Here is a 143,176-nt window from a genome sequence, read left to right as displayed (position 1 = left end):
AGATCCCCAGTAATTTGTGCTCATCAACAGTTTCTCTGTTCATTCTTTTATCATCATTTTCCCACCTAGTCTCACACTCGCAGTATGAATATGACATTGCGATATGGATATTTTTTTTTTAAAAAATGTGTTACTGTTTAATAGTTTGTATTATGATGGAATTATTTTTTAAATCCCTCATAATGTTGATTTTTCAGCAGTTTTAAAATTGTTTCTCACATTTAGTTACAGTACATGTATATTGCATTTAAATTCCATTTTCATTAATTGTAAGAAATAAACCTCCAGGTTGTATTATGGGTTTATATAAACAGTGAAAGCACGGGGTATACTGTTATCACCCTATAAAAAACAATATAGACATGCATCCCATATATTTATATTATATGACGTCTATAGGTATCTATATAATATCATTAAAAATTAGAGAAGTATTAGTACAGGTAAATATACATGTACTTGTATACGTAAATATTTCAATAAGAAGTGTATGTACTTTCTGCGTATTACACATACAATGTATACAGATGTAAGTGCGCGATAATCTGAGGAAAAATATTTCATTTTACAAATTGATATGGTTGCTTTGTGAAAAGGTATCATCTATTCATGATTCCACAAAACAAAACATAATTGAATACGATTAAACAAAAGCAGTGAAACCCGTGTAAAGTGTGTATCGTACTAGAATCTAGACAACGGGTAGTAGACCGAAGTTCTTAAATGATTGGCGAGGTCATTGATATCTGATCGTCTTGATATTTAAAATCAAGGCCTTTTCTCCAATTATACCTAAATCTACATATCGCTACAGTTACACAATTACATTAAAAGCTCTAGTGCACTAACTAGTGGTCCAATACCTTTGTATTTACACACGACTAATACCAAGGAGAATTGATCATACACTGATTTCAAAATATTGAATATCATCTGTCTTGAGGTGGGTTTTTTTTAAATTTTACTTAAGACTTTTTAAAAAATAACAGAATGCTGTGCAGCGCACCGATTACAAATATCGGAATAATTTCTGTTGTGAAGTTACGGTATTTAGTATGAAGAGATCTGTGGGTCATACAGCACGTGCAGTTGCATTCTCCTTTACAAAATTTTAAACATCTTATTAGTCCTAATATTGTTCAACTGATCATATATAATATTGGGTATACTTGGATCGGGATATTTGTATATTCATTTGACACATTGTACCCTTTTGGGTCCCGAGAAAAATATTTCAAAGATATCCATATATTTAGATATAAAAAATTTAAACCCACATCGTCACTTAAAACAGGGGTGACTGATACTAACGGGAGAGTGTGGGAATTAGCTTGTCCACTTCCGATATCGAGAACATAAAATAAAATAGATAATAGTAGTAGTAGTAATTTTATTTATTATAGTGGCATGTGTACATATATTCATACATCCAATTTTATCACAATATACAAATCAATAAACACCCGGCCCTTCGGGCCTATATGCCACTTTAAACGTTCATATAATAATATATAATGCAAATAATTGCGCATAATAACATTTTCTATAATCATATATACATACATGTGTATACATGTATAATAAGTATATAGTGTATAAATAGCTCAGTTGTTGATTTTTCCAAATATAATAGATTGTCTAAGAGAAAAGGAGGAGTACAAGTATTTTGCTAATTGTCTTGGGTAGTTTGTTATTAACATTCGAAGAACCTCTACATCTGACATTGACATTTGATCAAATCCCGTGTTTTCAAACAAAGTTGTTCTGAGTTTAGAATACAATGGACAATAGAGTAAAAATGAATTTCGTCTTCCACACAATTTAATGAACACAATGAGCATATTCTTTCAACAGCAGGTTCCCCATAATATCTTCCCGTCCCTATTTTTAAAGGTAAAATACCACATCTAAACTGCGACATAATTGACCTAAAGTATTTTGGCATATCCAATGTTACATAATTTTCTCGACCAAAGGTTGATTTTATAGACACATAAGTTCGTAATTTAGGTACTTTAAATACTTCATTTTTCCAGATATTTGAGTAATAGTAATGCATATTTGTTTGAAGAACATTCATGTCTATTAACAATTTTGAGTCAAAATAACTTTCCAGTTCCAAATTTTGCAAAATTTCTTTCAGAGCACTACACCAGTTGTTTCTACATATATCATAATCCATTTCAAACACTTTTCTAGTAATGCGTTCACTGTCAAATAACAATACTCTATTCCAAAATCTTATCATATTAATCCATCGACGATATTGACTGGGTATCCACCCCGTATCTCCATAGATTGCCAATAAAGGCGCAAAACGATGTACTCCCAAAAAATATCTAATGGCTCGATTTTGAACATTATCTATTGACTGGAATTTTTTGAACCCCCAAACACTGGACGAATAGTCTAATATAGGTAAAACGCAAGAGTAAAATAATTTTTCGTAAGCAGTGAATCCAAATTCTTTATTATTGTGTATTGTAGAAATAATTTTTCCAAGTGCCCGTCCTCCAGCTTTAGCAAGATTTTCTGCATTTTTTTGTAAAATTTCCAGTGTAAGTAAATATGATTCCAAGTTATTTATAGCTATCTACTATTTCTAATGTATTTGTTCCAATAGTGAATTCAAACTCTGTTCCTTTTGTTCTAGTTTTACGAAAGTGCATACATTTGGATTTTTCAGTATTTATAAGGACTCTCCAACGCCTGCACCAGTTGTGCAGTTTTTGTAACATACATTGTAATTCTTCCGGTGTTTTAGCTATTAAGGCTATGTCGTCTGCATATAATAAAACGGACAGCTTTTCATCTGCGATATTTACACCCACATAATATTAAAGGTACATGTAACATAAGGGTCATCTTGCATTGTATAATTTGAAAGAGATTCATAGACCCACCTATTTCGTCATGCTTGTAATGTACGATATATGATTGGGGTAGGAGTGTGGGGTGGGGGCTATATGTATTTATTATTTTTCCCTAGAACATTTATGCCGATAGTGTTTTAGCTATCATCATCTTTTTTTTTTTCACGCCGTTTGAGAAATCTGGTATTTTAAGTATGTTTATAGTGTGGAGAGTTTGATCTTTGTATGTTTAGCGTATCGTCTTAAAGCACTTGATAGTACTTTTAAGATACTTCGCATAGTGCTCTACATAAAAAAAATTCTTTAGCTATCGATCTTAATAATAGGTTTATTATCGGTCACCTGAATACTAGTGAAAAAGTATCACTACTTCCATGCCATGGGTTATGAAATCTAGAAAAAAAAAATACTCTTCTGAATATCTAAGCTAATGTTCAGTAATAGTATAAAACAAGATGTGTTCTTAAAACTTCACTGTCCTCAAAAGTGCATTTACTGATGAAAGGCTTTAAATAATCGGTGTATTAACATTAAAACATCAAAGATATGACTAATTTGGACTCATTCTGTGAAATTCATTTAGATTTTATACAGTCTCAGCAAACTTACACATAAATACTATATACTAAGTTTGGCCCCACCCTGAGGTCAAAACTCTTACTCTGGGGAAAATCAAATTTACAATTTTGGTAAAAGACTACCTACTCTATCCATGTAGTTTCAATTTAGTATCAATAGCACTAAAGAAGATGTTATTCAAGTGTTTTAAACATAAACACTATATAACAAGTTTGGCCCCGCCCTGGAGTCAGAACCCCTACCCCGGGGATCATGACAATTATTATAGAGGCCTTTCTGTTCTATATCACTATGCATTTAGTTTTCATTACATGTGTGTGGTTCTTGAGAATATTTTTGAAAATTGGTCAATTTTGGGCAGTTTTTGCCCCACCCCAAAGGCCCGAGGGGTGCAGGAATCCTGAAATTTACAATTTATGTTCCCTCTGTTCCAAATTTGTTTCATAACAAATTTGAAAAGAATTGCAATGATAGTTATCAAGAAGAAGTTAAAAATGTCTATTGTTCACTCATTTAATAATTGAACATTTTGGCCCCACCCTGATACCAAAACTCGTACCCCTGGGATCATCAAATTTACAATTTTGGTAAAGGACTACCTCTTCTTTCTAAATATCTATTTATTTTCAATTTAGTATCAATAGCACTAAAAAATGAGTGTTTTACACATAAACACTATATAACAAGTTTGGGCCCGCCCCGGGGTCAGAACCCTTACCCCGGGGATCATAAAATTTACAATTTTGGTAGAAGCTTTCCTGCTCTACATCACGATGCATTTAGTATTTCTTATATGTGTGTGGTTCTTGAGAAGAAGATTTTTGAATATTGTACAATTTTGGGCAGTTTTTGCCCAACCCCAAGGGCCCCAGGGGTGCTAGTGTCCTGAAATTTACAATTTATTTCCCCCTTTTCCCAATGATGCTTCATACCACATTTGAAAAGAATTGGACTGGTAGTTATTAAGAAGAAGTTAAAAATGTTTAATTGTTAACGCACGACGGACGAAAACCAATTGCAATAGGTCACCTGAGTTTACTCAGGTGACCTAAAAAGCGAAACCAGCTCACAAGTATTTTAATTGATTTTTTTTTTTGGTGATTTAACCCGAAATGATTAAAAAAGGTACTTTCTTTGCAAATAAGATACTTTAGAAGCCAAATTTCGCTGTGATTTGATGTAAAATATGAATATCTAAGACAACATGCCTAAATGACTTAGATAGACATTCTAATTTTTTATTTGCTAATATTTTTTTAATCTAAGGATAAAATCTTCCAAAATAATAATAATAATAATAAAACATGTCAATTAGAAAAAAGATATATCAGAAAAATATATTTTAAAAAGAAATTGAAATGAAATGGTCAAAATTAAGAAATATTACGAATTTTTTAATTTGAAAGGCTGATCGGAATTATAGAAAAGTAGTCAAAGAGAACATTGTAATCAGAAAACTGCATTACTTTGATGTAAAATGATTTACAAATTATACGACTTTATAAAAGAAACTAATTTATTGATCAAGAGTGCATACAATTATCAACAATATGATAATTTTATTAAATTCTCTCAATTATGATCGAGATCGGTAAAATTTGGTCATTTCTTTTCAATTTCTTTTTATAATATATTTCTTCGATGTATCTCTTTTCTAACTGACATGTTTGGAGATTTTATCCGTAGATTTAAAAAATGTTTTACCAAATAACGTTTTCAATTTTCACAATTTGTTTTCTTCTAAAAATTGGAATGTTTATATCTGAATCTTTTAGGCATGTTTTATTAGATATTCATATCATGCACCAAATCACAGCGAAATTTGGACTAAAGAATCTATTAATAAAAGAATTGGCGTTATGACCATGACCTGACCTAGGGTGTGTTAAATTTACCTAGAGAAGCCATTGTGCTAAAATAAACTTAATATACAGCACAACCAGCCGCAAGACATCTGACCTACTACCCGAATTGAATAGTGACCTTAACCTAATATTTGAATAGACCAGTAGGTGTGTCGAAGCTTAACTGGCTGCCCTGTAATCCCTAATAGGCTGCTTAGCAGCTGCAATGACAAGAGTGATACAAGTTTAATATTTATTAATTGGATCAGAAACAGGATGCAAATTTACATATATGGTGGAAAGGGTCGCATGCAAACTTTTTGTGGGGAACTGGGGAGGCGGCCAGTGTGTCAGTTTGACTACCAAAGTAGGGGCAACACAGGGGGCCCTATGTGGACATAGGTGCCCGAACCTGAACGAGTCCCCACGTTCTAAGGGAAGTAGAGATCTCTGCGCATCTCACCGGTCTCCTGCGTGCTACCTGGTTTAATTAGCAAGTGCGAAGCAAGCTTGTAGACCCTCCTACAGTTGTCGCACCATGCACCAGCCTGTAGCATCCCCTCCCTTAGTAGGAGGTGGATGTGGCCCCAGCTATGAACTAGCTGAGAGCCCCACGAATTAAACTTTAGCAACTTATGCAAGAAATTAGTATTTTCTATGAATATCCACTGACCCTTGACCTAGTTTAATGGTCGTCTGGAGGGTACACGTGAAATACCTGCCCCCTGCTTTAGTAGTAGGTGGGAGGAGAGCCGGTTTTGGCGCAGAATTAGTGATCAACTACCCCAACGCACTCCCCAGTCCGCCACAGACATTGGAACAATGTCCCCCACAAAAATTTATATTTGTATGTTTGTTTCCTTTTTTCTTCATGCATACTTGAAATTGGAGGCACTTAAACAGTGGGGTGGGCGACGTGCACCCTCATCGTCGCCCAGGGCCCGTAGGCGCTAGAGGAGAACATTTATCTCTACGCTCCCCTCTCCGAACCCCCTGTGCACTCTCAAGCAATGGTTACTAAGACCAAGTTATCACCAAATTGACACATTTCGGTAATCGCTCTCAACTGGAAGATTACCTGCATTTCCTGTAATTTTTGTGGGAATATTTAGGACTTTCAGGATTTTCGACCAGTAATTAGATTGAATTCTGAAGTTGATCATTGCAAAAAGTGTAACCTCGAAGGTAATAAATTAACAAGGTCATCTCAATTCTGCGGGGTGGGCGACGTGCACTCCCGTCCGTCACCCTCAATTCTGCGGGGTGGGCGACGTGCACTCTCGTCCGTCACCCAGGCCCCCTGGAGGCACTATGGGAGAGCGTTTATCTCTATGCTACCCCCTTGCGTACTCTCAAGCAATGCATGGTGACTTAACCAAGAGGTCACTGGTATCACCGAATTGACACATTTTGATAGTGATTATGAAGTTGTAAATTATTTAAATTTCCTGGATTTTTCAAGGGAATAGCTAAAACTTCAGGATTCCTGACCAAAATTAGACTGAATTCTGAAATGACCATTTCAAAATGTGTAATCTTTAGGATTCCTGACCAAAATTAGACTGAATTCTGAAATGACCATTTCAAAATGTGTAATCTCAAAGGTGACGTAAGATTAACAACAAAGTGGTCGCAGTTCAGGCGGACTATAAGACTTGTCAGCTCTGAATAACTCCTATGATGGAAAGCAAAAATTGGACAAAATTTCCAAACACCAATTTAGCAAACCATCTCCCAGTCCTACTGAAGGAAAATTACGCCCCATAACTGAAACTGGTATACCTCTAAAGGATTCCGATTGATTGTGAAGAGTTTCAGCAGAAAATTCGAGAATAATTTTGAAGTCTGAATTCCGTCAAAAAAGATCTAACTACAAGTCGCAAATGCTTCCGTAAAAACTAAGGTAATGATAGCAGAATGGCACATTGCTAAATACCATTTTCGACGATTCCTAAGATAAAACAATAAACTGTAATGGGTCAAACTTTTTCGACTGGAAATTCCTCAAAAAAGAAAACTAATTCAAACGTTCCAGAGCCAGTGAGAATTAACCCAAACTCAGCTAAGAATTAAAATTAAGACCGATTACTCGAGCCAAAATACGAAAATGACCCAGCCCATTAACACCCCTAACTGGTCCCCTAAGCCTCTACCCTCAAAGCCACGCCTCCTCGGAAAAAGTTGGATAACAAAACATAACACTTCCTGACGTGGTTTCTCGACTGCTGGAACCATACAAAGTCCAATAAATGCCTATTGAATTAATTATGGAAAGAAAAATTCAAGGCCGAATACATCTGAGACAAAACCAGTCAATTATTTACATGAAAATGGAATGGAGTGTGATTGACTTAAAGTTAACCAAACAATAACTTTTGGTTAGGCTTGACATTGAGAATAAACAACAACGAACCGATCAACAATCTGCAAGTCCGAACTGAAATTGAGATTGTGGGCAATTATCGGAAACAAAAACTGCAATTAAATGCAACTAATGATATGGAACTAGGGTCTCTGTGCTTTGGAAATTGCTAAATATCTAAAGAACGACAAGGTGAGAATATACTGCGACTCGTACGCTGTGACGCTGGTTCTAGCACAAACCTGAACGTGTGTACGAAATAGCATATAGCGCTCCACGTCACGTACGTCGTCGGAATCATCTGTAAACTACATAAAATAAAAAGAGGCAAATTGCTGAAATAGCAAGAATACCACGTAATTGCATAATAATAGATAAGTACTATGAAGTTAATAACTGCGTAAATTGACCGGTGAGATCCTTGGTACCTAAAATTATGATCGTGCGTAGTAAAAACCCGTGAACCCCAGTGGCCGTGAATAGCAATGCCTACCCTGAAACTTGGGCCCAATAATGACTAGCAAGTAAACCTAGAGAGATAATGTAGTGGTTGACCACATTGCAAATTGAACCTCGTGGTAGGTTGAAGTCCGAGCCCCTGGTCTATGCAGTGCCGACATGGCACAATCAGGTATACCTGAACGTTATCCAGGTTCATCTGTGTATGACATGTAATTGAATAAATACAAAGTAACGCGACATAATGAACTGATTACAGAATGAGACGAATTAAGAGTAAGCAAGCCTTGGAATTTGTAGCATGATGTGACTATCTGGTGCCCTTTGATTGACCGACTCGCTAGCCATGCCTATGAAAAGTCATGAAACCTACGTTAACCAAGTACCTTTAATCATGAATGGCATTTTGGCCAAATAGATACAATCAAAATTGTGCCATAGGTTTGCCATTGGGATACATAATGATAGAGCACCGGCAATGCTAGGTATACTAGGTGGTGTAGGACTTGACCAGGATATGAATTTACATATGGCGACTGCCAGAAGATACATACAGAAACTAAGGCTGAGTATGGTATCGCCCTATGGGCTATGTTGTGCGAGTGCTTTACGACAGCCGGTAGAATTTGAACTAAGTGAATATTAAGGAATATCAAATAAATGCAGCGACTCACCATGTTGACCTTGAGAAGGGATGGTAGCCTTCGTCAGAGATTAGACGACTATCGCCGGCTGAATAGGTACCTCCTGCCTTCTGGGGAGGGGGAGGACCAGCGTTGTCACTGCCTGGCTGGTATGCCGTCCTGGTCTCGAGCTCCAGTCCCGTGGAGATCCCGGTTAGAAAGGTCCGTGTGTGGTGGCACGATAAAAATCGCTCCCCACAAAGAGGCCGAGCACAGGCCAAAATTTGGAAACCCATCGCCGACACTGGTGACGATTCTATTCAGGCTGACCTTGAGAAAGGCTAGTAGCGTTCGCCCGGGATTAAACCTCCATCACCGGGTGAATGGGTACCTCATGCATTTAAAAGAGGGGGTGGCCATAACGTTGCCGTGCTTCACTGCCTTGCCCTCATAGTCTCGGACTAAAGTCCCGTGGGGATCCAGGATAGAAAGGTCCACAGCACCCATCGCAGTTGTAACAGGTCGTCAAATTAAACCGCGGGTCCGAGTCACAGGTGGCACGATAAAAATCGCTGAGGCTGAGGCTCCCCGCTAAGTGGCCGAGAAAACGCCTAACTCAGGCCAAAGTTTAGCAACCCATCGCCGACAGTGGTGACGATTCCATTGTTGGAAGAGATGTTTTATTGTATTGCTTATAGGAATTAGATAGGTCACAGTTCGTTATCTTCACCATGGACAAAACAAATCAAATTCCAATCGATCGGTATTGCTTCTATCTGTCCCTTTTTTTTTTGTTGGCTTCATCCTGTTGCTGCACTGATAAAGGATTGTTTGGCTAGGGTCAAAAATAAATTTCACAAAAACAGAATGTATTTTACTCGGAAACCTGAGAAACCAGCTTGAAACAGTAGAGGGAATAAAGGTAACTAAGAAAGCCGTAAAATGTTTAGGTATGTATATAGGTCAAGATAAGATTGAATGTTACAATAAAAACTGGATGAAAATATATCACGAAATTGAAATGTTATTTGAATCATGGAAGAGAAGAAAACTATCATTATTTGGAAAATGTACAATCATTAACTCATTGGCTTTATCAAAATTGACTTATGTTGCAAGCATTTTAGAATTACCCGATCCTAAGTTTATAAAAGATATCAATAGGTTGATATTTAATTTTTTATGGAATAAAAAAGATAGAATCAAAAGGAACACATTGATAGGGGATATTAAAGATGGAGGGATAGGTGTAGTCGATATAGAGTCTAAACTTAAAGCCCTAAAGGCCATGTGGATTCCACGCCTTATTACAAGTAATCATATCATTAAAAAATATGCAGAAAGTTTCAGCAAAACTTTAAATCTTGACATTGACTTCTGAAACATCAACTAACAATTATGGCATTCTTAAAAATTTTCCAGTGTTTTATAAACAGGTGTTTTCTTGCTTCAACCTTTGTCAAGACAACATAAACCAAACTCTTAACTCCACTGAAAAATTCCTTCTTCAGCCAATATGGTCAAATGCAAATTTTCTCTTCAAAGGTAAATCAATATGTTTTGATGATTGGATAAAAAGTGGAATTTTATATGTTAAAGACATTTTTAATGAGGATGGGCTATTAAAATCAGGTAAACAAATTTATGATTGTCTTACTAAGAAAACGAACTGGCTATGCGAGTATAAGATGATAAGACATATTTTCAAAAAAATTGAACTCGGATATGATTTTTCTAAAATTCCCTACATTAAAACCAAAAATATTGATAAAAATTTATGTTTGCAACATAAAACTAAAATTTTCTATTCTACTTTGATAAAGCATGAATTCCAAAAACTCTCGCTTACAAGGTTAAGTAGAGAGTTCCAAATAACAGATAAAAAGGAATGGGAATCAATATTTTTATTGAAAGTTAAATACATTGAAGACAAATCTTTAGCAGAGTTTAATTATAAACTAATACACAACTTATTGAGTAATAATCTCCTTATTAGCAAATGGAACAACACTGTAACAAATAAGTGTAAACTGTGTAGAAATGAAATCGAAAACACAAAACACCTTATTTTTTATTGTATTAATGTACGACATATATGGAAGGTCGCAAGTACCTGTATTAATTTCACAATTACTTGGAAACATATTGCTGTTGGGTTTTATTTGGATAATACTGAGTTGATAAAGATATATAACTATTTTCTTTCTTTTATTGCATTTAGAATTTATAAATGTAAGATGTATTGTAGAGTTGTGCAGGTTGATGAGACGAGTGATTTTGTTATTCGTTCCATCAAGGAATACTTGAGATCGCACTGTCAAGTTCTCAGCTTTTTATATAAAACAAAAGAACAGAAATTTTTTCAAAATTTTGTATCCAATCTATAGATATTCTTTATATCAAAATTTTTAACATAAAATTTAAACATTTTTACTTCTGCTATTATATCTATGCACGCACATGTATGTATACATGTGTATATCTGTGTATTATATATACTTGTGTTATATCTGAAGCCACTATTCAGAGGGTCAGTCCTCTAATAGAGCTGCCCAATGAGTCGGATATGAACTGTCGTGATATGTGTGGACTCATTGTGGCAGCGTGGCGTTTTTGAAAAACAACAACCAAAAACTTATCTTTATTATACACACACTGCCAAATATGTTTCTTGCGCAGTATTATTCCGTCACTTGAAATTATGTTGATGTAAATTAATAACTACAATTGTTTGACATATACTGTATCTATTTTGATTCCATGGTAAAATAATAACCATATCTTATACACATTGTACCTTATACATGTATTTCATTTGTTTTGTATATTTGTATATGTTTTTGTCTTGTTTCATAAATAAAAATCTTGAAACTTAAAAAAAAAAAAAAAAAAAAAAAAGGGATTGTTTGGCTGCGTATACGATTGCACGATGTTAATAAATTAGCTCGATGGCAATGGATTGTCATTAAGAAAATCATTTTTCCCAATGTGTTGAATCTAAGGTTTGAGCAAAATGAAAAGTTAACTCGTTCCCCGTTAGGCGGAATTGTAAGAGGCAAGATAGTTCGAACCAGGTTTATTTCGTAAACGGTACGAACTGTATTAGCCAATCTTAATTAATTGTGGACTATTTGATATGTATCAAATAATCTTGATTATTTGCAAACAAAACACCTTTTTTATCATTCCGGGAAAAATCACAAAGAATTGATATAAAATAATTGAGAGCTTGTATCAATCTTTCGATGGTGACATCATATTTCATAAGACGTGTTTTAACGAGTCATTAAATAAAATTCTAGTGTAATGAGCTACATATTGTACCTTAAAACCTCTGGTGGTTAATTACACAAGTCAAAAAATATTTTTTTATATATACTGAAAGCAGGGAATATATGCTTTAAGTTTTCAAAAAGAAAAAAATATTGCATTCATAGGGAAAATTAAAAAAAAAAATCATATCGAGGGGGAAAATGGTCTTGCGCAAAAATCTCTTTTACTTTAAATGGTTTTTTTATTTTTTTTTTATTTAATGGTTCTATTTAATTAACGTTTACATAGTTAAAAAGTAGGGGAAATTTCCGAAAAATATGATATATATAAATAATACATCTTATGACCGAAGTTTTAAAGATTTAGAGGCACTCCTTTTGCCATAGTCCTGTTTTACGCGCCATGGGTCAAATTGACTGGTACGGTAGAGAAAGGGTTACGGAATTTAAGAAAATTCCTCATTATTTCTTTGTAAAACCTTGAATTCTGATGTAGACCCTGGGGCTGAGGTCACTATTTGAACAAAGATTAACACATGCACCGATTTGGCATTGTGCTTATTGACAAGCCTTTTAATGGGTTTCCATACATGTATGTCTATATAAAAGTAAATTTTAATCATGGGCTCTACATGTGTAACGGAAAGAAATTTTAAAAAAAGTCCATAGTAATTTCTCGATTACAATCATAAATGATACTGCATGCATGTATATGAGACATGTCTATAGTAAATTGAGTATATGAATACTTTTTACTGTAGATGGAGCGGCCTGTACAGCGGGTCAGACTTCCGGTGCCACACCTACAACGAATAGATACGACACAGATTCAGGTACTGACCTTCATTGCATTACGAGTCCATTTTGAACAAACTTTGTGGAGTTTTATTGAGGTTGACGTTGGGATTTATCAAGCTAATGTTCCTCACTTCTGTTAATATAATGTGTATGTATGGCCGTGCTAATAAATCATTATATTAATCAAAAGTAACTCGGTAATTATTTCCTTTTAACATTTTGAATATTTACAAACTTTTCCGAAGGATGACATTTATTTCATATAGAAGTAGTAGAGACATATTTAAAGAGTACAGCGATGAATTTATCTTTGACATCATTCCATACAAATGTCAAGAGTGTCAGGAATGGAGACAAATACTGGTGATTTGCAAGTATCTGTGCTGGTTTACATCTTATATGAGAATAATGCATTCATACTGAGACGTCTGAGACACCAGTTGTAGTTGAAGTGCCGCGATGTTTGACCTATGTATTGCGTTCAAGGCTGTGGCAAAGTGAGCTCTCTATCGTGCTGACGCATAGCATGACGCGGGTAGTAAGTTTTAAAGGTATCACCCGAAAGACCCGTGACTTCTCCACTCACTCTAGACACTTGGTAAAGGTGCAAACTGTGCCTGTTTTACATTGCGATCTTCAAGTGTTCCCTAATTACCAGACGAATGCGACCAGTCAAATGAGGACGATCATTATCATCCTTATCATCGTCACCATCTTTATCATCCTCCACCTCCTCAGCATCATCCTCATTTCATGTCCGTGATTTTATACTTTAAGGAAGAACAATCATTTTGAATTCTGCTGACAATGACTACCAGATTAACTGCTGTGGTTTCGTGTCAGCATGGGAAGTATATATTACAACTACCGATGGTACATTGTATGCCCAAGTATGGCGATTGGTCAACAGTAACTGGACTCTGATTGGACAGAACACTTTCGAAATTGACTGTATGTATCCACATCATAAGTTGATCTCAATTGTATGTGTTAAATATGTGTACAGTGTAGCTTTTGATCTCAACTGTATGTGTTAAATATGTGTACAGTGTAGCTTTTGATCTCAACTGTATGTGTTAAATATGTGTACAGTGTAGCCTTTACCAAGGATTCTAATTAATAAATAACGCCACTTTTTGTCCTCTGAACAAAGGGCAAAATTTATGAAAATTGATATATAACCTTAAATTACAGCCTCGCATTTCAACTCTTTATACACTGGTCAGGTTCCAGCATCACAACAAATATCCGTAAACACAGGCGACTATATCGGATTGTAAGTTAACATGCTTAAATTATCCCAATATATCATAGAAAATGTGTATTTTTTTGGCTAAATATAGTTGTTTTGTTGATTACAATACCTAATACAGCATATTGTATCTTTTAAATGAAGTACGTCCTCTGGCACCACTATACCATCCTACCGTAAAACTAATTCGGGCACAGATACTGCCACTGAGAATGTCATCTTCTCTGATTCAGCCGCAGCGGTAGTGGGAAACACTTCAGTATTTTCAGCATATGCTACATTTAATATTGAATTCAATATTCGAGCTACTTTGTCACCAGGTATTTTTCAATAAGTATTGTTTTATATAATATAAATATCATGAATATTCATTTCATAGAATCAGATGTGTGTGTATTAAGAAGTGCAAATTGCAATCTATTGATTACAGGAATTTTGCTGATTATTACTATCATGGGGAACGAATTAATTGCATATGATCACACCCACATCCCCAAAGAATGATGCTTCCATATTTCACCGATTCAATATCCTCCATTGAATATCCACCGATTACTAGTCATAACAATGCTTTTATCTACTTAGGAAACAGTCCAGCATTCTCGTCTTTGCCCGCTACTTCCTCAGTAAACGAAGAAACTGTGGTGGGAACAATTTTAATCACCGTCATAGCATCGGACGCGGACCCGTCTGATAACCTTACATATACACTGACGTCAATAAGCCCCGGCTCCACGTCCTTCAACTTTGACTCTGCCTCAGGTTAAATAAAATTGTATAACATATACATATGTAATTTCATATGCGGTCTGAATTTGGATTAAACGTGTGCTTTGGCTTTTGTAGGTAACTTGACCACTTTGAATACACTGACTGTCGGGACGGCTGTATTTACTTTTTCTGTGGCGGACCTTTGTGGAAACACAGTCACCTCCACGTTTACTTTGACAGTTACAAACCAGGTAAATCTACTATTCTAGTGCAGTTAACTTACTTACTGTTATACACACGGATGCTATCTTTAAGCGTTGTATTTTCTTTAGCCTCCAGTTTTTCACAATCTTCCCAACACCACTGAGATCAGTGAGGATCTTGCGGTTGAGACGGAGTTGTACGTTTTGACCGTCACTGATCCGACAGTGGGAGACACAGTCACGTGTTCCTTGAACAGCACCAATCCAACTACAAATGACTTGTATCTGTATTACTCCGTAGGAAGATCAAGTAAGTTGTAAATGTACAAACTAGGATATTCATTACGAATGTAAATAGCTACTATCGCACCAGCGAAATTTTCTTCCGATTCTGTGATATCTACAATAGTCATGAAACTGGTGTTGTTTGGAATAATTCCTTCGAAATACGGATAATGTTTCTGTACAATATTTAGCATATACAATTTACCTGCGAGCCCAAGCTACCCTTGATTACAATACCGCTAGAGAGTATTTGATGAACATAGATTGTACAGACACCAAGGATAAAGTGAGCAGCACTTTCGTTGTATACGTTGTCAAGAACGAACCACCCGTTATGTCAAATCTTCCATCAAGTGAGTAAATTTATAATATAATCGTACTGATATCATTTCTGAATGTAGAGGAATTCAATTTTACCAATGTATTAGACATCAGAAATAGTACGATAATGAGAGGTGTTGTGATGTACCGAATACAGTTAGTAATTTTGTCAGATTTCAATAATGGATTATCAAATGCTGTGGAGCCTTAATGTATAGGTACAGGATGCATTAACAACTTTTCGCAAAAAAAACCCTTGGATGGATGATTTGTATTTTAGGTGTTAGTGTCTCGCCAACTACAATCACAGGGACAGCCATTTTCACCGTATCGTCCACTGACAAAGAATCGGCCCAGTTGTATTACAACATGACATGTTTACCATCCTCATGTCCCTTCAAAATATTTGCTTGTAAGTTTATAGTCCTTGATTGTCACAACAGCTAAATGAATTTTGAAAATATACTTCTTGGAAGACTATAGAATCTGTATATCAGTTAATATTGCGTAATGCACGTACCATTACCGTGCACTGTGGTTTTCCACAATCCCCATTTGCTATTTACACATGAAAGAATTTCTATACATATCACGTATACATGTACATGTTTGCTTACATCGGTTAAATGTAATATCACAGAAGCATACATTTATTTACCAATACATCAAGGTCATCGACATTTAGCGTAGTATCTAAATTTTAGAAAGTGAAACATAAATAATATTAAAACTCGTGTCTTAAGATTTTCAGTTATACTCTTTGGTTGAGACCCACGGGGTATAATTCCCTTTCGGATAGATCTCGTTGAATTTTCCGCAGTTTTGTAGATTTTATCTATGGGTTAAAATAAAAACACACGAAACTTATGTTTTGATTAAAACGCTGAAACTTTCAAAATTCAAAGGGATTTAATAACTGTACTGTGTATTCTGTAGTCACTATTCACTAGTAAGTAGACATTTATCGAAAGCCGTCGACGTATTGTTTCTATGATTTACCGATATTACGGGGTTTTTTTCGGGAAATAAATCATAGCATTAAAAACAGAAAATGGAACTCCACTTAACATCATTTGCACAACCTAGTAGATGTCAACAATAAACATTTCATGCTTGCTTTTTACGTCCACGTTCAGCCAAAAATAATTATAACTTTATTAACTAAGCATTGTGGTATCAATATAATCATAACTGTTTCAGCTTTTTTCTACTATACATGTACTATCCAAATTATGAGATTTCTTGTTGTAATGTTGATATATTGATACTATAGACTTTTAATATTTTGATTTTTTTGTTATTAAAGCTGGAGCAATCCTCACAGAGACTGATGTTGCCAATGTTACAGAGCCAGGGTTTGACTTGTACATATATGTGTACGATGGGGTGAACCTTGTGGGTCCAAAAGTGTTAACTGTACAGTTAATAGGTAAAAACAACAACGATTATCTTAAGATCTGTACCTCGTGTGCTGATTATTAATACATGTAGTTAAACAGATTCTGGTAACCTTTGAATAAACAGACGTAATCGTTTTCAGAGAGTGAATTGTCCTCCACATCATCATCGTCTTCGTCTGACTGGCTGAGTACAGACGCTAAATACATACTGGTGATCTTGACCACATTCGCTGGACTAGCTACGTTTGTCGTGATTGGGTTTTGTATCTTGATGATTAAGCACCTGTGGTGTTCTAAAGCCAAGACGATTACCAAAACCAAACGTTTTCTCTGATGCATATCTAACGCCAAGACGATTATCAAAACCTAACGTTTTCTCTGAAATATTAAACACCCTTGATATGAATAATAACATCAAGCATTTTATTGTCTTTGATTGTGGAATATGCCAAGCTTATTTGCATTTTCGTCTTAAGTTTTAATTTGATCAATTTGTACAAAGGATGACAAATTATAATGAATCAATATGGCGGCTTTGCTGTTAAAATGTTTAAACTTCGCAATAGGAAACAAAGGACATTTTACTTGACTATTATTTTGAATAAACTCACATGCCCATCGCTTTATAGTTCTTAAGGCTGGATTCAGGTAATCATTCAGACAAATTAGATGATATGCGTCATTTACATTATTCTCTTCAGTTTTGAAATATTCCCGTGGGGATCATGGTTAGAATATGTTCTCAGTACACCTTGCTTTTCGTAAGAGGTGACTAAATGGGGCAGGTTTTAAGGATGAGACCGCAGAAATCACAGCAGGTTTGGCACGATAAAGATCCCTGCTCAAAGGTCGTAAGCGCCGAGTATAGGCCTAAATTTTGCAGCCCTTCACCGGCAGTGGTGACTTGGCTGCAAAATTTAGGCTTATGCTCGGCACTTATGGCCATTGAGCAGGGAGGGATCTTTATCATGCCACACCTGCTGTGACACAGAACCTCGGTTTTTGCGGTCTCATCCGAGGGACCGCCCCATTTAGTCGCCTCGTACGACAAGTAAGGGGTACTGAGGATCTATTTTAACCCGCAGATCGTTCGAGACCAGGATTAAACATTTAACGTCCTTGAAATATAGAAAGGAGGCGAATGAAAATTTGAGGTAGCGATTTTTGGGATTCCGGATTCCTACCTTTTGTAAATAGAGAATAATCGATGTCAAATTTTATTAAGGTAGGTAAATACTATTAGAAATTTCTGTCAATCAAATTTTTTCATTTAAATAACTTTAACAACTCATAAACTAACTAAAAAAACCCATATTAGACATACCTTTGCGGGTTTATTTTTATACTATGTGCTACAGAGCACATATACCCCCAAATGCAAAAGCCAAATTTTAACACAAGAATGCATGATCTCATGTTTTATTGAAAATATGCACCAAAGCACATCATATTAAGCTATAATATATAAAGACCAATAGCTATTCATTTACTGAGAGAATTTTTAAAGATATTCAATTGAAAACACACAATTGCTGTTTAATCTGCGCACATCCTTCAGAAAAAAAATCACAGAATATCGCAATTTTTAAACCCCCATTTTAAAATTTAAATTTTACAATTATTCTTTGCACACTTTGAAAATAGTAAATTGTAACAGCAAATAGTCTTAAAAATCAAGATTAACAGAATATGACAATATATATATATATGTAAAACATACTGAAAATTTTGTCCTACCAGACAATTAGAACACAAGGAGGGGGGGGGGGGCACCCCTTCCTTTTTCTCACAATTTTTTTGGTGTGTGTGTTGTTCTTTTTTTGTTTGGCTATCAATCATATCATACATAAAAATACCTACATGCTATCTCATACTTATAGAAAAAATAAATATAGTGTAACATATGTGTAGATTCTAGCAACTACAGCTCATGTACAAATAATTTTGTTTCTTGAAAATACTTGTGAAGAAGAGTTCAAATATTCAACAACTTTACTGATAATGTTCTGAGGATTTATACTTCTTGGTTTCTTTGAACCAAACACAAACTCACTAAAAAGAGTTTGAATTCCACTGTGAGGGTCACGCCTATGTATGATTTTTAACTTGTTCAGGCTTAGATTGCAAGCTATGAGCCTTTTAGAGATCAGTGTAGATATTACATTGCTTTGTAGCATTGGAGCTAGTGAGGACTTGACACTATAATAAATCATGGTAAATATATCTAAGATTCACATTTGAATGCTAAATTTGACTCGTACAGTTCTCGTAAACTACAAACATCAGACAAAGAAGTTATAACTGGAACTTTCTAGTCGGTGTTTAAAATTTAAAACCGGATACGTAAAAGCACCGACTTTCCTTAAGACAAACATTTTGTGACGAGCCCCTTAATTAAAATTCTAACTCGTACATTAACGTGCCAACGCCTGTCGCGACATGGGACCTTCGTTTTTAACCCAGGATTCTAACTTCTATATGCCGAGCATTTAGGGAAGGAGCAATCACTACTACTATGTTTAGATTTGACGCGGCCATGGTATATTCTCATGACCTCCCGGCTACAAAGCGAACGCCCTAGCACTGAGCTGCCGCACCCCATTGATTTCATTTCATTAAATTCTTGATTATCAATATGTTTAAGTTAAAGGATTTGAAAATGTTCATAAGTTACTATCTTCAAGATGATTTGATGACACCTCACCTGAAGAATAGCTGTCCATAAAATCTGTGTCTTTCTGTCCATTATTCAACATGGACACCATCACGGTTATCTTTATAATTGTTGTCTCATCTGCATTGTAAAGTACAAATATCAAACACCAGTGCTTTAAAATTTCAGAATCGCAGTTATTTACATGATTACACATATTGGTGAACTCCTTTATAGTTAACCCCCATGCCAGCTGCATATGTTGTTATCAGAATGAATATACGTCCACATTCCTGACCCATGTCCATTCTAATGTCTTCTTTCATCTCTTTCGAGGTACATGTACACGAATGAAAAAGTAGTTTCCATGTCCATGATATCGGACAGTTCCACATCAAATGTTAATGAAATGTTAGGATATGATTCAATGCTGGGACTGAATATTACATATCTAGAACATTTCTCGCGTTCATCAGCCATTCAAATGTCTCGTTCACTGCTTCATTGCACTTTAATGTATTTTTACTGCATAGAGTTTTTAAACTTTTGGAACTGTGTTGAGGAGAGTTGTGCTCTTTGGTTCCTACGCAAATGCAACTATGTACTGGTATGGAACGAATAATATTTATAATTGATCAATTATTCTTCTGACCAGTTTACTAGTGTGTGAACCTCACCTGCAACGATCAGGCGGATATTTTCTGAGTCGGTGAGTATTTTCGGATGTTGAAGAATCATCTCAGGTGACGAGTATGCATAATGCACATGTCTATATCTTATCCCAGTGATGTCAAACTCCTTATTAACATAATCAATCTTAAATCCTTGTCTCTGCAACCGCTTGTTCCTTCATGATACTGATGAGCGGACACATGAACAGTACCTGGTATTTCTATGAACTGCTAAATGCCCAATATTGAGGGAAATATGGTAGCCGAGACTTGCCCCATGCACAGAAATGTGTCTTTTCCTTCGTAAAGAATTGGAATAACTTTAATGTTTCTTTGTGTGAAAACAGTTTGTCGTTACAGAACTTGCTCATGTCCGCCATTTTCCATATAATACCAAGCAAACATAAAAAGGTTAATTTTGATCGGTTATTGTGTCGGGACTTTTTCCCAAATGGCAGTCTTCAGGTTATTTCGCTACGAGCCCCGGGTGGTTTTCTTTGGGAGCTACTCTATTGGTTGATTTATGAACATAACTATTTATTAAGTCTATGTCTTTCTTCATTATACCACCACAGTTATGACGTAACGTTAACGGGGGGACAAAAGGTGTGGTTTGCGACATGGTTTTTTTTTTCACGGAGCTATAATACGTCTGATCTCAACAAGAGTCGAGATTGAGCTGAACTATTTATCTGTTACGTGGAGTGAAATTATAGGTAAGGTAAAAATTACTGGTATAAACTTTTGTTTCTATTTTAAGTTCAAAGGGTTCATTTCTGTTCCCAATCCATTGTACACTAATAAATTTCTATTTATTGAATATTAAATGTGGAAACATTTTAACGCTTGTAAAAGTGTTATTTCAAGTGCAAAACGTCATTCCTATCGGCTCTCATGATATGCCATTAAATCAAATAAGCATTACATGTCACGTGATATGGAATTCCCATTACACATACATGAGCTGTACTTCTAGACATGCACCTAAAATGCATTTGTCTTATCAAATTTAAGTTTCCCGGTGTTGTAAGGTAAATTTTATGAGCTGTCGAGATTTTTTTCTTACAAAACTCGCGTGATATCGATTTTCTAAAGCAAGAAAACGGTAACATTTCGTTATATTTTATTCAAAATGGACATTTCATTCTATCTTTTTTTTTTATATATTACATGTACAGTTGACATTTGAAAGAAACGATTCTCTACAATTACTGTCATTGAAAAAAGTTTAGATAGATATAAACGATTGTCATCGAAATGATATTATGTACCTTTTCTTTTGAATTTAAATATAATTTGGTATCAGACAACGGCCAAAAGAAAAATGTCCCCATTTCATTATTACCTTATCACTTACAAATGTAAGAACGTCCTATTCCTTATTTTACAAATGGGAAAAAGTATTTTGCTGATATAAGAAATTTCTTTAGAGTTCATAAAACACTTTTAATCGAACGGTGGTCACAATGTATTTATAAGGAAATTTTATCACTAGACTCAATTAAATTCGCTGGGGCCAATTTTTGGGGATTACCAAGATTTTATAGTTTCGTTGGGGGTACGATGTCTGTACACTGAAATATCATATTAACGACTGTAACCAGAAACTATGAAATGCATCAATGTAAATTATAGAAAATTAAAATTCAATGCTGATTATCTTCAGTTTATATTGTCCAATGATACTTTCGTTACTTTAATTTTGAAATATGAATCAAATTGATGCTAAAACCAGCCATAACATCTCAGATTCATCCATTTTTCTGTCAATATTTAGTCCTTGTTGATTTTTTTATGAGCACCATGCCTCGCCAAGAAAAAAATTAAAAAGTGTACTTAAGAAACATATTTCGGAATATAAGTAACGCGCTAAAAAAAATCTTGGAAGTACATATAGAAAGTAGCACATGGCGCCACCTATCGCCCAAAAATAAAATTATTCAGCTCAACCTGCATTAAAACACTTGTTCGTCATCTACATGTACTATTTTGTCTTTCAAACACAATTACATTAATTATAGAATTATTCTTTCATATCATAACCGTTTTCACGAACACTGGTTGGGCCTTGGAGTAACGGTGTGTCGTGCGTTTAGTGAACAGAAGATCGATCTGAATAATGATTATTATAAGCCATCGCTGCCATGCTTAACAACGTTTATGTCGGACCGCATTTTCCTGTGACGACCTCTATATATACAAGATAAGATAACCGACTCCGGTTCCTCATTGTGTTGATGAATGGTAAACCGGAAATGTGCTTGTTTTGTTAGGAAATGTCTTAAAAGATTTTCCAGCCATTAATATAGTCGTACAATATTTAGTAAGATCCATACGATACGCACATCGTTCCCATTCATGAGGAAATGGCTATCAACTGGTTGAAATATAATGTAAAGTATGCCGGCGTGAAGATATCGAAGGCAAACATCATTGGAAACGTAAATATATATATACATGTATATATATATATATATATATATATATAGAGAGAGAGAGAGAGAGAGGTAAAAAATAAAAATGAAACACGAAGACGATTAGTAAATCTTTAGCGCTTTCATGCGAAAAGTAACTATTATATATATATATATATATATATGTGTGTGTGTGTGTGTGTGTGTGTGTGTGTGTGTGTGTGTGTGTGTGTGTGTGTGTGTGTGTGTGTGTGTTGGTCTACCTACATTTCTGAGGTATTATATATGTTAACACACCAACAGACTGAGGTATGTGTGAAATACCGAGGTACATTTTCCGTGACCTCGGAATGTATACCTCTGTTTTGGGGTATATATTCTATGGTGATTGCGTGGTTTCAATATCTCAGTTACCTCGGTATGTCGTCAGTTGGCTGAAAGGTGTGTGACCTGCCTCATTCGACTCATATTCTACCACTTTCAACTTTTTACACACGCTTTGCATATCCTTTATCGTGATTGGCTGATTTTTGATTGGTTGACTAGCTAAAACTCGGAACTCGTTTAAACACTTCTAGACTCCTCGGGATTTTACGACTTGGATCACAACGAAAACTTTTAAGGTAAGACTTTTCTGTTGACATATTTATAATGTAAGAACACATTATATATATATATATATATATATATATATATATATATATACCTTATGTACCTGTGACAAAGATTTATAATTCTACAAAGTTCTTAAGATTTTATTAGGAAATCCACGCATTTTATCGTACAAAAATGGCGTTCTGTTTAAACAAACAGCTTTTGAATTTGAAGAATATTGTTAGAAGAAGATCAAAACAATATTTGAGATCAGTTTTAATCAAAAACTGGAGTTGGTTACGGTATCCTTCGATTTGTATACGTTCAAAAATTTTCTCTAACGAGAAAATTCGGACGGTGAATAACGAAATAAAAAAAGTTTTCTTATATTTCTTATAGAATTTTAAGAATATGGTATATATATATATGGTACTGCCATAAAATCTAATTTCTAGTCCGATTCCATTCCAGGCTCTTGATAATGTGCAAGTTTGGTATATTTGTTCTGCATTCATCAAGTTATTCAGTTCTTAAAGAGTTTATTTTTACTGAGGATTTTGAAGTTAATTTTTATGACAATGGTTTCTTATACATTTTTGAAAGTTACACTTCGTTTGTTATGTCGAAACTGGTCTTGGAAGATCAAGGGTATTTTCTTCAAATTATCAATGTTCGGTAAGATTGACTTGTGGAAGAAAATATTTGAAATACATACCTTGAAATCAATATGTCTTTACTTCAAACTGTTATACTGAATTCACATTAAAATTTGCATTTTGAAAAATCAGTGTCCATGAAAATAGCCAATAGTGCATTTGAGATATCCCTATATTATTTTAGTGAATTATCAAATACAATTTCTAAGCAAAATTTTCATATACAATTTAAGGTTATGCATTTGTAAATTCAAATTCCAAATGAATTTAATTTCAAATAATAAACATGGAAAATGCTTAGTTTATATGCAGTGTATGGGGAATATTGATGTATGTGTGTTAAAAATGACAAACTGTTGGGAATTAAACAGCATCTTTGACCTCTGGCACTAAGTTGTGCGTAACTATATAGATTAAATATTTTTTTTGGTTGAAAGTGTCGTACTGTATAGACACAGCCGGCACAGACCCACGTTTGGGTAAAGACTGATGCCAAATATTGAAATGATTAAAACACTTGATCAATTTTTCTACTTATATGTACCCAAGTTTCACCATAACCGTATAGAATTAATTTTTTCAAGGGTAGAGCTTTGATTGGATATAGCACAAGGTCATAATTTTGATGATCCTGGGTTCAAGACTAACATTAATTTGCCAAATCAGACTTTTCAGAGTCCTATATAGTCAATATTCACAACAAGTATTGAGACAGAATATAGAAATTGTAATTTGAAATGGTTAGTGAAATAATAAAACACAGTAAGCCATATGATAATAAATTGTTTCTGCCAATTTTTCTCTAAATCATTTTCACATGAAAAAGTTAATTGATTTAAGATCTCTCTCTCTCTCTCTCTCTCTCTCTCTCTCTCTCTCTCTCTCTCTCTCTCTCTCTCTCTCTCTCTCTCTTCCCCAAATACCATTAGGTTGTCGTAATCTGTCCAGAATTATCCGCTGGTCAGAATTACCCGAACATACCCTATGTTTCGTACCAAGAAAATAGTCTAATATAAATATTTATACATAATATGTAGATCTATAGCATGATCAAGACATTTCATAGAGAGAAGAAAAAAATCAGTAGGGTAGTCTCGTACTAAAATTGTGTGTGAAAGTGGGGGGGGGGGGGCTCAAAAGAAAAACGTAAGATGAGGAGATAGCAAATCGTAAAACTGTAATTACATGTAGATCTAGTTGTGTGTGATTTTGTGAGGGGAGGGAGTCATTTCATAAAAAGTTATTTGAAGCGATATATAAATGTGCATATATATCAAACCACGGTCAATGTACGATTCAGTTCTATCATTCTGACTGGGATGAGATTTGGTAGAATGACTATACATTTACAGAAAGGAAATTATAATAACTCAAAATGTAAAGAATACTGAAACTGATGATATTTTACAGGTGTCTTCCGGTGCCCCCTTAATTCCTTGTATTTTTAAATGTTCAATTTCATGGGTATTTCGGGTGTATTCTACACAAAATATGTAAATACAGAGTATTTTTAATTCAATGTAATACATAAGTCTGATCTATATGTTTATGTGGGAGATTTGCCATGTGAACATGATAAAAAGCGTAAGGTCTAAGCTAATGAATCATCCCTTGGAGCGAAACGTCCCGCATTAAATTTGGTCCTAGTTAGTTTTTTTTTAATTGGTCCTAGTTAGTTTTTTTTTTAATTGGTATAAATTAAATTATTCTAGATTTATAATTCATGATATTCATGTTTTTCACTGATTATCTACACGTTATCACTTAAACATGAATGTATGATAGAAAAATTGGTAGGTGAATTAATTACGAGGTACTATGGACGATCGGGTTCGGGATAACAATTTTGGCGTAGCTTTTATTGATGGCGGGACGCCGTGCCGCGGGTTAGACCAAAGTGAAGGTTTGTCCAGTTCAAAATATGAGTACAGTCTTGTAAATGATAAAATGTTTTTCAGTTTGACAGAATAATGCATATTAATTGCCTGTCTAGTAATAGATCATAAGATGTAAAGGTCTGTAAATTATACTGCTTAGTGTTAGTTTAAATCTCGTGACGTCACTGGTTTTTGGATACATTGTATGTCATCACATAATACATATGTAATTTGGTGCTTTAGATCTATATAGATATATATTTGAAATGCAATATGTATCATCCCTCCTTAAATTGCCTTCGTCCTCGAAGACGCGGCACAGCCCAGATTCTTTTCCCCTGGCAGGACTTTCACCTGCAAGTCCAGGGGTGGTGTATCTTAATACACGTATCAACACTTCGCCGCGAGTAACGTCCCTTTGCGGGGTCAGTCAAAGGTCAATCGGTGAAAAACTAAGTTTTCCTTCTTTACCTTACCAAATGTACGATGTTATTACTTTGAATTTTAGCCAATTACCAAGTTTTCATACAAGTTAATGGGTTGCCCCAATCTGGGGCATTATTGTAGTTGACTGTAATTGATGGCAAAATAACAGATGTCAAAGCTACAGATAGGAAAATTACAAAGGCCAACGTAGGGAAATAGGATTTTTATCCGGGAGATGGCGGACAAGGGACGTAACTTTCGCAAAGTGTTGATACGTGTATTGTATTTAAACCTTTTCGATTTACGATAATTAACTGTATCCCATTTCCACTTTTACTGACCATGTAACATGTGACAGCGTGGCGAGAATTTCATCGTAATCGAAAGCAAGTTTTTTGACTATTTCTACCTACGTGGCTATTGATAGTTACCTAGGTATTTAAACCTACTTTAAAGGACACATCTCATGTTTTCAAAGTATACAATATTACATGCATTTTGTCTTCTTTATGCTTATAGTAATTAATTCTAATAGTTCGTTCGCCGAAATTTTGCGATAATTAACCACAATATAGACTTAAATCTAAGCCTTGATTTCTCAAAGTCAAGTTAATTAGGTAGGTAGTCACGTGGTACAGTGACGTCACATGCGCCCTTCGGATTGTGAAAGTACTGCGAGATATTATTAAAAACTCAACTTTTAGGGACCTAACTTATTTACCATGGGCAACATTTAAATCGATGTTGACAAATTGTCTGAGTTTTATATGTGTTCGCCACCAGTGCACACATATAACGATGTAAATACCCAAATATAGCGAGTAAAGCGTGAATGAAATCGGCAATATTGTGAGTAAATAATGTTTATATGGGTCGCTGTCTACAAACTGTTTGGGGATGTTATTCCTTTATACATCTGTAATTGATGCTGTTTTTCTAAAATAAACAGTGCAATCATTATTTATTTTTGGATTAGACAAATTATGATACGTTAAATTGTTGACAACTAGGCCCTATGCCAAGCTATTGTCACGCGTGCATTTCGGAAAGAAAGAAAAAGACAACACACACAAATCAATAAAAATATTCAAATTTAAAGTGGTAATCACATTATTTTATTTTGATAAAGCAATCTTACTATTTTTGAATTGTAATCTACACGTCTTTAGGAAGTACGAAGTGGGAGCACGGCGTTATAACCTACTGACGCACTCAAGATGCTACGAGTTCATTAAGGAAATAATTTTATAATTCAATTTAAAGTTAGGAAATACAATATTCTATTATTTGTATAATTAAAAGTTAAATTATTTTGTATCTTTAATTTATTTTTCTTGTTTGTAAATCTACCAGTTGGTAGAAGTTACATTGTATCGTCGATATATGTTGTTACAAGGTGAAGGTCAGTTGATCTGAGTGTGTATTGAATTTGAAGAGCAAAACAGAATGTATGCTATAGGCCTACCAGTGCTTATAGCTTTGATATATCCATTTTCTCGCAGTTTATCAGGGTCTATGCCCAAGCGGTGTTTGAAAAGGTGACTGGGTGTGTTTTTTAAGGTAAAGTTCTTGCTCCAACAAAAAAATTATCCACGTCTTTTTTCTCGTACCTTTCTTCGAAAAATAGAAAAATACTCAGTCTAAATCCTTTCTACCGACAACTAGTACACTAGAGCACGGCACAAAACATCTTAATGCATTATTATTTACAAGCCGTTAACAAGATAATTGGTTTTTTGTCGATTAAATCTAATCTGTTTATGAAATGGCTAATAGATGTTTTCAAACCCGTGGGCGCATATGACGTCACACATAATGGCGCGTAAACTAGGAACGAAAATATGCATATCGCAAGATTTGAATTTCATCGCTTTCAAACTCGAAAACTACGCAAAATATTTCATTTAAAACACATTTAAAGTAGTTTTAGGCATAAAAAGAGTTAATTTTGCTCAAAAAATGAAAAAGTTTAGAAACATGCATTGTGTCCTTTAAGTAGCTACTTCAACCTACTTTTACCTGTTTTTAAAAATATAAATAAATGATGATTTTAAACAGGTCAGTCGTTTTATGTATCATGTGCATGTGCACGGCAAAATTCAGAGTGTAAATTTGAATACTTTATGAGGGTGGAGAAGGTAGGGGAAATGCATGAAAAATCCCCCCAAAAACTTTTAATGTAAAAATGCATGAAGGTAAACTTTAAAATTAAAATAATAAAGATTTGTAAGACATTCTAGACTTCTTATCACGTAGCTTTGATCTTAATTAGCTCCTAGAAAATGGAACTGGGTGGAATTATTGATGCAAATTTGAAAGGTTAGAAAGTAATCATATTTTGCCCAATATTTTTGTGGTATTCATCGTCATTGTAAGTGAATCAAAAAATTTGGTACACACAATATTGCGCCGTTCCTGCGTTTGGCCACGAAATGCAAGTAAAGGAAAAAGTAGGTAAAAATAGCTACCTGGAGTAGGTTTAAATACCTTGGTAGCCATAAGTAGCTACGTAGGTAGAAATATTCTTTGGACTGGACCTGAATAAGTTGCTCAATAAAGACAACGATTAAAAAATCCTGCCCCTCTATATAGATGACCACTATATTCCTCCCTCCTTAAATTGTCTTTGTCCTCGAAGACACGGCACAGCCCAGATTCTTTTCCCTCTGGCAGGACTTTCACCTGCAAGTCCAGGGTGGTCAACAGCACCAAAAACAGGAAGGGAGAAAATGCAACGGACCAGACCGGGATTCGAGCCTGGTTCACCTGAATTCTCTAGTCAAGTGCTCTACCAACTGAACTATCTGGCCACTGGCGATCGAAACCGGCTGGCCGCTACATATAAAGACAGTGTATTTATATATTTATATACAGCCCAGTAGCTCAGTACTTTGTTACTAGCCTGAAAATACGGATGTATGTTTAATTGCTGGGATAAAATTCAGAAATTCATTTCAAAATTAAGGATGATATCTCCCTCATGCATAGCTCTGATCCTTAGACGAATTTGGCTCCATTTTTTGTGGCACTCTAGTTTTCCTCTTAGCTCTTCAAAATTTATTATTTCGAATTTCCAAAATTTCGGCTTGAGAATCACTGAAGAGACATTGTTTGTTGAAATGCGCATCTAGTGCATCAAAATTGGTACCGTATAAGTTTTACATAGAGGTGGAAGGATTTTTCGATCTTTGGCTTAATCTTATATGAGGATCTACATGTCCCAACAAAAGGATTTAAACGTGATGAATTACCCTTTAAACTGGAGAAATAACATAGAGTAATCACTAACTAGAAATTGATTGTTTCTTATCATTATCAGATTTCTGAAATGAATGCAAAAAGGAAAATCCGGAAAAGAAAAGTTGAAGAATCATTGCTGCTTAACTCTGAACAAAGAGAGTCTGATGAAAAGGAGAATTTTGAAGCAAAATTCATTAATGAAGAAATAGGTACATGTATTTGTATTAAGCAACTTCTTTGATTATCCAAGATTTTTCATTTATGAATTATAGTGCTAGGATCTAGAGAGGGCACACATATCATATGTTCAAAAAGAATACTCGCTATTTAAATACATGTATTTTTGTTTTGTTAGGGCAAGGTGTATTTGCCAAAAAAAAATTTATTGAAGGAGAGATACTACTAGAATATAGGGGAGAACTCATCGAAGGAGATTTTGATTTTGAAGATGACACATATGTTTTTCAATTACACTTTAAAAGAAAGCAATTTTGGTAAGTATAGAGGCTAGTTGCCATTCTATAGCTTTTTATGTCTTTACAAGGGGCAGTCTATGCGAAAGACGTCGGACCTGACCGATGTACAGTGCATGAGGTCCGATGCATCATTTTTTACACCAGACCGAAATGTCTGATGTCTCAGTGTCCGGTTTTGAACTTTACTATTTTGATGCGGAGTCATTTAAATATTTGTTATAAGAAAAAATAGCACACAAATCCAAATATGTAAATGAATGTGATTAAAACCGCATGGACTGTCTAAAGTATTATATGTTTCACTTTTTTACATTAGGTTTTTCGATCGTAGTTATACATATATACATATTTATTCATGTTGAATAATTCCCAAAATGTTGTTTTTTCCAAATTAGTACAGCATAAGGTAGCTTTTGAAATTGTTGTTGCATCACCATAACATTTTGATATGTTTTATGTGTTATGATACAATTTTTAGTTTGATAGCATCAATTTGACAACATGATACAAAAGAAGCCATGCGTTGATGAGTAAACAACAAACATTGTTTCAGTTTTGTTTTTATTTGCCACTGGATTAGTGATTTAATGTAATGGACTAGTGAATTTAAAAAGCTTGATTAGTCCTTGGACCAATGAATGTTGAGGAAAATTCAAATGCCTGTGTAAGCATGCTAAGGCATTGAACCTCATCTGGGTTGAAGGTGTGGACAGTATCATGACCTAAAGTAGGTCAAAGTGAACTGCTTTTTAGATTCTATAACTATCTTGATCATATCTTTCATGCTTTTAATCCACTGAACAGCCATTTTATGTATCATTTAATGCTTTAATTTCAATATTTTAATCTTTTAAAATTTGGATATAACTTGTGGCAGTTTCTTCAAAAAGTATGCTTTTAGCCAGATTTGTTTATTTCATTGTGAAAATTAATGTTGTTGATGAGGTTGTGTGTTTTATGATACATGTATGTTGATGCATAATTTTTATTATTACAGTCATTTTATTGACTTATTTTTCATTTAAACAGCATTGATGCTACCGAAAACAGATCATTTGGAAGATTACTAAATGATGAGCACAAAAAACCAAATTGTAAAGCAACGATAATTGAAGAAGATGGTAAACCCCATGTATATTTTGTTGCTGTCAGAGACATAAACACTGGGGAAGAACTACGATATAACTATGGTCCAGGAATTTATAGTTGGAGAACCTCTAAAACGGTATTTGAAACTTGTTTTCCATTATTTAACTCTTGAAAGAATTTTGGGTTTATAAAGGAATCGTTTTATTATCATGTTTGCCTATCTATCCATCTGGTACTCAAATTGCTAATTTGTAAATGTTCACATAGGGCTAAAAGTTTTGAGCTATCAACTGACAGTTTATGACTTAAATCAAGATTTTGCAAGTTAAATTAGGAGCTGATCGGTATTCTGCAACCGTAAATGTGTAACCAGGCTAGTTTTTTTTTAATGGGATCAAACACTTAACTTCAGTCAAAATAGTCAAGATGTGGACTAATCAAAATAACATGTCAGGTCTGTGTTTTTGACTGCATTTGTTATCAAGGAACTTTGCAAATATTGTAAGGAAATCAAAAGTTTTACTATTGGTGACCTTGATCTGAGAATGGCCTGTTAAATTTAAAATAAGGAGTCATTTGACGACTTTGTCCCAAAGTTTTTTTGAGCCCTGTTATTGAGGTCAGATTAACATTAAATGAATATTATACATGTAGTATTCAGATTTGTGCGTTTATTAGGCAAAAAGAAATATATGTTAGTTTCCACTTTCATCTCAATATTATCAAGGGTCGGTAGGTACATGTAGGTAGTGTGTTGTTGGGTTTTTTTTCTCTCTCGATTTTATAGGTTGAATTATTTTTTAATGATTCAGTATTCTACTATGCATGAAATGTATAATTTAGTAATCAAATAAAAGTTATATGATAAATCAAAACAGTTCTTCCTCTGTACTGTATACGAAAACTGTTCTGGTATTTTGGAAGTATGTGCATAATAGATAACTTAATAAGTCAATAAATATACTCTAGTTGTAGTGATGACATTTGCTAAATCTGTGAGAATGGGGGGAAAATATGTTGGGGTCGGCAGAAATTATTAGGGTCGGTCGGGAAAGTGGAAACCAATATATATTTTTGGGCCTCATAAAGAATGATGCATGTTTGTAGCTTTAACTCGGGATAGAGTGAAAAATATATTTCGCATGTATAATATGAATTAAGTGATAAAGTTTTCTGTCATCCAATGCAAATTTGAATTAGTGTCTTTTCTTCTTTAACTGCTTTATATTTACACTGTATATGTTGACATTTAGAAATGTATTTAATTAAGTAGGACTTAATTCCACTGAAGGTACTAAAAGAATAAAAACACTTCTATAGACAGTAATTCATAACATTTGTGAATGCTGTTAATGATTTTTTGAAATATTGTTTAGCGCCAAAGATGCAAAATAGGTGGAGACAAAGACTCTAAGCAAGGATCCACCAACAAAGATTCAGACTCTACACGAGGAGCCACCACCAAAGATTTAGACTCTCCGAGAGGATCCACCACCAAAGGTTCACATTCAGGCTCTCCGCGAGGAGTCACCACCAAAGATTCAGACTCTATGGGAGGATCCACCACCAAAGATTCACACTCAGACGCTACACAAGGAGCCACCACCAAAGATTTACACCAAGACTCTACACGAGGAGCCACCACCAAAGATTCAGACTCTACACAAGGAGCCACCACCAAAGATTCACACCAAGACTCTACACAAGGAGCCACCACCAAAGATTCACACCAAGACTCTGCACAAGGAGCCACCACCAAAGCTTCACACCAAGACTCTGCACAAGGAGCCACCATCAAAGATTCACACCAAGACTCTACACGAGGAGCCACCACCAAAGATTCACACTCAGACTCTACACAAGGAGCCACCACCAAAGATTCACACCTAGACTCTGCACAAGGAGCCACCATCAAAGATTCACACCAAGACTCTACACGAGGAGCCACCACCAAAGATTCACACTCAGACTCTACACAAGGAGCCACCACCAAAGATTCACACCAAGACTCTACACAAGGAGCCACCATCAAAGATTCAGACTCTACAGGAGGATCCACCACCAAAGATTCAGACTCTCCACAAGGAGCCACTACCAAAGGTTCACATTCAGACTCTATGCGAGGGGCCACTACCAAAGATGCAGACTCTATGCGAGGGGCCACCACTAAAGATTCAGACTCTCCACGAGGAGCCACCACCAAAGATTCAGACTCTCCGCGAGGAGCCACCACCAAAGATTCAAACTCTCCACGAGGAGCCATCACCAAAGATTCAGACTATCCACGAGGAGCCACCACCAAAGATTCAGACTATCCACGAGGAGCCACCACCAAAGAATTAGACTCAGACTCTATGCAAGGATCCACCACCAAAGATTTAGACTCAGACTCTATGCGAGGAGCCACCACCAAAGATTCAGACTCTACACGAGGAACCACCACCAAAGATTCGGACTCTACACGAGGAGCCACCACCAAAGATTCAGACTCTACACAAGGAGCCACCACCAAAGAATTAGTCTCAGACTCTATGCAAGGATCCACCACCAAAGATTTAGACTCAGACTCTATGCGAGGAACCACCACCAAAGATTTAGACTCAGACTCTATTCAAGGAGCCACCACCAAAGATTTAGACTCAGACTCTATGCAAGGTTCCACCACCAAAGATTTAGACTCAGACTCTATGCAAGGAGCCACCACCAAAGATTTAGACTCAGACTCTATGCAAGGAGCCACCACCAAAGATTTAGACTCAGACTCTATGCGAGGAGCCACCACTAAAAAGTCAGACTTTACACGAGGAGCCACCACCAAAGATTCACGCTTAGAAGGTATATAAATATATATGTGTACAGTGTATATGTGTATTTGCTCTTGGAAATGCAAAATTATGATAGAAACATTGACAATGAAATAACTTATTAAAAAGGCTTATATTTTGCATAAAAATATAAACATATGAATAGTAAAAGTTTTTTTCTTTTTGGGGGCAAACTGAAATTAATTTTGACAATTTAAATTTCTGTCATGGTCACCCAAATGGCGAGTCCAATTTTCCAGTGTTGACCAGTGAATTCTACATTATTACATGAATTGAGAATTGCTTTGTAAATATAGTTCTTTTCTGAAATTTATTCTCAACTTTGGTTGATAGATGTTGGGATGTGTCTTGCAAAAATAACGGTGATCAAGAAGGATGATAGTTTAGGAGCCATTTACCATATGAATGAAGAGGAATGTGTCATTGGAAGGTATAATTAAGTAATATAAAACGAATTTCTAATTTTTGTGTGTGTTATATTTGGAGATTTGACCACACAAATTTTTTTTCAATTGCTAGAATTTTTTCACAGTAAAACTTTTCTAATCCAACATTTTCTGGAAAGAAAATGTATGGGATAGTACATCAATCTATCATGCAATTTCATTTAATAAATAGGAGTATGCTTACAGTAATGTGAATATTTGTAATATACATTAAGAATTCATGATTATTGACTTGAAAACAATTTGACTAAACTTATATTTTTAATATTTTAGATTTAATACTCTTTTTATTGATTTGTAGTGGAAGAGAGTGTAATATAAAAGTGTCCCTAACAAATGTTGACAATATTCATGCAGTTGTTGCAGTTGACAGATTCAAGGTAATGTACTATCTATATGTAAATCATTAGATCTCCGCTCAGTGTGTGCCTTGTAGTGATTGGTCTTTCTGTCTATTTTTCTAATTTCATTTGTGTGGAGCAAACTTCACTCATAGAGTGTCCATGAGTAGAGTGTGCTGTGACTTTGAACCAATTTTATGGATCATAGGTCAAAGTCATAAACAACTTTTGTGTTGAATCCTTGTCCAGAGCATATTTTTTCTCTCCTTGACCCAATCTTTCTTATCCTTCACACATAAGAGTGCTTTTGGGAAGATTTTTAGTGCCCTTTAACCAATTCTATGGATCAAAGATCAATGTATGAAAAATGTCACTGTAAAATCCTTGTATAGAACATATTTTCTTTCCCCTTGGTCCAGTCTTTGCCAAAACTTCACCCACAGATTATCTCTGGGTTTAAGGGTGTATTAATATTAAACCAATTCATTTAAGATCAAAGGTCAAAGTTAAAAAAATTCTGTAAATCTTTATGAGGTTTATGCTTTCTCCCATTGGCCCAATCTGACTCATATTTTATCCAGAGTGCTTGATGGTTATGCGTTTGCATTGACCTTGAACTAATGTCACAGAGTCAAGGGTTAAAGCAGATCTCTGTTTAAAATCCTTGTCATGAGCATATTGTTCTCCCTGTGGTCCTATCTTCTTCTTCTTCCTGTAAGTACTGAACTGCCTCTGGCGTATTTTCGTACTGGCTCATATGTCATCCAAAAAGTGCCCATGGGTAAAATATAAGTCAGGAGTTGAGGTCATGTTCTTAATACATTCCTATATACAAGTCCATTTGATCCCAATGACCCTTACAAAAAAAGTGGGGCCCTTTGAGATGATCTAGTTTACATATATTTTTCTTTAGTAATCTAATTTGACTTCATGTACATTTGTAATAAACCTGACCAACATTTTTAGCAGTACTCTTTAAACAGTATCTCTAAAGTTCATTAAGTCTTACTTTGATTTTCCCCTACAATTTTACTAAAATGTATTTTTTTAAAAAATATTTATTTTTCTACTTTTATAAATTCCTCATCCTGTTTGTACAACAAATGCTTTATATGATCCTTTCTTTGATTATCCACATTTCCAATTTTTCAGGCTTCCGTAACAAATTTTAGTAAAAAGTTTCCTGTCATTCTCAATGGAAAACCAATTGAAATTGGCAAAGAATTGAATGATGGAGATATGTTGGTCATTGGTGGCAGAAAATTTTTATTCAATCATAAGAAAAGTAAGTACATTGTTATTTGATACTTGTCAAAAACATGATTATGAAACTTCAAAATATTTTTAGATTGGACGTTGTACAATATAGTTATCTTAGTTTGATGGATTAGTAATGCGTGTTCCATAGACTCTATGAAACTTATATTTAAGTCACCAGAAACACCTACCATTTACAGTTCAAGTTTTGAACCTTTATATTGATTATAAGAAGCAACTAGGCAAATCAAAGAGGTCAATGCTTGGGAGTTAGTGAAATCTCGGATATATGGCTGACCACGACTCACCTGTTGGTATTTCTGATTACTCTGTTTTTGTTGTTACAATATTAAATAAAAAAACAACATTTTAAATAGTTTGTTTATATTAATAAAGAGGTTCTACTTCAATAGCCTAATTTTAAAGATTTATGTGATTTAAATGATGCAAGATTTGAAAAAAGTAAACAATAGGACATGCAAGAAGTCACAAAATTTCAAACAGTTGCAAATCCCTCGTTATTTATGGCTCCGGTTGCATGCGTACATTCAATGTACTTATTTACACATAAACACTAATGGTGCTTTGTAAGATAGCATGTTTACAGATAAAATTAGGTATTCACATATATATATAGTAAATACTAAAAGTGCATGTTGAGGGACACATACTTCTGTATTAACACATGATAAATGGTAATAGAGTTATTTACACATGGTAAACATGGATGTTGCATGGTGAGGTATGATGTATGAATTAAATGCGAATGTTGCATAGTGAGGTATTTAATGTTAACACATGTATGGTAAACACAGATGTTGCATAGTGAGGTATTTAATGTTAACACATGTATGGTAAATACTAATGTTGCATAGTGAGGTATTTAATGTTAACACATGTATAAATACAGATGTTGCATAGTGAGGTATTTAATGTTAACACATGTATAAATACAGATGTTGCATAGTGAGGTATTTAATGTTAACACATGTATAATACAGATGTTGCATAGTGAACTATTTAATGTTAACACATGTATGGTAAACACTTATAGTGCATAGTGAGCTATAAATGCCCGAGGAATTAAATGTTTTTTGTATGCAACATGTTCAAATACACTTTCATTGTAATAATATTTTGACTTAATAATTCAAATGATCTCTTCAACATTGTTATTGAACTTGCAAAAGAAATACAGAGAGTATAGAGGAACAGTTGAAAAATGAAGTCATATAAATTTTAGAAATATTTCTTGCTAAATTTGAAACATTATTTTAAATCCATTTTATGGTTTATTTAGGTTGCAATAGTCACTGGGATCTTTTTGAGGACTCGTCTGAACATTCTGATCCTTTTGACCCAGACTATGAAATGTCAGAGGATGCAGACAATGTGACTTCAGAAGACAGTTGTGATGAAATAATTGAGGAAGAAGTTGAACATGTTTCAGATTCAGGTTCGGATGTTATTCCTTATCAAGGACCACTCCAATTTTTGGACCAGGAGGAAACAGTTAGTTCAACATCAGAGCTTATGGCTTTAAATTCAGCATCAAAGCACCAAAAGCAAAGAGCTACAGATTTTGTAATCAAGAATGACATCATTTCAAGTACCGTTAAAGATGTGGAAGTTCAGCAATCTGGGAATCAGGATGGGATTCGTGTTTGGGACAAGGTACACTATTGTGTGTACTGCGAAAAAGGATTCACCAATATAACTAAACATTATTTGGGAGTACATTCAAATGAAACAGATGTGCAACATATCAAATCTCATCCTTTAAAGTCCACCAATAGAAAACTTGCCCTAATGAAGCTGAGAAACAGTGGTGATTTTCAACACAATTATGAAGTGTTAAGAACACGCCATGGAACTTTAGTAACTTTTACTAGAAATTGGAATGAAACTTCTGCAGACCAATTTCTTCCTTGTCAATATTGTTTGGGATTTTTCCTTAAATCTTCTTTATGGCGACACACCAAAAATTGTCCGTTTGCTCCTGAAAGAAAAGAAAAATACAGAAAAGTATCATCACAATCCATGCTGCTTCTTCCAACTAGCACAGATGTTAGCGAAGGCCTAAGAGAAAAGGTATTAAACCGAATGTCTGCTGATGAAATTAGTATAGCAGCCAGGAATGATCCTATTATTGTGAGAGTTGGAGAAAAACTTTATCAGAAACATGGACACTTGACTCACCTCTATACATATGTAAGTCAAAAGATGAGAGAACTTGGAAGATTACTGATTTTACTTAGAGAAACTGACAAAGATATTAATTCTCTAGATGATGCAATCCATCCAAAGAAGTACCCTGCTGTGGTAAAATGTACAAAAACTCTATGTGGCTTTCAAGAAAACTCAAATTCATACAATAATCCATCCTTAGCACTGAAGTTGGGACATTCTCTTAAAAAATGTGCAAAAATAAAAAATTCTATAGCCCTGATTCAAGGAAATGGAAATTCAACCAAAGACGCAGAGGGATTTTTCACTCTGTGTGAAAACGAATGGACTGATTCAGTCTCAAGCAGTGCATTTCAGACGTTGGCATCAAACAAATTGAACAAAGGTCATGGATTACCTCTCGCAGAAGACATCCAAAAAATGCAAACTCTTCTGAAGGAAAAAACTGAAGAGCTTGTTATTCAGCTACAAAAATCAGTGAAGAAATCTGTATGGGATGAGCTGAATCAAGTGACATTGGCCAGACTTGTGATGTTTAACAGACGCAGAGGTGGAGAGTCAGAGAGAATGACACTTGCATCTTTCTGTAAAAAAAGGTCAAAGAGTGACTCACTAAAAGAAATTGAAGATTCCTTAAAACCACTTGAAAGAATCCTCTGTAAAACCTTTTCAAGAGTTGAAATTCGTGGAAAAAGAGGACGCATGGTCCCAATCTTAATAACACCAGCACTAGAGAGGAGCATAGTTTTGCTAAATGAAACCAGGGAACAGGCTGGAGTAAGTAAAAGCAATCCTTATGTCTTTGCCAGGTCAGGCTTCAGTTCCCTTAACCCAATCCGAAGCTCAGATTGTCTTCGAAAGTTTGCTGAAGAAAGTGGGGTTAAAAACACTCAGAATTTGACTAGTACAAAGCTGAGGAAACACGTTGCTACAGTATCACAAATTTTAAATTTAGAGAAAAGTGACATTGAAATCATGGCAGGTTTCCTTGGACATGACATTAGGGTGCACACATCATTTTACAGGCTCCCAAGCGATACATTACAGATTGCAAGAATGGGAACAATTCTGACTGCTTTTGACAACGGAGAAATTTCAAAGTACAGTGGAAAATCATTGGACCAAATTGCCTGTGAAGGTATTTTTTGTTATTCAAAAACAAAATTGCTTTAATTATTTGTGTATATAGGCCTAATTGGTAATGTCAGAGCTAGGTTTTCAAATTATAGACCATTGTGGTCAATATTGGTCACATCAAAATATGGAAAGTTATATAGTCATATATTTGGAAGTTTTAAGATTACCCAGTTGTGAATTTTCAACCTCTTCCATGAAACTAACAGGTCATTTTCAATCAAAAATGATTTAAACCTCATATGGGTAGAGGGCTGAACTGCTCCTTTTGAAGCCCTCTCCTTAGGAACTTGTGGGTTGCAGAGACAAAATTTCTTATTTCAAAATCGTCTTCACTATTTGACACAAAGTGCATATTTACAACTAGCAAGTGTGCCTCAACATAAATGTGAAATTCCTTATGATAAGGTGTAATATATGCATAGTTGAAGAGTATGCTATCTTTAACATCTTTGTTATCAAGACTGTAGGAGACACACTGAGTGCATAGTTATATATATAGATGTAGTTTAAACAATGTGACAGGTCTTGATTTATATTATAAATAACTCTGCCTGAGGTGGGGATTATTCTGTATACATCTCTTGATCCATGGTAATCTTCATTGTCAATTATTTTCATATCATTTTTTTTATTGAAGACATTAAACTTGGCAATGAAGAAGGTGAAGAGGATATGAGCAGTAGTGGAGAGGAAAGTGATGAAGACAATTGTCACAGAGGAAAAAAGAGGAAGCTGAATCCTCCAAAAGGTGAAAAAAAAAAGATTAAATAAAAGTTACATGCAGTACTTTAAAACCATTTGTAAACTTTGGCTTTCAGCCAAAAATATATTGTAATGAAAAAGAACTGCTATGCACACATATTCTGTCTTCAAAAAATTTCATAAAGTTTGTCCTCTTGGATTCAGGCCCTGTGTTGGGCTGAATTGGTCATTGTTTTAGCTCACAAGTAAGCTTTTCTGATAGCCTGTTGTCCGTCGTCTGTCTGTCTGTAAACTTTTTACATTTCCGACTTCTTCTCCAGAACCACTGGGCCAATTTCAACTGAACTTGGCCAAAAGCATCCTTGGGTGAAGGGCTTTCAAGTTTCTACAAATGAAGGGCCATGTCCCTTTCAACGGGGAGATAATCACAAAATGCAAAAATAGGGTGGGTCATTTAAAAATCTTCTTCTCAAGAACCACTGGGCCAGAAAAACTGAAATTTACATGAAAGTTTCCTGACATAGTGCAGATTCAAGTTTGTTAAAATCATGCCCCTGGGAGTTGGATGGGGCCACAATAGAGGATCAAAGTTTTACATAGAAATATATAGGAAAAATCTGTAAGATTCTTCTTCTCAAGAACCACTGGGCCAGAAAAGTCGAGATTTACATGAAAGCTTTCTGACATAGTGTACATTCAAATTTGTTTAAATCATGGCCTCCCGGGGGTAGGATGGGGCCACAAGGGGAAATCAAAGTTTTGCATACAAATATATAGGGAAAACCTTTAAAAATCCCCTTCTAAAGAACCACTGAGCCAGAAAAGCTGATATTTACATGAAAGGTTTCTGACATAGTGCAGATTCAAGTTTGTTCAAATCATGGTCCCCGGGGGTAGGATGGGATCACAAGGTGGGATCAAAGTTTTACATACAAATATAGGGAAAATCTTTAAAAATATTCTTCTCAAGAACCAATGAACTAGAAGAGTTGAGATTTACATGAAAACTTCCTGACATAGTGCAGATTCAGGTTTGTTCAAAGTATGGCTCCCAGGGGTAGGTTGGGGTTACAATAGGGGATGAAAGTTTTGCATACAAATATATAGGGAAAATCTTCTTCTCAAGAACAATTTGGCCAAAAGAAGTTGACATTTACATGAAAGCTTTCTGACATAGTGCAGATTCAAGTTTGTAGAATTCATGGCCTCCAGAGGTATGTTGGGGCTACAATAGGGACTAAGGTTTTACATGCAAATATATATGGAAAGTCTTCAGATATGGGCCAAGGTGACTAAGGTGAGCGATGTGGCCCATGGGCCTATTTAAAGTTTATTACACTGTGTACTCTTATATTCTTTACCCTTGAACTTTTGTATGAATGAGCTGCATGAATATAATAATGATCATAAGGTCGTCACCAAACTAGTTTTGGTGACATGAATCGAGAGCCTAGAGTTCCAAGCAAAGTTGGGTGACAGTTAAGGTCCAATGGCCTCTTGCTAACATTAAGGTCACCTGAGTCACTACATTGATCTCTTGGAATCCTTTTCTGTCTGACATTTTGTATGAACATAATTATCATCTGATAGTACTGGACCAGAATCGATAGGAAACAGGTAGCAAAATGGTTCATTTCATGCCATTTTCCCTCTTTCTGGGCCTTTGGTTGGGGCAAAAAATGATGCACTCTTTACAAATCTTGTATTTCTGCATACATGACTTTAACTTGAAGGGGAAAAAATACCCCAAACATCTTTACTTCTGGAAAACATGCAAAAAGTCACTTCACTATACACTGCAGTGAAATTGTGTAGGTTTATTTATTGGTAGTATTTTGTTGAATCTGCTTTTAGAGACCATTTTCAAGCATTATCTGTATCTTTGAAGTTTAGAATGGAATTTTTTTATGTTTTTACATTAAAATCCATGGGTTATTTATATTGTTAGAAGCTGCAGAGAATGAATCTGACAGTGAAGAGGACAATGAGAATGCACATGGCATGACTAAGAAAGAAAGGGAACATGGGAAAAATACAAAAACAGGTATGAAAACAGTAGATTTTTATGAACCACATTTCATTTTCTTAACAATCAAAGCAGATTGGTGGTTTTTATTTCTGTGAAGTTTCATTAAGATTGTCGAAGCCATCTGAGTGAAAATTCACGGACAAAATAATAGGTCTAGCAGTAACAATATATAACATTTTTGTATTAGTTTTCGCGATATGTCACAAATTTGATATTTTTCACGATATACCCAGAAAACTGCCTTTTCAAACTGGAAACGATTATAATGTCTCTATGAAACAGTTATATCACTCAGGAAACAGTTATAATGCCCTCCAAAACAACTATATCATCCCTCATGTGCATGAATTCTGAATATCAATTAGAATAGGTTCGAAATTCAAAACTGTGGTTGCTATATGAATGTAAACGGCTAAATTCAAACTCTTCGATTTGTGCATTTTTATTCAGAGGATTTGGATAATCTAACAAAGGAGAAAGTTTTTAGCAAACACTATGGAATTAATTAAGTCAAGTTTGGCCATTTTACAAAAAATTCTGTGAAGAAACTCTACGTTTATACTCAAAGGGAAAAACTGCAAGATATTCTTAAGCTATTTTATTGAGGATAGCATAATTCAGATGGGGAAATCTATGCAAAAAGAAGCATTATTTCCATAAGGTATGATCTTCAGAAACATTTCTTTAAAAGGAGAGAAGTCGATGTGTAAATGATTTAGATTTTAAAGAAGCAAAAAACATTTCTGGCCGTGTGTACAAAAATTTCCATAAAAGTTTCGGCTGGTTTGAATTCTGAATATCAACAACAGCCGCGTTAACATACATTATCATTATTATCATGATTTGTAAAACTAACTTTTCCACTTTGGTCAAATTTTGCATTAGGGCTGTTCCAGAAATGATCAAATGGGGGGGGTCGGGCGGCAAATGATATTTTTTTGTGTGGGTGGTCGTATTTTTTCATATTTTAATTGGTCCGTGGTTGGACTGTTAAATTTTTTTTTATTATGGGTAGTGGGTAGTTTCTATTGTTTTATTTTGTGCCACGTGGGTGTTGAGTTTCAGAATATTTTTAGTGTCGCTCTTGTCGTGTTGGTTACAAAACGTCGGAGGGAAAATTGAAAACGTGCTTTCGAAATCGGAAGTAACATAGAACTATTCGAGTTGTCGCTCTTTGCAGCGCATAACTTTCCATTACGGCACTCTTCAAATTAGAGGCACGTTTAGTAGGGTCCCTTTGGACGTGATGGCGGCGAACTCTGTTCTGTAGATTATTACAGTTTACAGTGCATCGATTTTGGGAATATTTTGAAACCAATAGGTATTCCGTTTTCTAATAAAAATAAGCAAACCTTAGTTGATTTATACGAGGGTACCGATGCGTTATATTTATCAGTCGGTGTGATGGTGATATAGAGGCCTCCGGGCGCGGGCTCCATTAGAAGACGAACGATTCGTGGAAAAACATATCCATACCCATTTCATGATAATTGCATTGTTTGGACTCCCAATCTTTCCAACATTCCTGCCGTAGATGTCTTTGATTGTTGATGTGACATCGTTCCTTCAGAACTACTGTGATACAATGTCGCACAGGCATTACCGCGTCATTGACTAGAATGTTTGTCCCGAAAACCTCGCAAGATTTGTACCGTTTTCATTTTTAAAAATATTTTTTGTGGTGGGTCTGGTTAGTTTTTTTTTTTTATTAGATGGGTCATTGTAAAATGAGTTTATTAATTTGATGGGTCATGGGGTAATTTTTTATTATTTTTTTTTATGGGTGCTTGGTATATACAAAAGGTGCCTCCCGACCCCCCCCCCCCCCCCCCCATGTATTTATTTCTGGAATAGCCCTTACATTCGTGTGTCAAATAATGTATGATAAGTGTCTTAATGAATTAACCTCTTTGGTTTTGTTCTTTAAAAATGTTATATATTATACCCCTTGATGACTGGAAATCCCTTGAATGTTATGTTGCCCTCTGCCTATGGCATTGGGCAACATATCACCCAGGGCTTTCCTTTTATTATTATTGCACTTTATTTTCATATATTTTGATATAGAGGCATGCTTGTTTTCTTAAATTCCTGTAAAACAGCAATCAATTGAAAAATGATAGTAAAATCTTAATTTTTCTACTTGGAAAATAATCCACTAGCTAAAATGTGCTGGTAGTGAACCCAGTTAATTTTGATCCCTGTTGAGAAATAAACTTAACTGACCCTCTGCTCAAGAAAGCTAGGGTGGAGGAACAAACACGTGTACATATATTTATTGACGAAAAGATTAAACAAACTTTTGCTCTTTTTTTAAGGCTCCTCAAAGAAACCAGGAAGTGATGACCAATACGTGAAAGGGAAACCTAAAAGAGGTTTGTAAATATTTTTAAACAATTACCACATGCACAGAGAGTAAAAGCTTACCTTAATGTGTGCAAATATTTTCAATATTAGTCAATTGTAACAGAGTATTTCTTTCTTTTGTACAGTGCCAAATACACGGCATCAGTGGACACAAGATGAGAAAGCTGCCCTATTGAGAAATTTTAAGAAGCCTATTTCTTTAGGAAAAACACCTGGCCAATTGGATTGCTTAAATGCTATTAGGCAAGAGACATGTTTAGCCAAGTTCACTTGGAAACAAATAAAGTTTGCTGTAAAAAATCTCATTACATCTGAAAGAAGACAAGTGAAGAAAATGACAAAACAGGTGTAGATTTCTTTACAAAGGATGCAAAAAATATCTTCAAAGAGATGCAACTGGATAGGTGATGTAAGAGATGTAACTCAGATGATTTAAAAGATGTAACTTAGAGAAATGATGTAACTTGGATATATTACTTTATTTTCATTTCACTTGTACCATAACTATTTTCCCCCTTCCTGTCCTTATTCTGTAATGTTTTTTAAACTGATTTTTTAAATTTTGCCTATTGTGTTTTGGTACAAGTTTGATCAAAATTGGGGAAACTTCCTTTGTAACTTCATTATATTCATTCCAGCGGAACTAATTGGTAATGCCAACTTGATGCAACCCGTGAAAAACTTTCTTGCAAGCTGGTCTCTTGGAAGAGATCTGCCATGAATATGTGTTTGTCCATCTTTCATCCATCTGTCCATTTGTCACACTTTAGTTAAGTTTTAAAGAAATTGTAGAATATACTTTTATTGAATTCCATATGCTGATACATATTGGTTAGTGTTATTCAATTGCATGTTAACTTTCCTTTGGTCTTAACCTTACTTTTCTTGAATTTGCATTTAGTTCAGGATCAAAGAAACTTTAAGATATTTCTAGGAAAACTCATACACTAATACATATTGGTAAGAGCTATTCAACTGTGTCAAAAATCGTTGGTCTTGAGTTCAATGTTACTCATTTTGTGTTTAGCTTAGTTTTAAAGAAAGTAATCAAGATTTTTTTCTTCAAATTATATATTAGTAAGAGCTATCCAACTGCATCAAAATTTTCTTTACCTTGACCTTCCGTATGACCTTTACCTCACTATTCCTTAATTAGTAATTAGCTCATTTTCAAAAAAAGTATTCCGGATATTTCTATTAAAACTCATACACTGGTACATACTCATGAGAATTATTCAATTTAATATAAGTCTGACCTTAACCTTGCAATTCGTCATTTTACATTTACTTAAAGGATGAACTTTAAACAATTAAGTTATTCCTTCTTTCATCATATATTACTATAAGCTCAGACCAAAGAAGCAGGATATTTTTTTTTTCATTTTACAATACAAATGTACATTGGGTGGGACATTCATGTTTCTAGTTCATTGATGTTTTAGAAATGTGAAGCTTTTCGGCTTACCTCAGATAAAATACTTTGAAATCGCCATGGACTGAGAAACAATAAAATAAAGTTTATTCTTATATCAGTTGTTTTAATGCATATTTTTTAAGAAGGTTATGTTACATGGAATGTAAAAATGAATTGAATCTTTGAACACTGGGTCCTTTTGATGTATGCTGTAGCGCTGTAGACAATGTGTCCTATGTGTACATTTATATGCATAGAAAGTGTACATATATAACATTTGAGAAATGAGTTAATTTGATAGTACATACTAGTCTGAGTAGCAGATATTGTCACTTAAATACATCTACAAGCTATGGTAAAAGAAACCATGCTAAACTATTACACTGAGAATGAATAATAAAAAAGAAAGCATTAATTTTCCATAAGTTTATATTGGTACACATAGGAAATGGAGAAATGTCTAATACGTGAAGCATACAATGAAAGTGTGTTGTAATGCTTGCATAATGAAGGGACATTTAGAAACATTGAATATGCATATTGAGATTTTTGTATACACAGAGTAAACACTTACAGTGCATAGTGAGGTTCATGTGTATACACAGGGGAGACACTTCTAGTGCATAGTGAGGTTCATATATATACACAGGGGAGACACTCCTAGTGCATAGTGAGGTTCATATATATACACAGGGGAGACACTCCTAGTGCATAGTGAGGTTCATGTGTATACACAGGGGAGACACTCCTAGTGCATAGTGAGGTTCATGTGTATACACATGGGAGACACTCCTAGTGCATAGTGAGGTTCATGTGTATACACAGGGGAGACACTCCTAGTGCATAGTGAGGTTCATATATATACACAGGGGAGACACTCCTAGTGCATAGTGAGGTTCATGTGTATACACAGGGGAGACACTCCTAGTGCATAGTGAGGTTCATGTGTATACACAGGGGAGACACTCCTAGTGCATAGTGAGGTTCATGTGTATACACAGGGGAGACGCTCCTAGTGCATAGTGAGGTTCATATATATACACAGGGGAGACACTCCTAGTGCATAGTGAGGTTCATGTGTATACACAGGGGAGACACTCCTAGTGCATAGTGAGGTTCATGTGTATACACAGGGGAGACACTCCTAGTGCATAGTGAGGTTCATGTGTATACACAGGGGAGACACTCCTAGTGCATAGTGAGGTTCATGTGTATACACAGGAGAGACACTCCTAGTGCATAGTGAGGTTCATATATATACACAGGGGAGACACTCCTAGTGCATAGTGAGGTTCATATATATACACAGGGGAGACACTCATAGTACATTGTGAGGTTATTGTGTATACACAGGGTAAAATCTTGTAGTGCATTGTGAGGTCAATGTGTATACACAGGGGAGACACTCATAGTACATTGTGAGGTTCATGTGTATACACAGGGTAAAATCTTATAGTGCATTGTGAGGTCAATGTGTATACACAGGGGAGACACTCATAGTACATTGTGAGGTTCATGTGTATACACAGGGGAGACACTTGTAGTGCATTGTGAGGTTCATGTGTATACACGGGAGACACTCAGTACATTGTGAGGTTCTTGGGTATACACAGGGTAAACTCTTGTAGTGCATAGTGAGGTTCATGTATATACATGGGTAAGAACTTTTAGTGCATAATGGAAATCATCTAGTTACACAACAAATATTAGATATTAAGGTATCAGTTGATAGAAAGCACAAATTTATAATGCATTTTAGGTTTTAAAAAAAAGATGGAAGAAAAATGCTAGTAGTTATAATCCCCGCAAACAAAATTTTGAGGGTATTCAAAATTCGTTATGTCCATCCTTCTACCTGTATCACTTTCTTGTGCATACGATTTTTTTAAAATCAAGAAACATCAGAAGCCCATGCACAGTACAAAAGTTGTGTAGAGACCCATTATGTTCATAGAACGACTTTTATCTTGCACATACCCAGGCATAATTCATTGCATTAATGTTTAGCAAATCAAAGTAAAATATAGTATGATATTTCGGTTTCCTGTTTCCCAAGAATCTGGTGTAACAACAGAAAAGGCATTTGAACAATCAATGAAAATTTCACATTTGGTGCGCCTAAAACTCGAAGAGCTGATCCCTAACCCTAACCCCGGATCAGCTCTTCGGACGAACAGGACATGTCCTAATTCGCTCCGCTTTTATCACTGATTGGCAAGCCAAAAAAACTCCCAAAACATGTACTCTGCTTTGTAAATACGTTGGTAGATTAGTGTAGTTGTAGTGCTAGATGTATTTATATGTAGTTTGTATTATTATTCTCTGTTGATATTGGCCACATTATTTAATTCTTTTCGTTTGTCCTGAAGAAGGGACGGGTCGTCCCGAAAATTTGACAATCAATCTGGTTGTTCGTGTCGTTGGTCATTTTAGTGCTTTGTGTGTATATATATATATATATATATATATATATATATATATATATATTCGCATTAAACGTAGGTTAATGCGAATTAAATCTGAACAGCGTTCACACGGAGATTTTAATGCGCATTAGTTCACTTCGAATTAAAATTGACGACGCGATTTAATGCGAATTAAATTTACTTCGCATTAGCTCCGTGTGAACGCTGAGCGAAGCTAATTCGAATTAAATGTAGACGCATGCGTAATGGCAAATTTGGGTCACATACATCATACCCGTGGTCAGCTATATATATCAATGTTAGTTTTGTGCGAAAAACTAATCAAAATGATAGTAATCACTAAAATACACGTACAAACAGCATGTTATTAGATAATAATTCCAATCTTATTTATTACAATTGTTTTGATTGGACAAAAATAAAGCTGAACAAGAGTTTACACATCAATAAATCCGAAAACGCGATGTATTCGTACACGCCTGAAAACAAACAACATAGTGCGGGTAACTATTCAAATTTTTGCAATTGTTAATAAAGTCAATGAATTGGAATTATAAGAATCAAACATTCTTTTGGAAGAATTTATCGATGTGTAAACTCCAGACATTTTACTCACAAACTTAACATAAAAGTGCTTCGCACTTTTATTCAGTTTGTGAGTAAAATGTCCGGAGTTTACACATCGATAAATTCTTCCAAAAGAATGTTTAATCCTATAATGTCAGACGTAAATATGTGCTCTGCATAGGCATACTGAGTAATACAATATGGAAAGAATTGCTTTTAATACGACAAAAATGTTTCGAAATAGTGATATGATTTTCTCTTTTACATTTTAACAAATATGCCGCTTGATCATTGTTGAATTTCTTTATATCAAATGACGTCAAAGTAGACTTACAGTGTATAATACGTATTAATTAGTAATTAAAAATTACGTCACAACTGTAGTCAGCGGAATGAGGAAAGAAACGTTCCGATGTTTTAACTGGGCTTATGAAGAAGAAATATATTGTCTAAAGTGAATGCTGGTCGTCAGAAGAAATAACAAGTGATTTCTTGGGAACCTATAAAAACGAAACACAAACACAAAACTCCTTGTATGTAGATCAGTTACATGTACATTGTTAAAAGATATAAAGTGTTTTGAACAATGAATTCTGTATCTACACATTATTGATTAAAATATCTATAAAATAATTTTCAATAACATAGTATATATTATTTTATTTATTGTGCGCACCCTTTGATGTAGAGATGCAATCGAATTTAATGCGCATTAGTTTACTTCGCAATAAATATTACCGCCGTGTGAATGCTATTTAATTTGAATTAATTTAATGCGCATTCGTGTGAACGAGGCATTAAAATAGCTGTATCCTTCGTTTAAATTACTGCATACAAACTGAGGTATTTTCCATATTTGGGTATGACCATATAAGGAATACCTCGGACAGTATTTGAAATATGCATATGTATTTGAAGACAAGTATAAGTATATCTGTTGAAAACGAATGTTTGATGCACAGTGGGGTTCAAGGTGAACATGAAGTGCTATTTTACTTTCAGTAAATATTAGTCAAAACTGTGGAACTCGGTATGTTTGTCTAGAAATCTATACCTCTCTTTGTAATATACACAAGTATGTGTGTGTGTGTGTGTGTGTGTGTGTGATAAATTTAATGCAATACATAAAAACCTTATATAGGTTCTTTCAACATGAAATAGAATTGAATGTGATACAGAAAACATTTGCATTTCGTATGTATTATACAACGAGCAATTATAACTGTATTACATCAAAATGACATATAAATTATGAAGCGGTACGTGAGTATTCTAAAAATAGACTGTGCATTATACATGAAACCGTTCTAGAAGGGACTAACACCTCCATTGGACATACTCACACAGGGCCATTACAAAGTTTTCGCTCGAATTTCATACGATATTTGACGGTTGATTTTAGCCGATGAATGGACTTTATTTCCAGTTCACCATGACGATGCGAGAGGTAAGACCTTGACAGAGTTGCTTCTAAACGGTAGGGGTTTAATAATCATATTATATCGAACTTTACACCGAAATTTTCAAGCGATGCAGCTGGTAAAACAGAAAACCAAGATGCCGGCGTGATAAACTTTGTAAATATTATGTTTACAGAAAGACAATTCGTTTATTATGGATATTTAAAACGTCGAGTGCCTTTGCGTATACGAACGTTTCTGCACGTACATTATTGTCCTAAGTCCAGGAAACCATTTGATCTAATTTAGCCCTAAAGTCTGAAATACCTGAAATGTGAACTGATTATATATTTCTTTGAGAGGGAGGTTGTGACAAAATTTCAAAGCAATACCAGTGACCATATCGAAAGATATCTGGAAAAAAATGTTTGACCTACTTCTACTTCTAAAGTAGGTCATAGAGCACCAATCCAACTGAAATGCTAACTGCGCTTGTATTCCTTCGAGAGGAAGCTTTTGACTAAGTAACAGGACAATGTGTCCGCAAAGAAAAAAGCCCGAAAAAGTTTGAGCTATTTCTAGCCCAAAATTAGGTCAAGGATGGACCAATCCAAAGTCGTACATGCATCTGTTAACGGAAAAAAGTCCGGAAAACAAGCCAGACGCTCGGACAGCGCCATAACATAATACGGCTCGTCTAATGACGGGCGTATAAAAAGTGAACAACAACCCACAACCACTTAAAATGGTAGAAGTTGAGGTTGATGACAACGTGGCATTTGCATTTGCAGCATTACTGTATGCTTATATTATAACTATCGTAATAGATCGTGGGACATCGATACGCATCGCAACAAAGCGTGGTGTCTACCTTGTAAAAGATTGACAGGTCTCATCACGATTTGGGAGCACGATTAGATGCGATATGATGCGCTCTGTTACGATGCAATACGATCTGAAAATCAATCGTGTTGATCGTATAAATAATTTTGACAGTCAAACAATTTTCTACGATCAACACGATTGTCACGACTGATGCTAATAGATACGGTTTAAGACCACGGTTTCAATCGTGCCGCGAATCAGGATAGTAGAAACATACCATTGACATGGGAGTCTCACATCACACTGTAAAAAGTTCGGTGTTTTACGACCTCCAACCTCATTATATTATAAATTATATATAATAAATGTATAATGATGTAGAGCAGGAAGGCCCCTACAAAAATAGTCAATTTCACGATCCCCGGGGTAGGGGTTCAGACCCCAGGGCGGGGCCAAACTTGTCATATAGTGTTTATGTGTAAAACACTTAAATAACATTTTCTTTTAGTGCTTTTGATACTAAATTGAAACTAAATGGAAATAGCAGGTAATCTTTTACCCAAATCGTAAATTTGATTTTCCCCAGAGATGGGGTTTTGACTCCAGGGTGGGGCCAAACTTTGTATTTATAGTATTTATGTGTAAGTTCGCTGATAGTCTGGTACTGTTTAAAATCTAAATGCATACTCAGGAACAGCACAGAAGGATATACAAAAAATTGTGAATTTCACAACCCAGGGTTATGACTTTAGGATAAGTCCAAATTAGTCATATACATATGTATATTTATATTTTAATATTAATACACCTATTATTTAAAGTCTTTCATCAGTTACCACCGCGGTGGCGGAGAGGTTAGAGGATTCGGAAGCGGAAGGTCGGGGTTCAAATCCCAGCCGCGACAGATCTAAGTCGTTAAAATAGGTAGTGACAGTTCCATCGCCAAACGACCGGCATCCAGGTGTGAATATCACGGTTCCTCGGAGATGATCTTAAAAACGGGTGCCCCGTGTCGCAGTAGGTGTGGTACGCTAAAGATCCCTCACTGCTCTATGGCCGTAAGCGCCGAGCATAGGTCTAAATTTGAAGGCCTTCCGCGATCTTGGTGACATCTCCATATGAGTGAAAAATTCTCCAGCGAGACGTTAAGCAAGATGCAATCAATCAATCATCAATGTATACACTTTTGAGGGTAGTGAAGTTTTAAGAACACATCTTATTATATAGGGTAGTGAAGTTTTAAGAACATATCTTTTTTATACTGTTGCGTAACATTAGAATTTAACTTAGATATTCAGAACAGGAATATTTTTCTAGATTTCATAGATCATTGAAGTAGTGATACGTTTCCACTAGTATTCAGGTGACCGATAAGGCCTGTGCGCCTCTTGTTTGAAATTTACAAAAAATGCCCTCAGGAAACTAAATTTGAAAGCGACGGTGGCGGAGAGGTTAGAGGATTCGGAAGCGGAAGGTCGGGGTTCAAATCCCAGCCGCGACAGATCTAAGTCGTTAAAATAGGTAGTGACAGTTCCATCGCCAAACGACCGGCATCCAGGTGTGAATATCACGGTTCCTCGGAGATGATCTTGCGTAATCAAACTTGAGACTGCTTATTATTGGTTTATCGGCGTGTACACTGTTTAGGAGTTTATCCATTATTCATTTTTTGACAGATAAAAAAGGAATGTCCATAAAAATGTTGTTTTTTTTTATTTTTCGAAGAATTACGTATTCTTCCTGGTTGATAGCAATGTATATATACTTGAGTTAGCAATATTCCATCCACTGTTCTTTCAGTTTTAACTGAAAATGCACACTGCAAAGTTCATTCGGCGTGCTGCCTTAGTTTTGATATTTGCATTTAATTGGGAAAGTATTAACGCAAAAGAATATGCTATCAAATCTGAATCTCAAGATCACGTGATTGATTTTTGTCGCCATGCAGGGTGCAGGTTTTTAAAACAAGTAAGTTTAAGTCTCTTTCTTATGATAAACTATAGAAATATATAGACATAGAGTAGTAGACGCAGCATCCACTACTCGAATATTTCAGGTATGTGCTTTCTATTTATACATGTATATAATACATGTACAACCTATCATTGGGTTAAATGCTGTCTGACGTATTTCATACCGATTGTTAGGCCGTTCTTGGCACACTGATTTTGACTACGGATAACCCCGTTTACCTGATCAGGATATAGGGCTCATGGCGGGTGTGACCTGTCGACAGTGGATGCTTACTTCTAGGCACTAGGCACCTGATCCCACCTCTGGTGTGTTTAGGGCTCTTGTTTGCCTAACTACATGTATTTTGTATTGCTTATAGGAGTTATGAGATTGATCACTTATATATATATATATATATATATATATATATATATATATTATATATATATATATATATAATTAAAGGTCGTGGGTTCGAGTCCTGGCCGCGGCAGGGCTGACGTTGTGTCCTTGGGAAAGGCACTTTACATGAATTTCCTCACTCCACCCAAGTGTAAAAGGGGTACCTGGCTATAGACAGTGAAATATATTATTAGAATGTTAGTGCTCTAGCGCTTGTAATGGCAGCTTGCACTGTATGCTTCCTAGGAGGCTGAGACAGTTCTAGATTGATATAAGGTCTGCCGGGGTAATAATGTACATTGATTATTGTAAAGCGCTTTGAGCAGCATACGCTGGATGAGGCGCTATATAAAACTAATCATTATTATATATATATATATATATATATATATATATATATATATATATATATATATAAGAAATAAAGAATAAAGAAAGAAATAAAAAAATCAGAACGATGAAAATAACTCAACCGCCGTAGTGTTTGGAACTCTTCTGCAGATTCTCTTTTAAAATGAAACAACTGGTAGATATTCCAAACCAAGTATCCCAAAAGAATGTCGTTCTTGTCAGTTTTCAAAACTACTGTTGAAGATGAGTTGCACTATTTATATACCTGCTTTATGTATACAGATACAAGAAAGAAGAAATCCAAGGAAAATCATTGTGAAGCAATATAAAATATGCAATAAAAGTAGAATGCTATAATTATGTTACTAATGTATGCAATACTAAATTGCATACATACACTTTGATGCCACATGTAGATATGTAAAATATATATGTTTACATATGCATGAGAACTGTATTTATTATCATTATATGTCTCATATTGTTTAACACGATTGTATGCCAACGTGTTTAGTGAATCAATAAATAAAATGAAAAATCAAAGGGTAGGGGTGGTAGTAGCGCATTATATATATTGCCTCAGAAAATTTTTTCCCCAACTCCGATGTTTTAATCATAGGGAGAACACATATATTCACTTTATTTTTTCGATTTTGCATTCGTACCATTCACTTCTGCCATAAAAAGTCGGGGTGGGGATATCACGAAATATATCTTTTTCTGTATACATGTAAATGAATAATAGAAAATTATGTTTGTTAAAAGTGGGACCACTCCCTCCCTGATTCTACGTACATGCCTACTTGTAATGCCTAAGTCACCGTTCATTCCAATGGTGAAACCATGATGTCATAACTTAATACCTGGTGTGGTTTGATTTTTGATGATATCCAATAAAAGAATAATTTTTCTTCAGCGATCAAGAGATAAAATGTTTTGTATATATCTACACCAACTTTCATAGAAAGGATATCTAAACCCATACCTATCGCAATCTTACATAGGCTTCGTACATGTATATTACTTTTACTGTAAAACAAAAATTCTCATCTATAATATAAAATTTCCTCAGTTTGATACTTGTATATCTAATCAACGTGCAGGCTACACACTTGTGTATTTACACATATACATAAAGCAGTTTCTTTTACGTCTAATACGATAGCCCGGAAATGACTATGCCCCACAACTATGACGTAATAGTGACTACATGAAGAATAAACGTGGATATGAAAGAACTTGGAAAATCCGCTCATTTTACAACTGTCTGAAGAAGCATTATGGTAGCTCCAATCCCATGGACTTATCAATATTAATGGTTGAAAGTGGAAAACTGTATTAATTTCCACACAATATAATTTAGTTTAATTAATAACCAGAAGAAAATGTATATGTAGCCACCTTTTTAAAGATGTCAGACAAACAAAGACAGAAGTGTAGGTCAGTATTAGAAAATCACACATTTTTGTATTAATAAAAATAAATAAAACTTGTCAACAATTTAGAAAAATGCTAAATATGTATCAAATAATTGTGGATATTAGGGAAATCACTGTATAATAGATATGAAGTTGATACCAGCATACATGTAGAAGTCATTGCCCTTGGTAATATCTTTATTATCATAAATTGATAATTATCTATGGAAAATATATTAGACATTTTCACAATCAATAATATATATCATAGGTCACCAGCATCTACTACCTTATTAATTGTCCAGTCCCAAGACGGAGATTCAAAACAGGAAAAGAGGAAGAGAAAATTGAGGACATAGCTAAAAAGTTTAACGATACGGTTTGTTTACTGAAACTGTTGATAACGTTTGATAAGTATTTGATCATACTGAAGGATATACACATGGACAAAATTTATTATTTTCTCATCGAATTTACTTTAGATCACAAATGTGGAATACCAACATCTGCACAAGAACTATCCAAGAACACTCGATCCCAAATGGAATACGATGTGGAACTTGGTAAGTGTAACTATTATTCTGAATATATCGTTGACTACCCTATTTCGGTGACTAACCAGAATCGGTTACTCTTTTGTTTACGTGTGCGCGTTGTCATTTCCGGGTGTTGATTGCGTCATCAATATTGCCGTAGTGTTTGCAAACATACAAAGAGCACGTCTTGAATTTTTTTCCCCAAAAATGAACTACAATTAGAAGGAGAGTATGCAAAAAATCAACACGAATACCCCAAAAATAAGTCCATTTACCTATTACTTTTTCAAGCAAACCTTCAGATAAATATAAAGTATACCAAAAGTCTGGAATTCTACACTATGTTATTTTATTAATTGATGTTTAGTTGCACATTCCTCCTGTACATACGTTTTAACTTACCTCTGCTGAAAGCTCAAGTGAGCCTTTCTGATCGTCTGTTGTCCGTCCGTCCGTCCGTCTGTCTGTAAACGTTTTACATTCTCGACTTCTCCAGAATAACTGGGCCAATTTCAACCAAACTTGGACGTCAAGTTTGATCAATTGAAGGGCCATGCCCGTTTCAAAGGGGAGATAATTACAAAAATAGGGTGGGGTTTTTTAACAAGAGGCCCACAGGCCTTATCGGTCACCTGAATACTAGTGAAAAAGTATCACTACTTCCATGGGCTATGAAATCTAGAAAAAAAAAATCCTGTTCTGAATATCTAAGCTAAATTCTAATGTTCAGCAACAGTATAAAAAAGATATGTTCTTAAAACTTCACTGCCCCCAAAAGTGCCTACACTGATGAAAGGCTTTAAATAATAGGTCTACTTACTTTAAAACAAATTATATGACTAATCCTAAAGTCATAACCCTGGGTTATTAAATTTACCATTTTTGTACATCCTTTTCTGCTATTCCTAAGTATGCAGTTAGATTTTATACAGTATCAGCAAACTTACACATACATACTCTATATTAAGTTTGGCCCCACCCTGGGATCAAAACCCTTACTCTGGAGAAAATCCTGGGATCAAAACCCTTACTCTGGAGAAAATCAAATTTACGATTTTGTTAAAAGACTACCTGATCTATCCATTTAGCACTAGGAACCAAGTTTGGCCCCGCCCTGGGGTCACAATCCTTATCCGGGGATCATGAAATCTACAATTAATTTTGGTAGAGGCTTTCCTGCTCTACATCACTATGCATTTAGTATTACTTACATGTGTGCGGTTCTTGAGAAGAAGACTTTTGAAAAATTGTCAATTTTGGACATTTTTAGCCCCACCCCTAAGGCCCCAAGGGTGCAGGAATCCTGAAATTTACAATTTATATTCCCCTTGTTCCAAATATGTTTCATACTAAGTTTGAAAAGAATTGGAATGATAGTTGTCAAAAAAGAAGTTAAAAATGTATATTGTTCATACATTTAATAACTGACCATTTTGGCCCCACCCTGATACCATAACCTCTACCTCTGGGATCATCAAATTTATAATTTTGGTAACGGACTACCTGTTCTTTTTAAAAATCTATTTGCTTTCAATTTAGTATCAATAGCACTAAAGAAGATGTTATTTAAGTGTTTTACACATTAAAGGGACTAATTCACGATTTCCCCCAATTTTTTCTCACTTTTAATGATCAAATTCTATTGTCTAATGTGTTTAAAAGATTTTACATAAGAATTAAGGTCATACATCATCACAGAAGCTCAATTTAGAGAGTTTATTATTTGTTTTGTAAACAAAGATTGCGGTATGTTATTGTTTACGAAATTTTCAAAAGAAATGGATATCGATCTAAGTTTATTATATTTTTCACATTTCAAGCATTCTTTGGGTAAAATGTGTCATCTAAAAGTTAAAATTTGTGATTATGCAAAATGAAGATGCTTTATATTACAGATTTAACATTTCACTGGTTTGTTTGTATACATGAAAAGACTCGAGTCTTTGTTTACATAACACAGATTTAGGGCTGAAATATTGCTTTCATTCTTGCATTCAGAAATGTACTGCCTAGACAAGACGCAGTCAGTTAAACCACTATAATGAATGAATGATGAAGAGCTACAAAGAAAAGTAAATATTCCATGTACACAAGGTTAACACATCATAAAAATACAAAAACATAATCACACAAACGACTTTCAACTGACAGTTGAAACGTGTAATAAAAGTTGTACATCACGATTATGACACAAAGCGCGTTCAATAGTTTAAATTTTCAATAAAGGGCTGTATTTAGGTAAACGTGAATATCCAGTAAAAATTAACAACCCAGATCAAAGAAATTACATAACAGAATAAAGAAGTAAATATAAGCCAGGCAAGTATCATATCAGACAAGCAAATAACTATAAATGCATGTTTATAAATATATCACGTGACTAACCAAAGACCGCATGGAAATCACAATATACGATAAAATACATGATGTGTATTCCTAAAATAGCTAGAACTTGCTAAATCGTACAAAATGTACTTAATGCATGCTGGTGCATCCAAATTGGTACCGTATAGGTTTTACATGCTTACATTGTGGCCAGACAAGCTTGTGGCAAATTTCGGAAAGCTGTCCGTAGAATTGTGCGCGGCACAAATATACAAAGGGCCGATAACTCTAAAAGTTATACGTATGGAAGGCAGTGGTTGCAAATACACAAACACGCCAGTTATGAAACAAATGATTGTAAATCAATGAAAATTGAATTAATAAATGAAAGTTTATATGGATTTAATCTTATCTAGGAAAATATCCAAATGAAATGCATAAACAAAAACGAAAAACGGAAATATTCATATCCAGTGATCAGTCATTCAAAAACTTACTTTCTTAAACACCACTCTGATTCCACGCACAAGTACTCTGAAGTTGAAATAAAAAATATGCTAGAGTTCCTCATTGACAATATCTTCGTGGTCTTTGGTGATCAGGTCTTCCAACAGTCTGTTGGAATTCCCATGGGCACGAATTGTGCTCCTTTGTTAGCTGACCTGTTTTTATATTCATATGAAGCAGAATTTATTCAAAAACTGCTACGTGAGAAGACAAAAATCTCTCGCTGTGACCTTCAATTCGACTTTTAGATATATCGATGACGTTTTGTATATTAACAATGATAGTTTTCATTCTTATGGCGATTTGATATATCCCTGTGAGCTCGAAATAAAGGACACCACAGAGTCGTCCACTTCTGCTTCATACTTAGATATTTTATTGAAAGTAGACATCAACGGCGAACTGACAACTCAACTGCATGACAAACGGGATGATTTCAGCTTCTCCATCGTCAGCTTCCCACATTTATGTAGCAATATTCCATTATCACCTGCATATGGTGTTTATAAATCTCAACTGATTCGATATGCAAGAGCTTGTTCTGGGTATAGTCAGTTTTTAAATCGAGGTAAGCTACTGACAAACAAGTTGATGGTACAGGGATTTCAACAGTCTCGATTGAAGTCAGCATTTCGCAATTTCTATGGTCGTTATAACGATCTAGTTCGTCAATACAACCTCACATTGGGTCAAATGCTGTCTGACGTGTTTCATACCGATTGTTAAGCCGTTCTTGGCACACAGATTTTGACTGCGGATAACTCCGTTTACCTGATCAGGATATAAGGCTCACGGCGGGTGTGACCGGTCAACAGGGGATGCTTACTCCTCCTAGGCACCTGATCCCACCTCTGGTGTGTCCAGGAGTCCGTGTTTGCCCAACTATCTATTTTGTATTGCTTGTAGGAGTTATGAGATTGATCACTGTTCGTTATCTTCACCTTGCATTGAAGCGTGACCTAAAATATTGATACAAAGTCACCGCACACCCTTTGCCCACGGAAGACTATGGGTAAAGTTTCGTTGTTCATACACTTTTAAAACATATGTAGTTTTTAACTCACCTGAGGCAAAGGCTCAAGTGAGCTTTTCTGATCAAAATTTGCCCGTTGTCTGTGGGCGGTGGCGTAAATTTTTCACATTTTCTACTTCTAAAGAACCGCCGGGCCAATTTCAACCAAACTTGCCACAAAGCATCCTTGGGTAAGTTTGTTCACAGGAAGGGTCACGCCCTCTTCCAAGGGGAGATGATTTTTAAAAAAAAATGCAAAAATAGAGAAGGGTCATTAAAAAAATTCTCTTCTCAGGAACCACTGGGCCAGAGGAGCTGAAATTTTCATGAAAGCTTCTTGACATAGTGCAGATTCAGGTTTGTTCAAATCATGGCCCCCAGGGGTAGGTTGGGCCACAATAGGGGATCAAAGTTTTACATAGAAATATATAGGGACAATCTTTTAAAACTTCTTCTCAAGAACCAATGATGCAGAAAAGCTGAGATTTACATAAAAACTTCCTGACATAGTGCAGATTCATGTTCGTTCAAATCATGGCCCCCGGAGGGTAGTTTGGGGCCACAGTAGGGGATCAAAGTTTTACATAGAAATAGATAGGGAATATCTTTAAAAATCCTCTCAAGAACTAATGGACCAGAGGAGCAGAAGAAAGCTTCCTGACATAGCGCAGATTTAAGAATGTAAAAATCATTGCCTCCGGGGATAGGTTTAGGCCACAAGATAATTACGGACTAAGGTTTTACATGCAAATATATAATGGAAAGTCTTCAGATATTGGGCCAAGGTAACTCAGGTTAGCGATGTGGCCCATGGGCCTCTTGTTATAAGGGATGGAATTATCTTATTCAGAACTCGATAATTCGAAATTAATTCATAATTTGATAAACGTAAAGTAAATATCCAGAATGTCATATACTGAATTTGGGTTTGATAACTAAATTATGAATTTGTACGACTGGATATTTACTTTACGTTTATCAAATTATGCAAAATGCATACAAATTAGTATGTAAACAAATTCACATTCAATAATCTCGTAATTACGAGAATTATCTCGTTAATACGAGATAATTATCTTGAAATTAGGAGAAAAGATGTCGTAATTATGAGATAATTATTTCGAAATTAGGAGAAAAGATCTCATATTTACGAGAAATTTTTCTCGTATATACGAGATCGTTTCTCGTAATTACAAAATAATCAATTCGTAATTACGCAATAGTGGACGGTGAATTTAATATTTTATATGTTACTAACAGGCTTTCGTATGCGACTCACCGTTTGTTTAATTTCGATGGAGTTCAAACAGCATCAAAATAGGGTCATCGTTTTTACAAAAAATACATAGAAATAATCGTGGCATACGCAACACTAAATAACACACCGATATAACATTTATATCTATATTTTTTATATTTATATACATGTATAAAAAAAAATTCTGAACCTGTTTGCAATTCTACTTACCATCAACTGTTTGAAGGCCGATTTCGAATACCCATGATGTCAGTGGGATTGCAGGAATGTACTATATTGAGTGGCATGAAACACGTCAAACAGCATTTAACACAATGACAAATTGTATTGGCAAACTAGATCGTTACAACAACCATATAATTTGACTTTAAAAGAAACTGTAGAAACCCCTATAACATCAACTTGATTGTCAGTAGTTTCCATCGATTTAAAACTGATCATACGCAGAAGACGCTCTTGTGTATAGAATCAGTTAAGAGATATAATCATGTAAATATAAATATGTAAATCAACTTGCAATTCTGTAAAGAAAAATAAACATTCTTCTTATGATTGTGTATTGTATGCGTTTATAGTTTATTCTTCTTAGGTTGTTTCCCTTTACGAACATCTATACCAAACCCGCATTATCAACTAACATAGTATTTTCCTGGATTCAATATCATTTCATTTGTTAGTTGCAATAACCTTTATTTATGTAGTATTGGTGTTCTGGCAATGTTCCATATACTGATGGAACAACAAACCAAACATAACATGGTCAGTTTTTAAATCGAGGCAAGGTACTCACAAACAAGTTGATGGTACAGCAGTTTCAACAGTCGTGATTGAAGTCAACATTTCGCAAAGTCTATGGTCGTTATAACGATCTAGTTCGACAATGCAACCTGTCATTGGGTCAAATCCTGTCTGGCGTGTTTCATACCGATTGTTAGGCTGTTCTTGGCACCGGTCGACAGAGGATGCTTACTCCCCCTAGGCACCTGATCCCACCTCTGGTGTGTCCAGGGTCCGTGTTTGCCCAATTATCTATTTTGTATTGCTTATAGGAGTTATGAGATTGATCACTGTTCGTTATCTTCACCTTTCACCAGTATTGTGTGAAATATTGTCCTTTATAAGATGACAATAAACAAATATTATCATTCTATAAAATGATAACAAAATCAAGCTAAGGGGAAATCCAGACAATACTGACAGCAGAATTTGCGTCTATGAAAATCCTTGAATATGATAAAGTGATCTCCCCTGTTATACAACTGAAATTGAAAACTTGACAGAATAAAATATCCAAAAATCATCGAATAATATATACAAAACAAAAACAGCAGCCCACCTTAATATTGGAAATGATGGTGTGCACTACCTCTGTGTATCTTATGTTAGACAATATCACAATTTGTGTGGCATTTCCCGCTATCTTGTATCAAACTAGCAGAAAACAATTTTTAAAGCACTTTAACTTGACAAAATAAAGAGCATAAATGATTAACAGTATTACCAAAATTATCTCCAAAAATATTTGAAATCAGAAATTGAATGTGAAAAATCGGGAGGGGGTCAATAATGTTTGATATATTTTATAATTTGTTACAATGTTAGTGCTTACGTCAATTTTGCATATTAGGGGGTCATGGGTTTTAATCTTTGCGTCTATTTCGCAGAATACTGTGCCTATATGATATGCATGCAAGAAAAAATATGTTATTCTAAAAATATAGATATTATTTAGTTAAAATTTTGTATATTTTCAATTAGAGTACGTGATCCAGGTGGAGTAATAAGAGCTTAAAGACGCATCCACCTATATCACCAGTCAATCTGCCCTCATCACATACGGTTATGGTTACTATATTTTGTAACAATATACAATTATTGCTGGGTGTTTTTTTTAGGTCAATACAATGATTTAGACATCTCAGGAGTACCATATTCACCGAGCCCGAAGGGTGAGGTGAATATTGTACTTCGAAGGTGGCTAAATCATCGTATTGACCTCAAAAACAGCAATAGTTGTTTTATTATATGATTAAATGATTAAAAACCCTTCAAGATTGTTCTTTGCTTTAATTGAAAGTTTCAATGACCTATTTTTGGTCCTATGTGAAAAAACCAATTTCTAATGGTCACCTGGAAGTTCTATTTTTGGTCCTATGTGGAGAAAATAATTCCTTATGTTTACCTGGAAGGTCACGTGCAGGTAAACATAAAGTAGTATGATTTCTACATTGTTGGATCTCAGCCAATTAGAGAGCTAGGAATTATTCAATCATATAATAATGACCTTTGTATCCCTTAGAGGATGGATGGATGTATATTGTTTAACGTACCGCTTGAACGTTTTCACTTATATAGATACGTCATAATTGCCGGTAAAGGGCTGCAAAATTGAAGGCTATGCTCGGCTCTGATGGATTTTGAGCAGGCCATCCCGAAGAGGAAATAAGTAGAGGGATATCAAATGTTTATGTGTGTATAGCAGGGCTAGTAAAAAATATCAAAATTATAATTAAACTATCTAACTTGTCGGTTAGATATACACACAAATCTTTCCAATTTCAATTACGTTTGGAAAAATGTCCTTGTTTTCAGAGCTGATAAACAGTATAAACGTTATCTTCTTCACACATAGACCATGGGCTAGTAAATTTAATGGGGGACCCCCCTAGGGATTTTTGCAAACAAGTATTTTTTGAAAGTACATAGTCCCTTGATTATAAATCAGGTTGTTTGACATTTTTACGTGGGGGGCGTTTACGAGTTTTGGGGCAAAAAGCATGAAATTTGTAAAAATAATAGCTGAACACTGGAAAAACTCTTTAGATTCGATATATATGCCATTGACATTTGCAAACAAGTATTCTGTGAATGTATGCAACCCTTTACTTATATATCAAGTTGTTTGACATAGATATGTGGTGGCATTTACGAGGTTTTGGGGCTAAAACGTGATTTTTTCTTTAAAAATCGCCGAAAAATGAAAAACTTCTTCAGATCCTATATAGATAATGTGGACATTTGATAACAATTATTTTCGGAAAGTATGGAACCCTTTAACTATAAATCTGATTGTTTGCATGGAGACCCTTTCCAGTTTTGGGGCCAAAACCTAAAATTTGTAAAAATAATACTGGCTGAAAACTTGAAAAACTTCATATCCGATATAGATGTCATTAACATTTGCAAACGTGTATATTGTGAACGTATGCAACTCTTTGATTATATATCAAGTTGTCTGACATAAATATGTTGGGCATTTACAAGGTTTGGAGCTAAAACATGATTTTTTTTCTTTAAAAATGGAAAACTTCTTCAGATCCTATATAGATAATATGGACCTTTGGAAACAATTATTTTCGGAAAGTATGGAACCCTTTAACTATAAATCAGATTGTTTGCATGGAGACCTTTTCCAGTTTTGGGGAAAAACCTCAAATTAAAAAACATAATAATAGCCAAAAACGGGAAAAACTCTTCAGATCCGATTTCGATGTCATTGACATTTGTAAATATGTATTATTTGAACTTATGTAACCCTTTGATTGACAAGATGTTTCAAATATATATATGGGGACATTTACTAATTCTGGGTCTAAAACATGATTTTTTTTTTCTTTGAAAATCGCCGAAAAATAGAAAACTTCACATCATATATAGATATCATAGACCTTTGAAAACAATTATTTTCTGAAAGTGTGTAACCCTTTAATTGTAAATCGGATTGTTTGACATTAATGTATCAGATCCTATATAGATAATGTGGACATTTGATAATAATTATTTTCGGAAAGTATGGAACCCTTTAACTATAAATCTGATTGTTTGCATGGAGACCCTTTCCAGTTTTGGAGCCAAAACCTAAAATTTGTAAAAATAATACTGACTGAAAACTTGAAAAACTTCATATCATACATGAAATTTGTCTTTAAAGTATTGTTAAAAAATGGAAAACTTCGAGAATCTTGCAAACATAATATAGACATTTGCAAACATGTATTTTGCTTTAAAGAACGTAACCCTTTACAATTATATCAAGTTGTTTGGCATTAAGGCGAAGTGTATTTATGAATTACTGAAATATTTTAAGAGATGTGCTTGCAGGCAGTATTAATCCAGAATTTGTAATCGCATTGTAAATAGTAGTTTCAAGCTCCACATGCAGCGTCTGTGAGTAGCTTCTACGGTGACTTAACATATGTTTAATAGTGTAATTAACCCAGTACTTCTTGTCAGATAGTTCATAATCATTTCAAACGTGGCAGTCACAAATCTACCATTTGATTATCATGGCAGATTCTTTGACTTGTCGTTTGGCTGAAAGGGTTGACGCAAATGCAGACTCGATTGCTTGTTCAGTAGCAATACATGCAGAACATGCAAGTTTTGGAGGTTTTCAAAATTCGATTTTGCTACCAAATTTTCTTTCTGTTTTTGATTCCAGGTTTCAAGCTTTGTAATCACTGTTATGCGAGTCGGGATAAATGACAAGTATCTCTCTCTCTCTGAGCATTGTCATACTCTCAACCATGTAATTCTGCACGATATCTATCGCCATGTATACGGATAAGGTCAAATTCCTTTCCCTGACCTAAGAATTATATAATCTTTAGTTTCTGACTTGTTTCGGTCATTGGCTTAGTGCAGGTTTTTCTACAGGTTGGATAAATCATCTCCCCTTTAGCAATCAAATCAATATATCGAACTTTACATATTGTTGTTCTGTGGGGACCCGGATTAGAATACATGTAGGTCCTCAGTATGCCTTGCTTGTCGTAAGAGGCAACTAAATGCGATGATCCTTTGGATAAGACTGCGAAACCTGAGGTCCCAGCAGTTGTGGCACGATAAAGATCCCTCCCTGCTGAAAGACCGTAAGCGCCGAGCATTTAAGCCTAAGTTTTGCAGCCCTTCACCAGCAATGGTAACATCTCCATACGAATGAAAAATTCGAGCTGGATGATAAACAATATACAATCAACCAAACAATTTACAGTGTACATGTATTGTCACTTTTATGCTTTGCAAGTTTTTTAATGGCTTCTTCTACTGTTTATGTCACACATTATATCAATTTGTGTTTTTCCCTTGTAGTTGAGGTTTTTTTTATTACAGAACAGACACATATGGATGGGGAAAAGTGCCGATAGTGAGCACATGTTGAGTGAACGTCTTACAGCTCACTTGACTCGGTGCAACTTCCTCAAAGCTCAAATTTTACTTCTAGTAACAAATATTTGTAAATTATTGGTAACAACATCAATAGAGGACATGTAAGGCATCATTTAAAGCTTCTAACTAGTAAATAATATGTCTTTAGTATTCGTGGGGCTCTGTCTTCTAATCTTTGGAAAACTGCTCCGTGAAAAATTTTATGTCATTATCCTTTACATTTTCTCCAAAATATAGGATACTTCTTTATTCTTGATGTTGATAGGAGCTTGTAACGGATTTAAACTTTTCTGGCATAAGATTTAAAGATGTTTTTTTTCTATGGAACATATTTAAAAGTTATCTGAAAATTGAAAAGTTGTTCAATTTTACGTATGACAATCTATTTTACTGTATATTGTGGAATATAATTCATTAAACTAAATAATTCATAGATTAGTTCATTATTTGTAATATGTCCGATTCTCAATAGTCGAGCCATTATTTATCAGGGTTTCCCCCATTTTTGCATGTATACTCAAAAGTAACCTATTTACTTTCTTTTTATTTATTATATACCTAATTGGGTTTCCATACATTAAATACATCACGAGAAGACATGAAAATATGGACAGTGATTTTTATGTTGAAAGTTATATATCTACTGACTCATTATTGTGTTTATCATATAAAGATAAGGCATATGGATTATAGTATCTCGAAATGAACCGTATATCATAAAGTTTATTTAGTATTGTAGATACGTGTTGTTTTGGGAATTCCTGTATAATTTCATAAGGCATGAATGAAATGCATATATAAAAATTGCATTTTGCAGACATTTAAAAATATGTAACACTTTCCTCATTACAATATCTTTATTTTTTTTATACGCATTTGTCACTGATGTTCTCTCTGGGAAGCCCTTAGCCCATTGTTTGTGTTTACAATCTGTCGTCTTTAATGCGGTATGGAACACGGTAACGGCCATATTGAATTTGCAAAATTTTACAATTTCAAATGGCCATATCTTGAAAACACCCCAACATAAATTTGCAAACAACCTTCATTTTCCTTCATTTTCAACAGATTTCAACAGTCTCGATTGAAATCAGCATTTCGCAAATTCTATGGTCGTTATAACGATCTAGTTCGTCAATACAACCTCGCATTGGGTCAAATGCTGTCTGACGTGTTTCATACCGATTGTTAAGCCGTTCTTGGCACACTGATTTGACTGCGGATAACTCCGTTTACCTGATCAGGATATGGGGCTCACGGCGGGTGTGACCGGTCAGCAGGGGATGCTTACTCCTCATAGGCACCTGATCCCACCTCTGGTGTGTCCAGGGGTCCGTGTTTGCCCAACTATTTTGTATTGCTTGTAGGAGTTATGAGATTGATCACTGTTCGTTATCTTCACCTTGCATACACACTTTCAAAAAATCATAGTGTAGAAAAATCCCTAGAGAGGGAAGGTAATGTATTGTTGGCCCATGGTCTAACATAGCTTATATTCTAATTTCCCGTGGGGATCCGGATTAGAACAGGTCCTCAGTACCACTTGCTTGTCGTAAGAGGCTACCAAATGGGTCGGTCCTTCGGATGGGACAACAAAAACCGAGGTCCCTTGTCACAGCAAGCGTGGCACGATAGAGATACCTTCCTGCTCTAAGGTCATGGCGTAGTTTTTTTCCAGACCTTCACCGGCAACGGTGACGTCTCCGTATGAGTGAAAAATTCTCAAGTGGGACGTTAAACAATATACAACCGACTATTCTGATCAACCTTATTTTCTTCTAGTTCTACACAGAATATTCATTGAATGGATTTTAATTTGCTTTGATATTTCATTAAAAAAAATTATATATTGAAATGTAATCCCTTGTTAAAATGCATAGGAGTCGACAATAATTATTTTTGTAGAACAATCAAATCCAGCCGACAATGAAAATCCAAGAAGCTTGGTCCACGGGTCGTTCTGGTGCTGGGGTTGTTATAGCCGTTGTTGACGATGGTGTTCAGCTGAATCACCCAGACCTACAACAAAACGTTGTGAGTTACCTTAGACATTTTGCTCATCGTATGATCTCTTGTTTGCATAAATCTTTGAAGACAAAACATACGACGCGTTTTGAGATAAATCCTTAGTTGAGAGGATATTAGGGTATAATTATATTTATACAGCTGTATGTTAGATCGGTATTTTGTTTTTATAGAATGTCCTGAATAGCTATGATTACTATAATTCCGATGTAGACCCCACACCGATATCCGTGAATGATAGGTATGTAAATTTGTAATTGAATAAACTTTGATAAGCTCCCTAACTATCAAAAATATTTCCAAACATGTTTATAGACATGACACCTGAACATATATTACAATTTACTTGTAACTGACACTTGATTTAGACTGTATTATAAACTTTCTAAATAGCGGATCAGTATGCGTCGGATTGTCCAGGTATTACCAATTATCTCTTCTTTTAGTCATGGAACCATGGTAACCGGATTAGTGGCGGCCGTAGCAAATAACAATCAGTGTATCGTGGGTGTCTCTCATCATTCAACTGTAATAGGTGGGAAATTCGTATTTCTTATTAGCTTTAAATTCATGTATGCCTTTATGCTGCAAAGAAAACACATCGCCGTTATTTACAACCATTTAAAAACGCTAAAAATTAACATATTTATTTTCTCGGTACAGGAATCAAATTATTAGGTGAGAACGGAGTCACAGATGTAACTGAAGCATTAGCTCTAAATCATCATTTGTCGGGTGTAGACATTTATATCAATAGCTGGGGTCCACCGGATGGATATGGGTACTCAGGTCCAGGATCAGTCACTCAGAGTGCCTTCATTGATGGTGTTACGAAGGTAGGGATTTTTAATAATTTAAATGCAAGTTATACATATGTAACAAACACGAGCTTCCAGTTTACGTATGCTTTGTTGGAGAAAATATTTTCTTATTTCAGGGAAGAAACAAAAAAGGTGTCATTTTCGTATGGGCGGCAGGGAATGGTGGACTGCATGACAACTGCAATGGAGATGGTTATGCCAACAGCATTTATACTATTCCTATAACCAGTGTGGATTCCAGTGGGAAAGCGGCTTATTATGCAGAAGTCTGTGCTCCAGTATTTGCTGCAACATACTCTGGCAGTAGATATAGAACACTGGTGAATTGTCAAACAAAATATAGCAATGCAATTTAAAGCAATGCCAACAATATGTTTTAATGTGGGTTTTGATTTTTCTTTTATCTGGAAAGGTGATGATATTGGGTCCATCAAGCGTATTTTAAAGTAATTCTCTATTATGGAAATGTTTATTCGTTTTGTTGTAAAACAGCATTATTAGTATTATTATACAAAATTTATAAAGTGCTAAATATAATATAAAATTACTATAACGAGCTGTACATAAAACAAGTATGGACATAAGAGCAGAAAAATTACTTTATAAATACTAGAGCTTCAACATGCAAGTTAAAAACGCTTAAGAATATACATATAACTTTAAAAAGACTAGTAATCCCCAGCCGAAACATATACATTAATTGTGAAACCCTGTGATGGTCCGAAAAAGAAACAAAAATCCTTGATTTGGCATTAAATTGTCGAAAACAATATAGGATCAATCAATCAATTAATATTTTCGTCCCTTTCACCTCGCCGCACCCATTCGCATTTTAATATGTAATTCGTGCGTCTTGGATTCCAGCAATAAAAAAACCTCAAATCACCTCTACAATGCTAAAAGATGATTAGCAATGCATATATTAATAAGTAATTTTAAAATAGTTAATTTTGTCTATGAGCACGACCTTTGGGCTGAGTTATATAATCAACTTAAATTAGATATCTTACATTTGTCACTGGGAATAGAAACATGTATTCTCTATACTCTCTTTACATATACTAGACAACATTTCTAACTCCCCACCTAAATTTTTCCATGCAATGGTTTTATTATCTATTATTTTGACACATGTTGTCATTGGTATAAAGAATGACAGTTTCAAAAGAAGTCAAGAGTTCTTTAATCTTCAATTTTTGAAACACTCAATTAAAAGACAAGAAACTTAGCGATACCCTGCATTTTGAAATTCTCAACATTCAATACCGTGCGTGTTCCCCATTCGCTCGAATAATTGCCTGACACCTGCTTCGCTTGGAGGTCACGTAATTGTGTAAAAAATCTTTGTGGAATTTATCCCTAGTTTCAATGAGGTCACTCTCAAACTCTGCCAGGTTCTGCGGCCGGGAAAGCTGTCTTACTTGTCTGTACATGTTCAATAGGATTGAGGATTAGACTTCAAGGGGGCCGGTCAATTTCAAGAATATTGTGACCCCATATCATATGTTGAGTGGTTCTTGCTGTGTTTGGAGTCTCATTATCCTGCATAAGGAACATTCCGTGATTTGCTTGGATGTGCGGAATTACCACTGACTGAGCGGCAAGTTGTGGTACCTTTCAGCATTCAGGTTCCGGTGAATTGGGATCATTGTTTTTGTGTTATTTAATTAAATAAACGATATTTCCTTCCACATCATGACAGAACCACCTCCAAACTGCCCTCGTTCCCTCATGCATGCGTCAATATATCGTTTCTCAATTCTGCAATAGACGCGGGATCGTCCATCTGATCGCCTTAGATTGTGTCTGGACTCAACTGTGAAAATAACTTGTTCCCAATCCGTGCGCGTATACCTCAGATGGCGTCTTGCCCACGCTCATCTAAGTTGTCTCTGTCTTGAAGACAATACCAGCTTTGCATAAGACCTTCTTGCCCGCAACCCTCGCTCCTTAAGTCTATTTCTCACAGTTTGATCACTGAGAAGCCTTTCGTGTGTTCCCAATGTGCGTCTTGCTGCTGCTCGAGCTGTCAAACGTCTGGCACGTAAATGGGTCACTCTTATGCAGCGGTCCTGTTGATGGGTTGTTAGACACCGTTTGGGCCGTCGGCGTAGATCTGCTATATTCCCGGTTCCATTGAATTTTCGGATTGGGTTTAAGATCTAATTTTCCAGCAACCTGTAAACATGATCAATTCAGTTAACTTTCTTACATTGTGTATCTGAAAGTTGCAAAATATCGAGTGTGTGATGGAAGACAGCAAACCTCTCGTAAACTGCACCCAGCATGGACCATGCCAACTACTCTTGTGCATACCTCTGTCCGCATTTGACTTCAGTAATTTTGTTTTTCACAAATAAATGCGTGCAGAAAGAAGACGAAACCAAATACTTTTGAACAGCAAGCCTGAAAACTAATTGAGGACGAAAATTTCAATTTTAACAAAACCTGCCGCGGTCCAGTGGTTATGAACCCGTTCTCGAATTCGCTGTGCTTAAAAGGTCAGCTTTTTTGTTAGCAGACGATATTTTGAATTACAAATTATCTAACTGAAAAGGTTTGTAAAATTTAGAAATTATGAAAGTGAGGATTAGAAAAAAGTGGGGATTAGAAATATAGTCTAGTATACTTCTCTGTCTTTTAAAAAATCACAAAATAATTTCAAATCAAATCACCTGTAATATATATATATATATATATATATATATATATATATATATATATAAAATCTCCAAATTACGATGGGACTCCAAAGTGCGATGGTCACGCTAAAATGCGATGGTCTGCACCAAAACCCAATGGTGTGCTCGCCAAAGAACGATGGTGTGGTGAGACGAATGCGCCATAGTGCTATGTTCTCGACACGATCAAGACCGATGGTACATACTAATACGCCGAGGTCCGTTGCTTTGTAAACGACAGTGTTTTGGTATAGACTGTACCATCCATGTTTTGTTTCACCAAAATGTCAGTGCATAATCCATGCAACAAAAAAAGAATAAGAACTTATTTCAATACCATTTAGTTGTATTATTAAACACAAAATGTTCCAACACGAAATCGTATAGAATGTTTTGCATTATAGCACACCCCCAAGAATTTATCACGTGTGCATCACAACTAATAAATGATCATTAATTAAAGAATGTTTGGGCGAAGTAGATAGTTCGACTACAAATGTTCTTTGCCGTTCTCACAATCCTCAACAATGTAATCCTTGCCGTAGCTGTCGTCCATGACGATCTTAATCACCCATGCCTTCATCCAATATATCCCGAAGAAGTTGGTATCAGCACTGTAGCAGAAAGAACCTTCGTTCCAAATCTCCTAGCAGCATGTAACCAGTGCGCTAGACCGCGCGACCATCTAGGCAAGTCAAAGCGAAATTTTATGTGCTTTATATTAAATATTTCTTCACTTAGGGCAGTTATGTTGATTTAAGAGTTCATTGCCATTTCTGTGCTTTATGTATAAATTATTTCGAATGCAATGTGTATCATATATGCTCCTCTTAAATATACGTTAAATAACTGTATCCCATTTCCATCCCCAATGACCGTGTAGCGTGTGACAGCGTGGCGAGAATTCTATAGTCATCGAAAGCAAGTTTTTGACTTGCCTAGATGGTCGAGCGGTCTAGCGCACTGGTTACATGCTGCTAGGAGATTTGGTTCCGCAGGTCGTGAGTTCAACCCCGGGTAGGGGCGGTAGTGGGTATCCAAATAAAGTGAAATTGTCTGTGCTTTATAATAAATATTTCTTCACTTAGGGCAGTTATGTTGATTCAAGAGTTCATTGCCATTTCTATATATATATATATATATATATATGCGTGTGTGTGTGTGTGTGTGTGTGTGTGTGTGTGTGTGTGTGTGTGTGTGTGTTTCAATGACTGTACATATACATGTCCTTTGTCGTGACTAAAAGTATGTCACGTGAAAAAAAACACCCAAAAAACAATCCTTATGAGACATTTTGCTTTACAACTTCAAACGATTGTGATTTAAATTTTAGGTATCAACCTCTGTTCCATCATCCTGTGTTGATGGGTTGCAAGGAACATCTTTTTCTGCGCCACAAGCAGCGGGGATGATAGCTCTTGCACTGCAGGCAAAGTACGAAAAAACATTTGTAAGAAAGTATAATAGAAAACGCGGTATATTTCGTGATGATACATGTACAAGTTGTTCGTCGACATCCCTTATCAAATCTTTATAATTCACGGAAGTCGAACTTCAGGAATTAAATGATTTCACTGTGGTCTACAGTGGTCATTGATTAAAACATCAAAGTACATTTGTGGACTCTGAAGTTTATATTAAAACGATGCTGGAGTTCCTCATTGGCAATATCTTCGTAGCCTTTGGTGTTCAGATCATCTGTTGGAATTCTCATTATGACGAATTGTGCTTCTTTATAAACTGATCTGTTTTTATATTCTTATGAGGTAGAGTTTATTTCTACATAAAAAGAAAAATATATCTCTTTTTCCGGTCTTCAACTCGACATTTAGATATATATGTACCTATCTATTAACGAAGTTTTATATATTAACAAAATTTTCCACTCATATGTCGATTCGATGTATCACAGTGAACTCGAAATCAAAGACACTACAGAGTCTACCACATATGATTCGTACTTATATATATTTTTGGTCATGGGTGTTAACGGCAAACTAACAACTTAACTTGGTAACAAACGGATGACGTCAGCTTCTCCATCGTCATCTTCCCATATTTATGTAGCAATATTCTTTTATCATTTTATGTAGCAATATTCTTTTATATGGTGATTATGTCTCAACTCATTCGACAGACAAGGCTTTGTTCTGTGTGTGATATTTTTTAAATCGAGGCAGGTTACTGACAAACAGGCTGATGTTACAGGGGTTTCAATAGTATCGATTAAAATCAGTATTTCCCAAATTCTATGGTCGTTATAGCGATTTAGTTTACCAATACAACCTGCCATTGGGTCTAATGTTGTCCGATTGGTTTTATACCAATTGTTAGACCGTTCTTTACACACTGATATTAACTACGGATGCATACTCATTCTAGGCGCCTGATTCTACCTCTGGTATATCCAGGGTTCCGTGTTTGCCCAACGCCTAGTTTTGTATTCGTTATCAGATTAATCCCTGTGTGTTATCTTCACCTTTAATATACATCCGCGAAGATTTGGAAAATTAAAATTTAAAACTTAATTTTGAATCAGTTATGAGATTGATCACTTATGTTATTTTCATTTTTTCATCTAGGGGGAACTTCTTAGAATTTAAAAGTATATGCTCATACTATTCCATTATCTCATCGTTTGTAAATCATGTCCCTGAATACCGACATGTTGTCATTAACTTCTACGCTAGTCAAGTTAGCAGAAATCCATTCATTCTACGTGTACATTTTCAACAACTAAAATGACAATAGTTTACTTAGAGTGTTTAGAAACTTTACACAATTACGCTGATCTTCCAAAAAGTGATTGTACGTAAATATAAATATTACTGATGATGAAAAGAAGGCAATGTAACTCGTTTAAAATATAGATCGAAATCAAATTTTCATTTGTAGCTGAAATTGGATCGTCTTTGAAATATTTGGTAATATGGGGGTCTCATATCAAGCATTTTTTTCAATTTATAAATGATATTTTGAAATTAAGCTGTTGATAATGTTTACTATTCGTATTGCTAACAGCGCACATTACCATCTATAACTGACCGATCGCGATAGCTCAGTGGTAGAGCATTTCCCCTTGTGACCGGGAGGTCGCAGGTTCGAGCCCCGCTCGTGACATGATTGCGTCAAATCTTAAACGTAAACATAAACAGGCAGTGATTACTTCCTCATTATACGATTGGCATCTAAAAGTAAGAATCGCGTCTTTCAGGTATGACCCTAAGCTCAAGTCGGAGGTCCCGTGTCACATCAGGTCTTCCAACAGTATGTTGGAATTCTCATTGGCACGAATTGTGCTCCTTTGTTATATGACTTGTTTTTTATATTCATATGAAGCAGAATCTATTCAAAAACAAAAATTCTTTCCGTGGCCTTCAATGCGATATTTGGATATATCGACGACGTTTTATCTATTAACAATATTAATTTTCACTCATATGTTGAATCGATATATCCCCATGATCTCGAAATAAAAGACACCACAGAGTCGTCCACTTCTGCTTCATACTTAAATATTTTATTGAAAATAGTTATTAATGGCAAACTAACAACTCAACCTTATGATAAACGAGGTGATTTCATCTTCTCCATCGTCAGCTTCCTATATTTGTGTAGCTATATTACATTATCACCTGCATATTGTCTTTATATCTTTCAACTGATTCAATACGCAAGAAGTTTTTACTTATATATAGACGTCACCAAAACCGGTGAAGGGTTTCAAATTTAGACTTATTCTCGGAACTTAGGGCAATTGATCAGCGAGGGTTCTTTAGCGTGCCACATCTACTGTGAAATCCGTTTTTAAGGTCATTTCCGAGAACCCATGACATTCACACCTGATGTTTGACCATGGAATTGTCATTACCTATTTTAACGACTTAGGTCTGTCGCGGCCACGATTCAAACCCCGGCCATCCACATGCGGGGTGAACGCTCTAACTTCTAGACCACCGCGGCGATCAAGATATAGGGCTCACAGCGGGTGTGACCGATCAACAGGGGATGCTTACTACTACTAAGCACATAATCTCATCTCTGGTGTGTCCAGGGTTCCGTGTTTATTTAACTATCTATTTTGTATTGCTATATGATTTATGAGATTGATCACTGTTCGTTATCTTCACCTTTCATAAAGGTGTAAAAAAAAAAATAGTGTAATTGTATGAGTAAGGTTTCCTTTTAATGAGATACATATCAAAATATATATCTAGAAAAGACAATAAGTGAAATATGTATTGAATTTCACCTCATGATAATGTATTTATTTTTCAAATTTGTTCATAATTTCGTTTGGGGGTGCATTTTCCATTGCTTAAAGTTAACCCATATGTACACCGGATCTTATTCTTTGATGAAATTTTATTAAACCCATATTTTGAAAATTAATAATGTTTATATTTTAAGAAAAAAGGAATCGTTTCATTTTCTGTATGATGTATTCATAAAAATTATGGAGTATCAATTGTAGTTCAGCTTTAACCTGGCGAGATGTACAACACCTTGTAGTAAGGACAAGCAAGCGAGATCATCTTCAAGATGGATACTCATCCTGGCAACGAAATGGTGCAGGATATTATGGTGAGAAACAAAATATTATGTTTTTCTTGAAATGTCCGATTTTTATCATTATTTACAACATTTTTCATTAATTCTAAAACTTTTTTAAATATCTAGTGAGTCAGGTCCTTGGTTTTGGACTGATGGATGCAGAAGCAATGGTGAACAAAGCTAAGACTTGGGTGTCTGTTCCTGAACAAATACGTTGTTCAACGTCGACATTTTATGTACATAGGTATAATCTGTACCCAGAATCTTTTCTAAAGATAATTAGTAAATCATGGGTATCACTTAATCTTTGAACATGGTATACTTCCGCCCTTGATTCCATTTCAAGGTCCGTGCCCACGTGTTTGTTTTAATATAGATATAATGCTGTTTCTATTGTTTTGTTTTAGGGCATGTTATTAACTTATTTGATGCCTTACAAAATACTTCTCCTAGCTTCAAGACATACACATGTATTTGTAGTACTTGTTTTAATTTTTTGTATCATGTTTAGATCTACGGGATATAGTTACACTTCATACAAAGTGTCAAGCAGCAAACGGATAACAACTGGGGATAACTGTAAATTATCTGACTTGGAACATGTGGAGGTTGAAATTTCGTTTTCCTACACGAGAAAAGAGGGAGCTGTGAAACTGTATCTGGAGTCACCTGCTGGAACAAAGTCGCATTTGATGACTCCAAGACCACAAGACTCTGTTAAGTATCCATGGTCTGGGTCAAAACGTTGGTACTATACGTCCGTACATTACTGGGGTGAGAGCGTGGATGGAACATGGATATTGACCGCAGAATCAGATGAACCTTATTCTGTTCAAGGTATCCAACATTTAAAAACAACTCCCATACAATCAAAGTCTCTTTAGTGCCTCTCAAGATCGATACCAATTAATTACATAAAGCAAATTATGCTGATAGATACCGGAATTTTAAATAAAAATTCTTGTTTCATTTTTATGTACTTACGTAAGAATCATTTTGACTAGAAAAGTCGTAATCATGTACATATAGTTCCCAGTCTGAGCTTAGTAATAAGTTCTATTGTGATCTAGTGTCTCAAAAGATACTAACGGCAAACTAACAGCTCAACTTTATTGCAAACGGCATTGACTTCAGCTTCCCCATCGTCAACTTCCCTTATGTAGCAATATTCAATCATCACCTGTATATGATGTTTATATCAACTGATTCGATACCCAAGAGCTTGTTCTGCGTACAGTTATTTTCAAAATCGAAGCAGGCTACTGATAAACAAGTTGATGGTGCAGGGTTTCCAACAGTCTTGTTTAAAATCAACATTTCGCAAATTCTATAGTCGTTATAATGATCTAGGCAAGGTATGCTTACTCTTCCTAGGCACCTGGGCTCATATTCACAAAATATCTTACGACTAAGGTGAAAAAAATAATTCTGTCTGATAATCAAATACCGATCACAAGGTCATAAGTATGTATTCAACTTTTATAAACCATCGATGTACTTTACATATTGGTTAAGAAAGTCTACAAGAAATGAAAAATAAGGAAATTACAGTGTTTGTAAATTTTGATATTAGTCGTAAAATATTTTGTGAATAGGTGCCCAGATCCCACCTCTGGTGTGTCCATGGGTCCGTGTTTGCCCAAATCTCTATTTTGTATTGCTTATAGGATTTATGAGATTGATCACTGTTCGTTATCTTCACCTTTCATTGGTATTTTTTTCTTTGATGTCAATTACAAATTTGCATACTTTCTTATATCCAAATGTTTTACGCTTTCTCTTACTATCATCCTGAAGATGACGTCTGTCCGTTGCAAAATACAAAAATAACTTATCTCAATGTGATTTTGACCTTTGACTTTCTGATATAAAAAGAACGTCAGCTTACATCGGAAAAGAAGTATTTTCCTTGACAAAAGGCAATGAATTGTATAACACAGTCTTAATGTTGTTATATATCCGTGTCCTTGATCAATAGCTTTCAACTCTACAAGTTTATTCCTCTAGCAGCAGGTATGTATATACTGAATATAATTGATAGCATAAAATCCCAACTCGAAACACCCTGTCACAAATTTTTTAAATACATATGGATATATGGACACAATGGCTACTAAAGGGTTCCCATGCCAAACTTTCTTTAAAAAATTCGAAAAATGAAAAACTCTGTTTTTTAATGTCGTTGAAGATAAAAATTAGAACTGACAATATTTTCTGCAACTTCTAATTATACAAGTACATACTGTAGATAATTTGCATTACACAATATTTCAGTAACTTTAAGAAGTTGGAGACTAAGTTTTTATGGATTTTTCAAAGGTAAGTCAATAACAATTTATGCACAAAGTAGCTGCTGTTTGAGTTGTGTAGGCTATGTTGTTAAAGGAACGTATACTTTCAAAACATGGATTAAAATTATGGGAAATAAGACATGCAACTAGAAAAATAAATATTCCTACTAATATCCGTTGGCTGTTAATCGGAAAAGACGAAACTATCTACCTTGATAACTTCACGTCAGCAGTGGAATTTCTATTTGATTAATATGATTCTTAAATACTGCAAACCACCTTATCTAGAATTGATAAAATTGGTTCGCGGCGACTAAATTTCGTGACAGAGATAATTTTAAACAATATGAGATATTGGAAGACTGGTTCGCCGCGAGAAATATTCGCGACGACGAGGTAGTGCGAACCTCGCGGAAATTTTCGCACGTAAACAAAGTTGATTTATAGTATCTGGATTGTTTTTAGATTTCTCTAGAACTAGCAACGAATTTCTCTGATAACGTAATCCACATAAAATGTAAATCCTAATAATAGAAGATTTGTGCTTTGTATTTGTTGATGGGTTAGTATGCATGCATTTATTAGACAGTTAATCATTTATTGATGTCAACAGAAGTATTCGTGATCGACATAAAACTACTGAATAGTGACCGTTCCTCATTATCAATGTGATCTTTTGACCCTAAGAACCGTTAGCTGTTGGATTGAGTGCATGCTCAATTCTGCAGACTACTAATTATACATGGATAGGAAAAAACTTCTCAGTACATACTACATTGTATATAAGGCTGTATAAACTTGAAGTCTTTCTGAATATCTGCGCTTAAAAGGGCATGGACACGATTTGAGCTGAAAATTTTCAAATTTTATTTTTCCATTTTTATTGTTTATAATGCTTAACTAAAGTATTTCTAATGGTCAACCAAAATTTGAATATCAATTGTTGAGTTATAAGTGAGATACAGCACCCGCAATTCAAAAACATGGCACGAGCCTTGTTTACATAACAAGGACTTGTGACATCTGTATCTTCCATGTACCTTGACTACTGACATTCAAATTTTTGCTGATCATTAGTAAGACCTTAGTTGTAAGCATTCTAAACATTAAAAATCAAAAAATCAAATTTGAAAATTTTCAGCTCAAATCGTGTCCATGTCCCTTTAAAACAATAACATACATATATGATATATATCACAAATGAAAATCCAAATTCATTCATAAAATTCATAAAACTCGATCTCAGACATACCTAAAATTTGTTCGTCAGTGTGACAACGATAATTTTAATTTCTACACAAACATTTCCACATTCTAATTTCGTATTCAATTTAATATAAATGGAATAAATTTAATGATTTTCATTATAAATTTCAATTTCTCAAATTGAACCTAGTTAGTGAAGAATACTGGCCTGTACGATTATAAATCTTTAAAATCTTTTCAGAGAAAGAAGATGAAAGCTCTGGTCTGAGTGTTGGAATAATTGTAGCGATCTCTCTGGGTGCTGTTGCAGTCATTGTTATATTGATCATTGTTATTGTAAAATTAAAGATTAGCGCCATGAAAAGGAGAACGACAGTTGCACCAACAGAAGGAAGAAATACACATGTACGATACTGAGACAGATTTCAGCTCCATTTACATTAATGTTTGATAATTTCGAATTGGTGGAAATTAAATGTAATTTATTTTCTGTATTTCATATAAAATCAACAATGCTAATTATTGCTCTTGAAGACATCTGTGCAATGTAATGATTTTTGAAATGCATAAGAAGATTGGGATAGTGATCCATAATAAGTTGCATTAACGTTTGTGACCATTGTTTTACCTTTTGAAGATGAAAGCGGGAACAATGACATAAACTACAGCATTTTATTATTTCTGATTTGTAATTCATTTAATGATGGAATGGATAAAAGGTGAAGATAACGATCTGTGATCAATCTCATAACTCCTACAAGCAATACAAAATAGATAGTTGAGCAAACACGGATCCCTGGACACACCAGAGGTGGGATCAGGTCCCCAGGAGGAGTAAGCATCCCCTGGATATATTTTACACTATTAAAGAATCTTCATATGGTTGTCCAAACATAACACTGATGAGTCATCACGTGAGGAGTATGCGTTATATCAATATAGGACCCTATTCAGTTTCTACATTCATCATATTGTCCGCAACATTAGTTGGTAAAAATCAAGATACGTGAATTAGTGTTTATAACTACAGGCAGCTTAAAAGACACATCTCATGTTTTCAAAGTATACAAAACTATATGCATTTTGTCTTCCTTATGTTTATAGGAATTAATTGTAATAGTTCGTTCGCCGAAATATTGCGATAATTTCATCTTTTGTCTGTTTCGAGTTAAACTCTGATGAACAGTAAAATTTCGAATTAAGAATTTCCATTTTATTACAACTCTGTACCCTGTCAAATACAATTACTCCTTTACGCTTCGTTACATCTTTACAATTAGTGATAGGGTTTATTGAACAAATAACAGTGGAGTAAAAAGCAGATAAAATATAGCTTCAATGTAGCAACCTACCTCTCGACTATATCCAATATCTAATGTTGACGGTTTCCCTTTCTTCTATGGAATGAAGCTGAAATTTAAGGATGCAGTACTGTACATGTAGGCAGGGCAGTGGTATGGGAAAAAAATTGTGTCATGCGAGGATTCTTGTTATTTAAGGGGGTTATAGACATAGAAGATTACCATCCCTGAAAAGCAATGAAACTGACTAACATTACCTCATAGTTTGTTTATATCTATATTTATATTTATGGTGTATATACCTCTCAAATGATTTGATACGCAAGAACTTCTTCTGCGTATGATTAGTTTTGAAATCGAGGTAGGCTACTTACAAATAAGATGATGTTAACGGGGTTTCTACAGTCTCGTTTTCAGCATTTTGCAAATTCTATGGTCGTTACAATGATCTAGTTTGCCAATGAAACCTATCATTGGGTCAAATGTTGTCTGACGTGTTTACTACAGATTGTTAGACTGTTCTTGGGATACTGATTTTAACTACAGATTACTGCGTTTATCTGATCAAAACATAGCGTCCATGGCGGATGTGACCTGTCGACAGGGAGTGCTTACTCCTTCTAGGTACTTGATCCCACTTCTGATCCATCTTTGGCCTATACTCTTAATTTTGCATTCCTTATAGGAGTTAAGAGATTGATGACTATCGTTATCTTCACCTTTTCATGCTTCATACGTGACTTTGTTATCAAGAACCTATTGATTGACTCAAGTTAGTGTAAAGGGGTACCGTTTAGTTCCTATGCATATCCAACTTTGTACTGGAATGGAATGAATAGTATTTCGTAATGATTCATCCTTCTTACCAGTTTACTAGTGTGTGAACCTCATCTGCAACGATCAGGCGCATATTGTCTGAGTCGGTGAGTATTTTCGGATGTTGAAGAATCATCTCAGGTGACGAGTAAGCATGAAGCACAAGTCCACCTCTTATCCCAGTAATGTCAAACTCCTTATTAACATAATCAGTCTTAAATCCTCGTCTCTGCAAAAATGCCGCTTGTTCCTTCATGATAATGATGAGCGGACACATGGTCGAAGTGATAAATGCCCAATATTGAGGGAAATCTGGTAACCGAGACTTACCTCAACAAAATCGTTTTTTACTCTCTTCCTGAGAATAAGTTTGTCGAGGTCCGCCATTTTCCATATAAAACTGACCATACATATAAAAGGTTAATTTTGATTGGCTACATGTGTCAGTTTTTTCCCAATCGACAATCCTCGAGTTATTCCGCAACTAGTCGTCATCAAAATAAAAACCAAGAAAAAAAAAGAAACTATATATATAAAAAAGATAAACAAAAACAAAACACACACACCAAAAAAAAAACAAACACAAAAAACAAACAAACAAAAAACCAACCAAATATTGGCTCCTCGATTGATTCGATAAATATTCAGTAAGTCTTTTTAATCATACAACCAGTTCTGTAATGTAGTGTGAACGGAGACAGTAGAAGTGTGGTTTGCAACGATTGTTTTTATGCTCCCGAAAAACATATAGTCCCCGCCATGTCTGTCTGTCCGTCCATCCGAGCTCAGATCTACTAAACCTTTTATCACAAATGTTCCTTATGACGAAGAAGTTTGGATCATGGTTTCTCAAGGTCAATTTAGAAAAGTCAAAATTTCATCTCCTAAACCATTCATAGAAAATTGATCATCATTTTGGAAAGATCATGGTCACTCAGAACATTTACCTTAGGTAAATAAAAAGTTATTTTTTTCAACAGTTTTTGAACTGACAAAGGTCACTCAAGGACATTTTGTAAAATTCAAGGTCACTCAGAACATATTCCTTATATGTGAAAAAAATTCATCCAAAGTATTTCAACAGTTATTGATCTTTAGGATCAATATATCTCAGGGTCATTTGGGAAAGGTCAAGGTCACTCAGAAAATTTACCTTAAATGAGGGAAACGTGTCTTTAGTTTTTGAAAGGTATTAATAAGTGATAGGGAATTGGTTTTCAGACAAAGGTCACTCAGGGTCATTTACCTTCATTTCAATAATATTTAACAGTTATTGATCATTTTAAGAGTCATTCCTCAAGTAAAGTAGTTAATTGGTTAGATACATTTCGGGGAGCATCCATCAGTTTTACTAATATTATGGTTTTTAACGGATCCATAAAAGTTCGTCTGTCATCAACAATTGTCAAGATTGAACTGAACTAATCTGTTACACGGAATGAAAAATAGGTAAAGTAAAAATAATACTGTTACAATTTGTTTTTTATTTTTAGTACAAAGACTTCTTCTGTTCCCAATTCATTTCAACATTGTTCAATGAGTACTTATTCATAATTGAAAAGAGTGTTTTGTTTTTTTTTATATTCCATTGGATTTCTATATTTCAAAAACTTGTAATAGTATTTCAAGTGCAGAAAGCCATTTCTATCGGCCCTCACTCACGATATACCACTAATCAAGTATTTACTTCATTCTCATGCAGTACTACAGGTAACATGGAATTTACATTACATATAATATTTCTTTGCCAGAGAGCTGTACTAATAGACATGCACCTAAAATACACTTGTTGTCTTATCGATCATTACGGTTTCCCTGTGATGTAAGGTAAAATTTATGAGCTGTCGAGCTTATCTTACAAAAGTCGCGTGAAATCGATTTTATTTCAGGAGGAAAACGGTAGCATTTCATTAGATTTTATTCAAAATGGACTTGTGTTTCTATGCCTTCCTTTACATTACATTTAACATTTGTTTACCTTTTCGTCCAAGTTAAAATGTAATTTGGTATCAAACAAAACCATAAAATACATTGTCCAAAACAAAGTTCCTTATTGCACCATTGCCTTATCACTCGTAAAGGTAAAAATGTCATATTCCTTTGTTTACAAATTGAAAAAAAGAATGTTGTGGATATAAGAAATACTAGTAATGAACATGTTTTTCTATAAAGATTCATTAGATACGTAACTATCTAACTGTGATCATACTGTTGGTAATTGAAATATTAATAGGACAATTTTATCACCGTAGAATTATTTAAATTCGTTGGGGTCAATTTTCTTCGATCGCCAAAATTTTACGTTTTCGTTGGGGTGTAATTTCGTGGATATAGATTCTGTGCATTGAAATACCACGTAAAGGACTGAAACCACAAACTATCAGATGCATCATTGTTAATTACAAAAAATAAAAATTTGCTACTGTTGATCTTTATTTTGTTCAATGATACTTTCGTTGCTGTTTTTTTTAAATCGAAATTGATGCCAAAACTGAACATGGCATCTCTAATTCCTCCATTTTTAAGTCAATATTTGGAGCTCGTTGTTTAATTTTGTAAGGGCGTCATGCGTCGCCAAGAAGAAAATAGTATATGACGAAGAAGTGTTTTAATTTAAAACATATTTGTTACGCAATCCTTGGTCTTTTTAAGCTCTTATATAGAAGAAAGTCCACTTGTAGTGAAAAGGTTACCTGTAGGTGTCCAATAAGTTGACAATTGCTGTACATCATTTTTAAGAGTGATTTATAGCAAAAATTTGTATTTCGTATATGATATACAGGCAGGTATACCGCATATCATACATGTAACTGTCCTAGAAGGGAACATTCATGAACTTTCATGAGAAATACTCAAACTGGGTCGTTACAAAAATTTTGCTCGATCAAAAGTATATTAAGACATACAAAATATTGCCGTGCTTTAATTCTGTTCCCATCAATTCTGTAGGATGTTGTGTATAGAAAAATCACTGACTAATGAAGATTTACCCTGACAGTTGCTTAAACGGCAGTATGTGTAAATGTATAGCGTGAACAAATGAAGTCACTCGCAGTGTATCTTTGTTGGTGATTTATCGAAGCTCACGTGCACGTACTTGGGACTAATATTTCTGATTTCTCGACGTGCACACCGCCTTAAAAGAAGGTTTCTGTTATTGATTTATTCAACAAATAAACCAGGGGTGTTCATGAAAGTGTTTCTTTTTTTCAAAGACCCATTCTTCCTGGTTGATAGCAGTGCATATATTTACTTGACTTAGCATTATTTCACCCACTCTTCTTTCAGCTTTAACTCAGACGAAATTGAAATGTTCAAGTCGGGTATTTTCTTATTTTTGATATTTGCATTTAATTTGGAAAGCATAGACTCGACAGAATATGCTATCAAGTCTGAATCTAAAGGTCACGTGATTGATTTTTGTCGGCATGCAGGTTGCAGGTTTTTGAAACAAGTGAGTTTCTTGTAATTTATGAAAAATATGAAAAATACTTATGAAAATATAGATATACAAATGTAGCTTGCAAGAATGAAATTCCTTTCCTTATCTAAAGTTTACCGTTTATGATTTTAATATACTTTGAACAAAAATACTTTCATAGAATTTTTCCTAAATGATGTTTATACCAAGGATTTATTTTATTCTTTTATATATATATATATATATATATATATATATATATATATATATCATAGGTCACCAGCATCTACTACCTTATCAATTGTCCAGTCCCAAGATCGAGATTCAAAACAGGAAAAGAGGAAAAGAAAATTGAGGACATAGCTAAAAAGTTTAACGACACGGTTTGTTTTTCGAAATTATTTGATAAGTATTTGATCATACCGAAGGATATGCACATGGACAAAATTTATTATTTTTTCGTCGAATTTACTTTAGATCACAAATGTGGAATACCAACATCTACATAAGAACTATCCAAGAACACTGGATCCCAAATGGAATACGATGTGGAATTTGGTAAGTTTAACTTCTATTCTGTACGTTTTTGAAGAAATAGTCTAAGAACGATTTCAGAACATACTTTACTATTCCTAAATGTTAGACAAATTAAGACGTACAAAATATTGCCGTGCTTTAATTCTCTTTTAAAGTCAAAAGGTTTTGCATTCTCTGTTTCAAATCGCCATTTCACAAGTCATGACTCCGTTTACCTGATCAAGATATAGGGCTCACGGCGGATGTGACCGGTCGACAGGGGAAGCTTACTCTTCCTAGGCACCTGATCCTACCTCTGGTATATCGAGGGGTCCGTGTTTGCTCAATTTTCTGTTTTGTATTGCTAATAGGAGTTATGATATCGATCACTGTTCGTTATCATCACCGTTCATGGTATGATGTAAATACTTTGTTTGTAACAAGAATTTGAGAGGGGTTTTATAAAAGACTGAAAAGCGAGGACAGTATGGTATGAATACTTAAATAAATCTGGGATGGGCCATTCTAATGTAATTATTATTTGATGAAAGACTGAAAATGCGACAACAGCAATTTAAACAACAACAGAAATATACGCAACACATTTACATACCAGGGTTTCGGTTATGATTATTTTCTGCCGAATCCTTGGATCACCCGTTCCAATTATCGAAAATGACATGCGCATTAGATGGGGAAACTAAAGACCAATTAAGTAAAGCATTGAAAAAGAAATTCTGTTAAATCCAGAATCAACAAGCCTCCAAGTTGAGTAAACTAGGATACGTCATATTCTCCTTGTTAATTTCTATGATACCACCTCTCCAGAATCCGTATATGTATGTTAGAAACGAAAAGGTGAATATGACGAATAGTGAACAGTCTCACATGAAGAATACAAAATTAAGAGTAGGACAAACACAGAACCCGGGACACACCAAATACCTGCACATTGTTTTCTGAAAACAAAATACACCTCCAAAAGAGAAATACATTTCCATTGATGTTGACCGTATGTGGAAGGGGTTGCTTACTCTTGAGAGGCAATGATGCGGTCTACCTTAAAATGGAATAGTTTGTTGGTATGTATAGGAGTTCACAATAATTAATGTTTTGTAGAACAATCAAATCCAACCAACAATGAAAATCCAAGAAGCTTGGTCCACGGGTCGTTCTGGTGCTGGGGTTGTTATAGCTGTTGTTGACAATGGCGTTCAACTGAATCACCCAGATCTACGACAAAACGTTGTGAGTTAAGAGATATATTGCTCATCCTATGATGTCTAATGTATAAATCTTCCAAGAAGTTACCATGCAAAGAGTCTGGAGACATATATGTATACTTTGTCGAGAGGATATGACAGTAAACTCATTTATACATTAGATTGGTATTTATTTTGTAGAATATCCTGAATAGCTATGATTACTACAATTTCGATTTAGACCCCACACCAATATCCGTGAATGATAGGTATTTAAACCTGTAATTATATTGAAATAACATAATTGAACAGGCTAAATATACAATATCATATCCAATAAATGTTTATACGCATAAAAATGTGAAGATAAAGAACAATGGTCAATCTCATTACTCCTATAAGAAAATCTAAACATGTGCATTGTACAATGATTTAGTTGTAACTTCGCTCGATGTACAATATAATTATTTAACCTCCTAAATAGCGGATCAGGATAAATCGGATTGTCCTAGCTTTACTAATTGTCTCTTCTTTTAGTCATGGAACAATGGTAGCCGGATTGGTGGCGGCCGTAGCAAACAATTATCAGTGTATCGTGGGTGTCGCTCATCATTCAACTCTAGTCGGTGGGAATTCGTATATTTAAGTGTTACTGTAAAATATGCCTGTCGCAACAAAAAGAAATACCGTCCTTATCTACAATCAAACATTAAAACAAAACACTTTAAAAATCTTTTTTTTCTCGGTACAGGAATCAAATTATTAGGTGAGAACGGAGTCACAGATGTAACTGAAGCATTAGCTCTAAATCATCATTTGTCGGGTGTAGACATTTATGTCAATAGCTGGGGTCCACAGGATGGATATGGGTACTCAGGTCCAGGCTCTGTCACTGAGAGTGCTTTCATTGATGGTGTTACGAAGGTAGGAAATTTAAATGATTTGCATGATATACCAAACATAAGTTTACAGTTTATGTATGCTTTGTAGGAGAAAGATTTTTCATATTTCAGGGAAGAAACAAAAAAGGTGCCATTTTCGTATGGGCGGCAGGGAATGGTGGATTACATGACAACTGCAATGGAGATGGTTATGCCAACAGCATTTATACAATTCCTATAACCAGTGTAGACTCCAGTGGGAAAGCGGCTTATTATGCAGAAGTCTGTGCTCCAGTATTTGCTGCAACATACTCTGGCAACAGATATAGAACACTGGTGAATTGTCAAATAAAATATATCAATTCAATTTAAACAATGTCAACAATAGTTTAATGTGGGTTTTGAATTATTTTGTCTGGAAAGGTGACAACATGGGAGACCACCACGTTCAATTATTTTAAAGTGATACTATGTTATTCAAATTATTAAATGATTATTTGTTTTGTTGAAAACTAGCATCTCCAGCTACAACATATTCACGAAATGTGAAACCATGGAATGGCTCGGAAGCGGGGAAAGCATTGATTAATTGAAGACATCTTGTCATTTTCTTTGTCGGTGACATCTTCGCTATGAAAATATGAAGATAACGAACAATGACACGATGAAAAAAAAATCGTTTTTGTTCTACTCAAAATATAGCAAATTAACTAATTTATTGTACATTATATGGTTTACGTCCCACTCGAGAATTTTTCACTCATATTGAGACGTCATCATTGGCGGTGAAGAACTGAAAAATTTAGACTGATGCTCGGCACATACGGCTTCTACAGAAACAGGGAGGGATCTTTATCGTGCCGCATTTGCTGTGAAACGGGGCCTCTGCTTTTGCGGTCTCATCCAAAGGACCTCCCTATTTAGTCGCCTCTTACGACAAGCAAGGGATACTGAGAACCTATTCTAACTAGGATCTCCACGGGACTTAATTGAAGTGCAGTCTGAATATCCATACGAATTCAAATCTTCTTATATCAAAATGTAATGCATGACAGATATGAAAAATCTCAAATGATGGCTCTGAATAAGATTCTGTAAGATATGGATCACGGTGGGTGTAACCGATCAACAGGGGGTGCCTACTCCTCCTCCTCCCCTGGGTACCTAATACCATCTCTGGTGTGCCCATGGGTCTGTGTTTGTCCTACCCTCTAGTTTGTATTTCAGATAGGAGCTATGAAATGAACAACTGTTCGTTATCATCACTCTGTTCAATGAATGACGAAATCCCCACAGATGTTAAAAATTTTTAGAGTAAAATACAAAATTATCACATAGTACTCAATAATCAGTTCCTGCCAACATTTCCGCCTATACCTCTTTAGTATAAAAGGTGAAGATAACGAACAGTGATCAATCTCATAACTCCTACAAGCAATACAAAATAGATAGTTGGGTAAACACGGGCCCCTGGACACACCAAAGGTGGGATCAGGTGCCTAGGAGGAGTAAGCATCCCCTGTCGACCGCCATTTGACCCAATGATAGATTGTATTGACGAACTAGATCGTTATAACGACCATAGAATTTGCGTATATATATAATTGGAAATGATTGTTGTTTGAATTTTAGGCATCAACTTCTATTTCATCGTCCTGTGTTGATGGGTTGCAAGGAACATCTTTTTCTGCTCCACAAGCAGCGGGGATAATAGCTCTAGCACTGCAGGCAAAGTACAAAAAAAACATGTATTTGAAAGCATTTCAACACAGTATATTAGAAGACGTTCTTAATTCACTATATTTTGTGGTGGCGCATGTATGTTTCAATGTACAGAATACATAAGATCATATCCCAACTATATTATCAAATCCTTGTATTCCATCATTGTCGACCTTCATTAATCAAATGATTTCACTGTGGTCTAAAGTAATTATGGTTTATGATATTCAAAGGAACTTTCTGAATACAGATATACTTTCAATAACCCACTCTTCTACATTAGTCATTTGATGTCAGGTTTTCAGAAATTCATTTATTCTACGTATATATTTTTTGAAAAACCAAATGACAATATTCTAATTACAGAACTCATTTTACTTTAAAACTTTACAAAATCACACTGGTCTCCCAGAAATGGATTTATATTGATGATGAGAAATGGCAATGTAACTCACGTTTATCAAAATAATTCAAAGTCATGTTGTTTTCATTTAGAGCTGAAGGTATTTCGTCTTCGAAATGTTTAATATTTGATTTATTTTTAGCGCACTTTACCATCTGCAACTTATACAATTTGCTAATTGCAGATGTCTCTACATAAAGGGCATAAAAATAATATTACAATTGTAAGAGAATTATTGTTTACTTTTAGTATACATCTAGGAAAGGCTTAAAGTTAAAAATGCATTTAATCTAATTTCATAATAATGTATTTTAAAAGAAATTTTTTATATTTTAGTTTTTCCATTTTTAAAACGCATACATGGAAACTTTGGGGGGTTTTTTTTTTTTGAAAAACATCTTTTATATCTTTTTATCAAAAACGATATTTTGAAATTATTAATGTTTGAAGTTTAAGACCAAAAAATTGTATCATCTTTCTGTATGATGTATGCAATAATGCAGCCCAAATTTAACCTGGCGAGATGTACAACATCTTATAGTAAAGACAAGCAAGCGAGATTATCTTCGAGACGGATACTCGTCTTGGCAACGAAATGGTGCAGGATATTATGGTGAGAAATAAACAAAATCTTAAAACTTTCTTAAAATTTCTTATTCTTTTATGATTCTTTACAACATATTTCATTAATTCTAAAAATGTTTTAAATATCTAGTGAGTCAGGTCCTTGGATTTGGACTGATGGATGCAGAAGCAATGGTGAAAAAAGCTAAGACCTGGGTGTCTGTTCCTGAACAAATACGTTGTGCTACGTCGACATTTTATGTATATAGGTATAAGCTGTTCTAAGAATACGCCTTTAAGTTTAATATCTAGTAAACAATGGGTTTTCACTTAATATTTGAACACGATATGTTTACTCCGAGAGGCACTTGTATCGTGGGGATCTGAGTTAGAATTGGTCCTCAGTACCCCTTTCTTATCTTTAAAGGCGACTAAATAGGGCGGTTCTTCAGATGAGACTACACAATGTGGGATGTAGCACGATTAAAATTCCCTCCCTGTGCGAAGGCTGTAAGCATTATGCATAGGCCTAAATTTTGCAACCCTTCACCATTAATGGTGACGTTTCCATATGAGTGAAAGATTCTAAAGAAGGACCATACGACCAACAAACAAACAATCCTAGAGGCACTGAATCCCATCTCTTGTGTTACCAAGGGTCCGTACTCACAGTTTTGTCCTATTCCCGATTTTGTATTCCTTATAAGATTTTTAGATTGATCACTGTTCGCTATATTCTTCCTTTTCACATGTATAAAGAAAGAGAAAGAACGAGAACGAGCGCGAGAGAAAGAGATAAAGTATCATCTCCGATGAAATGGTGAAGATCACGAACAGTGATCAATCTCATAACTCCTACAAGGAATACAAAATCAAGAGTTGGGCAAACACGCACCCTAGATATACTAGAGGTGAGATCAGGTGCCTATGAGGAGTAAACATCCCCTGTTCACTGGTCACTCCCGCCGTCAGTGTAATACTTGATCAGGTAATCGTTGTAATTCGTTGTTAAAAATAGTTTGAAAAAACACCCGGTTTAACAATAGATATGAAATACATCAGACAGCATTTGGCGCATTGAAATGTTGTAATAGCGAAATAGATCGTTATAACGATCATAGAATTTGCGAAAGGGTAACTTTAAACGAAACTGTTGAAACCCCTGTAACAACACCTTGTTTGTCAATAGCCTGCCTCGATTTAAAAATTGCTTGTTTAATGTAGAGATAATGGTGTTTTTATCATTTTGTTTTAAGGCATGTGATTAACCTATTTAAGTACCCGTTTCAATTTTTTTATCATGTTCAGATCTACGGAATATAGTTACACTTCATCCAAAGTGTCAAGCAGCAAACGGATAACAACTGGAGATGGGTGTAAATTATCTGGCTTGGAACACGTGGAGGTTGAAATTTCGTTTTCCTACACGAGAAAAAGGGGAGCTGTGAAACTGTATCTGGAGTCACCTGCTGGTACAAAGTCGCATTTGATGACTCCAAGACCACAAGACCTTGTTAAGTATCCATGGTCTGGATCAAAACGTTGGTACTATACGTCCGTACATTACTGGGGTGAGAGCGTGGATGGAGCATGGACATTGACCGCAGAATCAGACGAACCTTATTCTGTTCAAGGTATCCAACATTTAAAAACAACTCCCATACAATCAAAGTGTCTTTAGTGCCTCTCAAGATTGATAAGAATTAATTACATAGAGCAAATTATGATGAGAGATACCGGACGTTTAAACAAGAGGTCCATAGGCCACCTGAGTATTAGCTAAAAGTTCCAATAGTTCCAAGGTCTATGAAATATGGGAAAAAAATATGTTCTATATATGTAAGCAATATTCAAAAATAATACTGACATCATGAGACCTCAAAAACGGATACCAACAAAATGTTTTAATAACTTCGGAAACCCAACATGATTTTCATTATCCCATGGACCGTGAAATCTACTATTTCGGTAGAGGCCCTCCTGTTCCACATACATGTAACTATATGTAACTATCTATGTGTTTTTTCTTAGAGATATGCGTTTGTAGAGAGGAGTATTTTGAAATTCGGTCAATTATTTTTGTTCCACCCCCTAAGATTTGAAGTTACGATTTATGTCCCCTTGTCCCAAAGATGCCTCATAAAAATTTGAAAAGAATCGGAATGGTATTATCAAGAAGTTTTAAAATTGTTCAATTGTGAACAAATCTGATCATTGACCATTTTGGCCCCACCCTGATACCAAAACCAGTGCCCCTGTGCTCTTGAAGTTTACAATTTTGGTAAAGGATTACCTGCCCATTGTAATTATTAATTTGGTTTCAATTTAGTATCAATAGCATTAAAGAAGGTGTATTTTAAAAATGTTTTATACACATAAACATCATATACCAAGTTTGGCTCCGCTATGGAGCTAATAGCTCTATCCCAGGTATGATACAATTTATAATTTTGGTGGAGATATTCCTGCGCTACATCACTATGCATTTAGTTTTTCTTACAGATGTATGGTTGCAGAGAAGAGTTTTGAAAAATTAGTCAATTCTGACTGTTTTTACCTACATCTAAGGAGTCCTGATATTTATAATTCATGCCCCCTTGACTCAAACCGGTCACGGTGGCTAAGCGGTTGAGGGTTTGCTTCGTAACCGGGAAGTTGTGAGTTCGAGCCCCGCTCATGTCATGGTTGCGTCAAACTTAAGACGTTAAGATAGGTAGTGGTTGCACCTTTGCCAAACGCTCAGTATTTAGAATTGAAAATCACGAGTATTTCGGTATGACGTTAGAAACGGAGGTCCTGTGTCACGGCAGGCGTTAGCATGTTAAAGAACTCCCCCTGTCACGGTCCTAAGCGCTAATAATAGGTTAAAAGGATGAAGTAAAATGACTATATGAAATGGCCCCCAATATATTAATGAAAATAAATGTTCTTGTTTTATGTTAAAATTTACATGATTCAACTCATTAACATATGCTTTTTTATGATTTAAAATGTTACACGGAGCATATATTCGCCCCCTACGACATAAAACTTAAGCTTGGTGTTTCCTCATTAGCTAAAATTCTCATGGGCATTTATCCCCGCCTCATCTTCCCAAGTGAAGGGTTTCTGATCCGCTCCGCTTTATGTGGAGCGGAGTGGATCAAAAACCCTTGACTTGGGAAGATGTCCCCGCCCATACTTATACAGATCTGGAAATATGTAGACGATAGTAGGTACAGTTAAATGATTTAGAGTGTGGTTGTCTATTGTTAAAAACCTTTTTAATTTCATATGATGGTAATTGTAGCCCATATCGACGATATTTGAAAATAAAGATTAGCATGTATTCGATACATACGGTATATATGTACTTCATTTACTAATACACTAAATTGTGATACATTGTATTTAGTTATATACACGTGGAGTTATCATTATCAGAAATATGTTGACGTTTCTGAATCTAATTGTCTAAACAAATAATCATATATTTCCATTGTTTACATTACATGCAAAGTGGAATGCACTAGTGTGGTTTTACTTTCTTTAGCGAAAGTTTACTCATTACATGCAGATCTTTGGGTTCATTATCCTACCTGTAATATAATTAACCAAAAACAAAAAAGAAAGACTCATGCGTATACTGTGCATGCATTTTCACAGCACGTGCTTTTTAAATATAAACATGAATAATCAAGGTATTTTGATGAATAATCATACGAGCCCAGACAATTATAATATTCTGCTTCAAGGCAAATTCGATCAAGAGCCTAAGAAAAGGAGAGGGGGTCTCTATATTTTTTGTGAGCACTTGTGACATAGATTTAGTCCATCACAATATAATAAAACGTTTGAACGAAACGTATGTTGACGGTAAACAGTTCTACAAATAATTTCCGTATTTACTTGAAAATCACTATTTGAAAAACAAGATTAATACTGATTTCTAATTTCATGGGTTTTTTTCCAGCGGCGGTATCTATAACCGAATGTGCTTTTGATGATTTAAAATTTTAAACGTGTTTAGGTACATGTATTAGCAGTATTATATAAATAACATACATTAAAAAAATATCGATCACATATACAGCATATATGTATTCCATGCATGGCTTCCATTTTTAAATGAATATTAAAATTTAAAAAATATCATGATTATAGCACAATTAGATAGTGTAAAGTGATTTGTAAACGGGGAAGGCACGAGATATATTCATATTCCCTAATTGAATGTTATCCTTTATCTTAAGACCCGCCGACTTTGTTTATCATTATTCATAAAAGAGTACCATGACGAAAACTGCTTGTTATAGGGTTTAAAAATCAATTGATATTTCAAAAAACCTCCTGACAAAATACAAAGGGAATTATTAAAACTATTTAAAAAAAACCTTGTCTGTGGTGTCTATGTATAAAATTTTAACTTTAGTACAGTAGAATTACTTTTATAGTCCACAGAAAAGGGGGTCGACTGTTTCATCTCATCCTTTGTGGTACGTCACCTACAACTGGTTACGTCTCAATATGAGTGAAAAATTCTCAATCAATCAATCAACCGCCTTGTCCCAAATATGACTTAATACCAAATGTGAAAACAATTGGAGTGGTAATTATCAAGAAGTTGAAAATGTTGAATTGTTAACGCACGACGGATGTCATACGACGACATAAGCTAACAAATTTATAGCAATAGGTCACCACAATCGTAACCGCAAATGAACCTCGTATGTGGATCGACGCCATCAGAGTTGGTTGCTACGTATACGTAAACTTTGAGGTCACAGTCGTACGTTACACTATGAAACGTGAACTTTCAAATGCATCTAAGATATCATACACATCTAAGGTACTGTACCACTATCAATTTCCACTTACATGTTATGTATTAGAGTGAATAAGACGTTAATGATACCAAAACTGAATCTGTGGTGAAAATATAAATAACATATTATTCAGGGATTCGGTTCTGGCCTTTTAACACTCATCCACGGGCGCGTTTCCGGCAAAGAAATGCATCGATTTGATGCAATTCTTGCGCCGATCCACGTCCGAGTCTTCTTACCGGTTACGGAAAAGGACGAGCGCGTGATCCGATTGAGGTCACCAGTGTGTTGTATCATTTTTATCTACGTAAGAATAATTTCTGACTACAAAATTGGTAATCATTTTGTTCCAATTGTGAGCTTAGTATTAAGTGTCCCAAAATTTACTGTCATCTTTCTTTTCATGACAATCCCGTGGGGATCCGGGTTAGAAAAGGTCCTCAGTACTCCCTTACTTGTCGTAAGAGGCGACTAAATGGGGTTGTCCTTCGGATGAGACAACAAGAACCGAGGTCCCGTGTCACAGCAGGTGTGACACGATAAAGACCCCTCCCTGCTCAATGGCCATAAGCGTCGAGCATAGGCCTAAATTTTGCAGTCCTTCACCAGCAGTGGCGACGTCTCCATATGAGTGGAATATTCTCGAGCGGGACGTTAAACAATATTCAATCAATCAATCTTTTCATGTCAATTACAAAATTCGCAAGACAGGTCGTTGTAGCAATTACCTTTAATCTAGGAATGTGCAAAGTTTTGTTAGTCTTTCTCTTACAGTCATCCTGATGGTATAGGATGTACATAGCAAAGTACAAAATAACATCTCAATGTGATTTTGACTTTTGACTTTCTTATATAAAAACCATCTCACTTTGCATCGGATAAGAAACATTTTCCTTGATAAAAACGGAATCAATTGCATGACACGGTCTTAAAGTCGATCTCTCTCTCGTGTCTTAGATTAATAGCTTTTAACTCTACAGGTTTATTTCTCTAGCGTCTGGTATGTATATACTGAATATGAATGATAGCATAAAATCTTAAATTGAAAATGTATTCCATTATATTTCATTACATGTGGATTTATAAAGTGTATCAAGCAACAGGTCCATTTTATCAGTGCTTACACCACTGGACATTAGTGAAACAGGTCAGTAAAATGTTTTCATTTTCATTTTCAGTAACATTAAATTCATGGAACCTACGATTCTATGGAACAAGAATCATAGAAGACACAACGACAATCCCAACTACCACAACCACAATCCCGACTATTACAACCACAACCCCAACTAAAATCTCAAACACAACCCATACCGTAACAACAATTCCTACGACCACGACTACATCTAATTCAAACATCTATTATATCGATATCGCTAGCAGATCCGAAAGCGGAAGTTTATGTGCAGGAGCTGTTGCAGGGATTGTTGTGGGAAGCATTATTTTTAAGATCGTAGTTCTTTAATTTGCTAGGAGTATTTTTCGTAGATATCGTAACTGTGGATATAACTCATCAGCAATGAATTCCAGAGCAAGACTGATATCATCTAACAACTACAATAGGTTTCAGTGAAGATCGACATATGTGACTTCAAGAGCATCTACATTTATAACTTAACACATTTTGTCTATAAACTCCGAAACCCTTGCTCCAGAGTTATACTGTTTGCACCTTTAATATTGTTTCATAGTAATTTATTTCCGATTTTGGCCCAGAGGGAATATAAAGAATACCAAGTTCATTTACATAAATCATAAGAGAGTTATTATCCAGAAGATGGATAAAGAAATAAAACTTACAAGTCCATGATAAATCAACTTTTCCTAATAATGAACAGCTATGTATTGATTGGCAAATTTGTCAATAATATTGTTACATTCGTTGCTCATAAGCCAGATAAACTTTTCTCTATTACACAGTTTTGTAAATAAAAACAAAAATAACACGAAATGTTCATGGACTCTGTGAATGGTTTTCTTAGGTGTTGGTGTGCCATACAGTCAACACAAAATGGAATTCATCTTCTACACAGTCAGACTTGCAGAGAGTACATTTTGTCTCATTTACATGTGTTTTTGTGTAGCGCCCAGTTTCAATAGCCAAAGAATGAGAACTGATTCTGAAATTTGTGAAACATTGCAAAACATGGGGATTACTGAAAAATATTTTTCTCTACAAAATCTTGATTTGAATAATGCATATTTTGCAGTTTATCAAATGGTTTCTCTGCATTGTCTGAGAGAGTATTACACCACGGATATTTAAATATTTCATATAACTAATTAGTAACAACTGAGATAATATTTTATCATGCATTGTATATCCAACTTATTCAAAATATAATGAATGCTACTGATTTAACTGCTTTTGTTATCCTATATATGCAATATATTGTTTTTATGTACATCATTTTTAATAAGCAATTTACTTGAGAATTTAAAATTCCTTGTAAATATTTAAAATAGCTTTATTTGACATCAATATACTTTGAGAATCGACCAAGTTAACAAACAATAGCTTCATTTTAGGCTCTTTTATGTACACCACAAATATATTTCAAGAATTTAATGTGCATTTTTTCACAATACATTTTGTTAAAGAAGTTTTCCAAACAATAATTGGGGCGTTTTACAGAGCATGTATCTGTATTTATTGTTCCCCAGATTTCACACGCATAAAGCAGTACAGGTTTTACAGTATGATCATATAAATGTATCAGAGTATGTGTTTTAGGTTTAATATTTCCAAAACATTTGACTAATCTAAAAAATGCTTTTGCGGCTCTTTTGTAGAGATCAATCTGGCAATTTGTGAATGCGCCTGATGAGGAAAAAACAATTCCTAGATATGTATATGATGACACTTCTTCAATGATCTGCTTTTATAGAAAATAAAATTCCAACTGATTTTTTTACCACTTTTGCAAAATATAATATTTTTTGTCTTCTTGAGATTGACTGACAGGCAATATTTTTGTCAGTAGCATTCAAGCTCATTTATACACTGCTGAAGTCCTCTTTCAGTTTTAGAGATTGACACTAAATCATCAGCATACAATAGACAATTTAGAGAAATATCCCAGTTTAAACGGATCATCATTATCATTAAATAAAGATGGTAGACCATTGATTAATATTTTAATGAGATTTTGGCTTAAGTGATCTCCTTGTCCAACACCCACTTTAGATTCAAATGAGCTAGTAAGTTTGTTTCAAAGTCTTACAGACATTGAGTTTGCCGTGTACATATTCTTAATGACCTTATATAAAACTTATACGGTACCAATTTTGATGCACCAGATGCGCATTTCGACAAATAATGTCTCTTCAGTGATGCTCAACCGAAATGTTTGAAATCCGAAATAACTATGAAGTTTTAGATCTAAATATAGCCAAAAACAGCGTGCCAAACAAGTGGAGCCAAATTCGTCCAAGGATAAGAGCTATGCATGAGGGAGATAATCCTTAATTTTGAAATGAATTTCTAAATTTTATGACAGCAATTAAATATACATCCGTATTTTCAAGCTAGTAACGAGGTACTTAGCTACTGGGTTGTAGAGACCCTCGGGGACTAACAGTCCACCAGCAGAGGCCTCGACCCAGGGGTCATAATGTAAAACTTATACGGTACCAATTTTGATGCACCAGATGCGCATTTCGACAAATATTGTCTCTTCAGTGATGCTCAACCGAAATGTTTGAAATCCGAAATAACTATGAAGTTTTAGATCTAAATATAGCCAAAAACAGCGTGCCAAACAAGTGGAGCCAAATTCGTCCAAGGATAAGAGCTATGCATGAGGGAGATAATCCTTAATTTTGAAATGAATTTCTAAATTTTATAACAGCAATTAAATATACATCCGTATTTTCAAGCTAGTAACGAAGTACTTAGCTACTGGGTTGTAGAGACCCTCGGGGACTAACAGTCCACCAGCAGAGGCCTCGACCTAGGGGTCATAATGTAAAACTTATACGGTACCAATTTTGATGCACCAGATGCGCATTTCGACAAATAATGTCTCTTCAGTGATGCTCATATAAAAAGGCCCCATTATGTCTAGCTGATGCAACCTGTGTAATAAGGCAAAGTGTAAAACATTGTCAAAGGATTTATAAAAATCAATGAAGTAAACGTTCAATTTGGATTTATTATTTGTATGTTTTTGGATTCTGAATACAAACATGTGGTCACTTAGTTCTGGATTTTGGTTGAAAGCTATTTTGAACCTTATTAATAATATTGTTGGATTCCAAGTAATTTTGTAACCTGGTATTCAATGTCCTATTAAATACTTTGGATAAACAAGAAAGTTTTGTTATTCCTCTCTAATCTGAGGGGTCATATGGATTATCATTCTTATGAATTGGTATTCAATGTCCTATTAAATACTTTGGATAAACAAGAAAGTTTTGTTATTCCTCTCTAATCTGAGGGGTCATATGGATTATCATTCTTATGAATTGGTTTAACCCCTTCTCTACCGTACCGGTCAATTTGACCGGTGGCGCGTAAAAACAAGACTAAGCAAAAAGAGTGCCTCTAAATCTTTGAAACTACGTCCATAAGATATATGATCTATATATCATATTTTTGGAAATTTTCTCTATTTTTTAACTATGTAAATTTTAATTAAGTAAATAAAGCCATTAAATCAATAAAAGCATTTAAAGTGAAAGATGGCTTCGTCTAAATATGACGCAACGCTTTGTCGCAAGGTCATTTTCCCCCTCGATACCATTTTTTTTATTGTCCCTCTGAATGCAATATTTTTTATATTTTTGAAAAGCATATATTCCCTGCCTTCAGTGTATATAAAAATTATTTATAATGCCCGGCAATGTAATAAGAAAGTAGCAATTGTTTGCACACATACGTGTTCTTACGCTTTAATTTCTCAATTTTAAAACAGATCGGCGTTTTACCTATATTCGTATATTGAAATAGGGAAAAGTAAATACAGCCTGTAAAAGTAGAGGGAATTTCCTTTTTTATGAACCCTTATTCGTGTTATAATTCTCGGTAGTTTTTATACAACGATAAAATGAAATTGGGACATGCGGTGCGGTTTTTATCAAAATTACTGACAAAATGACGTCGATGAATCCGATTGACCCGCGTCGCACAATAAGGTAGTGTAAAATATGTGTATTGACCTCTATTGGTTACTTGCTTTTGATACACTAAATCAATATACACACATGTATGAAATAATTACCCTGGTATTCTCTGCTTTAAAAAAAAACCCAATAAAACCATTATTGATACAAGTAGATCTATATATCAGAACTTTACACAAACCATTTGTAAGTTCATGAAACACATATTGAGAATGTATCGGTAGAGTACGTATACATTAAAAAAAAAATACATCAGATTTAGATATAAATATCATGTAACATTTTTCGGTACAGCTATATTTTTTTTCTGCCAAACAAAGAAAAAAATTAACAAGTCCGACGCTTTTTTCCGTGATCCGGATCCGGGGTTTACTGAGTGTGCAGGAGTAACACGTGTTTCCGTTTGACTGAAAACAACACAGCGAACGCTAAGATTGCCATAATTTGTCGTTTCGTGAAAGAAAGTATCTATATGTATGATATCTACACCAAGTATGCAACATACAACTCTTTATTAAGAGCTGAACATATATGATTTAATGTGTTCAATTTGTCCGGGCCCGGCATTCATGGGCGCTCGTGTGCTGATTTTCTATGTTGATCAAAATCTTATCTTTCTATTTCCTCAAAAAAATTCAAACATGAATAATTAGGAAAAATCATATTGTGATGATATAATTCATTATCATAATTTGAGTTATTTTTTTCATATTGTAGCAAAAACGAAATGCGGGGGGGGGGGGGGGGGGTCGATTTTCGAAAGGCTAATAGAAAAATCATGGTTCCCTTTTACATTGTATCTAAGTACATGCATTTTATACCCATGTAGTTAATCATATATGACAATAAATCACATGTTATCCATACCTGCTGGTGCTGGTGTGGCAGGTGTGCTGTTAGTATTAGAATGCTCTAGGCCTATCGTTGAAATGATTATGTCCTATGGAACCGAGGCCTTTACTGAGACATAGTTTGATTATTCAAAACCAGTGTGCTATGAGATGATGAGCAAGTGCCCCATCTTGCCTAGATTTCTCTAATTTTGACTAAATATATCTCCTATTTAGTCTTTTGTACTATTTTTTATCATTTTTTTATGAGGTGAAATTAATAAAATGACGCAAATTTTAATAGTTTTTGAAAAAAAATTAACTTCTCCCAATAAAGTAATTCAAGAAATCAATAGATTTTGTCATTTATTTCTCCGGGAGTGGAAGAAATTATTGCTTCTTACATTCTTTAGTACATTTTTCTGAGCACAATACCACGATTTACTTTAATTTTGAAAAGTTTAAGGGGGGGGGGGGCTGCATCCCCCTTAAAGCCGCCACTATGCATCTCTATTTGTAAATGAATTGACCAATACTTCCAAGCGAAGCTATCCACTGCTTCCTTGAAGCTTACATTGCTTTAAAGCTTAGATCAGGAATGTTTAATTGTAATTATTTTTTCATCTTTAAAAGGGGTATTGGAATCCCAGTCCTCAGTGGGAAGTTCCCAGTTATCTTCCGCTTGCGAGGATCCATTGGCAAATCCAAACATGCATTGGAAGGATGCTAATGTAGAGGACACAGGGGCACCGGATCCAAGAACTGTGGCTTTTCACCCGGAACGACAACCTGGCATTCAGATGGGACGACTCTTGAGGTTGTGTATAGGGTGAAACCCATTGTTGCATTACTAGATATCACATAAATGTACATGCGAAACATAGAAGATACAAAAACATATCATGTTCCCCAAACGGAGTTTGGGAACATATTGGTTTTACTCTGTTTCTTAGTATTATTATTCCTTCTTCTTGTGACTTTTTTGTCTACGTGCCAAATATCTACAGATCGGTGTAATAAAAATTGCAAATGCACATGCGCATGCACGTGCATTGTCGTTTGAAGGTTCATTTCTTTGAATGACCATGACTTTCTTTGTTTTTCAACAGAATCTTTTGAAACTTAGGTTAAAAATTTATCTTGATGTTCTTAACTCAAATCTATAGTCAAAATTACTTTCCAGCACGTGCATGCACGTGTGCTAAATTCTGATTGGTCGATTTTCAAATCACCATAACTTTTTTATATTAAATGATGGAAACAATATGAAATTTATACTGTAAGTATATCGATCAAATACCTATTGAATAGCATCAACAAAAATAATGTGTCTTACTTACGCGCACATGCATTGATTTTGGTCCTCGTAGTTTTGAGTTGCTATTAATTTCTCATTTTTCATTGAACTGTTGTGAAACTTCTGTTGTAGTCATACATGTATATTTAGACTTGAAATACATCAACATGGTCAAATTACTCAACAGCACGTGCGTGCATGTGCACATAATTTTTAGATGTCTATAACTGATTTGTTTTAGCATGAAATAGGGAATGACGACTAATACTAATTTTATTTGGAATTTTCTTTTAGATATGGGGCCAGATTGTTCAGAGAACCAGTAGATTTTTTGAAGCTGTTTTTGACGGAAGCTTTGGTTTTTTCCATCTGTGTTGCCACCAACTATTATGCTGAGATGGCCATATCTAGAGGGGAAAGATTGTCGTATGCTTCCCAAGGAAGTTGGCAGCCTCTCACTGAAGAGGAACTGTATAGGTATTAATAGTTCTAAAGTACCAGTATTGTTGCAATGATTTTCAGGTTGAAGTGAATTATAATTTGCATTGCAATAAAATTACCCTCTACCACAATTAATCTGGCTATACATCTTACTTGTTCATATGATGTGTACTGCAATTACCTCTGATAAAATTTTATCATAAGTTTATAAATGTATAATCTTCAGAAAGAGTTGATTATAGGAAACATTTACACAGCCAATTGCGTATTCAATTATTTTCATGCTAAGTAAACTTACTTTTGATAACTACTTTTTGTTTCAGATTTTTGGGCATTATCTTATATATGTCTGTCGTAAAGTTCCAGTCGATAGATAGGTATTGGTCAACGCATGCCCTATATCGGAACAACCCAGTACCAGGAATTATGTCTAGAAATAGATTCCAGGCTATTTTGTCCTTCTTACAAGTAACTCCACCAGCTGATATCAACAAAGGTTTCTACTACTGTTTTTATTGCACAATTTATGAAATGTTCAGTTATAATATTTGCATGTGCGGGATTTATGTGAATAATTCGTTATATATTATATGATGAGATTCATGCATAAACTAAAAGGCAAATATATAAATTGGTAACATTTCTTTTCGAAAATGTATCGGCAAAAAAATTTATATGGCATATAGTTTTTGGTCTGTCTGTTTGTCTATGCTAAAAACCACAGCTTTTGAATGGGTAATAATTTTACATTTGTATGCATTTGGAAAGAACTTTCCGGTGTTACCAAATGTTTATACTTTGTGACTTTAACTTTGCTGATATTAAAAGGCATTGGTGTTTGTCAAATGCATTTACATTTATTGCATTTTATATTTAATATATTGTATATCATTTCTAATGATTTCTTGTACAGTAAAGCACGTATTACAATGCTATGTTTTATTTTTTATTTCATCAGCTGAGAAGTTAACACGCATACAGTCATTGGTTGATCATGTTTGTGAGAAATCGAAGGAATTATACCAGCCTTACAGGGAAATAGCGGTAGATGAGAGAATGGTCGCCTCTAAGCATAAGTTCTCGGGCATTCGTCAGTTCATTAAAGACAAACCTGTTCGCTTTGGAATAAAGCTTTGGGTTGTAGCATGTAATATGTCTGGCTATACATACAACTTTTTTGTCTATCTTGGTAAAAATAATACTATTTTTGCAGATAAAACAAAGGGTATTGGATTTAATGTCACTATTACATTGTGTAAACCTCTTTTTGATCAAGGATATAGGTTGTTTACTGATTGTTTTTATACATCTATAGCTCTTGGCAAAGAATTACTTGCTAGGAAAATTTACCTTATTGGTGTACTGAAATCTAATAGCTTGTCTATACCTGATGAACTTAGAAATGTGAAAATGTGGGAAAGAGTAGCCACTAGAGGTGATTTTAGATGGCACAGAATTGATGAATTTGTATTTGTGCAATGGAAAGATTGTAAGGTAGTTACTTTTATGTCGCCATTACACCATGGCTCAGCTACAACTGTTTGTGAACGCACCATGAAATCTAGCTGCAATAATGTAGCCCTCTCTGATTTTTTTTTTTTTTTTTTTTTTTTTAGGGAGAGGGCTACAACTCCTTAGGATCTCCGTAATGGTGCAAATGCGGGAGTGATTCACTCCCGCAACATTTGCGCTCATTCTAAACATTTCCTGACTTTCTTTACGTAAATAAAATGATATAATATGTTTCTTAGTCAATATATAAATTTACAACCTGCAACTTTAGATTTGTGAGGCTCTATTGTACCGTTTTCAACAATTTCGATAAATTCCAATTTCTCGATTCATATTTGTGCGCCATGTTTGATGTACTGAAGTTTCAACTTCCGGTTGTCAAGTCATTTGCATATGCCATATAAGGTAGTATTTACATCAATGGACAAGTATGGAGGCGAAAGCTATTTCGTCGGTATTGAAAAGGTTTGAATTGAATATCAAGTTAAAAACCGAACAGCAGAGTGTAAATTCTTTCTGCAGCAATATGATTTTCCTTTCTTTGTCGAAGTGGCTCGAGTAACTACATTTTCGCGCTGATTGTCAATGTTTAGGCTTTTCATTAGATCCACCTACGAGATCTCGCGATAACAAGCATGGCGGAGCAGACGAAGAATTTTGCATGCTGTACATTATATTTAATGAAAAACACCTTTATTAGACATGCCCGAGCACAAAGTTGGTACTCCTTTTGGTGTAAACAACATTTGGGACTAATACACAGAGTTTATTGTCGGCTATTCATAAAATTATTTTGCACCATTACGGAGATCCTATGGAATTGTAGCCCTATCCCGAAAACGTCAGAATAAAAAAAATTGGATAGGGCTACATTATTGCAGCTACATGAAATCTAGATTAACTTGGAACAAAAAAGGACTTGTACAACCTGTAGTTGCTAATGATTACAATAAATGTATGGGAGCTGTAGATCTTTCAAACCAGTTTACAAGTAAATATCCGTCTTATATTAGAGCACAGTATCATTGGTGGAAAGTTCTGTTTTTTCATTTGCTTGATATCATGGTTGTTAATTCTTATATTATTTTTGAAGAATTTAGAAAATTACATGCCAATCAGTTTACAAATTGTTCTTCTGTATATGGACAACTTGAATTCCGCGAATCACTTGCCATGTCACTGATGGGTTTAAATGAAAAGTGTGTATCAAAAGAAAGTCCTATTGCATGTATACCTGAATTTTTAGATAAAAGGAAAGACTGTACATTTTGTAATGCTGAGGCAATTTTTATGAATGAGAAGGTTCCAAGTTATAAGACATCTGTATTTTGTGTATCATGTCAAGTTCCTCTTTGTTTATCAAATGACAGAAATTGTTTTAAAAAATGGCACAGTAAAGAAGGGGAAGATGTTAGAAATTGTGCAAATTTGTCATGTAAAAAGAGAAAATTATGAATATACTGTGTTCTCAATGCATATTTTTTTCTGATGTCAGAGGTATCACAAGTGAATGTAATGCAATACACATAAAATGTGTGTAGTTCTTAAAATCTGGAATATTTTACTGCATGTACATTTTTGTTTCAATATGTTAAATGGCTTGTGTAATTAACCACCAGAGGTTTTAAAAGGTTGTATATAATAAGCACATTCTTGTTAAACATGATGCAAGTGCAGTTAGATATAGTGATTCAAAGCAAGTACATGTACATGTACTTGAACATTCCTACGTGGAGAGGAAAAACGGGTAGTACTTTATGATAACATTTGTTACGGTGTTGTTGCTTAGCAACCAAATATATCTGATGTAAAAAAAAAAATCAAATTATTTTGAATGAACAGTTAAAGATCTTTAGTTTTGATGTTGCAGTATTCTATCTAGTGGAAGATATTCACAGAACATCATATTGTTAAAAAACGATGTCAATGTACATTACGTACAACTTTTGAATTTATGACCTTTGACCTTAATTATCTCCCATGTGTTCATAATGTTTGTTAAAAAAAATTTAAAATCATTAAGATCTGCCTACATATTATATTTTCAAAATAATGTGGCATTTACTAATAACCATGATATGCAATTATGTTTAAATTGTATCAAATGGCTGCAGAAAGGCAAATTTTGGTCAAAATTGCACTGCGAGTGTTGTTACTTAGCAACCAAAAATATTTATATGTCAATAAAATTAATTAATTTGATTGTAATGTTGTAGTATTTTAAAAGGCACATCAGCTCATACATTTAGAATTTCCTATTTTTGGTTCTAATCTAGTGAGAGGGGTCATGATATATATATTTCTGGAAAAAAATGTTTGAAAAATCTGCACTTATTTGACCTTTGACCCTGTAGACCTCTTTAAGGTCATGGAATATCCTGACAACATTTTTAGAAAATTGTTCTCCGTCCAATTGTGAACAAAATTATATGTCATATGCCTACATCAAATGAAGGCACATATTGATTTAAATCGATTTAAAAGACACTGTCATCTTGTCTTTAAAAACCTCTAAAAAGTACCGGTAGAGAAAGGGTTAATAAAGCCTGCTTTCCATTCCTTTCGGTATTTGCTAGAGGATAAGATAACATTGGATAATTTTAGCACATGTGGTAAAATATGATGTACACTGGTTTTTAATATTTCATTTTAATGTCATCCAATCCAGCTGATTTATTATTTTAAAGATGCGTTATTGCATCAATGACTTACTTTTCTTAAATGGTATAGTCTAAAGAAGTAAATGTTTGATATTTCTCTGATTTAGCAAGGCGGGCTTCAAAATATTTATTTTGAGTACTAAATTTGGTACCAATACTGAATAGTGTGGAAAAATGATTTACCCACTTTTTACTAGATACATGTACCTTAATGGACTGGTCATGGGTTCGCTGTTCTGCCTTCAAATCTTTCAAAAGTTTCCAGTATGCATTTGAGTCAATTTCATACAGGGAATCAAGCTTGTGATTGTTGTTCTAAAGTTTCTGTATTTTTGTTTGCAACATCGATTATATAGCTTAAGGAATCTGAAGAAGAAGCTCTTATAATTGGGTCACTTGGAAAGTTTGAATACATTTTGCTTTTCCTTATTACATGTAGTTCTGAACGCATACGGGCAAGATCCTTGTCATACCATTTATCATTAGGGGGTTTATTATATTTAGTTTTTTACTTGATTTAATCTATAGTGAATGCTTACAAGCACCATATAACACGTTATTAAAGTTTCCCAATAGTTCGTCTGTAATTGAGGTTAAACTCATAGAAATACATACCTTTTGTTACACATTCATCAAATCGTAACATTTTGTCTTTAACCTCCGAGCTATCACATGTTTTTAAAAATATTTCAGAGCTTTTGTTCCATACAATTTGTACAATGACCTTAATTGGGAGCAACAATTTCTTCAAATAAACAATTAATATGAATTGTAATATGATCAGGAAGAACTGTTATGTGATAATGTATATAGAAGTATAACTTGTTCACTTTTGCTTCTTAGTTAGATATTTTATTGAAAATAGATATCAAAGGCAAATTAACAACTCAACTTTATGACAAACGGGACGATTTCAGTTTTGCCATCGTCAACTTCCCATATTAATTAAAGAATCCGCCTGATAGATAAAACCAAAAAACTGGCTGTAATAACAGTCCATGACTCATTGCAGTGAATAACAGACACAAGCAACGTTTACCAATTTATTCATATAACAGCAATGACACATTCGGGATATACTGAAATGGACAATATCGGCCGCATGTGACAATTTTGTGGGGTAACTGGGGAGTCGCCCAGTGAGCCACTTTAACTTACATGTAACTTGTAAGGGGTACACTGGGGGGCCCGAGTAAAACATTCAGTGCCCAGATCTGAACGGACGCCAGCGTTCTAAGGAGGTAAGTGAGACCCGCCCTTCTCACCCTGTCTCCTGCAGTGCTACCTGGTATGTACATTATCATGTTGGACATAAGCCCCAAACATGCATCAGACTGTAGCATCCCCTCACTGAAGTGAGGTGGATGTGGGCCCAACCGTCCCCGGTGGTGGCCCCACTATTAGTTTACTTGTTTTAACTTGTACGACTTTTAGTACTGTAAATTGCCCCCTGCTTTAGAAGCAGGTGGGGGAAACAACCAGGTTTTGGAGCAGAAACAGTCATCACATACCATTACCAACTCCCCAGTCCCCCCCCCCCCCCTTAAACATGCGACAGTCTAATTAATTAGACTCAAATACACTGTATCAACAATTTGCCTTAATATTAAAAATTCCCCCTTAACATTTAAAAAGTTGTTATTAAGGCACTCCATCCCGAATGGCAATGCAGTCACACTTGGTGTGGTCCAGGCTTTACCATTTACTTTATCCAGGTAACCTGTTGGAAGTCTTCGTCTGTTGCGAAACCTATGAAAGAGAAGGAAACAGCAGAACCAAAAGGAAAGAACATGTATATACAAATTAAAATTGGGGGAGGGTGGGTGGGTGCTTCGGTTGGAAAAAATGTAATGAATGGGTTCGATCACAGGGAGTACCGAGTGTGACGTACTGCATACGAATTAACTTGTACCATCTAGCCGCTAAAGTCACGTAGACCCGACCTACAGGGTGTATCAAAATTAATACGGACTATTTGATATAAGCTCAAATAATCTCGATTAATTAAAGAATCCGCCTGATAGATAAAACCAAAAAACTGGCTGTAATAACAGTCCATGACTCATTGCAGTGAATAACAGACACAAGCAACGTTTACCAATTTATTCATATAACAGCAATGACACATTCGGGATATACTGAAATGGACAATATCGGCCGCATGTGACAATTTTGTGGGGTAACTGGGGAGTCGCCCAGTGAGCCACTTTAACTTGTAAGGGGTACACTGGGGGGCCCGAGTAAAACATTCAGTGCCCAGATCTGAACGGACGCCAGCGTTCTAAGGAGGTAAGCGAGACCCGCCCTTCTCACCCCGTCTCCTGCAGTGCTACCTGGTATGTACATTATCATGTTGGACATAAGCCCCAAACATGCATCAGACTGTAGCATCCCCTCACTGAAGTGAGGTGGATGTGGGCCCAACCGTCCCCGGTGGTGGCCCCACTATTAGTTTACTTGTTTTAACTTGTACGACTTTTAGTACTGTAAATTGCCCCCTGCTTTAGAAGCAGGTGGGGGAAACAACCAGGTTTTGGAGCAGAAACAGTCATCACATACCATTACCGACTCCCCAGTTCGGCCACAGACATTGGAACAATGTCCCCCACAAAAACCTTGTAGGATTAAAAACTGAGTGAAACTCAAAATACAATAAAGAATTACATGGATAAGAATAAGTCATTTGACTAAACCACAGTACTTGAAACTGGAGTTGCACAAAAATTACAGTAAACGCACAATTGGCAAACACCAACAAGCACGAAATGATAAATTACTTGTGCGGCGGGTAAGAAAAACCTTGACATTTGAAGAAAAGAAAGAAAGAAAAAAAAAACTTCCAAGGCCGCTTGATATTGTTGAGAAATAATTGATTTCCCGGGACCGACATACAGACGAGTACCATCTGTTCGGAACAACTCAATCTCAGTAGCCTTGATGACATGGTTGTGTCCAATGTACAAACCACTAACCTGGTTAGCCATGAATTTTTATCATGCAGCTATGGGCAACATGCCAGTATCTTCTCGGTACTGAAAACATGTCGTAGGAGTGCCATCCGCATGAAAAGAGCAATGGGAGGGGGGCTATAAATATGTCTTAATTAGTAGTGTTGGGCAGATAATTTGACAAACTAGGGGTTTGCCGGTTTGGTTGGTCTTGGACCTATGTGAAAAAACCAACGCTTGAACCTAGCTGGTTTTGAGAAACTTGTGGAATCGACGATGACAAAACTTACTGACTGCGCAAACCGTAAAAATGCCAATGAAAAGGCTGCTGAAAAAAATAAGACATTAAAAAAAAAAAAAAAAAAAAAGGCGAGCGACATACTGATGTTAAAGCACGAAAAACTAACAAATAATTGGTAAGATATAGGAAGTCTTGATATATTGAGACACCTATAAAACCGCTTGACACCTTCTAGGGATGAGAGAAATTTGATTGGTTGTTTATGTATATCAACCAGAATTCGCTGTGAATTTTGCCCCAAGACATAGCAGGGTTGGAGGCCTTACGGAGTCGGAATTGGTCGTCATACTTTTGCCAATTTTGTGAACGATTAGCTGCAAACCCTATATCTCGCATGTACTTAAGCATTTCTTGGACCGTTTGACTATGTTGAAGTACAATGCTCATGTATATTATGAAGGCTGATGTCCACTTTTCTATGCTCAAAAAGGAGTTAAGTTGGCGCTTGACTACGCATAGCTTGCCATTGAGAAGTTGTAAATCCCCGTGGTAAGTAAAGTAAGTAAGTAATTTTTATTTAAAGTCGGAAAACTATATACAGGTAAACAATAAACATGAGCTAAGAGCTCTTTAACCGACTATATAGCATTAAAAAAAAACCCACAAAGCACTAATGATATATAATTGCATGCATAGACATAAAAACAGAAATTTGAAATAAAACAGGACGCATACTTGTATACAGACATCACAAGTCATGCATATATATACACAGGGACTAGCTATATTAAGATGAGCATGCATAACTGAAAACAGTTTGCAACACAAACATAAAAATATGGATATATACATAGAATAAATAAATATGCATACCTAAGAGACAGAGCGGAGTAAAAATAAAACAGTTAAATTTGTACATATAAGCTTAGAAGCATAGTTAGAAGTTAGATCAAAACTTTAAGATTTAGGCAGGAGAGGCTGGAATTTGCATGAGCTGCATTTACAATTTAATTCCCCACACCAATTTTGAATATAATTTGAGAATAGATTATATGATGTAATATTTCTTGCTTCGTTTGGCAAAGAGTTCCAGAGCTTTGCTGCCTCATATCTGAAAGATTTAATCCCGTACCTGGTTGTTCTGGGTCTTTGTATTTCCGCTGTATTTGTATATCTAAAATTGTATGAATGGTTTTTTATAACAACTAGATCTTGTAAAAAAAGTGGGGACAGTTTGTTGATAATTTTAAAAGTTTCTAAAGCTATTGTTCGCATTCTTCTGGTTTTTAGTGAAGGCAATTTAGATTGTTTTAATAGGTTTTCGTAAGTACTTTTATAGTCACCATAGATAAACCTCAGAGCTCTTTCCTGAATCTTTTCAATTTTGCGGGTGTTTTGTTCAGTGCAGAAGTGCCATGTCAACGGGCAATAACTAAAATTTGACATAATAAATGAATGATATATGGTTAATTTACCTAATTTGCTAAGATGTTTGCCTATTCGTTTAAGAACATTTAATTGCCTTGCTGCCTTTTTACAAATATTGGTAATATGTGTGTTGAAAGAAAGTTTAAAATCAATTGTAATACCCAACAATTTTATTTCTTCATCACATGAAATTTTTATTCCATCTAAATCAAAAACTATGTTTTCATTGTGTGTTTTGTTTCCAACAGAGATAGCTTGGAATTTTTCTGGATTTGCCTGCATTTTGTTTGATTTAAACCATTTAATCAGAGATCTACTGTCATCTTGAAGTGCTGCTATTACCTGAGTTAAAGATTTATCTGATTTTGATAAAGTATTGTCATCTGCATAGTTGTAGAGATTACATTTATTTACAAAGTGAAAGAGGTCATTGATAAAGATGTTAAAGAGTAAGGGGCCGAGGATAGACCCTTGTGGCACACCTTTGATTATATTTGACATGATGCTGGTGTGCTCCCCTACTTTAACACACTGTTTTCTACATGAGAGATAGCTGCTTAACATCTCTCGTGCTGCTTTTGAGAGACCATATGCTTTTAGTTTAAGAAGAAGTAGTTCATGAGGAAGGCAGTCAAAGGCTTTAGAAAGGTCCATTAAAATTGCTGCTGTGTACTTGTTTTTATCCAATGCTTGTTTCCAATCTTCAATTACTCTTAATAAAGTTGACTGACATCCAAAACCTGACCGAAAAGCTGCCAAAAAAGGATTGAAAACATTTTTAAAAAACATTGTTAACTGATTTTCAATTGCTCTTTCAAAAACTTTTGAGATTGCAGGAAGAACACTAACAGGTCTATAGTTACCCTTCTCTAATGAACTATTCTTCTTATGTAATGGTGTCACTTGTGCTATCTTAAGCTGGTTAGGGAAAGTTGATGTTGATAGGGACATGTTAATTAGTTGACTTAGAGGTTTGCTGATAACTGGTAAAGCGATGTGTAAGAGTTTTGGAGAAATTCCATCAATACCAGTGGCTTTTTTAATATTTATTTTCTTTATACTTTTTGTTACAAAGTCTTCAGTGACAGCTTTAAAGGAAAATGGATGTTGTTGTGGTAATTCTGTTTTATTTGCTTTTATTGCCTGTATACTTGGGTGATTTTCATCTACTTGTTCTGCATCCCCAATATTTTTAGCAACATTTATGAAAAAGTCATTAAAAATTTCACATACTTCTTTCTGGCTGTTTACAAGCGTTTTATTTTCCGAGAGAATTAAGTCTTTCTGTGTGGTGCATCCTTTGTTTGTTAAAAATGGTTTTACAGTTGGCCAAAAATCTTTTGATTTTGGGCCTCCAGCACATCTTTCAATGAAGTATTGATTTATAGACTTGTTTTTTAGGGTGGTTACATAGTTTCTTTGTTTTCTGTACTTTTCCCAATTTTCAGAGGAGTTTATGGATTGGTACTTGTTAAACAACATTTTTTTCTTGTATATTGCCTTCCTAAGTTCTTTATTCATATATGGGACTTGTTTTGTTTGGATTTTTCTTGATTTCAGTGGGGCATGTTTGTTAGCTACATCTAGAAAGCAGTTGCTAAAATCATTGTAACACTTGTTTACATCTTTGCCATCACACAATAAGCATAATTTGGTTTCTAATTCCTCTGCAAATTTTTCAGCATCAAAATGTTTGAAACTTCTACATAATCTGCGTTTTACTTGTCTCTCTAATATGGTTATGTCAACCTGAACAGATATAAAATTGTGGCAGTCACTAATTCCTGAACCAAAATTACATACTTTCCCTGTGTTTGAATTTTCGTTGGTGATAATGACATCTAGTAGGGATGGTTTACCAATTTTGGTAAAGCATGTTGCTTTTTTCACCAAGTTCTTAGCACCATGAGTATCACATATATCAGACAATATTAAGCTTTTTTGTTTGTCAAGCATGTTGATATTTAAATCGCCAATAACGATGTAGTTGTCATATCTACTTATAATTCTATCTAGAGTCTTGCTAAAATCGTCACTAAAAACATTTTCATTCATATTCGGTGGTTTATATGCTCCAACAAATAACCATTTGTGACCGTTTGATGTTACCTCTATTCCCACGGATTCTATGTCTTTAAATTCAAAGGTAGGCTTACGATCTCCAGCCAGATCGGACCTGAGGAAGGCTAGTACTCCTCCACCATGCTTATTCCGATCAGCTCGCCACATAGTATAATTGTCAATTACAAACTGTGCATCGGGGTAGGAGGCGTCGATTTTAGTCTCTGCCAGAAAAAGCATGTCGATGAGATTTCGCTGTAATATGTCCTTGATCTGATCATACTTTCCTGCGAGACTGTTTATGTTTAAATATCCACAGATAAGCTTAGCTGGATTCGCTTTTCTAACGTTTACTAAGTTCTCCCAGATGTCAGATGTCCCAGATGTGGGACTCAAATTGCTCCATTCCGTAGCAGATTTGAGTAGGACAGACCGATCAATAAATCCCCCCTCCCATATTTTTTGCTTGAGTTTAAGCGAGACATGACTGCCGATATCATCGCATGCAGATGTAATTTGACAAGGTAAAGCCAAGGGTAAATATGCCGCTTGGTTCAACAAAAATTGCAAGACTCACCCGGGTTATCCGGTGTACATGTATTATCGATTGGGAATCGAGGGACCTCCTCAGGGGGTTGTGGCCGTGGCTGCCTCTCTGCAGGGGCTAGTCGATCCGTCCAAGGTGTGGCCGTGTGATTTGGACTTCGTTCCCGGAGTTGAGCTGTTGTCCGACGATTACGTTTCATCCCGACCCCCCTGGCCGGGGATCTCTGGGTCGCTGCTCGTTTTTTAGGTGGCATTCCTAATGCAGGAAAAAATTGTCAAAAAGCTATGTGTAGGGAATAAATCCAAAAAGGGGAGAAAAAACTTCGGCCACGTGCTTGGTTTCCGCCTCTAATACAAGAACCACGTTACAGCTTCGGTTGGAAAAAATGTAATGAATGGGTTCGATCACAGGGAGTACCGAGTGTGACGTACTGCATACGAATTAACTTGTACCATCTAGCCGCTAAAGTCACGTAGACCCGACCTACAGGGTGTATCAAAATTAATACGGACTATTTGATATAAACTCAAATAATCTCGATTATGTAGCAATATTCCATTATCACCTGCCTATGGAGTTTATATCACTCAACTAATTCGATACACAAGAGCTTGTTCTGCGGATGGTCATTTTTTAAATCGAGACAGGCTACTGACAAAGGGTTCAACAATCTCGTTTAAAGTCAGCATTTCGCAAATTCTATAGTCGTTATAACGATCTAGTTTGCCAATACAACCTATCATTGGGTCAAATGCTGTCTGACGTGTTTCATACCGATTGTTAGACCGTTCGAGGCACACTGATTTTGACTACTTATACCCCCGTTTACCTAATCAACATATGGGGCCCACGGTGGGTGTGACCGGTCGACAGGGGATGCTACTCCTGCTAGGCACCTGATCCCACTTCTGGTGTGTCCAGGGGTCCGTGTTTGCCCAACTATCTATTTTGTATTCCTTATGGGATGTATGAGATAGATCACTGTTAGTTACCTTCACCTTTCATAACACAATATTGGCAAAGGACTGTGAAACTAAACAGTAATCGACAACACTATTTCCATTGTATTGGAAGGAGGTAAAATTTCCTGAAAGATCACCAAATGTTCTACCATTTAAAATGTGTACATCAGTAGAAACACACGTCTATAAGGTCCTTTCCCCTCTCATCACATACATTCATGATTGAATATTGGGGTAAATTGTAATCCACATCATCACTAGATATAGGCACATAGTAGTCAAAATGTACATTTTCTGTTTCGTTGGCTGTTCTTGCATTAAAATCACCACATACATATATTATTAAGTTTTCTAACTTGCTATATTCTATAACATCTGAATATAACATACTCATAACATTTAGTTTATGTCTAATTACATACGAGGAATTGGGTAAGTTTTACAGAGTTTTAGCCATTGAATTTCAGTACTACAATTTTTTTTCAGAATTGTTACCTTCTCCTTTTTCTTTTGACAGCTTTGTTAATCAGAAAAATCATTCCTCCAGAAATAGGAAAACCATTTTCAGTTTTTTGAGATATTCTGATTGATTCATAACTTTTCACGATAAAATTGATATCAAAGTCATCATAAATGGTTTCTTGCAAGCCTATTATGTCATACTTGGAGATTTCCTTTATAAGGGTTTTGTCTGTTGGCTTATCAAACAAGGAATTTTTTTAAGGAGTGAATGTTCCAACTTCCGAGTTTCACGTGTTTTCTCACTTTTCTGACAAGTCATATCATTCGATAGAGTTCATCTCTCAGATTCTTTGGGAGAATGAGAGTTCCTCTACTTGTTAGGTTTTTCTTTATCATGCATGGATGATCCTTTGAACATAACCTCTGTAAAAGAGGTTGCTGTTGTCACAAAGTTCAACACACGGATCACTTCGGAACACTTTCTGTAGGGTAACGTTTAGAGTATTTATGTTCTTCTTTGCTGGGGTTCGAATCCCTTACGCGACAGACCTAAGTCGTTAAAACAGGTAGTGACAGTTCCATCGCCAAACGCTCGGCATCAGGTGTGAATGTCACGGGTCCTCGTAATCTCGGTTGAGATTCGGCTCGGCTGAATATTTGGACTGACGCCTTCACCGAATCTCGGAGCAGTCCTTCATAATTGATGTCTGGAAATTTACTTTCAGCATCGGCCAGTTCTAGCAATTAATCTGCTCTTAGGTGGCACTGCTATTCTCTTCAAATAAGTGATTTGACTGTTTTACCAACTCTCTATCACTATTAATTTTGTACTGCTTACCGTCTAGTTATGAAAATACCAAACTGAAAATAGGCACTAAATTTTCCGTTCAAATGAAGACTTCCATGGCACAATATTTTATCTCCTGGAATAGAAGAGTTCCTATAGTCTGCTTTATTTAGCTACCGATACATTGTATTTCTACATACCTACTTGCATATCTCTAATTTAAAAAAATAAAATTATAGGAACTCTTCAATTTTTGGAGATAGAATATTGCGTCATGGAAGTCTTCATTTAAACGGAAAAATTTGTGATAGTTTATTTTATGGAATTTACATATTTAACGGTAAGCAATACAACATTGGTTAAAATAGTCAATTAACTTATTCGTAGGGAAAAGTAGTGTCACGTAAGTGCACTTAAAACATTTTTGTTACGCTATCTTGTCTCTTTAGGTTTTTATATAGAAGAAAATCCATTTATAGTGAAAAGGTTACCTGTAGGTGTCCCATAAGTTGACAATTGCTGTCCATTATTTTAAAGAAAGGACAGATACTGTCCGTTCTTAAAAAAATAATGGACAGTAATTGTCAACTTATTGGACAGTGCCAGACCCGTTAACCCAATAACTTTTTTGACATCTACAGGTAGGCTGAAAATAAGAGAAAGACAATATATTTTGTCAAAGAAATTTGAATTCCCTTCAAGTAAGAATCAACACAGATATCAGAACAAATCACTGAAACACTTAAAAACGATATTTCCCTTTAGTAGAATTCTTTGCTCGAACTTTAAGATTCACAATTTTTTAAAATTCCATTAGCCATTATCATATGGCATCAAAACTTAAATTTGAAAGACAAACTCGCATGCATGCTGTATTTGAATTTCGCTGGATCCAGAGGTACGGTACATTCCGAAACTTCTTCAGAACGCTTTTTTATGTTTTCTTTATTAACATATCCTAATTCTGATTTCTTATTTTCACGTTCATGAATTATTTCATTTCATTTCACGAGATGGGCGTATTAGGTTCTTTTGGCTGGCGTTAATTATTTCCTCATCCAAATATTCGAAAACACAATGCATTTCAGATCAAAATTTGGCTCCGTGACCATCTCACCCTCGATATCCAGAATATCACACTCATTAAAAAGATAATATTCGCAGTACTTTCATTAAAATCGTTAAAATTTTGATTGTGCAATAAAAATGCTCTCCCCATCAGAGGACATGTTGATATGGCTCAGTACTACAGAGTGAGTGAATATAAAACCTGCAGTACAGATTACTTATCCAACAAGTGAACAAAAGAAACAGACTTCTACACAAGACTGGTGATACTGTCAGACTATTCAAAAATAGCTCTATTCATAATTATCATTGTCAATGGGTTTACCTGAGCCTGTCCGTTCTTAGAACAAAGGATGTAATGTTTTAAGTTGGATACAAGCCTCAAACTGTCCATTCTGTGAGAGAAAGACCTGATCTTGGCCCTACGGGCCTCGATCAGTTACCTATTTCAAGACCCCGTGTATAGTTTTCATAACGTACAAAAAAAGACAACTTCTGGCCATTAGCAAAGTCTTGTAAGTTACTCTTACACCGTTTAATCGTTCAATCTATGAAGGACGAGTTCTTCTAGACGCAATTCTTTTTTTAACCGCCATCGGCATTACCCCATTACGCTATATGTGAGGTGAAGTCCGTAAGCTATGATAGAATCTTTCTTTAGTAGTAAATATCGTAAAATTAATTCAGAATTTTGAAACCTACTTTCGTTTTCGATAAACCACCCTGAAATAGCAAAAGATGAGAGTATAGTGGCGGACACGCTTGACGGATCTAAGCCAGTTTTCTTTTTTGTTTTAATGACCATGATAGGAAGTAAATTCTTTGTTTATCGATGCTTGATTTCGAAATAAGTTTTGATAATTGTTGAATAAATCAAATATGTCCGTTCGTTTCTTCAATCCATTATTTTAGCCTTGAGTCCGTCTTATGGAAATTTTCCAAACGAAGCGCCCAGAACGGGGACGCTCAATCGCACATTCTCGGGCTTTTCCGGCAAGCCGATTGGTTTACAACACGATCAGCATAAAATTGTGTAGTGTTCAGCGTTAAGTATACTTATAATAGTTTTATAATAGTTTTGACTATGCCCATATACATGTATATCATTTCATGAAAACCTAAGTTCGGTAAAATGTTTCAACTTTAAAGTTATCAGTGTAAGGCGCAAATTTCCCAAATCAGTCCCGGACCATTAAATATTTGACATATTGGACGGTTTTTGACATTACTTTCAAGATATGTGTCATCACAAAACATGTTAGATCAAACTAAAAGCTATTTTGTGTTCATCCATGTTTTGTACATATCAGTAACTGTTAATGAATTATTATAAAAGTCGTAACAATAACTTCTATAATCATGGAAAAAATTCAGATGAATACCGTATTCGATGTGTCAGATCATTAGTCTCGTTAAGGGAAAGGGGTGCCCTTCGTTCAATGAGATGTATATAAGTAATGTGATTGTTCTAATGATACGAGTACAGATATTCGAGCTATTTAAAAAACAGCCCATCCTACTTAGGACCATATAAAAAGCAGGATATCATATGATTGAATTTATATTCCAATTTAGCTTCCTGATCTATGAACTTGGGTATAAAATGTACCTGCAGTTCTTTGCTTTAGAGATGCATGGAAAAAAGTTTGTGATACTATTGCTCCTTGGCACCCTATTTCAATCATCAGAAGTCACGAGTTTAGTACTTTCTGGCAATGATAATGAATTCTCTGTACAGGCAGAAAATAAGGAACATGTTATTGACTTCTGTAATGGAAACGGGTGCATTTTTATAGGACAGGTGAGTTTCGCAGTTTAAATACTGAAAGTACTACACATTAACAGCTGGGCAATTCATGCACACGAATTAGTAGCTCGTGCTTGTGAGTGGTCTTCTCCAAATCCAAGGCCAGGAATTGTCCACTTAAAGGGAACGGATGCCTTTTTTATTATGTTTTTAATTGGATGGGTCTAATCATGAATTATATTTTTATCTAATCAATATACTCATTAAACCACTCTCTATGGATAGGTTAAAGATTTTAGTAGGAATAGTTTACGTGTACTTTAAAGACGAATATACATGTACATATATTTCTAATTGATTAAAATTTCAGTCGTTTAAATCTTTTATTAAAATGACATTTATATGTTAAACATTTCATGATAGAAAATAAGAACACTATGAGGAGTTAGAAATTACAACTGTTTTTATAGATAACGAGTATTTATTACCACATCAAATGCCCGACGACAAGAGTGAAAGCAGTAGGTGGTGAGAGAAAAATTGAAGAAATCGCCAAAAAACTGTACAAGGTATTAGTGCTAATATATGAAAATTGAAAAAAAAAAAACACACCTGGAAGTGAGTAATGATTATTGCTCAACACATCTCGGTTTCTTGTAAAATTGTAACGGACACTAGTTTTCCTCCCCGTCCCGTCTCGCAAAACTTTTAGTACTCTGTGCTTTGAAATATATTTGATGTGAAAACAGCCTGTCGTGTATAACTTTTGCCTTTATTGACCTACTGTCACAAGAGTATCTTGCTTGTATAAAGTTTATCTTTCATTATTTGGCGTTTCAGAAATTGAATGCAACTTGTTGTGTAATGTCTGAGTAAGAAACTATAGATCATGTTCTATTTTCATCACGAGTAAGGCATTTCATCGACAGTTATGGTCATCTATAAAATTTGTTATCAGCAAGTGAAGTCTATTGCTTTAACAGTTATTTCTTTTATGTACATGTTTATCTTTTAGATAAAAAGTCTTGAAATGCAACACCTTCACAGAAATTACATAAAAACAAATGACGCTCAGTGGACGGACATGTGGGCCTTGGTAATGCAGTTCTAAGTATCCGTGCTACTCTTAAACTTATTGCATCAAAATCATATGCGATTTGTATTTCTGTTTGTGTGTGTGAAGATATTCCAGTGATTTACCCCATATCTTTTCAACAGAACGGCGATGTTCAACCGAGTATGACCGTTGAAGCAGCGTGGAGGAAGGGCAGGAACGGATCTGGAATTGTTATTGCTGTAGTTGACGACGGAGTGCAAGTAAATCATCCAGACCTCATGAGGAACATAGTGGGTAACTTTATATCTAGAATACATGTTACACGATGAAAGAAAAAAGTGGCTTCAATACAACCTCTTTTCTTCTCTTTCAGGATATTCCGAATAGCTACGATTATCGTGATCAAGATTCAGATCCCTCCCCAACTAACATCAGTGACAGGTACACCTTGCATTTATTTATGTATAGAACACAATCATAACAATTGTCAAGTGATAACACACAGTTATTTATCAATCAAACACATTATTAATTATTTATTAATTAAACACACATACTAAGTAATCATGCGGTCATCTAAGAAGTAGGTTCTGAACAGCCACCTCGACATTGATTCAACAATAATTATTAACATTGAAAAGTGAGTTGCTTTGGAAAACTGATACGACATTGGAATTTTGGTATTGATATTTCAACGTTGAATAAGCGTCAATAGTAGGTCGAATTTATGTTAAACAGTGGTTGTAGTGATAGTGTGCTGATAGAACTTGTGTATCTATATGTAATCCTATATAGTGGCATGAGTTATACTTGTACCTGAGGAAATAACATTTGATATCTGAAGGAAATAATGCAATCTTCATATCGCATATACCATGTACATTATTTAGAATCATATTTCTGGAACATTAGATGATGTAAAACTGTAACTTTACATAAATTATAGTGAATTGTAAAGTCTTCTGAAGAATCGTCAAAATAAACATAAAACAATAATTACGGATAAACTTTTACATTTCAATTTATCAATGTTTTGTCAGTTTTAATGTACTTTATTTCTCGATAAAAGCACTTCATTTTTCTAACTGATATAAATCAAAATCTTATATATTTATAGAAAGAAACAATGCACATGTGAATTACAAATTAAAAATATAAAGGATTGCTTGTATTATTTCGGGACATAAAACGATGGATACACGGAATAATTTCTGAATCGGAATTGAAAGTATGACATACAAATATAATATCCCCGGCGTGTTTCGGGGTGATGGTTACTGATAAGATCCACTACATTAAAGGCACCAGGAAATTAATACGGATTTATACCCCATAACTGATATCGTAATATCACGATATCTCCAGCTCGGTTTCAATCTAATTAGAATTAGATGTTAGATCCGCTCACATGCTCGTGTAGCGAGTATGTGAGCGGATCTAACATCTAATTTCAATTAGATTGGCTCGGTTTCTTCGTCATATTTTCCGCCTTGAGGGTTTCCTTTGATACAGTATCATAATTAGATGTCATTTTCGACAAATTCTGCGTGTCCGTGTGACAGTCTTGCATTGTACACCCCCTATAGTTTTCTTTATTAATTGTGATCTCGTAATTATTTACCTTTTTTGATTTTGCTAAATGTACATGTATATTTCATCGCTTATTGAGAGGACAAAGCTAGTGGTAAATAATACAGCCAAGATTCATAAATTAAGTACATATATTTTTTGTTAAAAACAGCCATGGAACACAGGTGTCGGGACTGATAGCGGCCGAGGCAAACAATGACGTGTGTATTGTAGGAATTGCACACGAATCTACTATCATAGGTATACAACATTCAGAATAATCATCTTATTTCTCATATTTTCATGTTTACATTTTATTTCGTTGTTGATTTTCTTTGCCAGATAATTACGGGACATTCCCGTTTTACAAGGAAAATAGAAAACCCCCTAATATTCATGCATATTAAATTTCATTGCGAAATACGGTTTGGGATTTTAAAGAAATTTGTTTTTAAAAAAGAATAAACCGGGACTATTGCAACAGGGAAGTTAAATTACTCGTAACTTTAAAAGTTGCGAAATTACGATAGTGACTAATGTTGTTTTCTTATAGCCAATCCTCGGAAATTTTAATCAATGTTAAGTTCAAAATTGAACATCCAATTCTTTTCACACATGACAGAGAACATCAGTATCATTATAAAAATTATGAACATAAAAGAAAGGACACCTGGAGTTAAAAAATATCCCCAAATTTCTATCCAAGTATATGACTTTTCCAATCATACTTTTTTCTGTAGAGAACAATGAAAAGAAAAACTACAAGTAATTAACCTCTTGAACTTTCCTTTTAACTAGGAATAAGGCTCATCGGAAGTATCGGTATTACTGACATTACTGAAGCAAAAGCCCTCATACATCACCTGAGAGGAGTGGATATTTACTCCAACAGCTGGGGTCCAGTAGATGGTTACGGATACATGAAACCAGGCCCTGTTACAATGAGTGCTCTGTCTGATGGGATAACCAAGGTAAGTTAAATATAGATAACATTCTGCTTATGTATGTGCGACATAAAGTGTGTGGAAGATGAGATTCATTCACTGATTGAATGCCCTGTATATAAAGGTGATAGAAATGCTTTTTTGAGGATATTACTAAAAATAACAAAAATTTCTATTGTTTAACAAATAAAGAAAATATTCTGTGTCTCGTGTCCAATGAGAATGATATGTTGCTTATCAAGGCAAATTTTAATCAATATTTTAAAAACAAGAAATAGAACATTATATAACCTTAAAAAGAACCAAACAAATGTAATAGAGTAATAATGTTGATACTCAAGTACACGTGTACATATTACAGGTTCTGTGTTGCTTGTATATCAATCACATGTGTAAGTCCTATAAGCATTTACCGCATACAGATAATCCCCAAGTGCTATATTCTGTAGTCATTTTACTTTTCTTTTTTTTTTCTTTTTTTTTTTTATATCAAGATGTTACTTCTATCAATTTTGACTTTCTTCTTTTGTATGTTGTTCTTTACTGTATGCTCTCAAGGGCCCCAAAGCCCCAAACTGGATTCAATAAATATCATTATTATTGTTTAAAACATTGATATGGATAACTACATTGATAGCGACATTTGCAGTCTGACGTTGGTAACTATATGCTGTCCCCAAAGTTGAATATGATGAATGTGCGACATCATTTTTTCATCATTATGATAAGCAGAAATATTTTGGTTGTTTTGTGTTTGTTTGATGTTCTTTTGTCTTCTTACTTTGTTTGATATTTTTCCCGATGTAATGTGTAGAGGTCAACGATCAAACAGAAATTTGCCAGCGTAGAAGTGTATGTAAATTACTTTTTTGACGATGCGATTACACGTACCATTTTCTCTAAATTTTCCTATTTTGAATACGGTGAATGTTCAAAATTCTTTGAAATTATTCCACGATAATGAATATGGATATATACTGTAATATAATCGTATGTTTCTTTAATTCAATTCAATTCATTCTCATATTGCACAAAACAGCACAGAGAAGATATACATACATGTATATACACATTGATAAACAAAGAATTCAGTTGATGCAATGCATGAAAGAGTGTACAGTTTATAATTTTAACCTGGAAGGGTAACTCTCTTGTGAATTATAATTATGAATTTGGAAAGATTACTCATAACAGATAACTTTTTACATGAAAACAAGTTAAAGAATTTTATGACATTTGGTCTGTTTGTATATTTAGAAGGTAAATAAATTTTCTACTATCCCTTAGAGCTGAACAAGTCATGATATAGTGAAACTCATCCCCAACCTCATTTTAACATAAATTACAAATTCTCTGGTTTCTGGGCACACCACTCCATCTGCCTGTCTCAATAGGTAACCTGTGATTACTTGCTCTAAATTTTGCTAATATAAGAATAATATTTCTTGGTACATTGGCTTCTAGATAATTTCTCGACGTAAAAATACTATTTGTAAATAAATTATAAAGTACACCTTTTCCTGATGTATTACATTCAGAAACTAATTTCTGTTGAAATTGATCATTCAGAGTTTGTTTAATAACACTAATCAGCCAATTTTTTAAAATTATTTTTTACAGATTGTAAAATCCAGATATAATTTAAACCGCATTCTTGTAAAATTTTCTATATATTTCTAACCCATTTAAAATCAACATTGTCTGTTGTTGAGTTATATAAAAAATTGTACAAAATACTAGACAACTTTGTGTCTTTACCATTCAACAATTTTAACCAGAATTTTATCATTCTAATTTTGACATGTATACACAATGGATATCTATTAAGTTCACCATAAATCATATAATTCGGGGTAGTTGTCTTAAGATTCAATGTAAGTTTACAAAATTTCAGATTCAGTCTCTTGATTATATCTAAATTTTCAAAACCCCATAATTCACATCCATAAAAAAGTATTGGAACAACCATTTTATCAAACATATCAAGTTGACAATCGATAGATAAATTCAACTCTCTCTTTTTTTTTTAATGATGGCATACATAACTCTGGTTACTCTTTGAACAACATATTTTCTGGTATTGTAAAAGGACCAGTTTTTGAGAAAATAACTCGTAAGTATTTGAATTCTTTAACAATTTCAATTTCATTATTATTGTATAGAAATATTAAATTTGAGGATTGTCTACCTTTGCCAAAAATAAAATATTTAGTTTTATCCACGTTCACTTGCAATTTCCACTCTTCACAGAATTTTTGAAAACAATTCAGTTGGTATTGAAGGTTATCTTTAGTTTCAGACATCAGTACTGTATCATCTGCATATAACATTAATATGAGCCTTATAAAACAGTCCAATTTTTGTTCAATTTCATCAGATAAGTTGCTCAAACCAATAACATGTTCATGTATCAAAAATTCTTCTAAGTCGTTAAGATATAATGCAAAAAGAGGAGACAAAGTTTCGCCCTGTCGAACTCCATTTTGACAAGGAAAGTATTCAGAATAATTATTATTGTGTAAAATTCTAGATTTACAATCATTATACAAGTTAACGATAAAATTCAGGCATTTCCCTGTTAAGTTATATTTCACAAGTTCTTTCCATACTCCCAATCGCCATACTTTATCAAATGCAGCCTTAAAGTCAATAAAAGCACAATATAATTTCTTTTTCTTAAGTAATGACAATTCAATCAGGGAGTATAGTACAAACATATTATCAGCAGTAGAGTATTGGGCCCTGAAACCAGTCTGATTTTCCTTAAGAAGATCAATATTATTAGCATACGTTATCAATCTTCTACACAAAACAGATATAAAAACTTTCCCAATTAAGACAACTTAATGGTGTGATGGGGCGATAATTTTGTGGATCAGTATAGCTAATTTATAAATATAGGGACGAGACAGGAAAGGTGTGGTGTACGTCTGGGCCGCAGGTAACGGCGGATTGGCGGACAATTGTAATGCGGATGGATACGTCAACAGCGTGTACACGATTCCTATAACAAGCGTCGGATCGGACGGAGCGGCCGCTTGGTATGCGGAAGTATGTTCCGCTGTCTTCGCTGCAACGTACTCTGGCACCATGTCGAGGAATCTGGTATACATTTACATGTGCATATACAATTCTTCGTATTATCTAAGAAATAATTTTCAATATGTTTGAAACCCATAATATATTTTTGTTCTTAAATTGCAAAGAGTAATTAGATATAGCAAATATTGTGGACTCTTTAATCCTATACTTACTGTATACATTGTATGTGACAGGGAGGAAATTGATGTTTATATCTAAATCAAAGGTCATGCACACATATTATCTAAAGTTAATGTTGGAAAAGGTACCGTTGTCATTTAATCCGGGGAAACCTAGCTTGGTCGTGCCTTTGTTGACTAACATTTCATTTATGTAGACCTCCACGTCTCTGTTCTCGGACTGTGTTGGTGGACTGAAAGGAACATCATTCTCCACTCCTCAAGCTTCAGCCATTGTGGCTCTAACATTACAGGCAAAGTAAACAAAATTCACGTCTTCCCCTTCAGTAGCACATGTATTTCTTGTGAAGCAATTACACATATAAGTATCAAAAAGTAACGTTTCAAATGTACCTGGTTTATATATAATTTTGTTTCTACACCTATGTCTTATCATTTTCTGTATCGATTCATCTTGTATAAAGTTTCACTAACTAATGTTGAATATCCTTATCATCAAAATCTAGACTATATTCACTATGTCAAAACAGTTCATTTTTACTAATCATTGTGATATTGCATTCTGAATTATTTACATATTCAGTCCATCGTTAACTTGGCGAGATATCCAACATCTAATTGTGCAAACAAGCAAAAGATACAACATTGATGATGGACTTTCCGAGGCCTCCTGGCATAGAAATGGAGCAGGATTTTACGGTAAATCATATTATTTTCTCAATATTTTAAAAATCCGTATCAGCTTTAGAGACATTTAAAATATGGGTATTTTATTTTTAACAATGGGCTACAACTCCTTTCACAGTGAGTCATATTTTGGGTTTTGGATTAATGGATGCAGAGGCGATGGTAACACGAGCAAAGTCATGGACACCCGTGGCATCCCAGAAGACATGTTCCACCAAAACAAACTATGTTTACAGGTACTGAGCTATGATAGAGAATTTCTAAACTCTGTTACATATATACAGGTACTGAACTATGATAGAGAATTTCTAAACTCTATAACATGTCTACAGGTACTGAACTATGATAGAGAATTTCTAAACTCTATAACATGTCTACAGGTACTGAGCTATGATAGAAAATTTCTAAACTGTGTAACATATCTACAGGTACTGAGCTATGATAGAGAATTTCTAAACTCTATAACATGTCTACAGGTACTGAGCTATGATAGAGAATTTCTAAACTCTATAACATGTCTACAGGTACTGAGCTATGATAGAGAATTTCTAAACTCTGTAACATACAATGTATCTACAGGTACTGAGCTATGATAGAGAATTTCTAAACTCTATAACATCTAAACTTTACGTTCTACCTTTATTCTAAATTTGATACGTCAGAAATGTAAACAGGGACATTTATTAGTGATGGAAGATTTTGTCATATGCACTTTGGTAATATATTTGGTTATCTACTGATCACAGTGTATATCTTATTCATAACGTTGGATGTAGTTGTACTTGCAATGCTAGCATCTGACATGTATGTATGTATGTATGCCTGTATGTATGTATTAGAATCATTTGAAATTCGATTACTATGTGTATATGTTTAACCCTAACATGTTTCAGGAGCACGGACCCGTATTCATTTTACTCGCTACCTACAGTTTCAAGTTCGGTTAAAGTGACGGGGAGTATCTGCGTCATATCTAGTTTGGAACATGTTCAGGTAGAGGTGTCCTTCAGCTATACTGACAGGAGAGGGGATATAGGCCTGACTTTGGAATCACCATCAGGAACAATATCACTGTTAATGACTCCCAGACCCAAAGATTCAATTCTTACAAAGTACCTGTCTGGATCTCAAACTTGGACGTTTAGTTCTGTTCATTTCTGGGGAGAGAATGTGCAGGGCACATGGATATTGAGATTGTCCACAAAGCGATCCACACTCTTTCACAAAGGTTTGATTTGATTTAATGTGTTCGAAATTTACAATTAATTGATATACCGTATTTCTTTTGTCTTCATTTGTGGTCATCAGTATGTAATTCGTTTCAGGAAAGTGCACTTTATTATTTCATTACATGTAAATTTATAGTGTGTATTAAACAGCAGGTCGATTTTATCAGCATTTACACCACTGGATATAAGTGAACAGGACAGTAAAAAGTTTGCATTTTCATTTTCAGTAACATTAAAATCATGGAACCTTCGATTCTATGGAACAAGAACCACCAAACACACAACCACAATCCCAACTAAGACCTCAGATAGAACCCATTTCTCAACCACAACTACTACGACCACGACTACATCTTATTCAAACATCTACGATAGCACTAGGAGATCCGACAGCGGAAGTTTAAGTGCAGGAGCTGTTACGGGGATTATTGTGGGAATCAGCATTTTAAGCATTTTTAGCGTCGTAATTGTATTTGCTCGGCTTGTTTTTCGTAGATATCATATCCGTAAAAGCGACACACCAGCCACCAATTCCAGATCAGGAGTGTTCGTGATATCATCTAACGACCAAAACAGGTACCCTCGTGAAATCAACGAAAGACACAAAGAGTTATACCCACATTACAAGCACGCCAGACAACAAGGGATGAAAGCAGTGATGAATGGTGACAAACTTTATATCAACAATAAGTTATTTAACCCACGTGAGCACGTAAACAACAACCACATGGATACTGACCCCACAACCGGAAGGAACCATGGAGTCCCCATTAGAGGCAGAAGAATGAACTCTCAACGCTAGGACTGTCGCGGAGGATCAACAGAATGTGACTCTGACAATCCTGATGTAAACTCTATTTCAAACCCACAACTGTCATCTGACTGTGCAAGTTATTCACACTCTCTTACAAGTACTGGTAATTATTTGAATATTTTATGCCTTAATGTATGTGGTTTAAAACCTTAACTTCTCTGCCCAGAATTTCTAGACTTCATAGAAAAATACAAAATTATCTGTGTAGTTGAATCAAAAACTGATGGTACAGATATTTTAGACATACCAAATTTTGATTGTTACACAAAGCATAGGCACGAGTTATCACGCTTTAAATCCGGCGTGAGTGTGGTATATTGTAAAAAACATCTTTAAGCAATATAAAAGATATCAAAATTTTGGATTCAAATTTACTTGGGTATTTTGGTTATCTCTGTCATTTGATTACTCAAACAATAGAAATGTCAGAAAACTCTTACTTGGTGTAACATATATTCCACCAGAAAACTCTAAATATGTTTCACCTACTGTGTTTGATGAAATTGAATTGGATATTAACCGATTCTCCAATGATCATGATCTAGTAGCACTTATTGGTGACTTTAATAGTCGAACAGCAGATAAATGTGATATGTTAGAGGACGATTTAGAGGATGTATTATGTTGTTCTGAAAATGACTTGACTATAAACGATTTTCCAAATGTGAATATGTACAGAGTGTCAATGGACAAGGACACAAATAATTTTGGTAAGAAACTACTTGATTTATATAATTAAACATATGAATTTATACATTATGAATGGTCGAGTCGGAAGTGACCGTCTCGTAGGACATACTACTTGTAAAAACACTAGTGTAGTAGATTATTGTATTGGGAATTAAATTTTTTTTTCAGTTGTAGATAATTTTTCTGTTCAACCCATTTCATCAATTTTATCCGATGTTCATAATCCTATATCTATTTGTTTGAAAGTACTCAGAATCAATATACATAACGACGAAACAGGAAATGATACAAATCCTGATTTGCCTAATACATGTAAATGGAGGGATGAGAAAGCAAGCTTATTTAGAGAAAAAAATTATGAAAATATTGATTATGTAAATGAATTATGTACTGTGTTTGACGAAATACACGTATCTGACATAACCAGTTCTTTTATTGATGATGCTGTTGATAAACTATGTACTTTTTTTTAGACTGTGCGAAGTATTCTTTTGGTGTCAAAGAAAATAGAAAAAGAAATTTAACAAAAGATTTAAGAAACCATGGTTTACTTGTGAATGTTTAAATGCAAGGCACTGTTATAGAAAAGACAAAAGATTGTATAGAATTTATGGAAACGAAATTTTGAAAATAAACCTTCTTGAGAAAGAAAAAAAATATATAAGAAAACTATGAAAAAAGCTGTAAACAAACACAAGTTTAATCTACAAAAAGGTTGAGTGAATTGAAAAAATCATGTTGAAAGAATATTGGAAAATATTGAATGGTAGAAAAAGTAAGAAAACTGTTGATAAAAATAGCATAGATGAACTTTATAACTTTTTTAAAGAATTAAATGAGGGAGATGAATTAGTTGTACCAGAGTTTTTGTTTTCTGAAAATGATTTGAATATGTTATCCCATATTGAATCAAATACTTTTATTAATTCACCTATTACTGAAGATGAAATATTACAATGTATAAAATCATTGAAGCGTAACAAATCATCAGGTTGTGACCATATTGTTAATGAATACATCAAATCAACGTGTGATTTTATGCTGCCTGTTTATGTGCAATTGTTTAATGCTGTTTTTGAATAAGGTATTTTTCCTAGCGATTGGTTGTACGGGGAGATAATCCCTATTTACAAAAACAAAGGAGTCGAATCACTGGCTGCTAATTATAGACCCATTACCTTCTTATAATGTCTTAATAAATTATTTACATCAATAATCAATGATAGATTAAACACTTATGCAGACGAAGTAGAATTGATTTTATGCAACCAAGCTGGTTTTAGAAAGAATTTTTCTACAAACAATCATATATTTTCATCATATGTTTTACAATACTTGTTCAAAGGGACTGGAAAAAAATTATTTTGCGCGTTCGTTGATTACGAAAAAGCTTTTGATAGGGTGTGGCGGATTGGTCTCTGGAATAAACTTTTGATGAGCAATGTTGACGGTAAATGTTTTAGAATAATAGCATGTATAACGGTATTAAAGCAAAGATTAAATTGAATAATAATTTTTCTGACGATTTTCCCTATCAATTGGGAGTCCAGCAAGGGAAAAATTTGTCACCTTTTTTATTTTCCATTTACTTGAATGACCTTGAATTTTTTTGTTAACAAAAGGTGCTGTTGGACTTCCGCTTGTGGAAGAGAGACTTGAAAATGAAATTCAAATCTATGTCAAGTTACTTTTGTTACACTATGCGGATGATACGATTATCTGATCACAAACTGAAAAAGATTTGCAATATAAACTTGATATTTTTATGACTATTGTGACAAATGGCGTCTAAAGGTTAATGTAGAAAAGACAAAAATAATGGCTTTTGGTAAAAGAACTGTATCATGCTACAATTTCATATATGACTGTAAAACTATTGAAATTGTTGATGAACTCAAGTATCTTGGTATATTTTGTAATAATAATGGTTCATTTACCAATAATATAAAATATCAATATGACAAAGCAACTAGAGCAATGTTTGATGTGCTAAAAAAATGTAAGAAAAATAACTTATCAATCAAATGTCAACTTGACCTTTTTGACAGAATTATACAACCGATTTTATTGTATGGTTGTAAAATTTGGGTTTTTTCAAACACTTCCATAATTGAAAAATTACATACTCGATACTGTAAATATATACTTAGATTAAATCAAAATACTCAGAATTTGTTTATTTATGGAGAACTTGGACGATATCCTTTGTCTATAAATATTAAAACAAAAAATAATCAAATTTTGGTCAAAAATTATTTTATGAGACAATAGAAAAATCACAAAAATAATGTATTCATTTATATGTAAAGATAATAATAACCCTTGGATAAAATGCATTAGAAACATTTTAAATGAGTGTGGATTGTCATATGTATGGGAAAATGAAGCTTTTTTAAAAAGGATCAGAGTATACAGAAATGGAATGAACTTTTATGTATTTCGTCAAAAGCAGCTATTCCATCTTTAAAAATGAACCAAATATTTTGAATTCTATTTAGATGAACTTCCTAAAAATAAAAGAGAAATACTCTGTAGACTTAGAGCATCAAATTGTAGATTACCTGTGGAGACAGGACGATGGTTAAACATTCCAAGAAATGAAAGAGAGTATGTAATAATAATGATTTGGCTGATGAGTTGCATTATTCATTTATATGTACTGATGAAACTATTAAGATATCAAGATTGGAAAACTTGGATAGATATTATACAAATAGACCAGATAGATATAAATTTAAACAGCTTCTTAAGTGTAAAAATGTTATTGTACTTAAAAGATTATGCAAATTTTTAATGGTTATAAGGGAGAGGACATGCCCTCTATGTTAACTGCATGCTATGTACAATATTGTATGCTATATTACGAATTACTTCTCTACAATACACGTGTTGTATTTATTTGAGAATAAATAATTTTGTTGTTGTTGTTGACGACTTCAAGAGCCTTTGATATAAAACTGCAATAGTCTGCATTACGTTTAACATATAATGCATTTTAAATGTTGTACTCGTGTATTTACTCCCAAAGATTCCTTTTCTTTTGATTTTATTTTTTTATTATCAAACCAACATCATGTCTATTTTTTTAAAAACCAATATAAAAATAAGATTCTGAATTTTCGCAGGTATGTCTTATCAGTAATGCATGGAAGGTGAAGATAACGAACAGTGATATGATTTGGGAAAAAATCATATCTAACGGAGATGGAGAATACTGTATTTGCACAAATAGAGCCATGACATTTCATGCACAACGTACACTGTAGCATTGAAGCTGTACAGCTCTGCATAAATATTTCCAAATCAAATATTTTGGTCTATAGGTATTAAATATTTTACCGATGTAAATACACAATGAATTGTTGTAGAGGATACGAAACCCTGTTCATTTTAATTTACAGGTCACGCTGATATACTTTAATGTTGACTACACCAATTCCTCTAAGGTTAAGTTATTATTACTGTTCAATGATCCGAGTCGCAAGTCGGGTAAAACAGTTGTACTTGAAACATAAATACCACATTTATGTGAAAACAGATCAGAGGTGGATAAAACGATAATTCCATATAATGCATAAATAATGGATTAAAATTATCCCAAACTAAAGCAGTATTTGGCATTATAAAAAATCCAGCACCGCACAACTTTTATTGACCGATCAGATGCAGTGATTGAGGGATTCCCATGATTCATATCAACTCGAGTGGTCGAGATCTCTTGCACCAATGGTTGGGTCCACGTATAGACAACATCGTACTTAGTTATGATGGTGACCATAACATACTGTAGACTTGCAAATCAGAATCCCTTCTTTCTGTGTGTATTGGACTACCACCCAGGAGTTGGTGCTATTCTTGCATGGCTGAAATTCATTAAGATGGCTGGCATCGGTTTTGGTGCTGACTTTTGTATATCTGTGTTCACTTTTATATATATTTAGTATAGCTTAATTAGTCTTTATCATGCTTTGAGTGCGTGTTTTCCCGTACTCTCTACTACCAATTTGGGCAGTGGAGGTTATCCAGATTATTATGTCTTCTATCTTTTTTATACCTTCATAACATAATAAATCATGGTTATTGTCCAAACTGACTTTTCTTATTGCCTACCAGAAGGTTCAGCATACATTACAGATGTTAGGAATTAAAAATACATGCAAAACAAATGTTTTTGAATTAAAGTAGATCGATCCTCATGTGATGTCATAGGTTTTTGCAAAATCTTTATTTTATTAAATTTTGCGCATAATTGAAATATATCTTTCAAAGGAATTTTATTCAATGAATAAAATAAAAAATTTGGTAAACTTTTGATACTGAAAAAGTTTTTATTTTCCATAGATAATCATTTTTTTTATAATTTTAAAAATGTTGTCAAGGGCAATAACTCCTATGCTGGAATTTCCTCTACTGTATGTCTATGACACAATGATTTCCCTAATATCTTCAATTAATTTTTATATATCTATGAATTTGCAGATTTCTTAAACTGTTGACATTTGAAATTTGTCACTTCAACAACGTTTTATTAATTTTCATCATTCTCTTTAATGAAAATGTGCGATTTTTTATGTTGATATATGCTTGTGTTTTTGTATATCTGACATCTTTAAAAGGGTGGCAACATACACATTTTCTTTGGTTATTGGTTAGTTTAAATTATATTGAGTGGAAATTAATACAGTGTTTCCACTTTTAACCATTAATATTGATAAGTCACATGAGGATCGACCCACCTTAATGTAATATTGCATACCGACCTATTCAGATTGTTTCTTATCCAATGAAAGGTGAAAATAAAGAATAATGATAAATCTCATAACTCCTATAAGGAATACAAATTATAGAGTTGGACAAACACCCTGGACATACCAGAGGTGGGATCAGGTGTCTAAGAGTAAGCACCCTCATCAACATCAACTTGTTTGTCAGTAGCCTGTCTCGGTTTAAAAACTTATCATACGCAGAACAAGCTCTTGCGTATCGAAGCAGTTGAAATATAAATACCATATGCAGGTGATAATGGAATATTGCTACACAAACATGGGAAGCTAACGATGGAAAAGCTGAAATCAGGATATCCCGTTTGCAATACAGTTGAGTTGTTAGTTTGCCGTTAATATCTACTTTCAATAAAATATCTAAGTGCGAAGCAGATGTGGACTCTGTGATGTCTTTTATTTCGAGTTCACAGGTATATATCGAATCGACATACGGATGAAAATGATCAGTTAATAGATAAAACGTCGATATATTTTGTAGCCCTTCACAGGTAATTATGACTGAAAGATTCTCGAAAGCGACGTTAACCAATACAAAATCTATCAATATTTATTTACACAAAGAAAATATAGAATTTGTTGATCGAGGCTAGTGATTCTCCAATCCATTTTTTACTTTGTACCGTAGACAGAATGGCGACCAGCTTCGCACACTGACAGCCCTCCGTCGTAACAGACAGATGGGGGAGGAACAACAGGCCAGATGAGATCCAAAAATCCCTTTTTATCTCCCCTGGTCCGCCAACAGCCATCGATATGATGGACTCGCCATGACCCGAGTACACATTTCACAAAAAGTATATATCCCCCCAATGCAGGGAGTTAAAGTTTAAAAGGAATTTAATGACCCGAGACACATTTCACCCCCCCCCCCGAAGAGGTTAAGGCTTAGATTAACTCGATAACCTAGTACATGTATCACAAAAACACCCCCCCCCCCCCCCGATAAAGTGTGTTAGGGCTGACCCCCCCCCCCCCCCTAATAAAGTGCTTGGGGATTATATTAACTTGATTAGCGTTTGTATTAGATCCTGGACGAAAATGTCATTGCCAGAATTGGACAAGTAAGTTCCATCATGCCTAAACAAATTGTGATTAAGTATTGAGATATGGGGGTGGCTAATGATGGATACCCCCATCTCTGCAATGGCAGCAGCCGCTCTGCGGTTGACCTTTTTTCGCTTCTGATCAATTTTCTTATTTCTACTCAGAGACACACCGTGCCAAAAAAGTCTCGGCAGAATATTGGACCAAACAAGTATGGTTTGGGGCATAAGCGCGTGATACCTGAGAAACGTGCATTGAATTTCCTGCCCCAGAATTTTGCTGTTTAGCTCTTCTGAGACCAGATCATTTTATCCCAGGTGAATCTCCAGGATATCTGGAGGTGGGAATGATTTAAGCAGATGAAGGACGAAGGTATCGAGGCAGTGCTACTTCATTCCACGCATGGCGCGTCACTGGACTGTTACTTGAAGACCCAGGTTTCTACCTCCGTGTTGACTCGCATACTCGCCTGCCCAATATGGAATTGAGGACCCTAGATCCAGATGGTTTTGTTGCCTAGAATGACTTTGTATGGGTCAGTGAAAATAGCATATTACTAAAAACTGTATAGAAGGTAATAGTATATATGCCATTAGTAATCTTATTCTAATGTATGTGGTAAATGCATTTGATTTCCATCGACCGGATTTCATTATCTCAGAATCAGAGGCCCCTCCTAAAGCCAAGTCAGTGGCCCTGCCGATCCTGAAACTATGTGTTGCGAAATTACCCTGAACCCCAGCAATTATCAAAGCTTTTTTGTAGAATTGCGTTAAACTGATATCTATTAAGGGGGGGGGGGGGGGCTGCATCACTCTGCACAAAGAATGGACAAGACGGAAAGGTTAGAGGTCTCAGGCTCTGGAGCATGTGTAGTGCCTGCACTGGGCATATTGACTGGAATTTGGGCTCCCTCTTAATAACTAAGGTGGTTTGGTGCCCAGTTTGGTCGGTTTTTGAATGAGGGATTAGAATTTTGACGCAAGTTTTTATAGGGCCAATTATGACATTCTGAGATGTGATGGTATATTGATTTTTGTGAGACAACTGACTTGTGACCGTAATTTTCCCCACCCTCAGAAGGCCAAAATATGCTAAACAAAAAAGCCGACTTGAACAGGGCTGTTTCGTACTGTGATGAGGTTACTTGTGGGAGTACTCGCACAACTTTATGCAGGATGTTGATGGTAATGGGGCAGCGAGTATCAGGTTTAGGGAGGTTTGTGCGTTTTAGGCCTTGAATTGATTTGGTCACCAAGAATGACTTAGTTGGGTATGGCAATAGCCTTATTTTGTGGAGATATGACAGGGCTCGCACATAAAGCTGGATAGTGTTGGTTGAGAGGTTTTGAAGTGAAAGATATGCAGTAAAGTACAGTGTGGTTTTATTGTGATGGGCCAGGAGTTGAGAAGCTTGTAGGCCGAAATGAAATGATGGTTTTATGCAAGACTGACATGTATGCTTTTTTTGGTATTTGTGGATATTGCAGCATTAATAAGCCAGCCCCTCCGTTGCCCTTCTGAATGCAAGAATAAAAGCAATATTTTAGCCTTGAATCTGTATTATGTAAACAAAGACTCGAGTCTTTATGTATACAAACAAGTGAAATATTGATATTGTAATATAAAGCATCTTAACTTTGCGTAATCACAAATTTTAACTTTTAGATGACACATTTTACCCCCCAAATACTTGAAATGTTTAAAGACCAAAAAAAAAAAAAAAAAAAAAAAAAAAAAAAAAAAAAAACACCGTACGGTTGCTCCACGGATCACTGAATGTTGGTGGAGCTTATCCATGGTCAATGCTATTTACCTGGAATTTACCTGGCCACGAGATCGGCTGTTGTGTATATTTTTATGATATACGCAGGAAACTTCTCAGGTTATAAAAAATTATGCTTAGTGTCTTGATTTGTGCAAACAAAAAATTAAAATTTCTACCTACATGCATACCGCATTTCTATTTCCCGTAAACCTTCAAACTTGGTCATATTTATGTATTGCAGATAACAGGTTTAGCCCATTCCTAAACCTGTGCTTTTTAAAACTTTTAATTAAACTGTTATATGTCATATAGATATGTAGAAACATGTGTAAATTGTATCATCTAGTTATAATGTTTAATTGTTAATTTGTATATGCCCCCTGAGGGCCCTTGGTTGGTGAATAAATAGATAAATTTGGGGGTGTTAACTTAAAGTTGGGTCTTTAAACAGAACATTGTACGCAATGGTTTTTTAAAAATTTTATTGAAATTTTTTTTAAATATTTTTTTTTTTGAATATGTAATCACTGTCACATATGTCCCATGTATGGAAGGTTTGTGGGATTTGGTAACCATTCCCGAACTTGGCGTACGACACAGTTTGGCATTATTTCCCTCTTCATTCCATTTGACTGCCAAATAAATCTTCGTGGTCTGACATCCAAACTGATGGCACATGACTTTCGCTCTACGTAGCGGCTGTCCTGCCATACCCCACGATGGCATAGCATAGTCCAAAACTTCTTGTATAGGAGTTTTCGGTTTTTTCCGTTTTTGGACGAAGCCGGCTTAGGATTTTGTGGCCACCACAATTGTCTGTGCCTGTCATCTACCACGCAGGGTTGACAAAACCATTCCGGGCATTCGGTATGTTCAGGGACGGGGGGAATAATCACCTCGATCGATGGAGGCGTGTCTAGAGTTTCTTCTCCCCTTTCTACTTCCCAGTCTGTATCCCAGTCCCATCCATTATATGCAAATAATGCACGGATTGCCGATAATTTTTCCTCGGAGTGACTTGCTGAAATTTTGGAGGTCATTCTCGTTCGATATGGAAGACGGCAGTGATTGATTTCCTAGGTGCTAGTCAATGGGCGCACTTGTTTCAGAAATCCGGGCGACGACCCGGTTTACTTTCATCATGTGACTTTTTGACCCCGTTTGTCTTGCGAAACGAGTATATATCAAAATTTGAAAATAAAAATTATGTATTTTCAAAGAACATCTGCATAACAGATTTCATAAAATGTAACCCATGTAAGTTTAAAAATCATAATTGATAATCAGCAGTTTTATATTCAAACATTTTGTTTACAAACACTGTAGACTGGGCTGTAACTTCCACAGAGAAGTGGTGTTGATCGTATCATCCAGCATTCAGAAACAAAAATGTCAATAAACTTACCTCTTAACTCACTACTTTATGCTAATTTAAATTTAAACTCTTTTAATGAATGAAAAATGGATAAATAACGAGCAAGAAAATGTTTATCTATATTTTCCACCATATTGTTTTCCATGTGCCTGTCAAAATTTATCGGGCGATCGGCGGCTTAAAAATACTTGAAACAAGTGACTTGCCCGCTTCCGGAAGTATCAACCGGCTTGACCCGGAAGATGAAACAAGTGCGCCCAATGCTATCAAAACTCAGGTATACCGGGGCTTTCCTCGAGATCTAAAGACTGCCGGTCATCATTAGGCGTGATTGTTATCAAAACATGTAGCTGTAGACCACGGTCTCTGCAAACGTCAATCAATCTAAGCTCTATTGTTAAAAGTTTGATTGACCGGCGGCTTATCATTGATCACGACACAGGTAAAATTTGGGGGCGTTAACTTAAAGTGAGGTCTAAGTTGGATATAATAAACTTTGATCGATATTCATTTCTGTTGAAAATTTTGTAAACAATAACATACCGCAATCTTTGTTTACAAAACAAATAATAAATTCTCTAAAATGAGTTTCTGTCATAATGTATAACCTTAATTTTTATGTGAAATCTTTCAAACACATCAGACAGTAGATTTTGATCATTAAAAGTGAAAAAGAACATTTTGGGGGGAAATCGGGAATCAGTCCCTTTAAAACAGAGAAATTGTTGGGGCCTTTTTATGTACACAATAGTACCTTGTTCTTTCAATGTGAAATGATTATAATTATACATGTAACAACAATAATAAAAGGGAAACAACAGAATATGCACTGTAATAGTATGAGCTTAAACAATGTTCATAACACGAGACATTTTGAACATGAAAACAATTCTATGGTCGTTATTACAATTTAGTTTGCCAATACAACCTATCATTGGTCAAATGCAGTCTGACGTGTTTCACATCGATTTTTGGGCTGTTCTGGGCACACTCATTTTGACTACTAATTCCGTTTACCTGATCAAGATATAGGGCTCACGGCGGGTGTGACCGGTCGACAGAGGATGCTTACTCCTCCTAGATACCTGATCCTACCTCTTATATATCCAGGGGTCCGTGTTTGTCCAACCCTCTATTTTGTATTGCTTATACGAGTTATGACATTGATCACTGTTCGTTATCTTCACCTTTCATGTAAGTATCACCATTATCCTTATGCAAAACAATCAGATCTAGAGATTGATTTTATGAAAAACAAATGTCTCCCCAGGTCCCCAAATTGGAAGTGCTCCAAATGAAACCTCCTCCCCTTAATGCACTGCATGGTATGGAGGATAAAGCATGAGCAGGAACATAGACTGAACTCCCATAAGCCACATAGGAGAAGTGTTCACAAACTATTCTAAACCGTCCACCTCTCAGATCCACTATAACTTTAAGGAAAACAATTGGATCCTCCTGTCCCTACAATATGCACATTTGCAAATGATAATGAAGCATTGTACCAAGTTTCAAATCGATCAAATAAGCCATATAGGAGGAGAAGTGTTCACAAACTATTTTACATCCCCCATCCCTCTTAGATCCACTATAACTTACAAAAATTATTGGATTCCCATGTCCTTACAATATGCACATCTACATATAGCAATGACGCATTGTACAAAGTTTCAAGTCTCTTCAATATCCATATAAGAGGGGAAGCGTTCACAAGATTTTGTGGCACACAGACGGACGGATGGAGGACAGACAGACGGACGGAAAGTACAAAAAATAATGTCTCCCCCCGAAAGAGGGAAGACATAAATACACACAGAACGAAAATATATACATGTGCAACACTAAATGTAATAATGATAATAGTAAAGGTAGTATAAGTACACATGATTAATACTCCACTGTAATGCAAAAAGATACCACGGGAGGCGTACGGTGTATTGGTATCAAGTCAACATGTCATGTTTATAATAGAGTGCATACATGTATGTGCAAACATGGTTTCATACAGTTCATACATAACACACTGTAATATTCTAAGTAGTATGAGATTTGACAATGTACATAACATGAGACATTTTGTAACATGATATACTTGATGTAATACATGCAAGTACCACTGTGTATCCTAATGCAAAACAGTCAAAAATGCACAAAGGAAAAAATAATACTAATACATGTAATCATAATAATAGTAAAAGGTAGTATAAGTACATATTTATACTCCACTGTAATACAAAATATACCACGGGACGGTGCATTGATACTAGGTGAACATGTCATGATTATAATGGGTGCACATGTATAAACATATTTTTAAACTTTCACATGTTCATACATTTTATGTTGCTTCTTTAATCAAATCGCAAAAGGCTACAAGTAGATCAATATTTTTAAAATTGAGTAAACATATCAATTCATTCCTGTTATCAAGAAAAGAAAACAGTGTTGTTTTATAATTTTATACATTACCTGTCTGAGTGAATTACAATCTGAACATTAAAATACTAGATGAAAATCATCACCAATTTTGCAAAAAATATCAATATATGCACCCAGGGGTGTATGAGCTGAGTTGCATGAGATACATTGTAAAGTCAGGAATGATGTGGCATATTTATAATTGTGAAGAACTAATTTCAGTTTTAAACTTTTCGAGTTACTGTCCAGAAACTATATTTTTCTGAAGTTTTCAATCTATTTTTGGTCACTGTGACCTTGATCTTTGACCTTTTTTTCTCAAAAATCATTAGAGGCCTTGCTTTGCTGGTATACAACAATACATGTATATCCAAGTTTCATTTGATTCAAATTAAAAAATTTCGATTTATCTTCCGGAAATAATTTTTTTTTGAATTTTAAATCTATTTTCGGTCACTGTGAACTTGACCTTTGACCTATTTTCTCCAAAATCATTAGGGGTCTTCCTTACCTGGTACATAACAATATCTTTAAGTATCATTTAATTCGGATTTAAACTTTCTGAGTTATCATCCGGAAACCAAATATTTCTGAAATTTTCATTCTATATTCGGTAACTGTGACCTTGACCTTTGTTCTCCAAAATCAACAGGGGTCTTCCTTACCTGGTACCCAACAATATATCAAAGTTTCATTTGATTAGATTGTAAACTTTTCAAGTTATCATCCGGAAACCAATTGTTGACGCCCGCCCGCCTCACCAAACCAATAGCCGAGTTCAACTTCGTTGCAACTCGGCTAAAAACAACAACAACAAAACACCCCGATTTGTACAAAATCTTAAATGTCTAGGGATCCCTGTGTAATGACCTCGTTCTAATGGTAAATCGTGTGCCGAGTACGAAATCTTGCATAGGTGCTTTACGCTGAACAGGTGGTAAAAACAAAATTAGTTTTGAATTTAACATAAGTTTCAAGTCTTCCATATTGTAAACTTCTGATTTTGCCCCATTATTCCAAATAATGATGGCAAAATAATTCTTTACATTTATTCATCAAAAATTTATAGTTTATTGACTGTAATGTGATTGTTTCTTATTCCAACAATTCCAAATAACTTTTGTACAACATCATACTATGACTGCGATTTTAATGGACAAGCATTATCGATATGCTTACTTTACATGTATGCAGTGTTTAGTAGAGGAAAAGAAGTACCCAGATTTTCTAATTTGTTTACATGTTTCATGATATTTTTACGAAATCAAAATGTACTGAAACCTGCCAAGCTGGAGTAGTGTTGCAAATTTGAGCTTTTTCTATGAAGACCTAGAATAAATTTACACAGCTTCACCTGTAGGTTTTCACATTCTAATTTAAAGTAAAAATCATATAAGGAGATATCATTGCGATTGAAAAAGGACGATAAAAAATTCCCCAAATTTCACTTGCATAAAGTTAAATTGGCTTGATTGTATGATCAAAGACATGAAGGGATGTTTTAATGCTAGGTTGTGATAATAAAAATTCTCTATTGTAATTTGAAATATGTTTTCATTGCCTTTTTGTACAGATCCTTTTGAGCATTAGAAAATTTTCCAGCTGTATTGAAATATATTCCCAATTATCTGTAAAATGGGACACACCCATTTCTCTTACTTTCCATAATAAAATTTTCCTTGATAAATCTTCCTGCTTTATCAAAGATTAAAACTTTAATTTTATCAATATTGACTTTTAAGCACCAATCAGAACAAATGTTTTGCAATTTATCAAGGTTACTTTGTAAGCCAACTGCCACGTGTGACAGTAATATTGCACCATCTGCATACATTAAACAGTATTTTATTGTTTAGTACTATTGGGTCACTTGCATCCTTCAAGTACTCTGGTAAGTCATTGATAAATATATTAAACAAGTTCGGACTGAGGTTATCACCCTGTTTTACACCGAGTTTAATTTGGTAAAAGTCTGTATGATGACAGTTATTATGGACTTCAGTTTATGAATCGGGGTAAGAAATTCACCCTAGAAACTCATGCCACACATTCCATGTAATAGCTTGTTGCAATGCTGTTTAGTTGTATAGTGCCAGGGTCCAACTAAAAGTCAACCAAAAAAAAATAATAGGCATTTTTCCGAATTCATTTCTGCATATCTTGAGAAGTATAAGGAGTTTCGGGATGAACTCTGGTAGTAATGTAGATTGATTATGCATGAATATACATGCATTAGAATATAGAGTAGAATTTTACACCATTTGCGTTATCGTTTTTACATCGACAAACTTTGGTACCCTATATTTAGATTTATATACCT

At 34.8% G+C, this 143,176-nt stretch overlaps 7 protein-coding genes across 11 annotated transcripts; 6 read left to right on the top strand and 1 right to left on the bottom strand.

The window, feature by feature from the left end:
* Positions 1-8,792: 8,792 nt before the first annotated feature.
* On the top strand, positions 8,793-17,602 carry LOC125680694 (protocadherin-11 X-linked-like). Its single transcript, XM_056153445.1, has 12 exons — positions 8,793-8,910; positions 12,774-12,845; positions 13,588-13,761; positions 14,005-14,086; positions 14,207-14,382; positions 14,648-14,824; positions 14,909-15,024; positions 15,106-15,286; positions 15,453-15,614; positions 15,863-15,994; positions 16,889-17,011; positions 17,123-17,602. Exons 1-12 carry the CDS (start codon positions 8,793-8,795, stop codon positions 17,314-17,316), a joined length of 1,707 nt encoding a protein of 568 aa, XP_056009420.1. The 3' UTR covers positions 17,317-17,602.
* A 5,461-nt stretch (positions 17,603-23,063) lies between these two features.
* LOC125677269 (uncharacterized) lies at positions 23,064-46,143 on the top strand. Of its 3 annotated transcripts, none has more exons than XM_056157086.1 (13): positions 23,064-23,343; positions 29,593-29,722; positions 29,869-30,007; positions 31,019-31,214; positions 32,455-33,913; positions 34,237-34,333; positions 34,651-34,729; positions 35,843-35,975; positions 37,248-39,272; positions 39,909-40,019; positions 41,922-42,017; positions 44,321-44,377; positions 44,495-46,143. In XM_056157086.1, exons 2-13 carry the CDS (start codon positions 29,602-29,604, stop codon positions 44,719-44,721), a joined length of 4,740 nt encoding a protein of 1,579 aa, XP_056013061.1. In that variant the 5' UTR covers positions 23,064-23,343; positions 29,593-29,601; the 3' UTR covers positions 44,722-46,143. The 3 variants fall into 3 exon arrangements, with proteins under 3 accessions (XP_056013061.1, XP_056013060.1, XP_056013058.1); XM_056157085.1 differs by lacking the exon at positions 23,064-23,343 and adding an exon at positions 25,132-25,873; XM_056157083.1 differs by lacking the exon at positions 23,064-23,343 and having other exon boundaries at positions 29,273-29,722.
* Positions 46,144-50,054: 3,911 nt separating this feature from the next.
* LOC125679000 (proprotein convertase subtilisin/kexin type 6-like) lies at positions 50,055-80,030 on the top strand. Of its 3 annotated transcripts, none has more exons than XM_056157081.1 (14): positions 50,055-50,223; positions 55,397-55,504; positions 55,608-55,688; positions 67,838-67,966; positions 68,131-68,198; positions 68,404-68,492; positions 68,621-68,793; positions 68,895-69,098; positions 72,793-72,893; positions 75,934-76,043; positions 76,140-76,257; positions 76,525-76,850; positions 78,288-78,332; positions 79,752-80,030. In XM_056157081.1, the coding sequence occupies exons 1-14, from the start codon at positions 50,182-50,184 to the stop codon at positions 79,925-79,927; spliced, it is 1,770 nt and encodes a 589-aa protein (XP_056013056.1). In that variant the 5' UTR covers positions 50,055-50,181; the 3' UTR covers positions 79,928-80,030. The 3 variants fall into 3 exon arrangements, with proteins under 3 accessions (XP_056013056.1, XP_056013055.1, XP_056013057.1); XM_056157080.1 differs by lacking the exon at positions 50,055-50,223 and adding an exon at positions 52,753-52,969; XM_056157082.1 differs by lacking the exons at positions 50,055-50,223; positions 78,288-78,332 and adding an exon at positions 52,778-52,969 and having other exon boundaries at positions 79,859-80,030.
* A 251-nt stretch (positions 80,031-80,281) lies between these two features.
* LOC125678999 (proprotein convertase subtilisin/kexin type 6-like) lies at positions 80,282-98,049 on the top strand. Its single transcript, XM_048917851.2, has 13 exons — positions 80,282-85,081; positions 85,324-85,431; positions 85,526-85,606; positions 86,684-86,812; positions 86,968-87,035; positions 87,304-87,392; positions 87,518-87,690; positions 87,780-87,983; positions 89,280-89,380; positions 90,276-90,385; positions 90,488-90,605; positions 91,645-91,970; positions 96,320-98,049. Exons 1-13 carry the CDS (start codon positions 84,938-84,940, stop codon positions 96,604-96,606), a joined length of 1,938 nt encoding a protein of 645 aa, XP_048773808.2. The 5' UTR covers positions 80,282-84,937; the 3' UTR covers positions 96,607-98,049.
* Positions 98,050-101,588: 3,539 nt separating this feature from the next.
* LOC125679001 (piggyBac transposable element-derived protein 4-like) lies at positions 101,589-106,545 on the top strand. The gene is made up of 4 exons (XM_048917852.2): positions 101,589-101,912; positions 102,687-102,869; positions 103,157-103,329; positions 103,792-106,545. Exons 1-4 carry the CDS (start codon positions 101,806-101,808, stop codon positions 104,469-104,471), a joined length of 1,143 nt encoding a protein of 380 aa, XP_048773809.2. The 5' UTR covers positions 101,589-101,805; the 3' UTR covers positions 104,472-106,545.
* A 4,712-nt stretch (positions 106,546-111,257) lies between these two features.
* LOC130051488 (uncharacterized) lies at positions 111,258-114,483 on the bottom strand. The gene is made up of 3 exons (XM_056153443.1): positions 114,279-114,483; positions 113,732-114,231; positions 111,258-111,368 (listed from the first exon to the last, which is right to left on the bottom strand). Exons 1-3 carry the CDS (start codon positions 114,481-114,483, stop codon positions 111,315-111,317), a joined length of 759 nt encoding a protein of 252 aa, XP_056009418.1. The 3' UTR covers positions 111,258-111,314.
* Positions 114,484-119,070: 4,587 nt separating this feature from the next.
* Positions 119,071-130,316, top strand: LOC125680365 (neuroendocrine convertase 2-like). Its single transcript, XM_048919865.2, has 13 exons — positions 119,071-119,310; positions 119,727-119,825; positions 120,272-120,352; positions 120,475-120,603; positions 120,687-120,754; positions 122,055-122,143; positions 122,681-122,853; positions 125,728-125,931; positions 126,245-126,345; positions 126,631-126,746; positions 126,853-126,970; positions 127,628-127,962; positions 128,191-130,316. The coding sequence occupies exons 1-13, from the start codon at positions 119,113-119,115 to the stop codon at positions 128,763-128,765; spliced, it is 2,286 nt and encodes a 761-aa protein (XP_048775822.2). The 5' UTR covers positions 119,071-119,112; the 3' UTR covers positions 128,766-130,316.
* Positions 130,317-143,176: the final 12,860 nt, after the last annotated feature.

The sequence above is a fragment of the Ostrea edulis genome, chromosome 2 (assembly GCF_947568905.1).
Source record: "Ostrea edulis chromosome 2, xbOstEdul1.1, whole genome shotgun sequence".
In the NCBI taxonomy this organism is placed as follows: Eukaryota; Metazoa; Mollusca; class Bivalvia; order Ostreida; family Ostreidae; genus Ostrea; species Ostrea edulis.
This window is presented reverse-complemented; position numbering and strand designations above follow the sequence as displayed.

Coding starts and splice junctions, on each gene's coding strand:
- LOC125677269 (XM_056157086.1), top strand. CDS start 29,602: ATGAATGCAAAAAGGAAAATCCGGAAAAGAAAAGTTGAAGAATCATTG. Junction 33,914..34,236: donor CAAAGATTCACGCTTAGAAG/GTATATAAATAT, acceptor TTTGGTTGATAG/ATGTTGGGATGTGTCTTGCA. Junction 34,730..35,842: donor TTGCAGTTGACAGATTCAAG/GTAATGTACTAT, acceptor CCAATTTTTCAG/GCTTCCGTAACAAATTTTAG.
- LOC125679001 (XM_048917852.2), top strand. CDS start 101,806: ATGCATTGGAAGGATGCTAATGTAGAGGACACAGGGGCACCGGATCCA. Junction 101,913..102,686: donor CAGATGGGACGACTCTTGAG/GTTGTGTATAGG, acceptor ATTTTCTTTTAG/ATATGGGGCCAGATTGTTCA. Junction 102,870..103,156: donor ACTGAAGAGGAACTGTATAG/GTATTAATAGTT, acceptor TTTTTGTTTCAG/ATTTTTGGGCATTATCTTAT.
- LOC130051488 (XM_056153443.1), bottom strand. CDS start 114,483: ATGCCACCTAAAAAACGAGCAGCGACCCAGAGATCCCCGGCCAGGGGG. Junction 114,232..114,278: donor ATTCCCAATCGATAATACAT/GTACACCGGATA, acceptor TGTTGAACCAAG/CGGCATATTTACCCTTGGCT. Junction 111,369..113,731: donor TAGAATCCGTGGGAATAGAG/GTAACATCAAAC, acceptor ATACAATTTTAG/ATATACAAATACAGCGGAAA.
- LOC125679000 (XM_056157080.1), top strand. CDS start 52,814: ATGCACACTGCAAAGTTCATTCGGCGTGCTGCCTTAGTTTTGATATTT. Junction 72,894..75,933: donor GCTCTTGCACTGCAGGCAAA/GTACGAAAAAAC, acceptor TATCAATTGTAG/TTCAGCTTTAACCTGGCGAG. Junction 76,851..78,287: donor TGAACCTTATTCTGTTCAAG/GTATCCAACATT, acceptor ACAATATTTCAG/TAACTTTAAGAAGTTGGAGA.
- LOC125680694 (XM_056153445.1), top strand. CDS start 8,793: ATGTTGACCTTGAGAAGGGATGGTAGCCTTCGTCAGAGATTAGACGAC. Junction 13,762..14,004: donor GAACACTTTCGAAATTGACT/GTATGTATCCAC, acceptor CTTAAATTACAG/CCTCGCATTTCAACTCTTTA. Junction 14,825..14,908: donor CAACTTTGACTCTGCCTCAG/GTTAAATAAAAT, acceptor TGGCTTTTGTAG/GTAACTTGACCACTTTGAAT.
- LOC125678999 (XM_048917851.2), top strand. CDS start 84,938: ATGTTCAAGTCGGGTATTTTCTTATTTTTGATATTTGCATTTAATTTG. Junction 89,381..90,275: donor GCTCTAGCACTGCAGGCAAA/GTACAAAAAAAA, acceptor GCAATAATGCAG/CCCAAATTTAACCTGGCGAG. Junction 90,606..91,644: donor TCGACATTTTATGTATATAG/GTATAAGCTGTT, acceptor TATCATGTTCAG/ATCTACGGAATATAGTTACA.
- LOC125680365 (XM_048919865.2), top strand. CDS start 119,113: ATGTACCTGCAGTTCTTTGCTTTAGAGATGCATGGAAAAAAGTTTGTG. Junction 119,311..119,726: donor GGTGCATTTTTATAGGACAG/GTGAGTTTCGCA, acceptor CTGTTTTTATAG/ATAACGAGTATTTATTACCA. Junction 120,755..122,054: donor CCAACTAACATCAGTGACAG/GTACACCTTGCA, acceptor TGTTAAAAACAG/CCATGGAACACAGGTGTCGG.